The following is a 144,179-nucleotide window of genomic DNA, read 5'->3' on the forward strand; positions in this document are numbered from 1 at the left end:
GGAGTATGGGATTAACAGATACAAACTACTGTATACAAAATAGATAAGCAACAAGGATTTACTGTATAGCACAGGGAACTATATTCAATATCTTGTCCTATAATGGAAAATAATCTGAAAAAAATATATGTACCAATATGTAACTGAATCACTTTGCTGTATACCTGAACCTAACACAATATTGTAAACCAACTACATTTCAATTAATAAATAAATAAGGGTCTAGACTGGAGCCAGGTGGGTTTAAATCTGACACTCAATGACTATTTGATTTTGGATGAATCACTTAAACATTACAGTTCTTTGTTTCCTCCTTTATCCACTAAGGATGGCAGAAACACCTACCTCAAAGGACCGCCATGAAAATAGAAGGAGGTCGTCCAGAGGAAGCAGTAAGTGCACAATAAATGGGAGCCATCATGGCTGTTCTCATCATTATCTTTATCAGGGCACAGTTTCCTGTGAACGTTTGAAGGACTTTCTGCACACAGACATGTGGAGTTATAGTTTTCTCTGATCTATAGAAAAATACTTGGCTGTTTCTTTCTTGTCTAAGTCACAAAAAAGCCACAACTGTAAGCCAGGAATTTTGTACCAGGCCCCAATAGTCTTTTCTTTAAATTCCAGAACTCTAAAGCAAAATCAAAGAAGGATCTCTTCTCCAGCCTCTTACTCAGGGACACTGGGGAGTCCTGAAGTTTGGTAGGTTCTTGGTAGGCGCTGAAGTAGCTAAGTTTGGTGATAACTCAACAGGCTGTCTCTAACTGAGAGAATGTCTATGATGCTTTGTTGGCACATACAACTTCAGCGAAATTATATAATAGGCAAAGCAGGTCTTCAGAAAGAATTCCAGTTTTAGTTTTGCACTCTTGATCCATATTGGCAACTCTTGACTTCCAAGTATTTTTTTTCTTTTCCTGGATTTGCTTAAATATAAATAATACATGTATTTTTGGTTTTATTTTAGATATAATTTACTTCAAACATTCAGAAAATAATGTAACATATACTTATATACCCATTATGAAGATTTAATAGATTTATATTTTTTGTCATATTGGCCTCATCTTCTTTTTCTTCTCCATTTTTTCTGGAAATGAAATAAAGTATCAACTACAACTCAAAACTTAATTTTGCATTGCTTTTCTCTTCCTCATCTTTAGAAAAACATTTTCCTGAGGTTGGTATATATCACTCCTGTGAATGTTTTTAAAAAATGATTCTTTACATAGGGATATATTCATAAATAAGGTATTTACATAAATATAATGTCACATGTATTCTTTTGCAAATTGCTTTTTGCCACTCAATGTTATGTTTTGAAACTTTGATTCATTTTAAATTCTGTGAATATACCACAGTTGTTTTTTTTTTCTACAGCTTTGAACATTTTCCCCTGCCTCTTATGTGCTTATGGAAGAGTTTTCCATAACAGAAAGCCTAAGAATAAGTCTTCAACTTTATTAGATATGCCAAATTGCTCGTCCAAGTGATTGTACCAATTTATATTCACACCAGAACTGAATGTTTTCAATTCCCTACACTTTTGCCAACATTTGCTATTATCAGGATTTTAATTTTTTTGCCAATTTTGTGAAAGTGAAATAGTATCTCTTTGTTATTTTAATATACATTTCCTGGTTTTTCATGGATCTGGGCAGTTTTTCATGTATTTATTGATAATTTGTGTTTCTTTGTAAGTTGCATGTTTATGTCCACTAAACATTTTTCTAATGGATGGTATATCTTCTTACCAATTTGTAGGGGTTATGCAAAGTTTTTTATATGTATTGCAAACACATTTTTTTATAGTAGCTTGACTTTTTTCTATATCTATATAATGTTTTAAAATTCTAAGATAGTTATGTATACCAATATTTTTCTTTAAAATTTTTATTTTTATGTATTATTTAATAAATCCTTTTCTATGCTGAAATAAGGAATTTTTTTGTATTTTATCTTAAAGGTTTCAAAGTTCTCACTTCATATATATATATATATATACATATTTAACAATTTGACATCATGTATGTTATATATGTGATATAGGGTAAGTGTTGTGTATGTGTATGTGATATAGGGACTTATTTTTTTTCATTTCCATTAAGCAAATAATCACTCCAGGATGATTTTTTAAATAAAAAATGGGCTTATTTATTTATATATTTTTCCCAAAAAATATTACATGACTGCTCAAAATTTGACTCTTTTCTGGGCCTTCTTCTGCCCTTACTCCCCAGGAATTGGACAGAGTCTCTTTGAGCAGCCTTGGACCAGCACAGGAAGACATTGCTTGTAAGGAGCTCAAAGGTTCTCCAGGGCTCAGGCAGCTTTTCTGGGAAACAGAGAAGGCTGTGGACATGTGGACAACACATTCTACTACCTTCTAGAATGTTCATTCCAATCTGCTATGATGAGAGATAGACAAATTTGGACCTATGTACACATAAGATGTTGGAGAGAGACATGAAATAAGTTGCTGTTTTATCCTTCAAACACCCCACTGATGAATTCTTGGAGTAAGGGCAGACCTGAACTAGCGTTGAGGAACAAGAGGGTTAGTTGGCTATGGGGCAGCAACAGTCCAGTCCAAGCTAAGAACATCTAGTAAGAAATGTGTGCAGAACCAAGCAACACCTCCAGATCCTCTAGGGATGGCTTGATGCATTATTCAATTCAGCACCAGATGAGTCTAAAGTCCAGAATGATTTTTATTTTATTTTATTTTATTTTTTTGCAGTACGCAGGCCTCTCACTGTTGTGGCCTCTCCCATTGTGGAGCACAGGCTCCGGACGCATAGGCTCAGCGGCCATGGTTCATGGGCCCAGCCGCTCCGCAGCATGTGGGATCTTCCTGGACAGGGGCACGAACCCACGTCCCCTGCATCGGCAGGCGGACTCTCAACCACTGCGCCACCAGGGAAGCCCCAGAATGATTTTTAAACCAGACTATCCTTTCCTCACTATTCTTAATGCCACCTCTGTTATATAGAAAGGTCCTGTACATTCGTGAGTCTCCTTCCAGGGTGCACTGTTCTATTGATCCCAACCTGTGCCAATAATATTCTGTTTTAAACATGATGACTTTATAAATAATATTTGTATTGAATTGTGTCAATCCCTCCCCCACTTGTAATTCTTTCTCTTCAAATTTATTTTGCCTTTCTGAACTTGCTATTCTTCCATGTGAATTTTAGATCACTCTGTCAAGTTCTGTTCATAGCTCTGTTGCATTTTTATTATAATTACATTGAATTTATAGATTAATTTGGTTATAATTTCCAACTATGTGATTTTAGGCATTCCCATCAATTAATATAATTTATTTTTCAATTTACTCTGTCTTCTTTTATCTGCTTCAATATTATTATAATTTACTCTGAAGAGTAAGATCTTTTATTTTATCTTTTATCTTAGATTTACTCCTGTGTTATTCATTGCTTTTTTGCTTTTGTAAGATGTATTGTATTATTTTTCCTAAACATTAAACATTTTTTGTTCCTAGTGTATAGGAATGCTATTGATTTTCATGTAAAAATCTTGCATCTAACAACCTTGTTTATTAATTCTTATAATTTGCATGTAGATATTGTTTAATTGTCTATAAAAATAATGTTTGCATGAAAAACCATACTTGTGTTCCTTCCTTTCCAAGTATTTTAGCTGCATTTCATTTTCTTGTGTTATTACACTGGCTAGGGTCTCAAATACAATGTCAAATAGAAATATCATTAAAAGGCAACCATTTGTTCTTCTCTGATTTTAAAAAGAATATGTCTAATATACAAATATTGTAAATTCATGTACTTTAATTGAGTCAAATTAAATTGATAAAAGCTATTAAAACAAATAAGTTTTTATTAGATAAATGACTTCTTAATCTATTAAGATAATTCTTTCTGTCCTTTAAAGTGTTAATGAGGTAAATTAATTTTCCAACTGTTGTATACAAAATTTTTCTGAAACAAACCAAATCACTAATTATACATTATCTTTTATTGTTTTTTAATTACTGCATTCAGTTACTAAAATTTTACTCTTTGAATCTGTTTTCATAAGTGAGAATGACTTACATTGTTCTTTCTTGGACTCATCTTGACTGATTTTATTATCAGTAATATACTTGCCTCATAAACTGTATTGGAACACTTTCTTGATTTTTCTATTTTCTGAAACAGTTTGTAGATGATACAGATATTTTTCTCTGAAGTTTGGTAAACTTGCCTATAAAACCAGCATGATTTTGTTGTTGTTTTGTTTGTTTGCTTTGTTTTTTTAGAGAGTTGATTTTATTATACTGATTATTTTGCTTAATGGTTATAAGATTTTTTGGATTTTCTAGTTTTTCTTGAGTGTGTTTTAAAAAAAAGAACATTATTTTTTCTAATATTTCAAATTTCTTGTCATAAAATTATTCATAGTATCATTTTCTTAAAAAGTGTTATCTCTAGTTAAGTTCTTTTAGAGTTTCTCGTATTATTTATTTGTGTCTATTCATCGTGCTTCCACAGGCATTGTCATAGTTTTCTCTCTTTTATTAACCTTTGCAACTAAACATATTTTATTTTTGTTTATTTTCTCTATTTTGATTTGTATTCTACTTCTCAATTTCTGATCTTAGCATTATTATTTCCTTCATCTTACTTTTTTTCCTATTGTTGTTCTTGACTTTGTTAATTTTATTTATTTATTTTTACTTTTAAGTTTATACACCAGGCTCTAAATTTTGTTTGTAAATTTTATTTATTTATTTTTACTTTAAAGTTTATATACCAGGATCTAAATTTTTCTCCAAGTACCATTTTAACTACATCACATAAGTTTTGACATATGGAATTTTTATTTTCACCACCAAATATTTTCTAATTAATATTTTATATCTTGTCTCATAAATTAATAAATTAATAAGTCTTTTAAATAATTAAAGAATGGGACACCAATTTCTATTTGGTATTTATGTTTATTTTATTGCACTGTTCTCAGAGAACAGCGTCAATATAGCAGATCTTTGGAGTTTGTTGAACTTGCACTAATCCATTATTTTGAGAAACCTACTTAAGATGCAGAGACATATTCTGCCTCATGCAGATTATCACATAAGCCATGTTTTCAAGATATGCTGTCTTTGGGAAATCAAAACCAAATCCTTTGCCTTATTTTTTTAGTATAGACCCCAAATATTCTAAATTTTGTAAGGGGAAAAACACAGTTTGAGCCCAGGAATACTGAAACATCAGTAATCATAAAACTTCATACAAAACCCTAGTTTATTTTAAAGGATTAAAAAACTCCCTAGGCACAAAAAAAGTCATGCAATAGGCACACCTTTTGGAAATATCTTTCTGTGAGTATCATTTTGCTCCATGCTAGTGCTACTTGTGTTCTTACAACAGAAGTTGTAGACAAAGGGGATGTGAGAATTCTTCTGCCCCAAACATTTTTTTCTTTTTTATTACTTTCAAAAATACACATTTGTGGGTAAAATTTTGACAGCTCTGAATAGGAATGTGTCTATTGGGTCACAGTTTTAACTGGCAGCTCTTTATCCCTTATCTTTGTAGTGGAATATAAAATAATAGTGAACCTTGAAAACTTAAGATGTCTTAGATTAGACGAAATATATGGTGTTTCAGATACCTGGGATTCCATGGGGTAAAATTCTTTCTTTCATCTACTGGATCTCTGAACTACATCTGTGATGTTGTTAAGTCATTAACTAAGTTAAGCTTTACATTTTTTACTTTATAGGATTGTTGTGGGGGTGAATGAGTGTATCTAAAACACTTAGACATTAACCTGGGACCCAGTATATGCTACACCAGAGTCCTCATCAGGCAAGGGCACTGAATCAGAAAGAGCATCTGGGATGCCCACAGATGCAAATAAGAGGATAGAGTCTATATTCTAACATGACCAGCAGCATGTAAAAGGTTATTTCTTATGGCTTTCTTTCAGACCAATTCAAATACATATTGGTAGAAAATGCAGGTGTAATCTGCTTTAAATTTGTGGGTTGTCTTTATTCCCCCATGTGTGTTTGCCGTATTTACTCTTACGAGTCCTTTTTTTCATCAGGAGGTCTAGTCTCTTGTCTCCTGCCTTCCCCACCCACCCGTGATCCATGATGCTATTTGCTATCTGTGCAGCAGGGCAGTTCCACTTGAAGACTTGATAAGAGCAGTTGGAGGAGTGGGAACAATAATTATTCTTGCCAACATTTATAGTTAAAGTCTTTTCAGCAGCTCTTATCAGACTTTCAGTGGAGAACTTGCTGCTGACAAGACTAAAATTACAAAGAGATTCTTTTATTTATTCCTCAGTGGAAGCATGGGAATAAGATTCAAGTTAGAAAAATCAAACTGCTCAGCTATAGCTTTGCATATGCACTTAAACTGGAACTCTTCTGCCTTCATTCTCAACTCTTTTGTTACTCAGTCCTTGTCAGGCTATTTTGTCCCACTCTGAAGCCCCAGGAACTCAGCGTCCTTCCCACCAAACACATGTCATTCCTGTAAACATTGCCCCTAATACTTTGGTTCTTCCATGTCTTTCTGCTCACTATTGGAGGAATGTCCTTTTCCCTATTCTATTTTTTTTATCTCCTAATTGCTTTTCAAAGTTCAATGGAAATTGCATCTGTCCTATCACTTTTTAAGTTTATTGAAACCTTTATCAAACACTTAACCTAGGCAAGTGTTTTGCCAAGTGCTGAGGAGATAGTGATAAATGAGACAAAATTCCTGTCCTCAGGAATCCCATAGTGTACTGGAGAAGACAAACAAGTAAACAGATAAATTTCAACTCAATCTATAAGAGCTATTACAGAGATATTAACAAAAAATCTCTGAAAATACAAAGGAAGGAAGTCATAGGGTGATGTGCAAGTTTTAATGATGTGACACCGGAGCTCTACCTAGAGAGATGAATGGAGATTTACATTATTTAGAAAGAAAGGCTTCCAGTGCAAAGCAGAATATACTAAACATAAGGTTATAAAAGGAGTGGTTGCATGAGAGGTCAAATGAGTGACAGAAGATGGTAAATTGAGGCCACGATGTGACTGACCTTGTATATTAAGCTCAAAATTTGTATTACTGTGGAGCTAGCAGTGAGGAGGCACAGAGGTTTATAAACAAGATGTAATCGGTTTTGTTTTTCTAGAGCCAAGATTCTGGCAGTGGTTCATTTGCCAAATGTGGCCCCAGATACCCACAGAGTACCTGTTCAAATTATCAGAAATAAAGACCTCAGATATACTAAATCAGCTTCTCCTGGGGATGAGCACAGGCCACAGGAATCTTTATTTTTAAAAACCTCTTAGGACTTGTATGATTTAAAGCTGATTTGGGGATCCCTAGGTAAAGGATGGAAACCAATTGTTTCTCTATCAGGATAAAACCATTTGCATTTCTGCAAGATAAGAGTCATTTTTATTACTATCCATTTTCTACAATGTATAAGTTGCAAAATAGTCTCAAACCCTATAAAATGAGATAATCCCAGAGCACCAACTAGAGAACATCCAATAGTCCATTAAAAGACATCTAGCAATCCCTTTTGCCTTTTCATACAATTTTTCCTAACAGAACAATGGGGAAATTTTTGGAGAGTTTTAAGCAGAAGACTGACATGTTCTGATTTACATTTTGAAAAGATCACCTTGACTGTGTTTTTCTCTTACTGCATTTATCAGTCATTTTATCATTGATTGATAATAAGTTTTGTTTTTCACACTAGACTGTGAGTTTTTTAAGAGCAGAGATTATATCTTTTTCGCCATTATGCTGAGATATTTCACCATAGTGCATAGCACAGTGCCTGACAAAATGGTTGATAATCAGAAAATACTTGTTAAAGCGGGAGGAATAGAAAGGACTTGTTGACTGATAAGATGCAGCATCCAAGCAAGCAGAATTCCAAGCTTCTGGTTTGGGAAACTGGTGGAAATGGATATCATTTGCAGAGTAAAGAGTATAGGACTGGGAACAGACTTCCAAGAGAAGATAAAACTGTCTCTCTTCAATGTCTTTTGGTATCTCTAAGGGAGACTGCCTAGATCTTCTTCAAACCTGGATCCTCCTGACTGAACAGCTGGAATCCATTTCCCAGCCTGGCTCATATGGTTAGTTATGGCCATTTGACTGAGTTCTGACAAATGGGGTGTGAGTGGTAGTGATGTGGGCTCCCACCGGGATGTACTCATACATAGTCCTCTTCCTCTTCTTATTTCTTTTTTAAATTATTGAAGTATAGTTGATTTATAAGATTATATTAGGTTCAGGTGTACAACATGGTAATTCAATATTTTTATAAATTATACTCTATTTAAAGTTATTACAAAATAAAGTCTTTATTTCCCTGTGCTGTACAATATATCCTTGCTGCTTATTTATTTTATACACAGTGGTTTTGTGTAACTTAATCCCATACCCCTAGCTTGCCCCTCCCCGCTTCCCTTTCCCTAGTGGTAGTCACTAGTTTGTTCTCTCTATCTGTGAGTCGTTTTTGTTTTGTTATATACATTTGTTTGTTTTATATTTTAGATTCCACATATAAGTGATAACATGGAGTATTTATCTTTCTCTGTCTGACTTGTTTCACTAAACATAATACCTTCCAGGTCCATCCATGTCATTGCAAATGGCAGAATTTCATTCTTTTTTATGGCTGAGTAATATTCCATTGTATATATATATATACCATATCTTCTTTATCCATTTATCTGTTTTGGGACACTTAGGTTGCTTCCATATATTGGCTGTTGTAAATAATGCTGCTATGAACATTGGGGTGCATGCATCCAATTGAATTAGTGTTTTCTGTTTTCTTTGGATATATACCCAGGAGTGGAATTGTTGAATCATATGGTTGTTCTGTTTTTAGTTTCTTGAGGAACCTCCATACTGTTTTCCATAGTGGTTGCCTCAATTTTTAATCCCACCTACAGTTTCCTGAAAACTATAAAACGCTGATGAAGGAATTTTAAAATGATACAAAGAAATGGAAAGATATCCTGTGTTCTTGGATTGAAAGAACTAATATTGTTAAAATGTCCATACTACCCAAAACAATCTACAGATTTAATGCAATTCCTATCAAAATATCCTTGAGATTTTTCACAGAACTGGAGCACATAATCCTAAAATGTATATGGAACCACAAAGGCCCCTGCATTGCCAAAGGGATCCTCTTCCTTCTTCTGACTGGAAATCAACAGCTAGAGGCACTGTAAAAGCCACATGTTGAAGATGGCAAAGCCTCCATTATCCTAGGAAAGCTGGGCTTAGTCTCTGCTTCCTCTGGGTTCCCACAGTGTTTAAAAAATACTTTAAAAAGTATTTTTTATTTAGCATTTACTTTGCTTTGTTTCACAGTATAATTATGTACATTTTGATCTTTTTCTCATACTTGTAAGCCTATAATGTAATGTTTCTCAAAGGGGTGCTGTTCGTATTTTGGACAGGGCAATGCTTTATTGTGTGGGATTGTGCTTAGGTTACCTGAGAGCCATCCACTAAAAGCCTATAATTCCCCCCACCCTTCACCTCCCCACTTCACACAGCAGTCAGTGTGACAAAGAACTGCCCTTACTTAACTACCACTCCAAGAGGATAATGTCCAGGATGCTATTTTTTCTGTGTTTGATAGAATAAACAAGGAAAAACACCTAAGTTGGAAAGAACAGTGTCAGTCCTAGCTCTATCAGGTACTAACTGGGTAATTTTAGATAAGTCTGTTACTTTGTATCTTCATCTGTAAGTGGAGGTCAATAGAATCTACCCTATAGGGTGATTTTAAGAATTAAATAATGTGAGTAAAGTTTTTGGACATAGTAGTTGTTTGATATATTTTTGCTTCTATACCTCCTTTACTCTTATTTAAATTAAATGGAAATTTATAAATATTTATAGCATTCTTTCTTTTGGAAAAAGTCTATGGCTCAAAAAAATTTAAAGGAAATGTGTACATGTGTAAGATTGTGGCTATATGTGCCTATTGTCATGAGATTCAGAAAAACATTTATGGAAGAATTCCAACTATTTATCACAAATTCTTTATTTTATAGAACTTAACTTGCTGCAACTGTCAACATAACATAAATGACTTTTATAGTTTGAAAAGAAAAAATTCAATAAAGAATCTAATAGCAAATTTGAAATCAATTGAATTGGGATGGACAGCATAGCTCTTGGTTTGGTAAGAGAGCAAAGGGTGAGCTCATGGGCTGTTCCTGACGGATGGATTTTTGGTTTGCATTTTGTGTTTGTTTTGTTTTTAGGGTAGAGGTAAAAAGAAGAAGAAAATGAGATCTTTCCAAGCCTACCCGAAAGAAAATGAGAAATATGTCATTGTCTCTCAAAGCACAAATGTGGTGAGGCTGCAACAGGGGCTCTGCAAGGTGGCTTGTTTGACAGTATGTGAAATTGAAGCAGGGCCATTTGTCATGGGTGACACAGCAGAGACTGTGCTCCACAGCCTGGGTCTATAGACAGGGTGAGGAAGGGGACAACCTCCTCGGGCAGTGCTGCAGCCTCCCCCTTTTCCTTCTGGTTCCTGCTCTTGGGTTTCTCTGGGCCAGAAGCTAGGAGGAGCCCACTTGTGCCTGAGGCATCTATTTCCTTCACTGAGTAACCCAAGGCAGTGGCAGGGGAGGGGCAGCACAATAAAATAGAGGTAGCATTCTGCTACCCAGGAAGGTGAGTGATCTTGGAATATTTGTTTACAATTTAGAAAATCAGGGACTACATGATTTTGACTTGACTCATAGTTGATGCTCAAAAAATATTTGTATTTTTAAAGAAAAACTATGAATAACTGAATCTACTGGATATCACCCTTCCGTCAGCAAGAAACATACATGTACATACAGGTTTTGTGAGATGAGATCTTTCACAATTACAAACACCAAGAGAAACAGGACAATTAAAGAAGGATTTGTGTTTAATTAGTTTTGTAAACCATTTTTTTAAACAGTAAAGACTGGAGAGTTAGGGGAAAATTGTTAATGAGAGCTGCTATGTCAAAACTAAATGCAAGATGGAGCCAGGTAATCTTCCCTGAACTGTCCTAAGATATGAGTATGAGATACACTGGTATAATGGGACACATTGCTTTGGGGTTTCTATATCCTGTCCTTCCTTGCTAAATAATTACACAAACAGAAGCTTAGCCATCTGATTATTGATAGTTAAAAAATATTGGTCAAATATTGTGTACATGCTAATGCCTTTGGCATTGCTGGGCATGTCAGAGGCAGAGAGGGAAAATGGATTGTTCCCTCCCCCATATATTTCATATACTTCTCTGATAGAAGTGACAGGGTTTGCGTGTTTGTTATCCATCAAACAAATTCCCAAAGCATGTCTTTTTGACAGCACCCTCCCCAGTGATGAGAACTCTTTTACCTTCCAATGTGTTATGGTATTTCACAAATCCCCTACTACACAGTGTTCACAAAGGAAAAATACACATGGCAGTGGTGTCAATTGATAGATATGCACCACAAAATAATCAGAGGGCTGGGTAATCCCAAGGGGGGTGTGAACACTCATGACTAGAAATTTCTAGACTGGAAAAATACATTTGTTAACACAGAACATTTTGGTGAGCAAAGCACCTGGCCACTTGCTATAAATTTGTATTTTTTATTTCATGGCCAGTTTTCCTCTTCCAGGGACTTAATTATCCCATGTACATTGCTCCCAGCAGAGACACAGAGAGACACACAGCAGTCTCATTTAATCTATTAGATTTCTTTTTTCCACTCCCTCAAGGTACAGAGGCAAATTCCGATTTAGTAATCAAGGCCTGAGTCATCGAATAAATAACTCAATTTCTCATCCTTGTTCATTGAGCCAGTTGTATGAACAAACACAATGTTTTTTTATGGCAAGTGTGCAAATGGGCTTACCAGGATATTGCATTCATAAATTGCATAAAGATGCCAAAAATCATTCAGAGTGCAAGAGCAGGGAGAGTGGTTTCAATGTCTTTTAAAATTGAAGCATAGTTGATTTACAATGTTGTGTTAGCTTCTGGTGTACCACAAAGTGATTCAGTTTTTTACCAATCTATCTATCTATCTAACTATCTATCTATCTATCTTCTTTTTCATATTCTTTTCCATTATGGTTTATCACAGGATATTGAATATATTTCCCTGTGCTATACAGTAGGACCTTGTTGTTTATCCATTCTATATAATAGTTTGCATCCACTAGTCCCAAACTCCCAGTCCTTCCCTCTACCACCTCCCCAGTCTTGGCAACCACAAGTCTATTCTCTATGTCTGTGAGTCTATTTCTGTTTCGTAGGTAAGTTCATCTGTGTCATAGTTTAGACTCCACATATAAGTGATATCATACGGTATTTGTCTTTCTCTTTCTGACTTGCTTCACTTAGAATGAAAATCTCTAGGTCCATCCATGTAACTGCAAATGGCATTATTTCATTCTTTTTTATGACTGAGTAATATTCCACTGTATATCTATACCACATCTTCTTTATCCATTCATCTTTATCCATTCATCAAATGTCGATGGACATTTAGGGTGTTTCCATGTCTTAGCTATTGTAAATAGTGCTGCTATAAACATAGGGATGCATGTATCTTTTTGAATTATAGTTTCATCTGGATATATGCCCAGGAGTGGGATTGCTAGATCATATGGTAACTGTATTTTTAGTTTTGTGGAACCTCCATACTGTTCTCTATAGTGGCTGCACCAATTTACATTCCTACCAACAGTGTAGAAGGGTTCCCTTTTGGAGATGGATCTTTTTTAAATGAAGGTTCAGCAGATTACTTCTCAAATTAAAAAACTATGACCCCTTAACAAACTGATAAAAGTAACCTTAAGGTTCTAGACTAGCTCATAGGAAACAAGGGTGGAAATTATTTTGTTTCAGAAAGGTAATCTGTTGTATAGAAATGGTTGGGGCATCCACTGTCCATTCATTCATTCATTGAATTAAACATCTTTGAATGCTCAGGATGTTCCAGACACTCTATCAATAATAGAGATATAAAGGTTAATGAATCACAACCCTTGCCCAAAGTTTTTCACATAAACAAACAATTACAGATAGTCCAGTAAGCTAATGATGAAGATATACTCAGGGCACTGTGGAATCATCAAGAAGAGGCATCAGCTCAGCCCAAGAGGGTTCACAAAGACTGTCTCACAGAAGCTGACACCAAGGAGGAGTCATAAGAAATAGCCAAAGCAATGAGGGTGGGGGACTGGGGCAGGAGAGGTAGTGAGGAAGAAGGCAGTAAGAACTATTATGTCTCCCCTTCCTGAACTTACTCAAGGAAGACCCATTGTCTTAGTTTGAGTCACCAGAGCAAAGGGACTGTAAGCAGCCTTGTAGAGAGAGCACCAGCTGGTGAAGTATTACTCGCCATCTCTACCAGAGTAACAATAGCTACCACTTACCACTCACCCACCACAGGGCAGGGAGTGTGCTAAGTGCTTCACACACTTGGTCTTCTTTAATCCCTTTGGCAACCCTAGCAGGTTGATATTCTTTCTCTTTCGGTCTCATAAAATAACTCAAGTACATGGTTAAAATTTCAATATTTCTGTGAGTCTATTTCTGTTTTGTAAATAAGTTCATTTGTATCATTTTTTATGTTCCACATATAAGTGATATCATATGGTATTTGTCTTTTCCCGTTTGACTTCACTTAGTATGATAATCTCTAGGTCACAGAGATCGAAAACAAACTTACGGTTACCAAAGGGAGAAGTGGGGGGAGGGATGAATTACGAATTTGGGATTAACAGATACACACTACTATATATAAACTAGATAAACAACAAGGACCTACTGTATAGCACAGGGAACTATGTGCAACATCTTGTAATAACCCATAAAGAAAAGAATCAGAAAAAGAATATATATATAAAAGAATATATATATATATATATATATCTGGATTACTTTGCAATACACCTGAAAGTAACACAACATTGTAAGTCAACTATACTCCAATAAAAAAATCAATATTAAAGAATGGCAGTAAATAAAAAGTAAAATTTTCACAATCTATCCCCACGCTCCAACCTACTTTTTAAAAAAATCCTTTCTAATATCTGTCATCATCCTCCAAAATGTGTTTATATCCTTATTTCTTGATTCATCCACTTTAGACTGTATATATTGACATTTTCTCTTAAGCCACATATATTTTTACAGAAAAGTTTGAAAATTCTCTACAGTGGCAAATAAGAAAAACTGAGAAATAATGCCATGCAATCACGTTAAGTATAAAGGATAGGGGAAAGTACTCTCTCTCAAAGCAACTTTGCTCCTCCAGTAAATGCAAAGGGAAAAATAAATTTTAAAAGAATGTAAGTGTATTCTTTTTATGTGGTTACTCTAAATGTATTTCCAGCCATCGTCTTCTCTCCAAAGAATGAGGTACGAGCCCATCACTGAATGTATTTTTCCTGTACAAATCCCTTAATGACCTTTTTATATATTTTATCACAAGAGCCATTCCTATAAAATTTTATCTTACTCTAGACATTCATATTTACTAAAGACATGCAGCCTAAAAAGATTAGCTCTGACTCTTTCAAACAATCATAGTAGACATCTTTGGAGCCCTAGTAGTGAGAAAACTAGGATGGTGGGTACTGGCCACTCTAGATTTATTCCTGAATTCTGACTATTTTCAAAAAAAGCAGCCAGTCTCTTGTCCTGCACACTTTTATCATCACTGCTGTTCTGAAGACTTCTGTTAACATCTTCTTATCCATCACCTCTCTTCCAAATTAATTCGCAGCTCTGAGAGAAAATCTCAGGACTGCCATTTGGTCTCCACACTCCCTTCACTATCTTCTGATGACCACTAAAGTCAGGTCACTGGCAATGCCCAGGACAGCCCCAGGTCTGGGATAAGATGGTGGGGCAAAGCTATACATTGGCCATGAAGACACAGCCACTAAAGCTCTAGATTTATACGACCACAGCTTGAGATGAATACTAAAAGAGGCCACCAGCCTGCAATGAACTATTCATCCATCTATCGTGCTGACCTGTGGGAGTGAGGGGAAATGAGAAATGGGATGGGATGCATGCAAGAAGTATGCTCTAGGGTTTTTCTGCAGCAGTGTTCTGTGTTTTCTTAGATTCTGTGTTTGTCTATTTGGCACCCATTAATCACAGAGCCAAATTAATGGCCAAAGTTGTTTACATTTCTCTTGTGATCCAGCTTTTGCAGGTGTACAAAATTCATATCATAAGCCCTCCAATCTGTCCCAAGTCCATACAACCAACCATCTCCTTCATCCAACTTTTACACATCAAGCCAATATTTTCCCAGCCCTAAATCAACCCAGAGCCAGGTACCAAACAACTAGGGACAGGGGTCCATGCCCCAGAGCCTGCTGGAATTATTCTAGCTAGCCAGCTCTAAGCTGTATCCTCTGCCTTGCCTTGCCTTTCTTGTGGACTCCCCAGTAAAGGTGGTAGCCTATGCCTTTCTTTCACTCTTGCTTCTGCCTCCGGATCAAACCTGGTGTCTCCCCCATGGGGCCGTGTATGGCATGGCATGGGGAGACAGAGTTCCCTTCTCTTGCAAACTATAAGTAGTAAAATCTTCTTTTAAATCATCACTCAGTCACTTTTATAAATTAAGACCCAAGAACACATAAAGTATCACCTAGGCACAAATCAAGTAGCTCATTCAGTTATTAGACTAAAATGAAGACTAAAACTATAGGCTCCAGAAGAGTAAGAGCCACCCTCTACTTCGCTTCCTTTATGGCAACTTGGAACGCACATGCAGCAAAATTCACTAGGAAGCTAGCGATTTCTACATCTTCTTTTATAAAGCTCCAATATAAATATTGTCTGCTGGCCAATATTCCAGTCCCTCCATTCCAAATGTATCAAGTTCATCCAAAGGAAGGGGCTGAGGTTAGCAGAGTAAGAAGACAGAAATTTTATTCTTAAATCAGTGCTGAGGCTTGAGCTCAAAAAGTAATTCCCTGTACAATCAATCATCCCTACCCTGGTCAATTGGTCAATTAGTAGTTCTGACTGAATATTCCTGAAAGGAGCACCAGGGACAGATACTGGTGAACTAGTGGATGGTTCACTATTCATTGTAGATGCTCACAATGTTTCCACATGTGGGAAAAGTGAGTATGCAGAGATGACTAAATATACAGTCAACACATGGAGAAATTGTGCTTTGGGTTATGCCCTTAAGAAGCTGTTATCTTCCTGGATAATAAAAATAAATGCCTAGAGATAGTGATTGCTTCTGGTGCTGGATAAAAGCCTAGTCATCTGGCCTGACTTTATGTGAGGATTCTCAGATGTACACATAGAAGGAAGCAACTGTTTTCTGCCTAGGTGCTATCTTCAGTCCTGATGAAACCTTCAGATTTGACAGAGAGATGTTGGAAGAAAGGGTCTAATTTAGGCAGAAGGGGATCTAGTGGCATGTGAAAAGAGGTGGCATGGAGGAGTGTTTATAAATCCTCCCCTCAGATATAAAGCTGAGATTGAAAGTGAAAGTGGTCTCTAACAGCCAACTCAGAGGAGTCAGATAAACAGAAGAGGATGTACTACTTTTCCATATTTGAATAATACCCAGGTTTCAGACCTAGGTAGGAATCCTCAATCTGTCACTTGCTGTGTGACCTTGAGTAAGTTACCTTGCCCTCACTTCTCATCTGTGGCTGGGAGAAGATAATAACCTTTACAGGGGACAGCAATGCGAAGCACTTCGCATTGTGTGAGTTTGATAAATATTCACTATTATTTGCCACCTTTACAATGTTATCTGTTTCCCTGTATGTTTACTTTTGAACACAGCAAAGTAGAAGAGCTCTGGAAATGTCCCCCTGTTTTGTGCTGGTCTCAGCCTATTGACAGTGATGCTATCAGCTAGGAATGCCTGGGGCCCCTACTGCTTGTGGTGAGCCCCCCTGCCCCCAAACACATTTCCTCAGACCCGAGAGCCAATTGTGGCTGGACTGGCCTTTGTGGTTCTTATTATAAGAGGTACCTCAGCAGCAACTATCAGGGAACTTTGAAAAAACAAGATATATTACTCATAGGTCCTGGAGAGTACACTGCATGCCCAGGACCACACAGGGAGGTTCCTGGTAGAGAGAGACAGAGAGAGCTTGGACCTGGGGTTCTACCTTTATTGGAGTCAAGAATGGGGTACTTAGAGTTTCACAGGTTCACTCTTTACTGGTGAATTAAAAAAAATAAAAGTGGGTATTAAAGTGCAGGAAGGGAAGAGCAAATGGACAGTTACCTAGGTCACATGGGGGCTTTCTAAAAGGGGAACTTCATGCATAGGGTGGCCTGTCTCTTTACCTAGTTGTGTAGCTGGTAACGTGTTTATTCAAGATGGATGTCCTGGAAATGGATGTCTCTGCAATCAAAATCTTAATGTCAAGCACTTACACTGCAATCAAAACAGCTAATTTTCAGGCACTACATCCCCTCCCTGTGCCCTGGCTCAAAAATGGTAGTTTCAAACATCAGCTCCAGCATCTGTGGGATGGATGGTTTGGGGAAATTGATGCAACTTCACACCTTGTGTTCCTTGTTCCTATAAAAAGGGAATAATCATGATGCTCCAAATGTGTTGGGGAGACTAAAGACTAATACAAATAGAGTACCTCCATGGTGTCTGATTGCTTCAACTACCTGGGCACGTCACTTTTCTCCATGTGCCTCCGTTCTTTCCTCTGTAACATGTGGGTAATGATGTGCTTACTTCACTTGTGAGGTTTATTTGAGTTAACTGTGGAGAAGGCTTAGAAGAATCCTGGGACATAGGAAATGTAAAATAGTGGTTATTGTTACAAGTGCTCAGTAAATAAGAGCTGCTTCTGCTTCAGATGAAGGACAATGGTGATGATGATGATGATGATGATGATGATGATGATGATGATGAACGTAGGGGTGAATTCTCTGGTGCCTGTTCTAAAGAAAAGAGTTGTTCTGGAATGTGAAAAGGTTTGGAACTGAGCAGTATATCTTCTCCTTGTGGGCCTACTTGGTGAATATGTTCTTAAGAAAATTCCCACCACCTGAATACTGAGGGGCTGACTATGGGGCACCCAGGTGAAGTAGCTGATTGAACAATTCCACTTAGAGGACACAGTCTGCCTCACATTAGATGCCCAAATCTGTTCTTCCTCTAGCCCCTCCTTCTAGTTTCCAAGGAAGTCATTCGCAATTTTCTTGTTTTTAACCCCTGTCATCCTATGTCTATTTATTCACTAGGTTATATAAGTTCTACCTCAAAAGTATAACCAAATCGACTTTCTCCTCTTTTATTTTTCTTGAAACTGCTCAGTACATTTAATGTCTCCCTTCCAGCCATGTCCACTCCCCGCAAAGGATCCAGTCAATTGTGCAGACCTAGCCTTGCCACCTGGAATGTTCCTCACATCTCATCTTGCTCCTGTGGCAAAATCGCTGCTTCAGGTCCAGACGATGCTCTGTGTCTAGCTTCCCATCTCATGTCCTTGTGATATCAAATTACCTTTTGCCTCCCGAGGCTGTTTCATGCTGGATGGAACCTTGGATCCTTGTGGCCTGTCCCCAAATCCACAGGCTACATTACTCAATCCCGCAACCAAGACTGTCCATTGGGAACTCCAGATCCTGCCAAAGTCTTGGGCCTCACCTGCCCAAGAGGGAAGTTTGACACACCTTGTGCCTCTGCTGCTCTTTCATCTTCTCTCATCCAAATTGTTGAACCTGATTCCTAACCATGTTCCCTGGGCATCAGTTTCTCCCCATTCCTACCCACTATCTCCTCTGTTTCCAGAGTGAAGCAGGATAAATAATGTTTTTTGTTTTTTTTTACATCTTTATTGGAGTATAATTGCTTTACAATGGTGTGTTAGTTTCTGCTTTATAACAAAGTGAATCAGTTGTACATATACATATGTTTCCAGATCTCTTCCCTCTTGCGTCTCCCTCCCTCCCACCCTCCCTATCCCATCCTTCTAAGTGGTCACAAAGCACCGAGCTGATCTCCCTGTGCTATGCGTCTGCTTCCCACTAGCTGTCTATTTTACGTTTGGTAGTGTATATATGTCCATGCCACTCTCTCGCTTTGTCACAGCTTACCCTTCCCCCTCCCCATATCCTCAAGTCCATTCTCTAGTAGGTCTGTGTCTTTATTCCTGTCTTACCCCTAGGTTCTTCATGACTTTTTTTCCCTTAAATTCCATATATATGTGTTAGCATACGGCATTTGTCTTTCTCTTTCTGACTTACTTCACTCTGTATGACAGACTCTAGATCCATCCACCTCATAACAAATAGCTCAATTTCGTTTCTTTTTATGGCTGAGTAATATTCCATTGTATATATGTGCCACATCTTCTTTATCCATTCATCCAATGATGGACACTTAGGTTGTTTCCATCTCCTGGCTATTGTAAATAGAGCTGCAATGAACATTTTGGTACATTACTCTTTTTGAATTACTGTTTTCTCAGGGTATATGCCCAGTAGTGGGATTGCTGGGTCATATGGTAGTTCTATTTGTAGTTTTTTAAGGAACCTCCATACTGTTCTCCATAGTGGCTGTACCAATTCACACTCCCACCAGCAGTGCAAGAGTGTTCCCTTTTCTCCACACTCTCTCCAGCATTTATTGTTTGTAGATTTTTTGATGATGGCCATTCTGACTGGTATGAGATGATATCTCATTGTAGTTTTGATTTGCATTTCTCTAATGATTAATGATGTTGAGCATTCCTTCATGTGTTTGTTGGCAGTCTGTATATCTATAGAGAAATATCTATTTAGGTTTTCTGCCTATTTTTGGATTGGGTTGTTTTTTTTTTATTATTGAGCTGCATGAGCTGCTTATAAATTTTGGAGATCAATCCTTTGTCAGTTGCTTCATTTTCAAATATTTTCTCCCATGCTGAGGGTTGTCTTTTGGTCTTGTTTATGGTTTCCTTTGCTGTGCAAAAGCTTTGAAGTTTCATTAGGTCTCATTTGTTTATTTTTGTTTTTAATTTCCATTTCTCTAGGAGGTGGGTCAAAAAGGATCTTGCTGTGATTTATGTCATAGAGTGTTCTGCCCATGTTTTCCTCTAAGAGTTTGATAGTTTCTGGCCTTACATTTAGGTCTTTAATCCATTTTGAGCTTATTTTTGTGTATGGTGTTAGGGAGTGATCTAATCTTGTACTTTTACATGTACCTGTCCAGTTTTCCCAGCACCACTTATTGAAGAGGCTGTCCTTTCTCCACTGTACATTCCCGCCTCCTTTATCAAAGATAAGGTGAACATATGTGTGTGGGTTTATCTCTGGGCTTTCTATCCTGTTCCATTGATCTATCTTTCTGTTTTTGTGCCAGTACTATACTGTCTTGATTACTGTAGCTTTGCAGTATAGTCTGAAGTCAGGGAGCCTGATTCCTCCAGCTCCGTTTATCGTTCTCAAGATTGTTTTGGCTATTCGGGGTCTTTTGTGTTTCCATACAAATTGTAGAATTTTTTGTTCTAGTTCTGTGAAAAATGCCAGTGGTAGTTTGATACGGGTTGCATTGAAACTGTAGATTGCTTTGGGTAGTAGAGTCATTTTCACAATGTTGATTCTTCCAATCCAAGGACATGGTATATCTCTCCATCTATTTGTATCACCTTTAATTTCTTTCATCAGTGTCTTATAATTTTCTGCATACAGGTCTTTTGTCTCCTTAGGTAAGTTTATTCCTAGATATTTTATTCTTTTTGTTGCAATGGTAAATGGGAGTGTTTTCTTGATTTCATTTTCAGATTTTTCATCATTAGTGTATAGGAATGCAAGAGATTTCTGTGCATTAATTTTGTATTCTGCTACTTTACCAGATTCATTGATTAGCTCTACTAGTTTTCTGGTAGCATCCTTAGGATTCTCTATGTATAATATTATGTCATCTGCAAACAGTGACAGCTTTACTTCTTCTTTTCCGATTTGGATTCCTTTTACTTCCTTTTCTTCTCTGATTGCTGTGGCTAAAACTTCCAAAACTATGTTGAATAAGAGTGGTGAGAGTGGGCAACCTTGTCTTGTTCCTGATCTTAGTGGAAATGGTTTCAGTTTTTCACCATTGAGGATGATGTTGGCTGTAGGTTTGTCATATATGGCCTTTATTATGTTGAGGAAAATTCCCTCTATGCCTACTTTCTGCAGGGTTTTTATCATAAATGGGTGTTGAATTTTGTCAAAATATTTCTCTGCATCTATTGACATGATCATATGTTTTTTCTCCTTCAGTTTGTTAATATGGTTTATCACATTGATTGATTTGCGTATATTGAAGAATCCTTGCATTCCTGGAATAAACCCCACGTGATCATGGTGTATGATCCTTTTAATGTGCTGTTGGATTCTGTTTGCTAGTATTTTATTGAGGATTTTTGCATCTATGTTCATCAGTGATATTGGTCTGCAGTTTTCTTTCTTTGTGACATCCTTGTCTGGTTTTGGTATCAGGGTGATGGTGGCCTCGTAGAATGAGTTTGGGAGTGTTCCTCCCTCTGCTATATTTTGGAAGAGTTTGAGAGGGATGGGTGTTAGCATTTCTCTAAATGTTTGATAGAATTCTCCTGTGAAGCCATCTGGTCCTGGGCTTTTGTTTGTTGGAAGATTTTTAATCATAGTTTCAATTTCAGTGCTTGTGATTGGTCTGTTCATATTTTCTATTTCTTCCTGATTCAGTCTTGGCAGGTTGTGCATTTCTAAAACTTTGTCCATTTCTTCCAGGTTGTCCTTTTCTTTTCTTTTTTTTTTTTTGCGGTACACGGGCCTCTCACTGCTGTGGCCTCTCCCGCTGCAGAGCACAGGCTCCGGACGCACAGACTGAGCGGCCATGTCTCACAAGCCCAGCCACTCCATGGCACGTGGGATCTTCCTCAACCAGGGTACGAACCTGCATGCCCTGCATCGGCAGGCGGACTCTCAACCACTGTGCCACCAGGGTAGCCCCAGGTTGTCCATTTTATTGGCATAGAGTTGCTTGTAGTAATCTCTCATTATCTTTTGTATTTCTGCAGTGTCAGTTGTTACTTCTTTTTCATTTCTAATTCTATTGATTTCAGTCTTCTCCCTTTTTTTCTTGATGAGTCTGGCTAATGGTTTATCAATTTTGTTTTTCTTCTCAAAGAACCAGCTTTTAGTTTTATTGATCTTTGCTATCGTTTCCTTCATTTCTTTTTCATTTATTTCTGATCTGATTTTTATGATTTCATTCCTTCTGCTAACTTTGGGGATTTTTTGTTCTTCTTTCTCTAATTACTTTAGGTGCAAGGTTAGGTGGTTTATTCGAGATATTTCCTGTTTCTAAAGGTAGGATTGTATTGCTATAAACTTCCCTCTTAGAACTGCTTTTCCTGCATCCCATAGGTTTTGGGTTGTCGTGTCTCCATTGTCATTTGTTTCTAGGTATTATTTGATTTCCTCTTTGATTTCTTCAGTGATCACTTCGTTATTAAGTAGTGTATTGTTTAGTCTCCAAATGTTTGTATTTTTTACAGATATTTTCCTGTAATTGATATCTAGTCTCATAGTGTTGTGGTCGGAAAAGATACTTGATACAATTTCAATTTTCTTAAATTTACCAAGGCTTGATTTGTGACACAAGATATGATCTATCCTGGAGAATGTTCCATGAGCACCTGAGAAAAATGTGTATTCTGTTGTTTTTGGATGGAATGTCCTATAAATATCTATTAAGTCCATCTTGTTTAATGTATCATTTAAAGCTTGTGTTTCCTTATTTATTTTCATTTTGGATGATCTGTCCACTGGTGAAAGTGGAGTGTTAAAGTCCCCTACTATGAATATGCTACTGTCGATTTCCCCTTTTATGGATGTTAGCATTTGCCTTATGTATTGAGGTGCTCCTGTGTTGGGTGCATAAATATTTACAATTGTTATATCTTCTTCTTGGATTGATCCCTTTATCCTTATGTAGTGTCCTTCTTTGTCTCTTGTAATAGTCTTTATTTTAAAGTTTATTTTGTCTGATATGAGAATTGCTACTCCAGCTTTCTTTTGGTTTCCATTTGCATGGAATATCTTTTTCCATCCCCTTACTTTCAGTCTGCATGTGTCTCTAGGTCTGAAGTGGGTCTCTTGTAGACAGCATATATATGGGTCTTATTTTTGTATCCATTCCGCCAATCTGTGGCTTTTGGTGGGAGCATTTAATCCATTTACATTTAAGGTAATTATCAATATGTATGTTCCTATTCTCATTTTATTAATTGTTTTGGGTTCGTTATTGTAGTTCTTTTCCTTCTCTTGTGTTTCTTGCCTAGAGAAGTTCCTTTAGCATTTGTTGTAAGGCTGGTTTGGTCGTGTTGAACTCTCTCAGCTTTTGCTTGTCTGTAAAGGTTTTAATTTCTCCATGAAATCTGAATGAGATCCTTGCTGGGTAGAGTAATCTTGGTTGCAGGTTTTTCTCCTTCATCACTTTAAATATGTCCTGCCAGTCCCTTCTGGCTTGTGGAGTTTCTGCTGAAAGGTCAGCTGTTAACCTTATGGGGATTCCCTTGTGTGTTATTTGTTGTTTTTCCCTCGCTGCTTTTAATATGTTTTCTTTGTATTTAATTTTTGACAGTTTGATTAATATGTGTCTTCGCATATTTCTCCTTTAATTTATCCTGTGTGGGACTCTCTGTGCTTCCTGGACTTGATTAACTATTTCCTTTCCCATATTAGGGAAGTTTTCAACTATAATCTCTTCAAATATTTTCTCAGTCCCTTTCTTTTTCTCTTCTTCTTCTGGAACCCCTATAATTCGAATGTTGGTGCATTTAATGTTGTCCCAGAGGTCTCTGAGACTGTCCTTAGTTCTTTTCATTCTTTTTTCTTTATTCTGCTCTGCAGTAGTTATTTCCAATATTTTATCTTCCAGATCACTTATCCGTTCTTCTGCCTCAATTATTCTGCTATTGATCCCATCTAGAGTATTCTTAATTTCATTTATTGTGTTGTTCATCATTGCTTGTTTCATCTTTAGCTCTTCTAGGTCCTTGTTAAATGTTTCCTGCATTGTGTCTATTCTATTTCCAAGATTTTGGATCATCTTTACTATCATTATTCTGAATTCTTTTTCAGGTAGACTGCCTATTTCCTCTTCATTTGTTAGGTCTGATGGGTTTTTATATTGCTCCTTCATCTGCTGTATGTTTTTCTGTCTTCTCATTTTTCTTATCTTACTGTATTTGGGGGTCTCCTTTTTGCAGGCTGCAAGTTTGTAGTTCCCGTTGTTTTTGGTTTCTGTCCCCAGTGGCTAAAGTTGGTTCAGTGTGTTGTGTAGGCTTCCTGGTGGAGGGGACTAGTGCCTGTGTTCTGGTGGATGAGGCTGGATACTGGTGGGCAGGTCCACGTCTGGTGGTGTGTTTTGGGGTGTCTGTGGACTTATTATGATTTTAGGCAGCCTCTCTGCTAATGGGTGGGGTTGTGTTCCTGTCTTGCTAGTTGTTTGGCATAGGGTGTCCAGCACTGTAGCTTGCTAGTCATTGAGTGAAGCTAGGTGCTGGAGTTGAGATGGAGATCTCTGAGAGATTTTTGCCATTTGATATTATGTGGAGCTGGGAGGTCTCTTGTGGACCAGTGTCCTGAAGTTGGCTCTACCACCTCAGAGGCACAGCACTGACTCCTGGCTGGAGCACCAAGAGCCTTCCATCCACACGTCTCAGAATAAAAGGGAGAGAAAGTAGAAAGAAAGAAAGAAAGAAAGAAAGAAAGAAAGAAAGAAAGAAAGAAAGAAAGAAAGAAAGAAAGAAAGAAAGGAGGGAGGGAGGAAGGAAGGAAGGAAAGAAAGAAAGAAAGAAAAATAAATAAATAAAATAAAATAAAATAAAGTAAGATAAAATAAAATAAAGTTATTAAAATAAAAAATAATTATTAAGAAAAAAATTTTTTTTAAAAAAAGCAGACGGATAGAACCCTAGGACAAATTGTGGAAGCAAGACAAAATCTCACACAGAAGCATACACATACACACTCACAAAAAGAGGAAAAGGGGAAAAAATAATAAATCTTCCTCTCAAATTCCACCTCCTCAGTTTGGGATGAATCGTTGTCTATTCGTGTATTCCACAGATGCAAGTACATCAAGTTCATTGTGGCGCTTTAATCCGCTGCTTCTGAGGCTGCTGGGAGAGATTTCCCTTTCTCTTCTTTGTTCTCACAGCTCCTGGGGCTCAGCTTTGGATTTGACCCCGCCTCTGCGTGTAGGTCGCCTGAGGGCGTCTGTTCTTCGCTCAGACAGGACGGGGTTAAAGAAGCCGCTGATTCGGGGGCTCTGGCTCACTCAGGCCGTGGGGGAGGGAGGGGTACAGAGTGCGGGGCGAGCCTACGGCGGCAGAGGCCAGCATGACGTTGCACTAGCCTGAGGCCCTCTGTGCGTTCTCCCGGGGAAGTTGTCCCTGGATCCCAGGACCCTGGTAGTGGTGGGCTGCACAGCCTCCCGGGAGGGGAGGTGTGGATAGTGACCTGTGCTCGCACACAGGCTTCTTGGTGGCGGCAGCAGCAGCCTTAGCATCTCATGCCCGTCTCTGGGGTCTGCACTTTTAGCCGCGGCTTGCACCCGTCTCTGGAGCTCTTTTAAGCAGCGCTCTTAATCCCCTCTCCTCGCGCACCAGGAAACAAAGAGGGAAGAAAAAGTCTCTTGCCTCTTCGGCAGGTCCAGACTTTTCCCCGGCCTCCCTCCCAGCTACCCGTGGTGCACTAGTCCCGCCTGCCCCGGCGGGTGAGCAGACAAGCCTCTCGGGCTGGTGAGTGCCGGTTGGCACCGATCCTCTGTGCAGGAATCTCTCCGCTTTGCCCTCCGCACCCCTGTTGCTCTCCTAAGCTTTCCCCCTCCACCATCCGCAGTCTCCGCCTAAGAAGGGGCTTCCTAGTGTGTGGAAACCTTTCTTCTTTCACAGCTCCCTCCCACTGGTGCAGGTCCCGTCCCTATTCTTTTGTGTCTGTTTATTCTTTTTTCTTTTTCCCTACCCAGGTACGTGGGGACTTTCTTGCCTTTTGGGAGGTATGAGGTCTTCTGCCAGCGTTCAGTAGGTGCTCTGTAGGAGTTGTTCCACGTGTAGATGTATTTCTGGTGTATCTGTGGGGAGGAAGGTGATCTCTGCATCTTACTCTTCCACCATCTTCTCCTCGTCTCTCAGGATAAATAATGTTTTGTTGAATTCAAAATATTCAACAGGTTTTGAATATTCATGTTCAAAACTCCAGCCTCCACTGACTTCCCAATTCCTTCCAAGTCAAGTCTGGATCCTCCTGGTGCAAAAAAGACCCTCCTCAATTTGCTCTTATCCCTGGACATCCTGGCTTTCTTATCATTTCTGGAATATGCTAATCCCTTTAGCCCCTCAAACTTAGCAGGCACTGTTTGGCCTATTGTGCACATCTTGCTTCCATTCTGCTCCTCCTCTGCTGCCTAGTTGATTGTTCTTCACGTTTATGAACCCAGGTCAAATGTTTTTTTCATTTTAAAGCCTTGTCTGACTCTTCCAAAAAGAATCAGGCTTCTGCTCTTCCATATTCCCATAACATTCTGTTAATATTGCCTTTCAATACTTCTTATTTCATTGTACTTTATTTCATTTTTTTGTACTTATTTCATTCAAAAATACATATTAAGTCTTTATTGGGTTCCTGGCATCTTCAGGGCTCAGGGAACAGAAAAATAAACACAACAGTCTCTGTTCCTGCCTACATGGAGCTCACATTTTAGAAAGAGAACAGACGGTAAATGTGACAAATGCATAAGCAAGGTATGTGCAAGTTGTGGTAAGCTATGAGCAAAAGAGAAACAGGCAATAGTACTTAGGAAAGGACAATGTAGATGTGGAGTGTGGTGGTTGATTTTATGTGTCAATTTGACTGGGCCATGGGATGTCTAGATATTTGGTCAAACATTTTTCTGGGTGTGTTTATGTGGGTGTCTCTGGCTGAGATTAATATTTGAATTGGTAGGCTAAGTAAAGCAGATTGCCCTCCCCAGTGTGGGTGGGCCTCATCCAATCAGCTGAAGGACTGAAAAGTACAAAAAGACTGAGTGAGGGAGAATTTGCTCTCCCTGCCTGACTGCCTTTGAGCTAGGGCATTGGTCTTCTCCTGTCTTCAGATTCAGACTCAGACTGGAACGTACACCATCAGCTCTCTTGGGTCTCCACCTTGCTGGCTGCAGACCTTGTGCTTCTCAGCCTCCCTAAGCACAAGATCCAGTTCTACATATTTATAATAAATTTATATCTACATATTTCCCTCTCTACCTATCTATATCTCCAACTGGTTTTCTGGAGAATCATAACTAATAAATGGGCTTAAGGAAAGTCTGTCTAAAAATATGACACTTGTGCTGAACTCTGGAGAATGAGGAAAAAATGGGCATAGTAAGAACCAGAAAAAAATAATTCAATAAAATGGAACATGAGAGCAAAAGCCTGAGGCCAAAAAGAGTTAAAACGAAGGCAGTAAGCATGAGATTATATTGAACAGAAAAATAGGGACCAGATTGTTTGGGCTTGATTGATAAGGAAGGAGCTCAAATTTTTTCCCTAAAATCACTAAAAAGCTGAATAACTGGCCCTCAATAAATATTTGTGTGACAAATGAATTAATGGGTAAGTAGTTGTTTCTCAAATGGTGAAAGCAATTTGAAAACTCTAAAAAGAATGAATATTTTTTCCTTATTCTTTGATAATTTTCAATTAGTGGGCTGGCAGATGGGGTCAAAGGGGAGGATGCAGATAAAAGTTGACTGTGTCATATGAGAACAGCAGAGGCGATGGATGTGCAGCCCTGACACAAATGAGTTTCCTGATATTTTTGCAGTTAAGCTTTTTTAATCTTTTGTGGCAGAGTATGTGTGCACTAATGCAGACTACATTTACCAAATATCATAAGCAATGAATCATCCGCTCCATAAGGCATAAGGAAATTCTCCTCCCAGGAAGCCGGCCGCAGCTTTACACAAGAGCACCCTCTTCTGTGCATTTGCAGCCCCAGATTTCAGAGAAATAGAGTGATGGTCTTCTGCAATCCCGCTGCAAGCCCCAACCTGATGGAGTCACAGCTAAGTGAAAGCAAGTCCTTATTAGCTTCTGTCCTTCCCTCCTCATCCCAAAAGGCCATAGAATGCGTGATTTGTCTGGAACATCTGCCTGAGAATTTAGAAAAGGCAGGGAGTAGAGTTTGGAGCATTTTATTGAAAGGGAAAGGGAAGAGCTTTCCACCTAATAAAATTCTAGCTTACTACCCAGCATTACAGCGATCATCCAGGATGTTCAGGTAGACCAGCCCTGGGAATGAGGGGAACAACATGATGCCCAGAGTCCACAAGGCAGAGAGATGCCCTGAGATTAAAGGGGAGGAACCAGTACAAGTTCTGCATGTGTAACAGATTGTGTTGTGTTTTGAATGAGATAACTTTAAGACAAGGGAACTGGGCTGTAGTGTAATTCTGTACTGCTTTATGTAGGCTTCTTCAGAGAAGAGTCCCTTGTTCAAGGGGAAATTAACTACTATGGGGCACTAAGCACATAGTACTCAAATATTTATTGAATAAATAAAAATATTGGCTTCCCATGTCTTCAGAAGAGGGAAACATGAAAACTTGTCAGCCGTTTACATCTTAGTTTAATAATTATTTCAGATAACTAAGGTCACAGTATTACTGCACATAGAACAGCCACAAAAACCTCAAGGACATACAAATATGCATTTATTTAGCTCACAGGTGTGCTGGTTGTCCGCCCAGTACTGTTGGTCTCAGCTGGGCTCGCCCAGACACCTGTAGCTGACTGGAGTCACCTGGGGACTGCTGATCTGGGGTGGCCTTGGCTGGGGTTTAGTTCTGCTCCCTGTGACTTTCATTCTCCTCCTGAGATGAGCTGTCTGTCCTAGGCATATGCACTTCATGGGCACAGCAGAGGTTCAAGAGTGTAAGCTCATGCAAGAAAACACTTCTCAAGACTCTATTGCTTTAAGGGAAAAGAATCTGAAAAATAAAGACCTATTTATATATGTATAACTGAATCACTTTGCTGTACACCTGAAACTAACACCACTTTGTAACTCAACTATAATCCAAATTAAAAAAAAGAAAGACTCTACTGCTTCATGGCTGCTGATGTCCCATTGGCCAAAACAACTCAAACAGAGAAGTTCACCATTGTTGGAGTGGGGAATTCTATTCTTTGTATGGGGGTTATGGGGAAGGAGTGACTATTTCTGAACATGAATCTAATGTACTATGCAGAACCTTTCTTGTAAGGTGAGTTGAGGCAGGACAAGTTAGCACATGTAAAGACCCCAAGACATAGTGTCCATGGGGTCTGACAAATTGGGTGCCTCCTGAGGGCTAAGCCTCAGGTTAACCTATCTCATTTAGTCCTGAAAAAGACCCAATGAAGTTTGTAATATGAACCTCATTTTATAGAGGGAAAGGTTGAGACTATGAAGAGATGCAGAGAAAATGCTTAAGACCACTGAAGCAGGAAGTTGCTGAGTCAGCACTTGAACTTAGATCTGTTCTCTTCCAAATCCTATGCTCTTTACCACTGTGACTAAGATCTGGAAACTCCCCCAAGAAGTAGCCCTGACTGGTCCCAGTTTTACTCTTTAGATGAACATAAAACAAACTTAGCCCCTTTTCCAGAAGTTCATCTTTCTTGTGTTTGGATTCAGTTTCCTTGTCTCCTCTCCTTGAGGCCAAGCAGGCCCACTTTCTTGCTCATCTTTCTAGGTCCATATCCCCGGACATTCACTTTCTTGAGAGTCCAACTATAGAAATGACAGAGATAAACAGACCTGGATGAAATAATTCAGAGAAGCCTTTAATAAAGGAGCACATTGTAAAATAAAGACAAGTGGCCAAAACAAAAAGAAGCAAGCCATTTTATTTGTGCTATAAAGCAAGATGAAGACTTGGAGAAAGGTAAGCAAATCTGATTGGTGCCAACCTCCGGTGATGTTTCTGGACACACTGATCATACTATACCTGGATATTTAGCTCAGGGAGCACGTTAGAAGAAAGAAACAGAAATACTTAGAGCTGACCAACCAGAATGATGAGGAAATCCAAAACCATATCACTGGAGGAATTTTTGAGCACAAGCTCTTCAGCTAGGGGAAGAAAAGAGATTTGTTAAAACATGTAAGGAGGGTCTACCTTGTTGCAAAAGGGACTGATGTTTTAGAAGGAAGAACTAAGACTAAAGGGTAGAAATTAAAGATTTCTGCACAACTTGATAATTAAAGCATGAAATATTAGAGCTGTCCAAACAGAGCTCCGATTTCCTTGGAAGACAGTATATTTTATTAAAGTATCAAGAAAAGAGTGGATAATTAACTTATAAAGAAATAGTCAAAGAGATTGGAACTGGAGTACAAATTGAACTAACCAAACAATTTTTTTTGAACTAGCTGAACATTAAGATCTTTTCCAAATTTGAAAATCCCATAAAATCTAAAGAAATAGCCTTTTATTACTATAAGTATAATGATAATCATAGTGATAATAGTTCATTCTTCTTCTATTTTGTAGTCTGGAACATACCATCATGTACTCAAAATCATTTTGTGGGGCAGGTAGAATAGGTATTTTGTTTCCTTTGTGTACAAGGAACCAAGGCTCAGAGAGCTGAGCAATTTCCCAGCACAAACAGTAACTAGAAGAATGGAGATTCTTCCAAGAGGTACCTGTACATTGTACTATTGCTGCCAGATCTGATCACGAGGAGAAAGTAATGACGGTTCGAGACATTGTTGGAGAAAGGAAGAGCTGATTTCAGAACGGTCAGCCAGGACTCTGTGTTTGGAGGGCTTGAAGTCATGTCCCCCTTTATTATCTGGTAGGAAGTAGCAGTAAGCACTCCCAACAAGCCAGCAAGCCTTCTTGTACAACCCATTCTTTTCAAGGGCCTTCCTTTGACTCTACCCTGAGACCCTGCAAAAAAATGGGCTTCTTTGTGATACAGTGCAACCGAGGCAAAGAAATCCAGTTGGCAACGTTTTCTTTGCCAGACTTCCGAGCTTTGATTGGCTTTACTTCATTTTCCCTTGTTCTCACTTTTTGTGAGACCTGTTTTGTCTATTTCATTTCTGCCTCTTCACTTTAGACTAGATAGAAACGTGCACAGAGATTTACCGCTCCCTCTCCTTTCCCTCCACCCTCCCTTGCCTACAGCTCACCGCTGGGCTGGATGAGGGCAAGCGGGAAACGGGCCAACTCGGCTTCCCCCCACCATCATCGAGACAGCCTTGCATCCAACCAGAACCTCCTTTTCTGAAGTGGACGGCTGCTCACGCACCCCTCCTGTCCCCAGGGACCCACAGCACTCCTTCCGGATACTTGTTCCCAGGTAATTTTTCAGCTACCTATCAGCACTCAACAGACTTGACTTCCCCCACTGAAAGAAGACTAATTAAAATGACAAACCTCACATTGATTTATTACCACATGGGTGAAAAGAGTAAACAAGCATGACAGTGCTAAAGTGTTTGCTTCTATCCCACCCCACCTTCACCTCCCACACCTGTTCTGGGACTGAGGCAGTGGGAAAATGGTGACATCGGTGCAGTGAGTCTGCCCTGTGCTCCCTCCCCTCCCAGATCTCTTCACCTTCCCCCACTCCTAGAACATGGAACCCCCAGAACATGGGAGAATCAACTTAGACTTAACCAAACTCACGGCTCTCATCCAGTCCCAAGGTGACACTTGTTATCACTGCATTTCACAGATGAGAAAATCAAGGGCCCAAGAGGTGAAGTGATTAACTCAAGATCATGTAGCTGCTAGACAGGTTATTAAACTCTGACACTTGAAAAGACCAATAATTCCTTTAAAAAGCTTTCTTTGGTAAAGGTAATTAAAGTACTTGAGCTACAGCTATTCAGTAAGTATTGAACATTAACCACATGCAAAATGCTGCTCTCAGGGCTGGGAGGTGAGTGAAATGATAGAAGTAGGTCCCTCCTTCAAGAAAAGGAATGAGGACACTTAGGGAGCAACCCGCTGGTGTAACCCATGCCCCTAGGGAGTTTAGCGCAAAGGCACCAGAAAGCAGCCAGGCCCCAGGTGCTCAAGTACAGGATCCCTTGCTGATTTACATCATTCCTCTATTTGTTCCTTTAGACACTCTCTTTTTTTTTTTTTCCTTTTTTAACATCTTTATTGGAGTATAATTGCTTTACAGTGGTGTGTTAGTTTCTGCTGTATAACAAAGTGAATCAGTTATGCTTATACATATGTTCCCATATCTCTTTCCTCTTGCATCTCCCTCCATCCCACCCTCCCTATCCCCCCCCTCTAGGTGGTCACAAACCACCTAGCTGATATTCCTGTGCTATGCGGCTGCTTCCCACTAGCTATTTTACGTTTGGTAGTGTATATATAGACCCTCTATTGACCTCCCTCATTCTACTGCTTCCACTTCATTTCTCTTCTTTTCACAGCAAAATCCCCATAGCATAATATACGCCCTTACTTTTTTGTAATGAGTACTCTTTAGCAACTTGCATTTAAATTATGCAAAGTTGGGGTTGGCACAAAAGCCCTCTCCACAGATTGCCTGTGACCAACCATTCTAACCATTCTTCCTCTGCCCACTAAATTCTCTCTCTGCTATTGCCTTGTTTTACTTTCTTTATAGCACTTACCACACTCTGAAATTATCTTACTGCTCTGTTTGTTAGTTAATTGCCTGCTTTCCCTCTACAAAGACTGGTCTTGTTTACTGTTGTAAACTTAGGACCTAGAATGGCAGCGAGAATGTAGGAGATCAAGAAATATTTGTCGAGGCTTCCCAGGTGGCTCAGTGGTTGAGAGTCCGCCTGCCGATGCAGGGGACATGGGTTTCATGCCCCGGTCCGGGAGAATCCCACATGCCGCGGAGCGGCTGGGCCTGTGAGCCATGGCCACTGAGCCTTCACGTCCGGAGCCTGTGCTCTGCAGCAGGAGAGGCCACAACAGCAAGAGGCCCGCGTACGGCAAAAAAAAGAAAAAAGAAATATTTGTCGAATGAATGAATGAAAAAATGTTTCACTCTCCACAGTCTAATACCCAAGTGTATTTATCCAAACTCATCAGAGATTTCTCTATCATACCTTCTGTAAGTCAGTTCTGTGATGTTGCTTAAGGATTACCGATAATGTGTATAAACTACCTAACATAAGGTCAGGCACATAGTAAGTACAAAATAATTATATGTTGATTACATAAGGGGCAAGGAAGATTCTATCCTCTAAAAACTTTAGTGCTATTCTGAACACTGTGAACTGTGATTAATAAATGGAGTTAAATTGTTTATTAATGATAAGCTATTTTACTAGGTGTTAAGGTAAGAGACCCAAATAAGTATAAGCTCTTTTCTGGGTATAATAACCTACTTGAGTTAAAACCCATAAGAAACATAAATGACAGTATGTGTTGAATAATTCAAGAGGTACTTGCTTAACAAGATAGTACAATAATTGTTATATAATCCTGATAGCTAACATTTATAGAGCTCTAGCTATGTGAAAATACTTGAAACATGGGATCTTATTTAATTTTCATACCACCCTAGGCACTATTATAATCCCTCTTTTATAGACAATGAAAAGAATTTAGGAGGCTCTTTCCTTTGATGAAAGGAAAATTTCTCCTAAATTTCCTTTGATGAGTCACAGAGAGAAAAGGTGGAATTTGCACTTCAAGCCCAAGCCCATCGGCCAGGAAATCTCACTCTTCTAGCTGCTATGTAGTGCTAGTGTGATAAACTGCTCATCTGTATGGGGTTGGCAATTTTGAACAAATTGAACCAGACATTTAAGATATGGTGCTAATTTTTTAAGTTCAGAGGCCGTGGGCTTAGAGCCACTTTGGACTGCATCGTTTGGGAAGACTGCACAGAGACTCATGCAGGGAAGCATCTCTGCAGGGACTGTTTCAGGAATGTGTTCAAGGATAGAGCAAGGTGATGGTGGGGGAGATCCTGCTGTAGAACAACTACAGTTGTCTCATTAGTGTTGTCTCATTAGGGTGTCTCATTAGGGTTATATCAGTACTGATTTTTCTCTAGGGTAATGAGAGTCAGTTGCATGGTTTAGAGCTGTGATATAGAGAAATGAGAGCTCACTGCAAAATATACTTCAGAAAATTTTCCTTCCATGTTCTTCAGAAGATGTGCACCACTGTCTCCTGTGTGTTATGGCCTAACAAAAAGTCAAGCTCCCTTTTATAGGGAAACCTATGTGTCTGTCATTTCTAAGACTCAGCCTTTATACATCTGGCTTCTCAACTTTGCCTAGCACCAGGGTTAAAAGACAATGGCTTGAAAGACAAAAATCTTGTTATTTCAAGCTCCATTAGAAAATGGGCACAGAAAATATTATATAATAGGTTACGTACAATACAGTACTATCTAGCCTTAAAAAAGAAGGAAATCCTGCCACCTGTGGCAAAGTAGATGAACCTGGAGGACATTATGCTAAGTGAAATAAGCCAGACACTGAAGGTAAAATACTGTATGATCTCACTTTTATGTAGAATCCTAGTCAAACTCATAGAAGCAGAAAGTAGAATGGTGGTTGCCAGGGGTGGAGGCAAGAGAAATAAGGACGTGATGGTCAAGGGTGCAAAGTTTCAGTTATACAAGATGCATAAGTTCTAGACATCAACTACTCAGCATAGTGTCTTTAGGTATCAACACTGTGCTGGATACCTAGAATTTGCTAAGAGGGTAGATCTTATGTTAAATCTTCTTACCACCAAAAATAAGTAATAATAAAGGGGTGGGAAGAAACTTTGGGAGGTGATTATTATGGCATTGACAATGGTGATGGTTTCCTGGATGTATACTTATCCCCAAACTCATCAAGTTGTATACATTAAGTATCTATAGCTTTTAATATGTCAGCCACAGCTTAATAGAACGTTTTTACTTAAATAAATAAATAAAAAGAAAATGGGAGTGAATCTTAGGGGAGAGTTGAATACCTTCTAAAGAATTAAAAAATGGATATGTGACTCGTGACAGGTTGATAAAGAATTTGAAAAGCCTTTTTTCACTGAGTTTAGAAACTACCTGAAATTCTGATGCCACAGTGTCAATCCTGAATTTCTGTTTGTTGGAAATAATCTATGTACACTAGTGTGACAGATATCTCCTAGAACAACAACAAAAATCACTTCTGAAAAGACAGAAGGCTCAGTTAGAGGTGATCAAGTAGTTTTTATTTGGATGACTACAGTAAAGCAATCCACATATGGTAAGACATCATGACTTTTTTCACAGAAAGTTCATTAATAGGAAAAATAATTAGATGTATATATTTGATGATGATCAGCTAGCTGGCATTGAAGTGAATCAGTTCAAGATTTTCAGAGTCAAGCTGTGCTGACAGTGATTCATATGCACTGATTAGAAGTATAGAGAATGGGCATTTGGGTGTGGTTGGGTAGGGAAGGAAAACAGAAAGCACAGGAAAATGCTGTAGAAAAAGACTTGACAAATCAAGTCATGCTCGGCTCTAGTTATACAGAGCAGTAGGAGTGTCAGCAAAAGGGTAAATTAAAATAACCTTCCTAATGGTATGCTCAATGTACCTGATTCTCACTGAGGGAAGGAATGACTCAGGTTAGGAGTGACAGGAGAGGGTGATCTGCAAGAATTCCCTGTGTTCTCTTCCATCCTAATACCCACCCTCACCCTGCTCCCCGTCCCACCATCTACCTGCCGAAGAATGAAAGGCTGATGCTGTTAGATGCCAAATGGTCAACTGAGACTTGATCTCACCTGTCAGTTAAACCAAAGGGCATCAGCAGTTTCCCACCTCAGAGACATCTAGAATTCAGTAAAGTATCCTGCCCTCAAATTTGATGGGAAAATGGAAACAACAAGCCAATGATTACATTGGAAGTAATCTCCCAGGGTCAATGGCAACTCAAGGCTCCCACAAAATGCACATCTTCCCTGCCTCCCCCACTCTACCCCATCTCTTCCTCACTATTTAGAACTTGTTTGTCCATGAAACAGTATAAAAACTTAAAATTATCTTGGCTCAAGGTGGAAATAAAGAAACCGCCATCATTAAAAATGTACAGATTCAGCCTGTCAGAAAAATTACTGCCTCTTCCTTTCGGAAGAGGATTGATTTGTCACAGGGCAATTTACCCATGCTTGTGGATATACTGTTTCACCTTTGACAGATATCACCATCTTTTAGGCATCCCTTAATACCCACTGCTTGTAGTGCAGCAGAAACCTGTACCCCCGGCTGTCCTTCTCCCTCTTCTGCAGGCCTATTTCACGTGTCTCAATGAAACCCGTGTTTGATTTGATACTGAAAATGAGGTTACTTTCTCATACTAGAAATAGAGACCTATAAAATTTGCTCTTCAGTATGAAATTAGACAGACCATGTCCTACTGAGTTTTTGGTTATCATTACCTAAATATGTTAAGTTTCTTTTCCCAGGTAAAATTTTGTAGGGGTCTGCTTCAGAACCAGAAGTGTGGTTCTCTTAGAATGTTACTGCCCAGATCATTCAGGGTAACGTGTTCCTCCCAAGGCCACTGAGAACAAGAGGCAGGAAGGAGCCAGTCACTAATATTCGTTGTGATGTATTGTTCCACATTATCTTCCCATTGCTCCGCAGAGATCTCTCTAATCCTAACTGAGAAAAAGACCCATTGGGAACCAGGTGGGTGTTTATGTCAATCCACGTCTGCATACGTGTGTGAGGAGGGGTAGGAAATCAGTTTCAATTTCTTTTTTTTTTTTAAGATTAGAAGTTATCATTGAAATTTACAAATATGTAGTAGATCAGTTCTATTCTATTCTCTTACTTACCATATATGTCTTCATGACTGGGAACTTTAAGTTCTAATAAAAATTCTGGGATGACTTGGAGTTTCAGCCTGGAAAGTGACAGCACAGGAACTGTGGGCCCTGCTGTGGGTCTCTGATCAGCCCCATTCTCAGTCCCAGCTGGATTCCACCCCAGGAGGGATCTTCTTGCACTTGTGAATGGGTACCACAGTCAATCCCCCGAAGCTCAGTTCACAAATCAGCCACCCCTGTCCACCTCTCAGTTCTAGGGTGTACACAGAGGCAGTGTAAGCTTTCCTCAGAGGTCAGACTCAGAGACTAGACCCTTGCAAGTCCTTAAAGCTGGCTCAGGGCCATTTGGGCAGGGGATTCCAAGGCCCTGACAACTAGGCAGAGGTTAGACATGGGGATGGATGAATGGGGAAGCATGGGCTCCTGTGGAGCTCCTTGCCTGTGGGAAGGAACAGGCTGGATGAAGGCCAGAGAAGGGCCCTCTAAGGCATGGAGGCGAGGGAAGACCAGCTCTTGCTGAGTCTAAGGGCATAACTGCATTCCACTCCAATTATTTCATTATAGACTGATGTCATCTTTCTTTTTTTTAAGTTGAATTATTAATTTTACTTTTACACAGCTGGAGTCCATGACATTTTGAACACAACAGGAATCAGTTTCTTTTTACTGAGAAAATTAAGATGTTATTTTATTAAGCACTATAAATGCATTGTTTTAATCATATATATTAGGTTTGGAGAAGGGGTTGGACAAAGGACATGTTCTTTCTCCACCATTTCTTTATGGTCTCAGCAATCTTCTCCATCCATTTTATTAATCAGTTAAAAAAAAATCCATCTGCACTGTCTGTTGGACTCCCCGTCACGTCTGAGGGCCACCTGACTTGTCTCTTTTATGGTTGAGGAGAACACAAGAGCAATGGGCTAAAGATAGCAAATCAAAAAGCACTCAGATTTCTTCACAAGTTGCCACTCCCACTCATATGTACAAAGAAATCTATATCATAGCCATTTTTGTAGCAGACATTTTGGAAATAATGACAAAGTGCCAAAAAAAGTGAGCTAATTCATGGCCCAGGTCTAAAATGTATTCTTTCAATAAGTATATATTGAATACCTACTCCCTTCCTGAGGCAAATCAGGAAACAACCCAGACCCTCACCCATCCCCCTTAAAAATGTTTTGTCCTTATGGACCTTATAGTCTTGTCAGAAAGGATAGAAAGTAAATATTAAATAGAAAAAAATAAGTAAGCTACATAATATATTAGAAGATTAAAAACATAATTTGATCATAAAATAAAGAAATCAAAGCAAGATCAGGAGTTTGGGGTGGCAGGTTGCAATTGTAAAGAGGGTGAAACTCATTAATAGGGTGATATTTGAATAAACGCTTGAAGGACATGAGGGAGTTAGGGTGAATATATGGGGACACAACATTCCATGCCATGGGGACCATCAGCAGAGGCCTAATGGTTCAAAAACCAGAAAGAGACTAGTGTGACTGGGATGGAGTGAGTCGGGGGTGGAGGGTAGGAAGCACAGTAAATATGATGTTGAAGAGCTAATAATGGCCAGATCCCTCAGGCATGTTGGTTTAGACCAACATAGAACTTAATTTTTAATCTGAATGAAATGGAAAGCCATTGGAATGTTTTGAGCAGGGGAGTGACATGATCTGACTTGCCTTATGAGACTTATTAGTTTGGAGAAATTGGACTGCAGAGGGACAAGAGTGGAAGCATGGAAATAAGCAATGAGGCTATTGCAGTAATCCAGGAGAGAGGTGTTGATGATTTGGAACTGAGTAGTAAGAGTAGAGATAGTTAGGACTGGTAGAATTTTGTTATATTTTGAATGTACACCCATCAGGAACTTTTGACAATCAGGAAGAGGACATGAGAGAAAGGCACAGGTGAAGGATAATGCCAAGGTTTTTATCCTGAAACACTGGATGAGGGGGGCTGCAGGAGCAGCAAGTGTAGAGGAAAGATCTGGAATTCAGTTTTGAACATCTTGAGTTTGGGATGTCAATCCGATTTCCCAGTGGAGATGCTGAATATATCATTAGATATTCCAGTCTGGAGTGAACTTATGATATAAATTTAAGAGTCCTTAACATATAGATAATGTGTTAAATCATAAGATTGGATGGAATCACCAAAGGAGTGAATGAAACTAAATGAGTTCCAAAGATTGACCCAGAAATACTCCAACATGAAGACATAAACGAAAATATAAGGAACCAGCAAAGCAGACTGAGAAGAGTGTTCAGAAAATAGGAGGAGAGGGGCTTCCCTGGTGGCGCAGTGGTTGAGAGTCTGCCTGCCGATGCAGGGGACACGGGTTCGTGACCCGGTCCGGGAGGATCCCACATGCCGCGGAGCGGCTGGGCCCGTGAGCCATGGCCGCTGAGCCTGCGCGTCCAGAGCCTGTGCTCCACAGCGGTAGAGGCACAACAGTGAGACGCCCGCATACTGCAAAAAAAAAAAAAAAAAAGAAAAAAAAAGAAAATAGGAGGAGAAACAGGAGTGTATTATGTTGGAAGTAGAGAAAGTATTTTAAAAGATGGAAGTAAATCAATCATTTCAAATGTGACCAATAGACCAGGTTAGATGATATCAATAATAATAGACCATTGAATTTGGAAATAAGGAGTTCATTGGTGCCCTTGACAAGATATTTTCTATGGAAAGGTGGGGTTAAAAACTCAATTGGTGAGTGAAAAAGCATGGGACAACCCATGCGTTGTATAGACAACAACTCTTATGGGAGTTTTGCTGCATTGGGGAGCTGAGTGAGTCAAGAAGGAACTATTTTAAGATGAGGAACTAACAAAAAAACATTTGTATGCCAGTTGGAATGTTCCAGGAAAGAAGGAGGAGAAAGAGGGCAGAATTGCTAGAGGAAAGCCCTTGAGCAGGCCAAAGGAACTGCCTTCAGATAGGAGTAAAATTTGCTTTTTTATTTTAGAGTCATTCAACTGGCTTCAACAATCATACATCCCCGTTACTAAAAATGCAGAGTAAGACTCTTCTCAAACAACTCTCAGTCCCACAAGGGGGTTGATGACTTCTTTTTGATTAAGACCTTAATTGAGGATCTTAGTGGTTACTGGTAGTGAGTGGCAGAAGATGTGATGGTTAGTTTGACTGGTTAGTTCCATTTTTCAAAATATTGTATCCAGACATCAGCTATAGGTACTTCAGTGCTCAGGGTTACAAAATGGATTAGTTGAGACAATGTGAGTAGGTCAGTGCAAAATACTGGAAAAAAATGACTGTAAAGCACATTTTTGACTAATAGTTTGTCAGTATCTTTATCTTCTTATATGTGAGCAATTGTTACAATGAGCATATCTAGTATGAGTACCTACTCTGCATTTTCCTGACTCCTGGCATTTTCTCCATTTGCAAGTCCTCCCACCCTTTTCCAAAGTCCTATTCAAACTTTAACCTTTACGAAGACTTCAGTGATCATCACATGAAATGGGTTCTTTTTCTCTAGACTTCTAGAACGTTTTCTTTGTAGGATTAATTCTACATTTGTATTGTGATGTTTTGTCTTACTTATATATATTCAGATTTCCTTACTAGATTCAATTCTCTTGAAAGTAAAAACATACAATATAAAAACATTGTGCACTTCATGTCTCCTTCTTCAGTAGAACTCAGCAGATAGATGGATAGGTAGGTAGATAGATATGGAGAGAGAGAGAGAGAGAGAGAATAAATGAATAAAGGGAGAAAGGAAGGAAGGGAGGAAGGAAATAAGGAAGTTCTATAAAGGTAATAGTGATCTTTTTTTTTGTCAATAATATAAACAAAATCTGCCAAGGGGGCTTATCTGTTTTAAGTTTTTGGCCTTAGCTAAAGTATTTTGAATATCTTATTTTCTTTTGTTCATTTCATTCAAAGAAAGATATGTTATTAAAGTATGGTGAGGACAGCTAAGAGGTTTTAATCAAGTTATATTTCAAGCTGATTATTTTTAGCAGTCAGTGTATGGAAGGAGTTCTGATGTGGGGATAAGAAGGGGTTAGGGAAGGAATTCTTGGGAGTGATGCTTGACACCAGAAACTGTATTAGACAAATAAATATAACAAAACAGAAACAGACTCACAGCTATAGAGAACAAACTAGTGGTTACCAGTGGAGGACAGGGAGGGGGAGAGGGACAAGATAGGGGTAGGGGATCAAAAGATACAAACTACTTTGCTTAAAATAGATAAGCTACAAGGATATATTGTAGCCAATATTTTATAATAATGTTAAATGGAGTATAAGCTATAAAAATTTTGAATCACTATGTTGCGCACCAGAAACTAATATAATATTGTAAATCAACTATACTTCAATAAAAAAAGAAACTGTATTAAATGATCCAAACCCATTATATCCTTCAGTAATAATTTTCTTCTTTACTAACCACAAACTAGAAGTCAATTCCCAAGTGGGACAAGGAAGTCTCAGAAGTTTCAGAGCCTGTTCTTTCTTCCTGTTGCCTATGGTGGTTGTTAATGACAACTTTTATTTGTGCACATGCAAGTAAATAAGTGCTTATCATTTATTGATAAGTTACTATGTGTCAGGCACTGTTCTGAGCACTTTGCAATATGTACAATGTATTTAATCACCATTAACAAGTATGTGAAGTGGAAACTATTACTAACCCCATTTTACTGATGTCACAAATAAGGCATAGAGATGTTACATAACTTGTCTAAAGTTACAATGCTAATAAGAGGCAAGTTGTTCCAGTTAGACCACTGGTTACACAGGACCTAAATGTTTCAGGCAGCCTTACTTTCCCAAGCACAATAGAAGAATGTCAACAGCAAGCCCAAGCATTTTGTTAGAACCAATGACACTCTCCCCTCCAAACTGAACCTCCAGTTAATATTAGGGCAAGAGGGGATATCTGAGGAGGACAAAACGTAAAATAAAATAAAATAAAACAAAATAAAATAAAATAATATAAAATAAAATATTCTTGAGAGTGTATTGTGGAAGGGGGACTTTTCCTCTTGGCTATAGAGGAGACTTATAGTCAAGGAGGCCATAGAATATTTTGTGTGCATTTATATACACCCACACACAATTCCAAAGGTAGTTAGTTTACTTGGTTTCGAATATCTGCAACTAATAAAGTTAGACTGTCCGATTAGTTGTATTTCCCAAGTTTCTGCAGGAAGGTTCCTGCCAAGGGAAATGTGATAACTCCAATCTTAAACCAATTGCTTTGTTCTGGAAATATTGTTTTCCAGTTAGCCAGGCCTGGTTTCCATGATGCTATGAGTGAGAGAAGCAGGATCAGCCACACATGAATTATGTGTAATGGGGTCTCCAGAGAAAAAAGAAGGTCTCTTATCAGAACAAGGGCGAAGGGGAGGTGTTCAGGGTCAAGAAAAGCTGTAAATACCACCCAGACTATTACGTTTTATAAGCCAAGTGGGAGGAGAGGAGGACCTGAACTTCTGAACTAAGATAACGGGAAGCAAAACAGCAAGAAGAGGCTCTGGATATCACTAGTCCTTAGAGAAATGCAAATATGGAGAATACGGTGAGATGCCACATGACCCACCCACTGGAGTGGTTAAAGTCAAAAAGGCTGACAGGACCAAGAGTTGGCCAGGGTGTGGGGAAACTGGAACCTCACACATTGCTGGTGGAAATGTAAAATGGTACAACCACTCTAGAAAACAGACTTTCTTAAAAAAGTTCGATATATACTTACCATATAACCCAGCAAGCCCATTCCTAGAAATCTACCAAGAGAAATGAAAGCATGTGTCCACATAAAGACATGGGTATAAAGGTTTATAAACAGCATAATTTATAATCGTCAAAAACTGGAAACAACCAAAATGTCCACCAGCTGAAAAATGGATAAAATAAAAGTGATCTATCCACACAATGGAGTACTCTTCAGCAATAAAAAAGGAGCAAAGTCATGACACATGCTGCCATATGGATAAAACTCGGCAACACTATGCCAGGTGAAAGAAACAAGATGTAACAGGCCGCAGTTGCATGACTCCATTTATATGAAATGACCGGAAAGGGCAATCCATAGAGACAGAAAGTAGGTCAAAGGTTGCCAGAGACTCTGTAAGTGGGATTGACTGCAGATAAGCCCAAGGTAATTTTTGAGGATTATGGAAGTGTTCTCAATCTGAATTGTGCTGACTGGTGCCCAAATGTATAATATTACTAAAACTCAGCAAGCCATACACTCAAAATGGTAGGTCTCATGGTTTAAAATTCATACCTCAGGAAAGTTACTTTAAAAAGGAGGGATAATGATACTGAGCAGGGCCCTGTGGGACTCCTGGGCACAATAGCCTTTCTGTGTCCCCCATTTCTTGATTACAGGAAATAGACTTCATTCAGCCTCCATGACCTTCCCTGAGTTCCAACTGAGCATGTCCAGACGGATGCTAATTAGAGAAGGGAGGAAGGTCAAAAGAAACAATAGTGCAGCCTTGGGGCGGGGTCCTGGTTCCCCCTCAAGAGATACACATAACAATATCTTGAGCTGTTTTGCAGATACTGAAACCCCCATCAGGTGGGAGAAGTTAACTGTATGCTGCCCTCAAGCACTAGACCCCAGACCTGTTGGAACCAGAAGGTTGATGATGCTGACTCCCACTTACCTCACCAGCAACCCATCAGAAGGATGTCCACCAGCTGATCACGCCCTCTTTGAACCATTGCTATTAGTATAAAACCTCTCACTACCCCCTCCAAGTTGGGACACACAGTTTTGAGGGCGTTGACCCACTGTGGCCCCCTTTGCCTGGCAAAGCAATAAAGCTTTCCTACTTCACCCAAAACTCTGTCTCAGAGATTTAATTTGGTGTCAGGGTACAGAGGCCAGATTCGGCTTCAATAAGAAGATGGATTTGAGAGAAACTGGGGACGAAAAATATTCCAGGCCCAATGCTGATTGGCTGTGAGGGACAAATGAGAAGAAAGAGCCCAGGGTGACCCCCAGATTTTTGATGAGGAAATGGGTCATAACTTTAAACAAATAAAAGAGACATAATGATTTTGTGTTCAAAGAAACAACAGTTACACTATCCTTCATGTTATAAATAAAGAAACTTCCTTTTCTAGTCCCTTAAAAGTTTAGAATTGAAACAAATTTCATGACTGCTTTTCGTTCACTCTCAACAGTGTCTTGGTTCTTTAAAAGAGGCACTTCTAGCATGCCCGAACCAAAGAAAGCTAAGCAGAATATATTAAATCCCATGCAAGGCTGGTCTAGTAAGTGTTATATATATATATATGTATGTATATATATATATTTAGAAATTTATTTTTTATTTATTTATTTTTGGCTGCTTTGGGTCTTTGTTGCTGCCCGTGGGCTTTCTATAGTTGCAGCAAGCAGGGGCTACTCTTTGTTGCGGTATGTGGTCTTCTCATTGCCGTGGCTTCTCTTGTCGCGGACCACGGGCTCTAGGCGCGCGGGCTTCAGTAGTTGTGGCTCACGGGCTATAGAGCACAGGTTCAGTAGTTGTGGCGCACAGGCTTAGTTGCTCCATGACACGTGGGATCGTCCTGGACCAGCCTAGAACCTGTGTCGCCTGCAACGACAGGTGGATTCTTAACCACTGCGCCACCAAGGAAGTCCCTAGTAAGTGTGACATTTTATTTTAGGAGCACAGAGGCTCAGATACCTTGGCCCATTGTGGATGTAATAAACCTCTTCCTTTTTTAGCTTCTTCCCTGAAGTAATTGAAGCTCCTTCTCAGTTACATGAGTCCAATGTCTCAGGGAGAGAAATTTCTACTCATAAATCAGTTAATCCCAGCCATTACTAGCAATGACTTAGTTTGGACAAAGGCTAGTCTCTCCTACATTTTGAAAAAGACTAGCTTTCTATTCTATCAATAAAGGGGTATTCTTCTAAGTTTTTGCTTGTTTGTTTGTTTGTTTAAGGAAAACTCAATGTCTGATTTGCTTTCTCAGATGCTTACATGAGGCTAATTTTTCATTAGCCTTTGATCAGATGTAGTCTGAACCACAAAGCTACTTAGAAGCATTTCTCTATCAATATATTGGAAATAAAATTAGCTGGAGAGATTTGATGTAAAATTATTTAACATTATCTATAAATAAATGATCTACAACTAGATAGATGAGAAAAAATGGATTACATAGGACTTATTCTCATATTAATATTCCATATCACAAAAACTACACATTGGGTCTTTTATTACTGGTTTATTTCATGCAGCCATCTGAAGTCATATATATTTTGAAACTTATTTTATATTCTGACCAGAAACTAAGGTTTAGAAGAAGAAAAAACACTCAATTTATAACTAGAAGCTACAAAAATTTGTGGTGTTTGTCTCATCCAGACTGATTTTTGAACAAAGGTGCATTTCTTGTTTAGGTGGAAACAACCATTTATTCTTCTGAGATGCCGGGATGCTATGGAACACAGGTATACCTTGCAGTAATCTCGTGTTTTATCCTTGCCTAGAGGGATTCAGGCTCTCCTCTTCACTCCATCCACCAAGGAGGAACAGTATAGAGGGAGAACAGAGCAGCTGTACTTTGTAGTTTGTCAAAAGTAAATTTTGACTCAAACAATTTGTTAGAAATTCAACAACAATGACCTTCTGGTCTTAAGGATTCCTAGATGATCTCTACATCTCTACAAGGTAAACCTTGAAAGGATTCCTGCAGTCTTCACCTATTTTCTTATCAGGTGACCATTTATAAGGTCTCAAGAGATAACTGTTAGTCTTTCATACTGTCATTTTCCTAAACAATTTGTAAACTATTTTCATGTACAGATAACAATGGATTCTTCTGAATAAATATTTTAAAAATAGAAGGAAGCTCTTCCTTTCCTCAACTTCTTTTACCTTCATAAACCTATAGAAAAGTCCTTCTTCAAAAACTCAAGAGAAGTGTATCTTCCACTTCTTAATAAGCAGGCCATCAAAGTGAATAGAATCCTGTACCTTAAGAAACAATACAGATAAAAATGTTTCTGAACGTGATCTCTCTCGGATGCCAAGAGAACCAGGAATATTCCAGATCACAAAATTGGATGGGGAGAGTAAAAAGGTTATCTCTAATTTACAAGTAATGAAACCATAGATATGTTTGTTTCATAAAGTTCAATATACATGAAACTTTAAAATTAACTCATTCAAGCAATGGTTATTCAAATTACAAAATGGTTCTTTTCTTTAACTGGAAGGCTTCCAAAAGCTATTTGTTTCTGATAGCTCTTTGAGTGAAGAGCTGGTTCAAAAGAAGGAAGAGAAGTTCATAGCTAAAATAAGTAGGAGATTAGACATCACTGCTCACTGAAGATAAATCTGAAATAAAGATGAATTTCTTCTGAAATTAGATCATAAACAATTAGGGGAAACATTTATTAATAAAAATTGGATTTGCTGTGACTATTTTATAAAACGAAGCACATCCCAAATGTCTTCGTTTTTGTAACAGTATCTGCTCCATTGCCTGTGGCCTCTCCCCAAACAACTGTTACTAGCTTGGTCCCAGGAAAAGCAATACTATATTTCTAGCTTGTGTGGTGGGACCGGTTGCCTAGCATTGCAGTAAATTTTACAAAACAGTTGGCAGAAGGATCAGACCAGCTCGGCTAAATGAATTAAGCAATCACATAAGACTGCAGGGCATATTAAGGAGGAATGTCCACATTATAGCACTTGATACTCCCTTCTCACAGCCCCACTTCCCCCCCAGTATAATGCTTTGGCTGAGCAGGCTGTAATCTGATATTCAACAAGGTTCTTGTTAAGTAGATACAATGAAACAATGCTGAGTTTTTGTTGCATTAGTGGAGTTAAATGCATTTTATTAGCACTCATTAGAAGGAGGGAAAACTTGGAGCTAAGGATTCATTAGCCAAAAGCGGCCCCCTGTGAGGTAAAGTGATTAAACTGCTGGGTACCAGAGAAAGGGGATCTGGGCCACACACAGCAGATCCTGAAAGTCTGTCCTCTCTCCGTCCGTCATGACGAAAATGTCTGAGAACAGTTTGGGGAAGAAATGTTAGGTCCAACCGCAGGTCATCTGAAAATATGTTTCTTTCTAAAGCTGTTAATTTGACAAAAGGCAGAAGCCCAGAAAGAAAGCACAATTATGATTTATGTTTTAGATTCTAAAGGAAGTCATTTACTTTGGGGATTTGAAAACAGAAAAGTGCTACCAGCTCTTCAGTTTTGCAAGATGTATCATGAGCTCTGCTTTTATTCTGTTTCGTTGTCAGGAAAAAAACCCACACGCGCACACACACACACACACACACACACACACACACACATACAAACACATCATTGCTCTGAAATAAAAGTTTCCCCCCAAAATAAAATGAATATGTGAAGCTATTTTTGCTTAATTAAACTTAACCAAACATAATTTTGATCTAAAGAACTAAATGATAATGCATTTTAAATAACCCTGAAACTTCAGAATTTGGGAGTTTCATTGTCATGTTATGTCTCTGTGATGCAGCTCTATGGAGTGGCCAGTTTTGTGAATGCATCCAGCTACTGGCCTGTTATTAACTCTTATTACATCCCTGCTCCCAAATTTCTGTCTCTGGGTTTCCAGCCTCCCACTTCCCATCATCTGCTGGAGCTCTACCACTGGCTGTTCTACAAACCTAGTACACTCCAAACCAAATCCATCATCAGTCCTCCTAAGGCCCTCCTATCCTCCCTCTATTAATGGCACTTCGTCTTCACAGTCATCCAGAGTTGAAACTTTAGCATCATTATTTTTTCTTAGTGTTCACATGCAATCAGTTTACTAATCCTCTAGATTTGACCTCTGCAAAAGCCTTATATTCATCCTCTCTCCTCCCTTGTAGTTTACAAGTCAGATCATCATGTGTTGTCATTTAGACTATTGCCATGGCCTCAACAGCAAACAGGATCTCCTGTCGATTGTTCCTCCATTACACTCTGTCTTGCACACAGTTGCCAAAGTAATCTTCTAGGAGCACAGCTCCAAATGGGCAGATTTTCTTGCCTAAAATCTTCAGTGGGCTTCTATTGTCTCAATCTGTAAAATGAGCATGGTATGATCTATTGCAGAGTTGTAGAGCTCCGAAAAGATAATGGATCAAGTTCTCTGCCCAGAAGTTATCACATAGTGAGAGCTCAGTAGTGGGTAGTTATTATTATCTGTTATCTTGGTCTCTTCTTTGACCAAGCTGAACTGCTGATTGCTTCCCATACATGCTACCCATGATTCATTTTTTTTCCTGTTCTCATTCAATTCCCTTGGCCTGGAGAACACTGTCTTCATTGACCTAAATTCAAATTCTATTCAGTCTCTGACACCCAACTTCAGTTAAGCTCTCCCATGCCCTCCTGGATGTAAGGGACTCCTCTCTCATCTCAACAACTACAGCCCTTCAGTGAGGGTTCTTTAATTATCCTTGCGATTTTCTTATATTTGCTAAATGCTAAAATTTGAGGAGAGACTTTACATCTAATTTATTTTTATATCTATTCTCTCATAACGACTAACGTAGGTCTGTCTCAGGACTATGTTATGGAACTCTGCACAGCTCAAGGAATCTGTGCTTGCTTCTGCCCTCCTGCTTCATTTTATGTCTGTGCAGAACTAGAGTGTAGTGTAACCTGAAATGAAATAGACTTTGTGTTTGATCGAGCGACACTTAATGCCCAAAGGCTCATGTTAATGTGCACGAGTCAAGTATACATTTTCTTCCATTTCTATCAAGTTTTCTTAGCAGTTCAATGTAAATGGCCAAATCTCCCTTCTATCGTTATAGAAAGTACTGCCTTGTACTTCTTTTTTAATTTTCATGCAGCTATAGCTCTTCAAGGCAATATTTTTCATAGCCATGTGTGTCCTCTGTTAGCTCCCTTGCACATGGGCAGGGACCAGCTATATCTTCCGTGTGTGCTACATGTAACTCTGGCGCCTCACACAGTACCTTCCTCCTGGAGGTGTTCAGAACACACTCACTGAACAATAAAAATACTCAGGCATTTTTCAGTTATGATCTTTGATTCTATAAATCTTGATCCTATAAGTTCACTTTTAGTTCTTTAGTCTAAGAAAACAATGATTAATTTGTACTAATAAAATATCTATAAAACAAAAATACAGAATTTGAAAGTGCAGCATTAGGGAAAGGTTGATAACCTGTTTTAATATAAATTTATTTATTTATTTTTGTCTGCCTTGGATGTTCATTGCTGTGCGTGGGCTTTCTCTACTTGCAGTGAGCAGGGACTACTCTTTGTTATGGTGCGCAGGTTTCTCATTGCAGTGGCTTCTCTTGATGTGGAGCACAGGCTCTAGGCACATGAGCTTCAGTAATTGTGGCACACGGGCTCAGTAGTTGTGGTTTGCGGGCTCTAGAGCACAGGCTCAGTAGTTGTGGTGCACAGGCTTAGTTGCTCCGCGGCATGTGGAATCTTCCCACACCAGGGCTCAAACCCGTGTCCCCTGCATTGTCAGGAGGATTATTAACCACTGAGCCATGTGGGAAGTCCCTGATAACCTTCTAGTAGTAGTAGAAGTGATAGAAGTATCAGTAGAAGTAACGTCAAGAAGTTACACTTCCTAAGTTGTTACTCTGGCAGGTGCTCTGTTGCTGGTTTTAATGAATCTCCAAAATATCTGTGCTAAGTATGCTTATTACACAGATAAGAAAATTGAAGCTTGTTTAAGTCACTTGAGATGGAAAAAAAAAGCTCATTTGACTGAGAAATGAAATAATATATGGCTAATGTGATGACTTCTGTAAAGGTTTACTGGATAGCACTATGTAATAAAAAAAGAAAGCTGGTTATAAAACTATTTTATGACATGTATATACCAAACATAATGGGGAAAAAAAGCTAGGCAGACAATATAGCAAAATATTAAATGTGCTTATGTTTGAATGATTAGACTTTGATTGGACTAAAATTATTTTATTTTTTAATTATTATTATATTATTTTCCTCATTGTATATGTGCATAAGGATGATATACTATTTTTGGAAAAGAAATAAGAGCATTTTTTATTTGTTGTCATTATTGTGTGTATGAGTGCTTTTAAGTAAAGCAAAAATAAGGAAGGTTGATGGAGTCTGTGTGTCCCTGCATCATTGTAAGATCACACATTGGTTAGGCAGGTAAAACTGTCAAAACTATTCTGGCCTTGGGGCCGACTTTTTTCCGGAAAGGCCCAGGGTTGTGCCTTGGTGTGTGCCCTACCATGACTTTCTGCACAGCAGTTTCTGGCCAGAACTCTAACACCTATCAACCCGCCTACCTCACCCACAACCCCAGGGGCCCTCGGAGCTGGTGCAGGGAACTCTGACTGCTCTTTCCAGGCAGCTGATAGGTTTACACATATTCCCCCATCTGCCTCAGGGCCCCTTCAGCTCTTGCTCCTGACAAGGCAGGGTTTCCTGGCTGCCTCCCTCCTGGAGAGGCAGTCTTACACCGTCCTGAGTAACACCGAGGCCAGCAGTACTGAGTGATCACGTTAGAGACCTTAGGGCCCCCTTCCCAGAGTCTGGTCCCATGACAAGTCGGGAAAAAAAACAAAAAACAAACAAACAAAAACCTTCGTGTGTCATCTTTCAGAGGAGGAGTGAAATTTGCTGTGCCACTTGGAGCAGCCAGGAGACCACAAGGGACAAAGCACAATGGCTGCAGCAAATTGTGACACTTTTTACTGGGTTTTATTTGTTTCAAAACCACAACCTAGAAGAAAATAAGTTCTACAAATGCCCAGAATGAAGTTTCCACAGTGAAGAAGGATATTAACCAGAGACTGAGTGGTGAAAACTTTAGGAGTTGTCTTTTAAAGCCCTCAAGCTTCCTCCACATAGATCTCAATGATTGTTTTTTCTCAGAGGACTTTCAAAATAAGGAGTTTGGGTCATTAGGAAGACCTTTTGGATCTGAGAGCATTTTGAGGAGCACAGAAATAAAGACTAATCCATTTTCTCATTTGGAGAATGCTGAATCCTTCAAGTCACTTCAAACATAGATTTCTAAGAAAGATGCTGTGAATGTCTACCTTTGATGGCACTGTGAAGAACAGTCTATAAAAGCATGGCAGACAAACAATCTGAAAAAGATAACATTTTAAAAATCCCATTTAAAATAGCATCAAAATGGTTAAACACTTAGGAATAAACTTAACCAAGGAGGAGAAAGACTTGTACACTGAAAACTACAAAATAATGATGAAAAAAATTAAAGACACAAACAAATGGAAAGACCTCCTGTATTCATGGATTGGAAGACTTACTATTATTAAAATGTCCATAGTATCCAAAGCTATCTAGATTCAATGTAATCCCTATCAAAATCCCAATGGCATTTTTTGCAGAAATTTAAAAAACAACCCTAAAATTCATAGGAAAACGTGAGGGATCTTGAAAAACCAAAATAATCTTGATAAAGATCAAAGCAGGAGACCTTAGACTTCTGACTTCATAATACATTGCAAAGCTACAATAATCAAACAGTGTGGCACTGACATAAAGACAGACATATAGACCAATGGAATAAATAGAGAGCCCAGTAGAACCACACATGTTTGGTCAAGTGATCTTTGATAAGGATGCCAAGAATACACAATGGAAAAAAGAATTGTCTCTTTAACAAATGCTCTTTGGAAAACTGAATAGCCACATGCAAAAGAATAAAATTAGATCCTTATCTTACACCATACACAAAAATCAACTCAAAACAGCTTAAAGACTTAAACATAAGACCTAAAAAAATCCTAGAAGAAAACATAAGGGAAAAGCTTCTTAATATTGGTCTTGGCAATGATTTCTTGGATATGACATCAAAAGCACAGACCAAAAAAAGCAAAAAGTAGACAAGCAGGACTACATCAACATTTTTCAGCAGCAAAGGAAATAATCAACAGAGTGAAACAGCAACCTACAGAATGGGAGAAAATATTTGCAAATCATATATCTGATAATGGCTTAATATTCAAAATATATAAGGGAATCCTACAACTCAATGGCAAAAAAATTGAATAACTAGATTAAAATAAAAACTTGGCTAAAGACTTGAATAGACATTTTTCCAAAGACATACAAATGGCCCATAGGTATATAAATAGATGCTCACCATCACAAATCATCAGGGTAGTGCAAATCAAAATCACAATGAGATATCATCTCACACTTGTTAGGATGACCATTATAAAAACAAACATAGGGCTTCCCTGGTGGTGCAGTGGTTGAGAGTCCGCCTGCCGATGCAGGGGACACGGGTTCGTGCCCTGGTCCGGGAAGATCCCACATGCCATGGAGCGGCTGGGCCCGTGAGCCATGCCACTGAGCCTGTGTGTCCGGAGCCTGTGCTCTGCAACGGGAGAGGCCACAACAGTGAGAGGCCCACGTACTGCAAAAAATAAATAAAACCATAAAAAAAAACAAAACAGAAAATAACAAGTGTAGATGAGGATGTGGAGAAATTGGAACCCATATGCACTGTTGGTGGCAATATAAAATGGTGCAACCACTATGGAAAGCATTATGGACATTCTTCAAAAAATTAAAAATAGAATTACCATAAGATCCAGCCATTCCACTTCTGGGTATTTATCCAATGAGTTGAAATCAGGATCTGAAAGAGATATTTGTGCCCATGTATATTGTAACATTATTCACAATAGCCAAGAGGTGGAAACAATCTAAATGTCCATTAAGGAAAAAATGGATGAATAAAATGTGGTATATACTTAAAATGTAATATTATTTAGCCATAGAAGAGGGAAATCCTGACATATGGTACAACATGGATGAAACTTGAAGGACATTATGCTAAGTGAAATGAGCCAGTAACAGGAGAACAAAACCTGCATGATTCCACTTATGTAAGGTATCTAAAATAATCAAACTCATCAAAGCAGAAAGTAGAATGGTAGTTGCCAGGGGCTGAAGAGAGAGGGAAATAGGAAGTTACTGTTCAATGAGTATAGAGTATCAATCACGGAAGATGAAAAGTTCTACATATCTGCTGTACAACAATGTGCATGTAGTTAACAATACAGTACACATAAAACTTTTTAAGAGGGTAGAATTCATATTATGTATATTTTTTACTCAATAAAAAAAGGCAGATCAGAGGAATACCTGGCTGCAATACTGGGTGTGACGTTCAATTTCAGGTGTTCAAAAAATGCAACTTTGACATCACTGTCTATAATTATGCTTAATTTATATTTTCATCTCCTATCTTCCCAGTAATGAAAGGGTTATCTCAGCCAATTCAGAAGTCCTCATCATCCATGCAGTAGTAGTTATATAACCAAGGTGTCAAGGAATAGGGATGTATATAGTATATAGAGCATTTACTAATAGTAATTATTATATATTAACATTTACATTAAAATAGATCATTTATAAAACATTTCGGTGGGAGAAGTAACAGTGAGATTCTGAACAAAGTCTCTCTTAGCCCCTGAAAACAAATTTCCTTTATTCTGCCAAAGATGAGGATGCTGGTTCCCTCCACCTCTGAGCCAACCAGCCTGGGACATCTAGCTCCTCCTTCTCTTGGCTGTTATCTTAGATTTCTGGCTTGACAGATTTCACAATGATACAATAAGATGGACTGCTGTGCCTAAAAACCCAAATTCCATAATCTGTATAATCTGAGGTGAAGGTGAATGTACGATAGGGAGCTCTTTTCTGGAGGAACAGTACTTTCAAGTTGTGAATTTACTTCAGCCCTTGAGGTTGTATATAGATATATTAATGTGCTTTCCTGGAATTCATTCTACGTTCCCTCCATTGAATAGCAGCCGTGCAATTTGTATGGAATTGACCTCACATCCAGAACTATAGGCTCTTATTGGCCTATGGCCTAAGCCCTGCTCACTGTGGTTAATTCAAGAGAAGGCACAGGGCTTCCCTGGTGGCGCAGTTGTTGAGAATCTGCCTGCTAATGCAGGGGACACAGGTTCAAGCCCTGGTCTGGGAGGATCCCACATGCCGCGGAGAAAATGGGCCCGTGAGCCACAACTACTGAGCCTGTGCGTCTGGAGCCTGTGCTCCGCAACAAGAGAGGCCGTGATAGTGAGAGGCCCGTGCACCGCGATGAAGAGTGGCCCCCACTCGCCGCAACTAGAGAAAGCCCTCGCACAGAAATGAAGACCCAACACAGCCAAAAATAAATATAAATAAAAAATAAATAAAAGAGTAGGCATGAAACCTAATTTGGTTCATGACCTAAGTGAAGCTCAGGGCTTTGGTTTGATGGTTGAGAAAAAGGAAGTCTTCTATCCCCATATTTGTGGATAAGGATGTAGGGAAGCCCTGTTTTCTGGAGGCAGGCATCTTATGAGCACAAGGAAAATTAACCTTCCTTTGTAATTTTAAGATGATGCTGACTCTATGGAAACAGAGATATGAAAAGAAAACCTGTGCCCTTGATTACATAAGTGAAGCACTAGCTCAAACCTCACCTGAAAGGCACTTTGCACTAAACCTCCATTTATAAGAACCAAGAAATGGGCTTTAATTTTTAAGCCAGTTTGAGTTAGGTTATCTGTAACCTGCAAGAGAAAGCATTGGAACAGATATGGGAAGAACCTGTATTGATCCCTTACTTTACCACTCTCTTCTTCCCAAAGTCTTTGAACTTTGGGAGGAATGTATTTTCCTTCTGAGAGAATTTATATCTGATTCAGCTAGGTAACTGGTGGCACTACTAGTCTTGGGTCACTTTAAACTAAATTTCATAGACTGAGTGCCTTTGGATCTCCCAGGTGATATGGGCTGAAAAATCCACATGATAGCAGGGGAACTTCTGGTTCATATTTACTCTGAGTTGTAGCCCTTGGGGTCCCAGTAGAAAGTGAGACCATCTCCCTGTAGACATGACTTCTATGGAAAGGCTATCAAAACCAATTTCAATTTTTCCTCCCTGTAAGCTTCTTCAAGATGCCAGCAAATGTTTCCTGTCCAACTAGTAGAGAGGTAGACAGACCTGGTGACTGCTTTAAATATTCCAGGTGATTTCACATTCCAGTGGCTCCACTACTGAGCTGAAAGCTGAAGGTGAATCAAGAATTGAGGGAGAAGAAGAGAAAAAGATCAAGAAAGAAAGTTATAGATTATCAAGATCCAGCTTGAAACAGATGGCCATCTACTTAACATTTCCTTTATCTTGTCTTCTTTTGGTTACATAATTAGGATGCCACATTAGGGATTTAATATTAATTAATAATACATTTAGAACGTTAGGGTTAGAGAGAGTTTAGAAATCATCAAAATCAGTAGTTCTAACTCATCAGTATTAAAACCCTTTCTTCAAGCAATCTGTTTAGATGTAAATTCAATATAGGAAACAAATGAGAATAGAATTACTCTCCTTGAAAGAGGAAGATGGAGCAAGGGATTGTGCTAGCCTTCACCCAGCACTACCCATTCCTGTAGCTTTAACAGACTCCCTTGCTACCCACCTATTTCCCCTTGGTCTCTTCTATTTCAGTGCACGTCTGACTTCCAACTTCCGAAATGTGCATCTGTTTTCCTGAGGGCTGTTGAAGCCTATTCCATTCCGAAGCACAGAAGGTGAGAAGCGCTGGGGAATCCATGCCCCTCTCTAGAGCAGCTCTCAACCTACAAATTCCCAGCTGGATCACCCTTCAGGTGGGAGAATTCTGATGCACATGTTCTTAAAGTATGGTCCATGGATATCTGGAGGCCCTCAAGAAATTACTGCCATAATAACTTAAAAGTATTATTTGCCTTTTTCACTGTGTTGACATCTGTTCTGACAGTGCAAAAACTATGGTGTGAAACTTGCCTTAGCAATCAGGCAGGGATACCTGCTGTACTAGTTGTACTGATTTTACTGGTAGTCATTGTATTCTCCTCCATCTTGGACTGATGAGGGAAAAAAGTCAGTTTCACTTAAAATGTCCTTCATGAAGCAGTAAAAAATTACATTTTATTAAATACTGACCTTTGAGTAGAAGTCATTTTATTATTCTATGTGAAAATGAGAACTACATATAAAGCAATTCTGCTCCATACTGAAGTATGACCGTTGTTTCAAAGAAAAGCACTTGTAAAACTGTTTGAATTGAAAGAACAAACTATGCTTATTCAGACTTGAGTACTTGGCAGACATTTTCCAAAATGAATGAAATCAGGCTGTTACTTCAAAGAAACCACTGACAGTATTTGTTGCCAATAATAAAATCTGAGCTTTCAGGAGAAAATTAGAATTTTTGAAAACTTATATCCACCACTGTGAGCTTGATGACTTCCCAAAGCTTAACTGCTTTTTCTGAGGACACAAATGGGGATAATAAAGCAAGTGAATTTTTGAGGTGGTATAATTCAATATGTCAGCATTTGGAATATCTGCCTAACTCATTGAACCATTAATTTTCCTTTGACCAACACATGATCAAAATCAAATATGGCAAATATGGTAAAAGATTTGCTCAAAGAACAGGATAAAACATTGATTTTAATGAAATAAGAGTACAAAATGTTCATGTGATTTCAAACTTCACATTAAAACTAACCTTTAAGAAATTATCAATTGTCAAGTTTTAGTGTAATGTCAAACAAGAATATACACAATTATCTGAGAATATTCATACATATATATATAAATAATTAAAATACTCTTCCTTTTCCAACAACATAATTGGTTAAGTGTAGAAGTATTTCAACTAAAACATACAGCAACAGATTGAACACAGAGGCATAATTGAGAATCCATTTGTTTTCTATTAAATGAGATATTGAAAAAATTTGTAGAAATTATGAAGTATAATGACATCCTTCTAACACAGTTTTCTGTATTGGAAAATATAACAGCTTTTCATAAAATGTTTGCCATTTATTTAACATGTAATATATTTACTAATTTTTTAATTAATAAATACATTTTCTCAGTTTTAATTTCTAGTATGATAAATAATTTTAGATATAAGCCACACAAAGTATAGCTTCTTGGAGTCCTCAATAATTAAGATGGTAAAAGTATATTGAGGTTAAAACATTTGAAAACTGCTGTTTCTCATTATTTCTGAGTTTCCCAGTGGCATGCATCTCAAACTGCTCCCAGGGGTAACTTTCTTGATAACACACACTTTCTGGACTTAATTCAATTCCCTGTCTTATTTCTTCATTCCAAGACCACAGTTCATGGGATCACCTTCCAAGTAAACACCTTATATGTAAATTCTTATCTGAGGAAATCAAATGAAGAGTCCCTCGAAGAACCAAGGGACAGAATATAATAGCCATTGAATTTAGCTCTTTCACTCCACAAAGAAGAAACTGAATGCCAGAGAGAGAAAATGACTTATCCCAGCCAATGGTACATAGTTTACCTGAATCCACAGATCCCAAGCATTTTCGTTAGCATCAGCTTTCTTAAAGGCAATACAGTCCCAAGGCCTCCCACATCTGTTCATCACTATCTTCCGATCATCATGATACAACATTGGAGAATAAGCATAGTCATGCCATGTTCATCCATTTTCATATTTGTCTCAGTATTTTAAGCACCCTTTAGTGTAGTATCCTTGGGAAACTAGGGCATGAGACTTCCTCTGCTTCTAACCCTTGTTTTATTATCAGTCATTTCATGAACTCTAACGCCTGAGGTATCCTATATCTCTGAGAGATAGGAGGTCAAGTAAATGGGTAAACTATGCTCCCTCCTTTCAAAGAGCTTAGAAATCTCATGTTCATCTTGTCATCCAAAATACATGGGTACTATATTCTAATCTTAGTTGAATTTACTCACTGGATTTTTGTTTCTTCGTTCTGTTTCCTTTTGATTGGAATCTGTTTAAATAAAGATTTTTGTACATGAATCTGAGGGGCTGTGGGAATGAAAGAATAGACAGAGAAAATTATAACCAACGTTGATGTCTTTTCTTTCTTGAGACTTTCTTTTTTTTTCTTTCTTTCATTATTCCATGTGTGGATATCTAACAACTAATGTTTATTCATCATCCATTCTATATCAGTACTTGTCCATACATTTTGCAAGGGGTGGGGCTGGAATTCTTTCTGAGATTTTTGACTCCAGAAGTTGTACCATCACCCTCTCACAGTCAGAATAAGAAGAGTCATAAGCCTAGCCCCAGTCACTTTTATTCTTGGAATTTTATTTAGTGTCAAATAAATTTATTTACCTACCTGAGTCTACCCATCTGGATGGATAGTCTGACAGCTCAGTTTAGATGGGTAGTTCAGTGGTTTCAAGTCTTGGAATTTCTATCCTGATCTGGCACCATCCCTTTATAAAGTGAACTATTTATGTACCTTAGAATTATTCACTACTAATAAGACAGCACTACAATACTCATGTCAACTATAAAAGGGTAAAAAATGTTCTTTAATTTAAAAAATATGAACCATGTTAACTTTCTTTGGAATGAAGAGTTTAGAACTGATTTGGGACTTAGAGTCCTGAATAAAATTAATGCATTGGAAACAAATACCTTGCTCTCTTTCTACAATGCTCTTCTTGGAAGCCAAGAATTTTAAGTGTTCAGGTGAAGTTTATATTATACTCAGGAGTTCACAATGGACTTCATTGACATGCCAACCTCAGTGGTAGACCTCTTTTTTTTTCTTTTCTTATGAGCTCAAGGACTTATAGGAAGAAAATAATGTACAATAATTAAAAACTTCTGAGATTCCTGTTGGAAACCCACAGATGAACAGTAATTCCAAAGAATCAGAGCATGTTATTTTCCCAGAAGTGTCTTAAGAAAAGTCTTTTCTTTTTCTAGTGGAAAAACCAACCAGGTATGCATAGCCATTGGAGTAGCTCCCTGCCGCATTCTGTATTGAGTATATTCAGAGCTGCTGAAGAGAATACACATGAATAGACAACATGACCCAAGAACTGAGTTGCCTTGGGAATAGGGATTAAGTCATATTGCCAGTGCATGCTAGAATTATGATTAGGTGGTATTCATTACTTGGTTTAAGTGGCAATGGTTTAGGGCTTGGTTTGGATAAAATCCCCAAATAAAATTCTGATTCCACGTGTAACTGAGTACTTAACTTATATTAATTACTTGTTTAGCACACTGTATATTTTTTCATTCCAATTATAAGTTAAATACTCACTCACTCACTTTTTCATTCTGTTAATAGTTCTGAGTGCCTTTTATATGCCAGGCATGGGCTCATTCTTAGGAATACCAATACAAATAAGACAGGGTCCTTGTGTCAAAGTGCTTACAAATTTGGTGAATATATACTTGCAGAAGAAAATATTAAATTAAATAGTATAAAAAAGAAACTAAAAAAAAGTAATCCTGTCTTGGGTACCAACTATTACATAGTATGAGACACTGCTAGTCTGGCTGAGAGGTCATACACATTGGTGCTTGTTTCTGAATGCAAGTTTAGCTGGGGCTATTTGTCAAGGGCCTCAGTACACCTGAAACTAATACAACATTGTAAATCAACTATATTTCAATAATTTTTTTAAACGTAGGTACAAATTAATTAATTAAAAATAAAAGCATGTGCGTACAAAAAAGAGAGGAAATGTCAAGCAGGGGGATCTCTTTAGAGACCAGCACCCACAAATTCATTATGTCAAAGAATGAGACATGTGTTAGACTTCAAATGCTCCAGAACCATAAGGACTCCCGTGATTAGGCTGGATTCACTCAGATAATCTAGGATAGACAGGCTCCCCATCTCAAGGTCCTCAACTTTAATCATATCTGTAAAGTCCCTTTTGCCACATCAAGTAACATATTCATGGGGTCTGGAATTAGTATGTAGATATCTTTGGGGAAGCCATTATTCTAATACTACATACTATATTAGTCTACTTCCCTAAATTAAGATTGACACAAATGTTTTTCTTTGAATATTTGAGAATTACAGTACCAAATTCACTTTTCCATAATACATGCCTAGGACTCTTTCTTTGTTTTGCAACTATACCAATCTATGCATTTCAATTCCATTCTGTTTCAAAGCTCAAATTAAATGACTGTCTCCATAAAGCCTTCTTCAAATATTTTATCCTTCATTAAACCTCCTCTCCCTGGAACTCCTTTCATACTTGATCACATTTGTCATGAAATGGCTCATTTTGTTTCATATGTGTCATTCTTTCCTTCACAGGATTTGTCAGCCCCTAAAGACAGGAAACACATCCAAAAACACCCCTCTAACCTGGCTCATCTTTGTTCATGCCTCAACTTGGTAAAATCTTTCCTCCATAATTTTAGTCTCTTCATATTTAAGCCCATTCTACAATTTCAGTCTGAATATGCTTTCTAAAATGCCCTTTCCCATTTCCATTCAAAACTTTTAACAATGTGTCCTGTTGCCTTTATAATAAAGAAAAAACTCTTTGGTCTTGGCAGTCAGTTCCCACCTTTCTTTTGTTACAACCTTTCTCTCCAAACTTGTAACATATTCATCACTCAACCTTCTGGAGGACACGTTTTCTTTTATACTCAGAAAAGCCAAGTACATATCTACCTTTTCCTAGCCCTTCGATTTATGTGAATCCCAGTCTTTTAGGACAAGCATTCAATTGATTAATTAATAAGAATAAAGATTTCTATATGGCCCTCATTAAGACACAGCTTCAAAACCCCACAAAACTCTTCAATAAAAGACTTCATAAAACCCCACAGAAAACCTAAGGAATTTTAATATATTTAATGCTTATTTCACTTTTTATTTATTTTGAGAACAATATCAAAACATAACTATGACCAATATTTCAGACTTGCCCCTAATTCTTGTACTACTCATTCAATGTTTGTTTTATTTTGTTTTGAAAAATAATGCCATTGATATTCTGTAAAAATAAATACTAATAATAAAAACTCAAGAAGTGTTGAAAAATGCAAAGATGAAAATATTTGGCCATCCAACTGAATATCTTCTTTGGAAAAATATCAATTCAGGTTTTCTGCCCATTTTTTAATCAGGTCGTTTGTTTTTTTGATATTGAGATGTGTGAACTATTTATATATTTTTAATATTAACCTCTTATTGGTCATGGTTATATCATTTACAAATTTTTTCTCCCATTTAGTAGGTTGTCTTCATTTTGTTGATGGTTTTCTTTGCTGTTCAAAAGCTTTTAAGTTTAATTAGGCTCCATTTGTTTATTTTTACTTCTGTTTCTTTTGCCATAGGAGACGAGATATATATATATATATATACACATATATATGTATATATATACACACATATATATGTATATATATACACATATATATATATGGCTACAATTTATGAATTTATGCTAAAGCGTGTTCTGCCCATGTTCTCTTCTAGTTTTATAGTTTCATGTCCTCCCTTCCTTCCGTCTTCCCTTCCTTCCTTTCTTTCTTTCTTTTTCTTTCTTTCTTCCTTCCTTCCTTCCTTTCTTCCTTTCTTTCTCTTTCTTTCTTACTTTTCTTTCTTTCTTTCTTTCTTTCTTTCTTTCTTTCTTTCTTTCTTTCTTTCTTTCTTTCTTTCTTTCTTTCTCTTTCTCTCTCTCTCTCTCTCTCTCTTTCTTTCTTTCTTTCTTTCTTTCTTTTTCATATGGATAACCAAATTTTCCAGCACCAGTTTTGAAAAGGCTAATGTTTTCCATTGAATTACCTTGGATCCTTTATTGAAAGACAGTAGATCAAATATGTGTACTACCACTTCAGGACTCTCTTCTGTTTTGATCTTCTGTTTTAATCATCTATACGTCTATCCTTATGCCAATATCACATTGTTTTGTTTATTATAGCTTTATAATAAAACTTAAAATCACATGGTATAAGAACCCCAACTTAATTTCTTTTCCAATAAGATTTTGCCCATTCTGTGTCCTTTGCACTTCCTTACAAAGTTTGAAATCAGCCAGCAATTTCTATAAAACAAAACAAAACAAAAATATCCTTGCTGGGATTTTGACTGTGATCACGTTGAATCTATAGATCAATTTGGACAGAATTAATATCTTAACACTGTTGAGTCCTTCAATTCATGAGGACTCATTTGTTTGGGTCTTTCTAACTTTTCTTAGCAATATTCTATAGTCTTCAGTATAAATGTCATGTATACATTTTTGTACATTTATTTCTATTTATAATTTTCTATTTTATTTTACATGGTATATATTTTTTAATTTACTGGCCTTCCCTGGTGGCTCAGTGGTTGAGAGTCCGCCTGCCGATGCAGGGGACATGGGTTTGTGCCCCGGTCCAGGAAGATCCCACATGCCGCGGAGCGGCTGAGCCCGTGAGCCATGGCCGCTGAGCCTGTGCATCCGGAGCCTGTGCTCTGCAATGGGAGAGGCCACAACAGTGAGAGACCCGCGTACCGCAAAAAAAAAAAAAAAAAAAAAAAATTTACTGTCAATTGTTTGTTACAAGTATAGAAATAAAACTAATTTTTGTGTATTAACCATGTATCCTACAGTCTTGATAAGCTCACTTATTTGCTCCAAGTGCTTTTTTTTGTAGACTTTTAAGGATTTTCTACATAGATGATCATGCCATCTGTAAGGATTGTTTTACACTTCCTTTCTAATCTGGATGCAATTTTCCCCTTGTCTTTTCACACTGGCTGTGATCCCCCAGTACAATGCTACTCCAGAAGTAGTAAAGAGGGCAAACTTTTGTGGTTCTTTACTTTGGGGAGAAAGTATTCAGTCTTTAGGTAGCTACAGGTGTTTTTGTAGGTGCTCTTTACTAGGTCATTAGCTTTCTGTAAGTTTTTTATCATGATAAGTATTGAATATTGTAAAATCCCTTTTCTGCATTTATTGGGTTATTAATGTGCTTTTGTTTTTTAGTCTGTCAATATGGTTAAGTATATCAACTGAGTGTTAAGTGTCAAACAACTGTTGTGCCTTGCTGTGATGAAATTGGTCATGATATCTTGAACTTTTATAAATTAAATTTTTGCATTCAATCTGATAACTTTGTTTAAAGGGTGGTTGCATCTATTGGGTTGGCCAAAAAGTTCATTCGGGTTTTCCATAATATCTTACAGAAAAAACCTGAACGAACTTTTTGGCCAACCCAATATATTTATGAGACATTGGTCCATAGTTTTGGCTTTTTTTAATGTCTTTATTTGGTTTTGGTCTCAAAGCCATGCTAGCTACTCAAAATTAGTTAAGAAGAGTTTTCTATTTTCTTTAAAAGTTATGTATTACTTATATCCTCATTAGAATTCAGGGATCAGCAAACTTCTGTAAAAACATAGACAATATATAAATGAATAGACATGGCTGTGTTCCTATAAAACTTTATTTGTGGATGCTGAAATTTTAATTACATATAATGTTCATATGTCAGGAAATGCAATTCTTCTTTTGATTGTTTTTGCCATCATTGAAAATTGTAATAACCATTCTTTGCTTAGGGGATGTAGAAAAACAAGTGATGGGCTGGATTTGGCCCACAGGTCATAGTTTGTCAAACAATGTATTCACCAGTGAAATCATTCTGGGTCTGGGGTTTTCTTATAGGAAGATTTTTAACTTCACATTCAGTGAGATTTGGGCTATCACAATCCAACAGATGTAGGGCTATTCAGGTTACCTAATTCATTTTTTAGTAAGATTTAATACTTTGTATTTTTCAAAGGGTAGAATAAAAAATGTTATAGCTGTTTATTTTTATTAACCAAAGTCCATGTTATAAAATTTTAAAAATATGTCCATTTTTTTCAGTGCTGGCTTTTCCTGGTTTCATTAATCAAATATTCTTTAATATCATCTTACTTTATTGAGTCAAAACTTCAGTTATTTATTTCTATTTCAGCTCACACATGAAGGGAGCATGATGTGATGAAAAACCACTGGGCATAGAGCCAGGAGGCTGAAGTTTTAGTTCTATAAGCTGGGTGACCTTGAGCAAGTCATCAATTTGCACGGACTGCTGTATCCTCACTCATGACGTGGAAATTGGGTGAAGCGATCACCACAGTCTCCATTAGCTCCAAAGTCTATGCCGCAGCGTCTGTACATATCTGTAATATATGTGGGAACTGAACAAATGCTATGGCAGAAGTAATACCTCCCTTACAGATTGCTGAGAGGATTAGATAAGCACACAGCTCAGGTGGACAGAGCATGGCCCTTGGTAATCACTGTGTAAGTGTCTTCTAGCATCTACCCAGTGTTTCATTAACCAAGCCTTGTTTAATTCCCTTTTCTCTTCAGTCATCACTTTTCCAATTTTTAAATGAGGAACTTGGATTAAGTAGATGATATTCAGTGAGTCATTACCAAATTCTGCTCTGATTTTTGTTTCAAAGCTTCTATATATCCAAAAATTGTAATTACTGAATTACATTACTTTTGCACTTTAAAATAATTACAAACCAGGGGCTTCCCTGGTGGCGCAGTGGTTGGGAGTCCGCCTGCCGATGCAGGGTACATGGGTTCGTGCCCCGGTCCAGGAGGGTCCCACATGCTGCGGAGCGGCTGGGCCCGTGAGCCATGGCCGCTGAGCCTGTGCGTCTGGAGCCTGTGCTCTGCAACGGGAGAGGTCACAACAGTGAGAGGCCCGCGTACCGCCAAAGAAAAAAATAATAATAATAATAAATAATTACAGACCAGCATCCATATGTAAATCTTTCACCCTAGTTCTTACATATGTGCTAAGACCAGAATGTTCAGGGCCTTTGGGGACAAGATCCGAGGTAGGGCTTGTCATGCCCAAAACTTTCAACTAAGCGTTTCCCTAAGTTGTTTCTTGTACTCCAGGGGTAAGAGTGGTGAGAAGGGCTATATTTCTGCTAAAAATTTACCTAATTTTTTTTTAAAAGAAATGATATGTTCCAATATTCCAATTGAATTGTGCAGACTGCAGTTGATGCCAATTTAGCTTTGCATCAATTAAAGTTTGCTTTAATTTTGCTAATGTTTGCTTTTTCTAATGATCAAAAGTAAATTCTGCTTTGTAGAAAAGTGCAAAGATGAAAACTTCCCTCAGGAATACCTGCAGTGCTCAGGCCAGTGACCTAAATATACAAAGCAGGTGGGTCCTCAGAGAACAAAGTGGATGGATGGTATGAAAGGGAGGATATAGGCAAACAGAAAATGTCTGCAAGTCACCTTTAGTTCCTGGCTGTCAGTTTGTAATCCTTCAGGTAAAATAATTTTTTCTGGTCATAGACAACCACTGTTAAAAATTTAACGTGTGTTCTTTCATTCTTTATTTATATACATAAATTTTATGTTTATATGTTTAATTTTTTAACAAAAATTGTATACGGAGGAACAACTCTGTCTTGCTTAGTTCACTTAGGGTACCATGAACACTTATTCATGTCATTAAATAATCTGTAAACACATGGTGTTAATGGCTGCACCATTTTTAACACATACCTTTATTTAATGATTTTCTCTTTTGGGACATTTAGGTTGTTTCCCTCAAAATGTGCTGAAAGGTCTGAATAAAGGCTTCGAGGTGACTTCGTTCCAAAACTATTCTCCCTGTCCTTTTCCACTCAGATCTGTATGGACCCTTGAAGAAGCATGGTCTCTTGCAGGCAGGGGCCTTCTGCTCTGGCATTTATGAAATCGAGGGTCACCTTTTAGCTAACACGCATGCGCAAGTTCTGATGGAAGGCGACCACTTCACATTTACGTTTTGTTACCAAATACTTGCCTAAATATTTGATAAAACTTGGAAATTGCTAAAGGACAGAAAATATCACTGATTTATTTATGTCCTACCTGGAAGTTTCTTTATATAAATTTGAGTTTATTTCAAGTAGAATAAAAACTTCCCGACAGCACTGCAAATGCACCTCTTGCTTTCTATTCATTCAGCAGAACAATCGCAGCGACTTCAGACTGTTTGGTCTGAGCCTCTTCTCTCTCTGCTCCTAGCCCGCTCTACATTATTCTAAAAACAGATCTGTGATCTTGTCACTCTTTTGTTCCCTGACCACCAGTGACTCCTCACCATTCACAGAATTAGCCAGGAAGTAAGGGCCCTTTATTTGAGGCTCCAAACTACTTTTGAAGGCTTATTTCCCAATTTCCCTTTCACAATTTGTTTGTTACAGGCAAACTGACATACTGTTTACTAACTGCCTGCCTTGTGTCAGGTGGGTTCCATATAGTATCTTTTTTTTTTAATAAATTCATTTATTTATTTGTTTGTTTTTATTTTTGGCTGCGTTGGGTCTTCGTTGCTGCACGTGGGCTTTTTCTAGTTGTGGTGAGCGGGGGCTACTCTTCGTTGCGGTGCGCAGGCTTCATTGAGGTGGCTTCTCTTGTTGCGGAGCACGAGTTCTAGGCACGCAGGTTTCAGTAGTTGTGGCACTTAGGCTCAGTAGTTGTGGCTCGAGGGCTCTAGAGTGCAGGCTCAGTAGTTGTGGCACCTGGGCTTAGTTGCTCCGCGGCGTGTGGGATCTTCCCGGGCCAGGGATCGAACCGAGTCCCCTGCAATGGCAGGTGGATTCTTAACCACTGCGCCACCAGGGAAGCCCCCATATAGTATCTTGCATACCTATGCCAACCCTGCAAAGTGTCATTGTTATCTTGATTTTGTGTACCAGGAAACTCAGACTCTGTGTAAGGGAAAGTCCTGAATTTCCAGTTTTTCCACTCTACCCTCTTTCTTCTGATTTACTCTTTAGAGATTTCTCACTGGCCTTTCGCTTTTCTGTGTCTAAGCTCTTTCTCCAGCTGCCTGCCTTCCCTGTCCTTCTTTGGTTCCCTCCCTGTTGAAATGCTGTGCATTCTGCAAGGTTCTACTATCAGTACCCAGCCCAGTCCCTTGCATGCAGTAGATGCTCAATAAGAGTAATTAGATGAACATTTGCTGTATCTTTGCCAAAACATCTTCAGATCTAGGAGGCAGCAATGAATGTCTTTTCCCCCATAGTGCCTGCACATAGTAGACAGTTAGGAAAGAGCTTATCTAAAAAAATGAAATCCCCATACCTCCTGGAACAAAAAGTCTGCAGGGCCTTGTACCTCCTGGGGTGTCCAAGACCCCATGTCAGAAATGTATGTTTAGGCAGCAGGAACACACGTAAGGCAGGAGAATATGAAAGTACACTGGAAATGTTTCCTAGTTGGGTCAATTCCAATTTGGCAAAAACAGGCGTACTACTTTTTCTCCAGGGCTCTTTCCCCTAACATCACTTATTAATGCTAATTAGTCAGGGGTGTGCTGTGATGCAGAACACTTGCGACCCACAAGAATTAGAGAGACTGTCATTTCTCAAAAGACCCATGAAAGGCAGAAAGAATAAGTAATGTGGAAGGAGGTAGGGAAAGAGGAACTTCTCTCCAAAAAATTGCCCTGAAATAAGTACAAGTAAAAATAAATCCACATATAAAACAACTGTACAAATGTTAACAGTATTTTCACAGCTGGGTTTCTTTGCCTAGAATACTTAGCACTTACTTTAGAAAACTCTTTTCTAAACAGGGATGGTCTGACTGATCACAGAAGCTGAACTATGATGGAACTCTGACTTTGAACTTCACTTTTGCCCAGATGGGAATAAAAAAGTGACTTTTTATAAGCAAGGACCTTAATCGTCATGAATCCACCTCAGGCTGTGGTGAGTGACCTTTATCTCACAGATGAGGACGTTGATATAGGGCTCAGTTCAGGAAACTACATTCATAACATTCAGCGTATTTATATCTAGATTAGGACTCTGGATTTAGAACGCTGGAAAACACCAACTTTGTTTCCATCGCAGCGCAAACATCCCACTTGAATAACTAACTGCCCAGTCACTCATCACAGCAGGATTAGTGGTCTTCTAAAAGGATCTGCATTCACATTCCTGGTATTTATTTCCTGAAGATATTAAGAGGGTATGCTATGGTCTTTGGTTTCAAAGACCAATACCATAGGACATGACTAATCATTATGACGCACTTTTAGGGACTCTCCCCTTAGAAATGCCACCCAAACAGCAGGCCAATGTGCTACGCACACATTAATAAAAATACATGCTTCCTCTCCAGATGACTATGACAGAAGCTATACTGATGAATATGCTGGCTAAATAAAAAAATACTATAAAGGACTGTAAAGATTAAAATGTTATGTTAATGATGTCAACTCTCATTTATTTATTTCACAAATATTTCATGAGTGACAGAACTTCCATGTGTCAGAGTAGTAGCTATTGGAATATACAAGTGGAAATAGACAAGGGCCATGTTTTGATAAGCTTGCAATCACCATTCTTATCACCTAATGGAATATTTCATTTAGTATTTTTTTAGCCAAAACACAGGACTCTTCAAAATTACCAAAATATATACATATTGTTATAATTATATATATTATATATGTATATGTATACACACATACATACTTAGTGAGAAAATAGTAAACACAAGCAATTATTCCTTCTTGGTCAAATTGAGAAAACATTCTTCATGCTTACAGCCCCTGGTGATCACCAGCTTGAACTGGTGTAGTGCAAATTACTTACATCACTTCACTGCACTGTCCCATTTCCCTGCCTAGGTCATAAGCCCTGACTGTCAGAGTCTCTTCCTGACTCATCTGTGTGCCCTCAGTGTCTCACACATGGCTCACACCTCCTAGTCATGCAGGCAGGTTTGGCTGAAGGAAGATGTCATCAGTTAAGGAAACATGAAGTTGACAACAAACTGAACACAAAAGTCAAATGTGAATGTGTTGGCTTTTATTGTTTGTTTGTTTTTTTAATTATCATAGACTAACACTGACTTTCTTTGGTGTACAGTTGTATGCATTTTAACATACTTACAGATCTGTACAACCACTGCTGTGACCAGGATACAGAATGGTTCCATCAACTCTCAAAACACCTCCCTCATGTTATTCCTTTATTGGCATACTCTCCCTCCACCCACAACCTCTGGCAAACACGGATCTGTTCTCCATCACTGTAGTTTTATCTTTTGAGACAGGCTTCTTTCACTCATCATACTGTCTGAGATTCATCCAAGTTGTTGTGTGTATCAATAGTTTGTTCTTTTTACTGCTGAGTAGTAATGCATCATATGGTATACCGCAGTTAGTTCATCCTTTTACACACTGAAGGATATCTGAGTTGCTTCCAGTTTGGGGATACTACGCAAAAGGCTGCTTATGAACATTTGTGTACTAATTTTCATGTGAACATAAGTTTTCAATTACCTAGTGTAAATACCCAAGAGCAGGATTGCTGGGTCATAAGTTAAGTGTATATTTAACTTTATAAGAAGCTGCTAAACCATTTTCCAAGTTGGCTGGACCATTTTTCAATCACACGATGTGAGTTTAAGGCACTCCACATCCTCGCCAACACTTGGTATGGTCAGTAATTTTTTTCATTTCAGATATTCTAATAGGTGTGTAGCAGTATCTCATCATGGTTTAAATTTGCATTATCCTAATGCCTTATGGTAATGAACACCTGTTTTTCATGTGCTTATTTTCTGTTTTTATATTTTTTTGGTGAAACATCTGTTCACATCCTTTCCCCATTTTTAATTGGATTCCTTAACGTTGAGTTTAAGAGTTCTTTATTCTGGTTACAAGTCCTCTGTTGGATATGTGATTTGAAAACGTTTTCTCCTAGTTTGTGGCTTGTCTTTTTTACTCTCTTGACAATGATTTGGCAAAGTGAAGTTTTTAATTTTAATAAAGACCAATTTTTCCTTTTATAGATGGTGTTTTTGTTATCATTTCTAACACTTCAACTAACACCAGATCATGAAGATTTTCTCCTGTTTGCTTCTAAAACTTATGTTTTTATGATGAATGAATTGAATTTTGATGAACAAAGGAAATGAGGTACTTGATGATAGATTTCCTTCTTTTTTTTGGGGGGGGGGTGGTATGCAGGCCTCTCACTGCTGTGGCTTCTCCCGTTGCAGAGCACAGGCTCCGGACACACAGGCTCAACGGCCATGGCTCACGGGCCCAGCCGCTCCACGGCATGTGGGATCTTCCCGGACCGGGGCACGAATCCGTGTCCCCTGCATCAGCAGGCAGACTCTCAACCACTGTGCCACCAGGGAAGCCCGGTTTCCTTCTTAATGTTGTAGTTTGCTCCTCCTAATTCTACGGAGTTACCAGAGACTTTTAGACAGACAGCATGTCTGTGAATGGCTCTTTCCTCACATAGAGGACTACCGTCTGTTGTCTACAATTTAATAATTTTAAAAAAAATCTGATAAGCAAGTTTCTTGTGTATGTCAGATGCATTTGGTGACTACACCTGATCTGAACCAGCGTGAGACTATTGTTAGTCTTTATCTCTCTTAATGTGACCTTTATACATTCTGTTACAGAACTCTTTGCGTGTTAATTAGGACCCAAACTGGGGTATTACCTAATATTCAATATATGGACTGTACAACCCTACCTACTAACATCTGAAAAAATATGAATTCTGTAACATAAGCGTTACAGGAAGAGGATGGTGTACCTGAAATTTAAAGGTCTCTCGTGACATGATAGTTCCTGTAGTGGCTACAGGAAACCTCTTCCTCGGGCCTCTCCTCATGCTTGTCACAAGTTCTCACTACTGTGACCAAGGATAGGAATAAGGGACATTACATACAGTGCTTTATTCAACCTGAACGAATGTGTCTTCCCTTGTAACAAAGGAGGATTTATGATACTTTTCCCATTTTTCTTTGCGGTAGTAAATAAAAATACTGACCAGTCAGCCCCCTAATATCAAGGAAGGCCTTTATTTTCGCATTATGGTGTGTACGTGTACACACATGTGTGAGTTAGAAACAGGATGGCAGACATGGATGAGGCTCAAACATGGACACCTCAGCCCTCTCTCTACTCGCCAGGACGGGGATGCTGTGTGCCCATCAGGGGAGCCTGAAACACGCGTGATGTGACTTGAGACAGTGTCTGGCACATAGCAAAGGCCCGATAAAGTTAGGCAAAGGTCTTGCTGACCACGGTACCTTGTCATTTCAGGTGTAGCAGTACATGGAATTTTCTATCAGGAACTCATTCCATTAGACTAAGGATGCCTTCTTCTGGGGTAGGTTGAGGGGAAATCAGAGACTCCCCAGCTCTGCAGCGTGCCACTTTATCATCCCTTTGGCCCGAGTGGAAGACACACTGTCTTTCCTCCTCATTTACTGCTACAAAGATTACAGTGAGGGCCCACGATCCGAGTCCATCCTGTGTCTGAAACCAAGTACACCGTGAGGAAGTTCAGGAACTACTCTTTCTCTCTAGAATTCTAGAAGCTTATCTCCAGACTTAAAAATTAAAGAGAATAAAACCAGGAGCCAGGAGCAACAAGAAAGAGGGATTTGGCTTTCCATTTCTTTCAGTTACGTACTTTTGTCTTGTGGAGTTCAATTTTCAGAAAAGCAGTTAGACAGAGGCAGGGTCGGTTCAGGGGCAAGGCCATATTTAGAAGCTCAAAATGCTTGTTTTTGTGGTGCCAAAGGAATCTACACTTCTTTTTTCTTCCCAAAAGAAAACAGAAGCTCATTATCCTGACAGAGGAAGTCCAGAAGTTTTTAGGTGGAGATTAAACTCTATTCTCAAACACTGATGCTCCTGTTCAGCTTCTTGGTTAAGAGATTTTAATAGGTTTTAAAAATGGTTAGCATGCTACATCGGTTCTGCTTTCTAAATAATTTAGAGAACTTGTGACCTGGAGCTTTCATGGAGTTGATGTAACTGTTCTGGAAATCTCTTGACTTGAACTTGAGACTCACTTTCATACAGCTGCAATATGTCCACCGTCAACAGCAGTCTGTACCCAGAAAGCAGGAGAGAAAATGGCGGGGGGGTGGGGTGGGGGGGAAGACATCCTCAAAGAATTCTTTCTTAGGCTGCAGTTCTACACATTGACCACCAGGTGTCTGTCTTCACACAAGCAGTCTTGCTTGTGTGATGTACTACTTGACTGCCAGATTCTTTTTAAGACTAAAGCAATTTTTCTAGATGTTGGTACAAGTGGATATACATGTGCACGTATAAAGTGAAGTCTCAGGGCCAAACTAAATAATTTGCAATTCCTCATCTAAGTAGGAGTAATCAATCGGACCTTGTGTTTTTCTTCGGATGTTGTTTGGGAGAACTAATTGAGGCAAGTTACGTGGCCAATGGGTTTGGGAAATGGTGAAAAAAAAAAAATATATATATATATATATATGCCCTCTTCCAAAATCTCATCTGGTGTTTGTAAAATTCAATGTTTTTAGCATGCAAACAGGTTTGTTTATGTTCCCAGGAACATATCTTTTGGTAAAAATAGACAAATTCTCTTCTGAGCTGGCTTCTTACTCCATAGTGAAATGGGATGGTTCAGTTTCTGCCTTAGCAGAATTTCAGTTTCAATCCTTGGCCCTAATACGGTTGAAAAATCTCTCTCTCTTTGTGCAAGAATAAGATTTGATTTCTTTCTTCCCAGAATTGGGAGTGACATTGTAATAGTTACCTAATCCGATAACCCTAGAGGGGTCTGGAATGCACAAATGATGCCCTTGAGTCCATGCGAGGGAAGAAGAGCTGCTCTTGCAGTCGCCTGATTGAGCAGTTTCATGGCTATCTCTTTATATCTCCCTCTCCATTTATTTATTTAGTCAGTTACACAGAGAATAGTTACCATCAATTTAGGAGTCTCCCCCCACTTCACTCTTGCTGACCAAAACATGGAGGTTTCTGAGAGCCCTAGAAGTCCTTGTTTATGCTTTAATTAAATTGTACACAGACATAGCTAAAACAATCAACTAGTCCAGGAGATGTACCTTATGAGAAAGAACTGCACTATCCTATACAAACACTTCAGTGGGGTCTTGGGAGGGAGAGGAGATAAATATATTGTATATCAAAGCACAGTGTTGAACCTGAAGACTTCCTTTTCTGTCATTGTTGCTAATTTTTGTTTGGTTTTGTTTATTTTTTGTTTTCGTTTGTTTGTTCATTATTTTTTATACCTTTAGGACATTAAAATCAGTTTATCTAGCAAGGTATTTGTAGCAGGAGCAAAACAAACCCTCGGGGTTGTGTTCTCATCAATGCTGTCTGTCATTTCTAGTCCCTTAAATATTTTTAGCTATATTTATTAAAACTCATTTTCCTCCCAAATTTTGTGTTTAATAACACCATTTTTATGTCATCTGTTTACTAATTCGACCAATGCTTATTTACTACTTACAACTACTACAATGTTTATTTACTATTTACTACTTACTGTGAACTTCATGCTGTGGATAAAATAAAAATGACTAAGAACCAGTCCAATGACTGCTTGACTACAATGACTGGTTGACTACAAAAAATGACTACACCAATAAATAGAATTTTGCCATTTATTTCCTAAATATTCTTGTGGTATAAAACAAATTTCTGCTTTTCAGTCATGTAACACTCAACATATAGTTGTTACGTATAGAGAGCATTGTTATTCAAATATGTGAAATATTGAGTCATATTACAGTGGAGATAAAACACAGTGAACTGCTTGTTTACATAAAATTACTATGCAGATGATCTCTCCAATATTATTTAAACTAATATATGCAAACAGAGACAAGGATTGTTATACCCATTCTAAAAGGGGAAATAGAAATTCACTTTGTAAAATTATTTTCACTTGGCTTCAGTTGTCTGGATATAATTATTTTACTTTTATTATTACACTTAAGTCATTACATCTGTCTCCAAAATGTTCTGGAATGGAAGAATTAACAGGAAGCAAGTTCTGCAACTGAAACCCCTTTCTCTCCAAGCATAGGATCCATGGTGATGAATGAATATAGAAGAAGAAATAAAAGCAGCACAAAACTGGAAGGAAGAACTAACTCTAAAGGCTTAGGTGAACCTTGGCTAGAATGAAATGGAGAGGATCCATCTCTGTTTCCTCTGAAAACCATTCTTAAAAATCCCAGAGTACATGTTACAGCAATAGTGAAAAGACCAAATGAATGGGATTTTCTTTTTCCACTAGGTAAGAAAAAACAGTGGAGAGAAATTTGCATTTTTTGAGGACATCAAATCTGGGCCAGTTACTCTGATTTGAAAAAGAACCAAGAAGGGCTGTGCTGCTTTGTAAAACTGTGAAAATAAGAAGCAGGAAGGGCCCCTGTAAAGTCTGTACAGGGTCAAGGAAATTTAGTTTCATTTATTTGCTGTACTTTGGCTAATTTGCCAACTGTAAGCTTTTGCATTCATCTTGCTATTTTCCATTTAAGAAGGTCATTCATGAATTCATTCAATTAATGTCAGTCAGCATTTAATAATGGACAGGTAAATGAATAGAAGTGGGTCTGACCTTCAAGCTATTCTGTGTCTAATGAGCTAGTACATGGATTCCTCAACTCACCAAAATTATAACATTATGAATTTATAACGATAGGAACTCAACTCTAGCAACTCAGAGAGTTCATTCTTACTATCATACACTAGGGAGTATTTGAGCTTAGTCTTAGGTTATAACTAGCTTTTGGTCAGCCATGAGGTGCAGAAAGGTATTTTAGGGGAAAATGAAGAATACCATGAAAATATAGACAACATGGAATTATATTCTTTGGAAAAAAGTATAAAATAGAGTGGCTAGAGCATGTGTGTATGGGACAAAAGTAGCAAGAGATTAAGATGAAAAGGTAAATTGAAAAATGTTATGATAGTTCTTGATACCGTGAATAGGAGCATAGAACTTATTATGTAATAGCCACATTCAGAAAATGCTTTTTTTAAAAAAAATGTTTCATGACTATCACTTGGGATTCTTTAGGATGTAAGCAACTGAACACCTAGGACAGATGGCTCAAGCAGAAAGAGAATTTTTTGGTTTGCATAAATGAGAAAGCTCATAGGTTGACTTAAGGCACTGTTTGAATTCAGTGACCAAATGGCATCACCAGGATTCATCTCTCTGGGAGTCTGAGGTCGGCTCTATTCTCAGGCTCCTGGTGGTAATGTTTCACCTTGCCCTGCTGCCATGACCTCAAAGGCACATTATCAAACACCCAGCTAGAAAACCGCATCTCCTGATAGCTAAATGATCATGTAGGCAATGAGTTCCTCACTTGGCCACACACCAAGTCTTGAAGCAAGCACTGTGGTCAAGGTAATGGGATGCACTGTTGTTTCTTTAGCAGAAGACATAGACTCCACCCCTGTAGCCTGGGCTGTGAGAAGACATGATGCTCTCAAATCACTGTGGCCAAAAGAAAGAGGAGTCCTTTTTGAGCCACAAGACAAAACTAAGTCCCTGAGAGGTGAAGGGACTCGCTAGGAAGTTCTCTCCCTGCTGGCACACCGCCAGAGGAGCCTTCTAATTCCCAGTCTCTTGCTGTTGTATGCTGTCATTTTAGAATAACCCTAAACACTGACCACTAGAGATTTTTGTCAAGGATGTGATATGGCCAGGTCCACTTTCAGGAAGGAGATTTGTGGCAGTTTGGAAGACAGACTGAAGGTGAGGGAAACCACGGGCAGGATGAGAGGCTAGGAAGACTTCCTTGTCTGAAGGATGGCAGGGCCAGTGCACCAGCAGGGAGAGGGTGAGCAAGAAAGGCATATCCAAAGTAGCATCAAGGGATCTTAAATGGATTTAATGATGAGGGAGAAGAAAACACACCTCATGTTCCTTGTCACCCTGAAAAGTGTATTAACGATCAGTTTCCCGATAATTTGATATTTCCTTAATCTCTTTCATATGGGTTAGTCATTCATTTAATACATCACTCATCAAATAACTTGTCAGAGAATGTGTCTGATACTCTGCCAGGTAGCGGAAGGAAACTCAAATGGCAGAGACCCACTCTTCCCACCAGAAACTGTCAACCAGAAAGTCTGGGGTGATGATGCCATGAACAAGGCAGGGACACAGGAAGAGGAATGGAAGAGCAAGGAGGAGAAATAACAAGGATGGACCGAGTGGATGCTGTGGTCCCACCCCCATGCCCCCTTTAAGATTAAGGCAGCTATCATTTCATCAGTAATGGGAGAGTTTCTGCTGACAGCTCTCAGCTTTATCTCCAGGAATTGTCCTCAACTGAAGAGAGTCAGCTCACTCATGGGCAAGCCCCTTGGACGTAGCAGGAATTGATGCATAACTAGTCAATGGTAGGATATAAATAGCCAGCCCCCTTTCCTCAAGGCAGGGGAGCTCTGAAGGACCATCCAGCTCCAAACCTGCCAGTAGAACCAGCTGGGGACTTTTCTGTAACTGCATCACAGTTCAACCCCTCCCTCTGCCAAACCATACATCCTTCATTCCCCTATTCACTTTTATCCAGAGAGTTGTCCCCAGTAGACTTTCTGCAGGTACACCTTCTCAGACTACCTGACCAGACAGTGGACTGGGAATGTTAAGTTGAGATGCCTACAGGAAGTCCCTGTAGATGTCAGACAGGCAGGAGTTACTCATATCTGGAGCTCAGATTGCAGCTGAGAATACAAGCTTGTGAGTCACCAACAGATGGGCAATGGTGAACTTGGAACTAGCTGGACACATACATGAGGAGAAGGGGATTAAACATAAAAGAAGGAAATGCTGTCTCCCTTAATTGACCTTTAAGCACAATTCTTTTTCACCCTATACTCCTTCAAGTATTCAAGTGCTATTTCTGAAGGATTTTTATTCCGAAGAAAATTAACTACTGGCATTAATACAGATACTTTCATTTTTATGATTATTATGACTACATCATACATGCAAAAGAATATATGGGTAAGTTAAAAATTGTGGTGAAATGAAATGTACTCCCTTCCCAGTATGAAAGATGAAACATTACCAAGAACGCTGAATTTCCTGTGTACCTTTCCCTAACAGTTCCTCACTCCACACCCCTTGAAGTTCCTTCCTGGGCTAATGCTCAACTAGTACACGTTGAGATGACCATCCTTGAAGTAGTTACACATTGTTAGCTGAACCACTGCCTCGGGATGCCCCAGCCATTCAGGTACTTTTCCTGGAACCCTCTGGACAACTCCATCAACCAGCATCTTAAAGGAGTGCTGCCGGGCATAGCAGAAGGCAGAGTCCATTCTGACTGGTCATTGTCTATGACATACTGGGGACTGACTGCATAGTAAGAACAAATAAATAGTTTGGGAATCACTATTTTAAATGTGGGGTTCATCAGTCTTCTGTTTTTCTCCGAGGGCAAAAATTTGTATCCTTAAATAATATCATGTTTGATATGAGTTTAGCTTTATGTAAAAAATAAACCCATACTGCACATATTTTTTCCTAAACTTGCTTTTCTTTCATTCAATATCAAATTTGTGGGACCCATCCCTGTTAATGCTTGTGATATAATTCACTCATTTTTACTGGTGCATAGAATTCTATTGTATGCATACAATGTAATTCTGTTTTCCTGCCAATGGATTAGTTCTTTGTTTTTATAAACAATATGATGATGAATATTCTTGTACATGTTTTCTGGTTCACATGGGCAGAAACTTCTCTAGCATATGTCCCTGGGAGTGGACTCACTCAGTGGTGGATTAGATGCAATTTAAAGATTATTAGATTATGACAAGTCATTTTAAGAGTGTGCTGTGTACACTCTCAGCAGAGTGTAAGAGTCCTCATTGATTTACATCCCTGCTGACACTTAGTATCGTCAGATATTTTAACTTTTGTGAATCTAGAGAGTGTGAAATGAAATCTCAGCATTTTCATGAGTAATTAAGGTATTGAGCCTATTTTTTCTATATATATAAATTCCATTTCTGTGTTCTCATCTGTGAAATGCTGCTTCATCACTTTTGCCCATTTTTCCTTTGATGCATGCATTTATAATTGATTTCTAGATATTTTTTACATTTCTTTAATACCCATGCTTTACTAGTTACATGTGTTGCAAATATCTTCTCTGGTTTACCTACTTTATTTTCTTCATGAAATGTTTTGATAAGAAATGTTCTTAACTTCAATATATTCATATTTATCAATATTTTCCTTTATGGCTATGTGTACGTATTTGATCTCAAGATATCCTCCTCTCCTCTCAGTCATATTTTCCTATATTTTGTTCTAAAGATTTTAAAATTTCATCTTTCAGATTTAAATCCTTAATCCATTTGAAATTTAGTTTTTGCATAATGTGAAGCAAGTATCACTTTAATTTTTTCCACACTGAAACTAATTTTTCAGCACCAACTTTTATTCATCCAAGTGCTCTGTCACATTTGTCTTGCATCAAGTTCCCAAATATGTGTGGGTCTATATCTGAGACATCTGTCATGTTCATTGCTCTTTCTATTCCTGTTCCAGTATAACTCAGCATCACTAGTAAAGCTTTATACAAATGTCTAAATATCTGGTTGAGGAACTCCTCCTACTCTACCTTCTGCAGAAACCTCTTGATTATTCTTGACCCTTTATTTTTTCATTTACATTTTAGGGTCAGTTGGTCAAGTTCTATTGAAAAACATTCTGTTGGAATATTGATAGGACTAGCATTAAATCAATCAATTAAATGTGAGGAGAAATGACAAAGTTATAATATTAAATATTGTTAACCATGGACCTAGTCTATATTTTCATTCAAATTGAATATTTAAAGTCATTCAATAAATGTTTATAAAGGTCTTACACAGGTTTTTTATCTTTATCCATGAGTGTTTTATATGTTTAACTGATACTGTAAATAATGTCCCATCATTGTATTTTCTAATTGTAGCTGGTATATATAGAAAACTTGTGTAACTTTCTTGTAAGTCTAAAAGTAAGTGTCTACACATTCTTCTGGGATTTCTACGTAGACTATGATGTGATGTCATCTGAAAATAATAATTTTTATTCCCTTCCAACAGTTACATCTATTTTTTTTTTTTTTTTTTTTTTGCAGTACGCGGGTCTCTCACTGTTGCGGCCTCTCCCGTTGTGGAGCACAGGCTCCGGACGCGCAGGCTCCGCGGCCATGGCTCATGGGTCCAGCCGATCTGTGGCATGTGGGATCTTCCCGGACCGGGGCACAAACCCGTGTCCTCTGCATCGGCAGGTGGACTCTCAACCATTGCGCCACCAGGGAAGCCCTACATCTATTTTTATTTGAGTAATTATATTGGATAGAACCTCTAAGATAATATTGGATGGCATTTGTGAGAGTGGGAAGACATGTCCTGCTCCTAATCTTAAAGAGAGTGCCTTAAGGGTTTTACTATTTCTATAATGATTTCTTTAATATTTTGTAAGTGCATTTATTTTCAGGTTGCAGAAGCACTTCTGACTCCTGTTTTACTAAGGAATTTTTAAATATAAAGAATAGGTGTTGAATATTATTGCATGCTCTTTCTGTATATATTGAAGCAATCATATGATTTTTTTTTATTTGTTCATGTGGTGAATCACATTAATAGATTTTCTAACTTTGAACCAATCTTGTATTTCTGGCATACGCTCAACTTAGTCATCGTGTATTACTGTTATAAAACATCATACAAACAATAAAGGATTCTGTTTGCTGATGTTTTCCTTAGTATTTTGCATCTATGTTATAAGTAGAGCTTGTCTGATTCCCTTGTCAAGATGCCTTTATCATTTGTTTGTTATGCAGGTTATATGAGCCTCATAAAATTAGCTGGGAGTAAGTTGCCTCCATTTTTCTATTCTTTGGAAGATTTGGTATAAGAACTGAGTTTTCCTTAAAAATTTGAATCACTCATCTCTAAAATCATCTTGTGTTTCATGTTTTCTTGAATCAGTTTTTATAATTTACTTTTTTTTTTAGAAATCTGTCAATTTCATGTAGATATTAAAATATATTGGTATAAACTTTTCACAATATTTTACTTAAAAAAGGATCTCTGTTGTGTCGGCAGGTATGTCTTCTTTTCATTTGTAACATTGTTTATTTGGATCTCTTCCTTTTTTCCCAGATAAATCTTGCCAATGTTTAAATCTTTTCAAAGAATCAGTTTTTCCTATGTTTATCTTTTCTTCTATCATGGTTTTCTATTTCAGTGATTACTGTTCTTACCTTTATTATTTCCTTCTGCTAGTTTAGTAAGGTTTATTATACTGACCTTTTTCTAACTTCATAAGTTAGGTATTTACCTAATTAAGTTTGGGACTTTCTTCTTTCCTAGTATAAACATTTAAGGCTTTACATTTTCTTAAACAATTGTTTTAGTTAAATCCCACAAATTTTGAAATGTGGTATTTTCATAATTATTCTGTTCCAAGTACTCTCTAATGTCCACTAAAAACTTTGTGAAGTTTTATAAATTTTAATTCCAAACTTACAGACTTTTAAAAAATAAAATGTTTGTTTTAAATAGTTTTAAATTTACAGGAAAGTTTCAAAGATTATACAGAGAATTCAAAGAGTTTCCATATATCCTGCACCTAATTTTCTCTATCATTAATATTTTACATTACTATGGTACATTTGTCAAAAATGATGAACCAATATTGATATATTATTATTAACCAAAGTTTATACTTTATTCACATTTCCTTAGTTTTTACCTAATTTTTTTTCTGTTCCAGGATCCCATCCAGGATATCACATTACATTGAGTTTTCACGTTTCTTTAGGCTCCTCTACATTGTGACAATTTGTCAAGTATTTTGTAGAATGTTCTTCAACATGGATTTGTCTGATGTTTTTCTCATGGTTAGACTGGGGTTATGGGTTTTTAAGGGAAGGTAAAGTACCATTTTCATCACATCATATCAAAATTCATGCTACTGACATGACATTATTAATGATGTTTACCTTGATCACCTTCTTAAAATAGTATCTGTCAGGTTTCTCCACTGTGGCGTTATTATTTTTGCCCTGTTTCACACTGTGCTCTTTAGAAGGAAATCACTCTGCACAGTCCACCTTTACAGAGTGAGGAGTTACGTTCCATCACATTGCGGGACGGGGAGAGGGGGGGAGTATCTGCATAAATTATTTGGTATTCTTCTGCAAAGTAGATTTATCTTTTCTCCCCCATTTATTCAATAATTTATTTAGATTAGTATAAATTTGCAGATATTTATTTTATAGTTCAGGTTATATTCTAATACTGTGCTATTTATCATGTTTCCCAAATTATTTCAGCTTTGACTTCTTAGGAATTTCTAAAGTTTAAAAGCTATCTTTTCACTATTTATTCACTATTTATGTTTATCTTTTATTTTTAATTTTTATTTATTTATTTTTATTTTTGGCTGTGTTGGGTCTTCGTTTCTGTGCGAGGGCTTTCTCTAGTTGCGGCGAGCGGGGGCCACTCTTCATCGCGGTGTGCGGGACTTTCACTGTCGAGGCCTCTCTCGTTGCGGGGCACAGGCTCCAGACACGCAGGCTCAGTAGTTGCGGCTCACGGGCCTAGTTGCTCTGCGGCATGTGGGATCTTCCCAGACCAGGGTTCGAACCTGTGTCCCCTGCATTGGCAGGCAGATTCTCAACAACTGCGCCACCAGGGAAGCCCTATTTATATTTATCTTAATTGCACTGTGACTAGAGAAGAGAATCTGTGTGCTACTAATTTTTGAAATTTAGTAGAATTGTTTTATATCCTAGTAGACGTTAAAATTTGTAAATGATCCAAGTACTTGAAAATATTTTTATTTTCTAATTATTGAGCAGTTGCCTATATATGTTGTTATATAATTTTACTGATTTTTTTTGTCTGCTGAATATATATATATATATATATATGTAGTCTCCCAATGGTAAATTTTTAAATTTCTCTTTATACATTTGCAACTACTTTATTAGAAAACTGCAAGATCAGATTTATTTTATTTCCTGATGACTTAAAGCTAAAATGTTATGCAGTAATCTTCTTTATCTTCAATAATGATTTTTATTAAAGTCCTATCTTTCTGACATAATAAAATTACATAAGGTTCTTCTGATTGTTTTCTGCCTGGCATATATTTTTTCCATTAATTTACTTTAATCCTTTCTGTGTCCTTATGTTTTAGAGATGTCTATTGTAAATATAAGATATCTGAAATAGAAAGATATATTTTAGTTTACAATCTTTGTCTTTGAACAGAAAAACTTAATTTACATTTATTATGATAACTTCATTAATACAGAGGTAGTTCTAACTCACTTTAAACTTTCTATTCTGCTTTTTCTCTTTCTTCTCATTTTCCTACTTATTTTATAATGCTTGACTTTGTTTACCCCTATTTTTAGAAAGTATACATTCTGGATTCTCTGCAGTTACCATAGAAATTTACTATGTATACACAACTCACTGACATCTATAATTAATGGATATTTTAAATTCTATTCCAGAATAGTATTTGGAACTTTGAAAACCTTAATTTAGATTACCCTCTTATTATTTTATGTTACTACTGGTTAATACATTCATTGTATTCTAAACCCCATGAATTAGACTCAAATTCACATTGTTGGCAATCTGTATATCATCTCCAAAGAAGATATACAGATTGCCAACAAACACATGAAAGAATGCTCAACATCATTAATCATTAGAGAAATGCAAATCAAAACTACAATGAGATATCACCTCACACCGGTCAGAATGGCCATCATCAAAAAGTCAACAAACAATAAATGCTGGAGAGAGTGTGGAGAAAAGGGAACACTCTTGCACTGATGATGGGAATGTGAATTGGTACAGCCACTATGGAGAACAGTATGGAGGTTCCTTAAAAAACTACAAATAGAACTACCATATGACCCAGCAATCTCACTACTGGGCATATACCCTGAGAAAACCATAATTCAAAAAGAGTTTTGTACCAAAATGTTCATTGCAGCTCTATTTACAATAGCCAGGAGATGGAAGCACCCTAAGTGTCCATCATCAGATGAATGGATAAAGAAGATGTGGCACATATATACAATGGAATACTACTCAGCCATAAAAAGAAACGAAATTGAGTTATTTGTGGTGAGGTGGATGGACCTAGAGTCTGTCATACAGAGTGAAGTAAGTCAGAAAGAGAAAGACAAATATCATATGCTAACACATATATATGGAACCTAAGAAAAAAAAATGTCATGAAGAACCTAAGCGTAAGACGGGAATAAAGACACAGACCTACTAGAGAATGGACTTGAGGATATGGGGAGGGGGAAGGGTAAGCTGTGATAAAATGAGAGAGTCACATGGACATATATACACTACCAAACGTAAAATAGATAGCTAGTGGGAAGCAGCCGCATAGCACAGGGAGATCAGCTCGGTCCTTTGTGACCACCTAAAGGGGTGGGATAGGGAGGGTGGGTGGGAGATGCAAAAGGGAGGAGATATGGGGATATATGTATATGTATAACTGAGTCACTTTGTTATAAAGCAGAAACTAACACACCATTGTAAAGCAATTATACTCCAATAAAGATGTAAAAAATAAATAAATTAAATAAATAAATAAAAGTGGTACATACACAGAGCAACCAGAAAAAAAAAAAAAAGAAGAAGTTTTCTGGAGCCTGATTTTCTTTGTTTCTTTTAAGACCATAATTGTTTTTCTCTTGTTCGTTATGAAAGTAATATTTCTTTTTAAGGAATGAAGCCTTTCTACCAGCAATCTTCTTCATCCAAAATGTGGATTTTTAACAACTGTTCAACTATAATAGCGCAATGGAACTGTCTGCCTTGTTATACACTAATTCCATTTAAGATCTTTGCTGTGTGTTAAAAAAGAATCAAAGCCAATCCCCACACTATAGAAAGGCATGAGACATCTGAACATTATCTGTAGCAGGCACATCCGGTACCTAAAAAAGCACGAAGAACTCAGAATATACCTGCAACCATGACAAGGATGATATATAAGCATGGAGCATGTACACACTGACGGAGAAATATCTCTGGTATAAGACTGCGCTCATGAAATATGGAACTTATTACTGGGTTTTCAGTTATTAACGGGTGTACCAAAGGGTCTCGTGACTCCTCTGCACAAGAGAAGTTTTATTCTTGGCTGCACACAATCTGTCAACATACGTATTCTGAGTCTAATGTCCTCAAAACCTAGACTTTCAGCCAAATTTTTTCCCGGTGCTCTTAGACTTATAAAGTCTTACTTTTAACATCTTCTTGTTAAATATGACCCTAACCAGAAGTGACAGAGCTTGGCTTACTACAGTGTCAAGGGAGAAGGAATGTCTGTGACAGAGTGGCTACCCCAGGATGGATGACAACGGTACACATACTCGTCTCTGCCCTGGGGGGAGGGGGTTGCCTCTTGGCTTTGATTATAGGAGCCGATGCTGGGGATCCAAGCCAAGCTCCACTGACATATAGGAAGCACATCTTCTGCTGCTTTTATGAGAAATTGTGGGTGTTAATACATAAATCTCAGCGGTTGCTGAGACGGGCCTGCATATTGGGGCCCCATTGTTTGTCTGTACGTGGCTCAGACCTGGCCCTAACACCGGGCTGCTTTCAAATTATTTTGGCAGGTGTGTAGGCTGTTCAGCAGTAATTAGGAAGAAGAATGAAGGAAACAGAGGCTCTCTGTTCCTTCTACAGTTCAGTGGCCTGCTCCATGCTCTGTGCTGCACACCAAACCCGGAGGGCCAAGCTGGCACCTGGACCTGGGAGTAGTGTGAACAGAGAAAGTGAGAAAGGACTTCAGGACCATCATATCTCCCTATCAGAGCTGACCTGAAACTTGATTTGTCATTACATGTCCCTAAATTGTCATCATAATTACATGTATTCAAATTTTCTGAAACAGTCATGATTGAAAATATTCCATCCTGTTGTTCCTAAGAGAACACTTATTCTTATGAGACCATTCATCCCAAATCCGGGTTTGGAAACTTTTCAGAATATATAAAATAGATAACGAATAAGGACCTAGCGTATAGCACAGGGAACTCTACTCAATACTCTGTAATGGCCTATATGGGAAAAGAATCTTAAAAAGAGTGGATATATGTATATGTATAACTGATTCACTTTGTTGTACACCTGAAACTAACACAACATTGTAAATCAGCTATAATCTAATGAAAATTTTAAGAAAACGTATAGCCTACTTTGCTATGGCCTCAACAGATAATCTCTACTGGAATTTGTCCCCATTCAAGTTGAAATGAGTGACAATGCCGAGTCCCAATTTATACACATTCCAATTCTCCAGTACATGAGCTCTCTTCTTTCTGATATGACTTTCAAAGACAAAAGACACAGCATAGGTTTGTGAGCCTACCACTTAAAGAAAGTGAGGAAACAAAGAGATGGGTCCCTCGTGTGCAATTCGTGAATTAGCTTTTTTTCTCAACCAGGAGCCTCTTCTTCGCTGGGCATGATCCTCCTAGGTTGGAACAGGTCACCAGGCTTCAAGGACATCATCTTAGGCATGACAAATGTTCCAGAATATTCTCTCCCTGCTGCCTGAGCCTTCATCTCTTCAGACCTCAGCTGGTGCTGATTTCAGATTTACCCACAAATTAGAATTCCCATGCACTTGATGGTTTTTCTACTTCTAAGGCAGCACTTAATCCTGCCTGTGTGTCTGGAATCCCACCTGAGTCACAGCTTAGATGTGGGTATGTCAGACGTACTTTCCCCACCATGATTTCATCAGGACTAGACTTTCGCCAGACCATCTAGCAATATAAGAAAGAGATAGAACTGCAGAATACCTGACTCAAGTGCTATGATAGAATTGTCCACTGAGGAGTTAAAGTGTGCACACTTGTCAAAACCCATTTCTGGCTCTCATTTTGCTGTTTTACTGGTATTTTAAGTTACTAATAGAACTCCTTCCTGCTGCACTGTCTTCCAAACTGCTTTAGCAACAGTTGCTTCTGTGAGCAGATATAAATTTTTTAAAAATTAAGCTAGACTGTTTTCCAAACTGACTTAAAATTTTGCATTATCACCAAGAATGCATGAGGATATTCATTTTCTCACATCTCTGCCAGCGGTAGGTGTTTTGATCCTTCTTATTTTTTGCCAGTCTAGTGGGTACAAAGGGAGAGTACACTGCTACTTTATTTTGTAATGTGGCTTCTGTAGAATTTGAGCATATTTTCATGTGTTTGGTAGCTGTTTTCATATGATTTTCAATGAGTTGCCTATACATGTCCCATACCAAATTTTCTGGCAATTTTAAAAAGCTATTTGAATATTATGATAATAATTCCTTATGTTCACCTTCTATATTACAAACATTTTCCAAAATTAATCACTTGTTGACAATGTTTGTATTTTCCACATATATTTTTAATTAAAATTTTTAAAGTTTTAATTAAAACTTAAAATTACGTACATATAATTATAATGTATAAATATAAACAACCATAGACTTTGAATTTCTGGTCTTTAAGAAGGTTTGTCTTGCCCTTGGATGTACTTGGAATATTCTAGATTCTCAAATATGCAATCCCACTTATAAGAATCTATCCCGTGAAAATAAAAACTTGGGACATGATATTTGCAGAGGGATATTATTTTAGAATGTTTTACCATGGAATAATAAAATATGAAATAAAATAAATGTCCATCACTCAGGGAATGACTGAATAAATCATGGAGGATAAACACTATTAAAAGAAGAAAGAGGGCTTCCCTGGTGGCGCAGTGGTTGAGAGTCTGCCTGCCGATTCAGGGGACACGGGTTCGTGCCCCGGTCCGGGAAGATCCCACATGCCGTGGAGCGGCTGGGCCCGTGAACCATGGCCGCTGAGCCTGCACGTCCAGAGCCTGTGCTCCGCAACGGGAGAGGCCACAACAGTGAGAGGCCCGCGTACCGCAAAAAAAAAAAGAAAAAAAAAGAAAGAGAGCTTTAAAAGTTTTCTTTGAGAGATTTCCCATGAAATATTTTTGAGTGAGAAAAGCAAGTTGTAGCAAATTATGCATACTATGAAGTCACACTTACAAAAAAATGCATGTATGAATATGTACACTGTATACGTATTTACACCTGTACATGTGTATGAGCATAGAAAACCACAAAGGTTATATACTGAGTTGTTAAAAGGAGATGAGAACAATAATGAAGAGGTAGAGAAACAGAAGGTTGGAGGAAGAGAGAATCATAAAGTTGGGGAAGGCTATATTAAAGACAATGTACAAGGACAAAAATACCTGCCTTTAAAAATCAAGCGACATTTTTAATCTTCATTTGAATGTCTGACATCACTGTAAGACTTGCCTTTCATTTATCTTCACACTATGTCATAGAGGAAAGCTAGGTTTTATGTTAGTTGAAGGTATGATGGAATACGAAAAACTTGGTGCTTGCTTGGCTTCAGCTACTTGGCCGCTGACATTACATCTCAAAACCTGGCATGGGTCTGATGACCACAGGTCCTGGGGAGCTCCAATGGTACCTTACGTATGATCTAACCCAGGGTTCCTCAGCAGCATTGTAACTGACATTTTGTGCTAGATCATGAATTCCTTGTTGTGAAGGGTCATTCTGTGCAATGCCGAAGGCTTATCTGCATCTCTAGCCCTACCTATTAGATGCCAGTAGCACCCAACAGTAACAACCAAAAATATTCCCCAGATTTATCAAATGTTCCTTAGGGAAGTGAAATCACTCCGTTTTGAACCACTAATCTCATCTGAATGATTATTATATCCTTTTCCTGAAATTTGTTTTTCTGGTAACAAGAAGACCCTTCTTAATGATTCCTTTGAAAACTGACCCATTTGAATTATTTCAGTGCCCTTTATTTTGATTAAGTGTGTGTCACCTTATCATTAGTGGGAGAGGGAGATACGATCTTGTTGTTTTCCTCTCAGTATTGCACAAACAAGTTAGAGTGACTCATTCACTCTGGGCACGAGAAGCCTCAGCCTTCAGGTACACCGGGAATGTTCATTATAAATCATAATTATCTGGATTGTTTGGAGCTACTATTATAGACCTAGGGAACAATGACTTCAAATTTTTTGAAAATGAGGGAAGTTCCTTTCTACTTATTTGCTTTATTCCTACAGTAATCACACATACACAGGAACTGCTCTATTCTTTATTGCACTCTTTTATCTTAGAATTCCAGGCTTTCACAAAACTGATAATCCAGGGCAAAGAAATCAATCAGGAATTTAAAAACTGTTAGGGCTTTGATGATCTTGCTCTAAGGCTGTCACTCTGCCTTAGTTCAGAGAACTCTGTAATCCTGAACAGTCTAATTGTTACAACCTAAAGGAAATTCTCCTCAAATGTCCCATATAGATTAAGAATTTCAAGCCAGGGACACTGTTGATTTTGCCTCAGGGATACCTGTCCAATGGTTTTCTCAGATCACCAAGAAGTACAGAGGGCTGTGAAGCTTTGTCATGTTTACAGAACTGTTTTTGTTTGTTTGTTTTGTGGCCAAATGTGATCTGAGACTTGCTTTCATGAAAACCTTTGTAGTGAGATTGGGAGCAAGCAAATAACCCCATCACTTTCAGCAGTGTGGTGACTACTAAGATTTATTTAAAAGAAACTAAATAGTGCCTAAAGCTAAATGGCTTAGGCCAATCCAAAACACAAGTAAACTTTTCTCATCTTCCCAACAATCTTAAAAACATTTGTTTACTCATTTATTCATATTTATTCATAATAAAAGAAATTTCTAAATACTATGTGCGGGCTTTGTGCTGGAATTACAATGGTAAACAAAAATACTCCCTGTTCTCATGGAGTTTAAGATCTAGAGGAGTAAAGAGGCATTAATTATACACTTTAATAAATAAGGGTTACATATTCTGAAGGAGCGGTCCATGGCACTATATGAGATCTGCTTTGCTCAGGAGGGCAGGGAAAACTTCCTTGAGAAACTGATGCTTACACTGAGATATGAAGCATCATCAGAAGTTAACTTGGTGAAGAAGGGAGAGAATAGGATTTCAAGAACGGACAGAGCATGTACAAAGTCCCTGACAAGAGGGAGAGTATTGAGGATAAGGAGCAGAAAGCAGACCAGTGGGACTAACTCTGAGATGGCAAATGGAGAGAGCCAGGTGAGATCAGCTTGAGAGGTGGGCAGAGACCAGAACTTTTAATTCAAAACAGGTTTTGCCTAAATCTTACAAGCAATGAGAAACCATGAAGAATTTTAAGAAAACATTTGCTATAATCAGTGTTATTTAAGCAAGAAGTTGACAAAATTGTGTTTTTAATTTATTCTGGCTGAGTTTAAGGAAAGGGTATGAAGGGGGCCAGAGAGCACATTGGCAGGTAATTGAGGAAAATGTTTAGCTGGTCCAAGAAATAGAAGATGATAGTTTGCATTAAGATGGCTGAAACAGTAGTGGTGAAGATGAAGAAAAGTGAGTAAATGCAAGAGATACTTATTGAGTAATATCAGTTGGAATTTGTGGTATGTATTGGTTGCTGGAGGATGAGAGGTGAGAGGGAGAGAGATTGTAAGACTGTTCTGGGAAAATTAGATTCATAACACAAATATTATTTTGTTTGAGTTTTAGATGAACCTCCGATAATTTAACAAATTTTACCCAGGTTCACAGAAATAATCCATGGCTTAGCCAGAGTTGAACCCAAGTGAGTCCAACAACAAAGCCAGCAGTTTATTCATGGCTGAAACAGTTCTTAAGAGAGTAAATTTGACCTGGGAAATGAAACACTTTAAAAAGGACTGGTGGGACTTCCCTGGTGGCACAGTGGTTAAGAATCTGCCTGCCAATACAGGGGACACGGGTTCGAACCCTGGTCCAGGAAGATCCCACATGCCGAAGAGCAACTAAGCCCATGTGCTACAAATACTGAGCCTGTGCACTAGAACCTGTGAGCCACAACTACTGAGCCCACGTGCCACAACTACTGAAGTCTGCATGCCTAGAGCCTGTACTCTGAAACAAAGAGAAGCCACTGCAATGAGAAGCTTGCGCACTGCAATGAAGAGTAGCCCCCATTCGCCACAACTGGAGAAAGCCCTACACAGCAATGAAGACCCAACAACAGCCAAAAAAATAAATAGATAAATAAATAAATTTATATTAAAAATGCTTTAAAAATAAATAAAAGATAAAGGACGGGTGCTGTACAGTAGAAACTAACACAACATTGTAAAAGAGCTATACCCCAATTTAAAAAAAAAAAACAACAAAACAGAAAAAGACTGGTGGCCTCTGGGGTAAAAATTGGAATCCTGGTACTTTTAATGAAATAAAAGCACATCTCCTACCATAGACCTCTTCTCACACTTTTATTTCACTCACATTTTATTTGGCATGTGACTTACTCTTAACTTCTAATAAACCAGTTAAAATGTGATTCTGCAAGGAGGGCAGCAGTATCAGCTACATTGTTTTCTAATCTTGCCAAAACCTAACATGACAAAAGACAGAATAACTAGACAGCAAAACCAAAGACACATGGATATTTTAAAATAAAACTGAATAACACAATTTTCAAACAACAAAAGAATGAGTACAAACTACCAGCAGCCAAGCCCTGCATAGTACTGATATTTGAATAGCCTGAAATGTCTAAGAACAGGGGAATTTCAAAATAACCAGGGCAGTGCAGTGGGAAAGGTCATGGGCCAATTTTAGATTTTCACCTGAAACTAGGAGACGTTTTACCCAATGTAATTGGAAATTAATGAAACAGGCCTACTGTAAATACCAATGGGTATGGAGTAGCAAATCCCCAATGAATTCTCAAAACTGGCCCAGCAAATCTCCATTACAGATAGATCCATGCACAAAGGAGAAACTTCTGGGAGTTGAATCAAAATTGATAGGAATAGGGACAATGGAGATGAAATAATAAAAGGTCCAGATAAAACTGGGAAAAGGGAAAAGAGTCAGGAAGGCTCAGAAGCAAACCACCATATATTTGAACACTACAAGAAAATAATATATCAGGGAATTCTGTGGAGTGAGAAAAGTTTCCCTGAACCACATTTCTTTCTAAAGTTGGGGAAAGTTAATTTCACAAAAAATGAACACAGAAAATACTTGAAGTTAAATTCCATATAAAATTATTAGAAGAAAAAAGATAATATGAAATAACATCCCTACAGGCAATGGAAATGTGCCAGAAAGATAGGCCCTATAATAGAATAAACTATAAACATTTTCAAATGGAAGAAAGAAAATGCAAATCAGAATGAGGAAACATAAATCCGGTTTAGAAAAATTTATTAATTTACTGACAGAACTCAGGAAGCAATTATATGATAATTTCAGAAGTGAGGGCTAACCTGGGAAAAATACAAAAGCTACTAAACACAACAGAAATATCTTAAGGAGAAGAGATGGTGAAAAAAAGGAAGAAAAGCAAGATTCAGTATAGGTATAATGGGAGTCCATAATGACAGAAACCAAAGCAAAAGAGTAAAACAAATGCTAAAAACTGTAATTTAAGAATGTTTCTTGAAATAAAGAGTAGCTTGAAACTTCAAAGTGAAAGAGCATGCTGTCTCCCTGAGAATACTGAACCAGAATGACCAATATCAAGACATGTTCTAGAAAAATTACCGAACCTAAAGTTTTTATTTATTTATTTATTTAATTTCACTAGTTGCTATGAAGTTGTTGTTTGATAGATCACATTTGTAATGGCCTCTTCAGTAATTTACTTGGCTGAGTAAAGCCACAATGCCCAATGTCATACCCACCTTCTGGGGAACTGGTCAACTCACTCTGAGACTGAAAGGTCCAATTTCCTCTCCCCAGCTTGAGACATCTCCCAGCTGCAGTGCTCCATTTAGGGTTGGGTGAAGCTTTGTTGCAACTGCACCACATCTCAACTTCTCTATCTAACTTTGTTTTCTTCCCTCGCCTGAGCTGAGGACATTCTCTAATAAACTTCCTTCATGCTGATGGTCATATCAGTGTGTACTTCCTTCCTAATCTGAAATAGGCATGTAGGCAAAAACAGCATGTGATTTATAAGGGAAAGAAAGTAGTTTATCAATAGGCTATTTGACAGCAACACTTTATGAGAGAAGAAAATAGAGTAACATGTTTAAGATATTGAAGAGAAGAAAAGGAAAACCAAAGTACCAAGGGCACAGACAAATTATTATCAGTCTAAATGAGCTCAGAAAATATTACTCCTTACGGGCCCTCCCTAAAGAACTTACTAAAGAATGAGTTTCAGACAATGAACAGGATTAGAGACACATAGAGATAAGTCCTGGAGAGGAAAATTTAATGTATAGTTAGTTGTACAACTAGGGCTAAATGAGGATTAAAAGAGACAATGAAATTAGCATGCAATGGCTAAATCCACAGATAATGTAGATGGAGTTCAACTATTAAAAGGGAAAGGATATATAATACAAATGAAAAGTTTATTTTTAACTGTCTTAGCAGGTATATGGATTGTAAAAGTATTATTATCATTATCCTGAGACTTTAAATGTGTGTAATATGAGACAAGTAAAAGAGCAGAATATCCCATATTCTAATCTCAACATCATTGAGATATCTCAACATCATTTATGTCTTTAAGAACCAGGATTTCCAATGCAGGATAGGAGCTGGCAAACTATGGCTCATGAACCTACCACCTTTATGTTTGTGAGTGACATTTTATTGGACTATAGCCACACCCATACTTTACATATTGTTTATGGCTGCTTGCCTGCTATAATGGCAGAATTGAGTAGTTGCAATGGAGCCCATATGGTCTACAAGGTAAACTAATTACTATCTAGTCCTGCACTTTGAAAGTCTGTGACCCCTAGTGTAGAAGAAAAGAGTTGCAGAAATAATACAGAATCTGTTAGGGAAAAGCCAGGTAGTCCTGATTTTGAATTAGAAGTATTAGTTTGAACTCATGATATGTGTGTGTGTGTGTGTGTGTGTGTGTGTGTGTGTGTGTGTGTGTGACTCTGTGTTTATGTGCACAAGCACATGTGAATTTATTTCCTGGCTGTGTCTACTGAAGAAGCTTAGAAACAGTAACCAAACAGAGAGCAGTGAACATCTTTATTGATCATACTGTAGTCTCGAAACACACTTGCCTGCTAAAAGAATCCAGAGCTTCTAGGAGATTAGAAATATACAAAATTATCATACTAGATAGTGAGAAAGCTGTGAAAACATTCAGGAGTCAACTTGAAGAGGCTCCCACTGTCCAGAGGCTCAATTTTGTGCTTCAAAAAAAAAAATAATTGCAGTGGCTTAAAACTCATTAGATATGTTCATACTGATATTAAAACATGAAACTAGTAGTTCATCACAAAAAATTATTGGGATCCAATATATCATCTTGAAAACTTATAATTAAAGGACGAGAAAAAGCATCTGCCCCTCCTTTTCAGTATAAACTTTTCCAGTAGGTAACCAATTGTAGATAAGGGGATGTTTCTCTTATAAAATTTCCCATATAATAAATAATAAATTTAGAATGACACCATAGGCAACCCCACAAAATATTAAGGGACCTATTCATCACATATCAGTGCATGCTAACATCACAAAAAGAGTGGCAACCAGATATCAAATGCCTTCCATTGAAAACACACCACAGTCTATAGTCCTACCAAATGAATAGCAAATTTCAATGATAGAGGAATACGTTGAATTGAACCTTGTACTGGCAATCAGCAAAATCCAGACTGTGTGGGAAATATACATGTCAAATGCCCTTTATTCAACAGATAAATTGTAAAGAAAAGTAAGGTATGAAGGGAAAACCTGTGGATTAAAAGATTAAAAGACATGCTCATTTCCTTTAAATGGGCAAGGTTATAGTTTATAAGACTGCTCACATGGGTGATAAAACCACAAAGAAAGTCGGGAAAGTGATCACTATAAAAGCATGAACCATGGTTAAATTTGAGGGGGGAGAGGATATAATTGGAATAGCTTCTGAAGTGGTAGCAAATTTTATTTCTTGACCTGGGTGATGATAACAATGATATTCATCTTATAATAACTCATTAAGCCCTGCATTAGCTGTGTTTGGGTTTTCTGTATGCAGAAAATTTTACTTTATAATACAAAGACAGAAAAAAGGAAATGTAACATATTTGGACTGGCCCCAGTTTATTTTAAAAAAATAAATTGACTAGAGATATACACTGTTGTATTTGTACAAGTAAAGTATTAAACATATGGTTTATGCTCCCTAAATATGCAGAAAAGATATTTCCACTGAGAATTAAGATAGAAAATCAACTTATAAACACAATTTATAGCTTTACTTGTTTTTAAGCGAGTTAAGTAACATAAGCATTACGTCTGAAAGTTATCTAATCTATGTCTAGTGTGTATCCTTAAGTCTCTTTCTCATTCTAATAAAATCTTTGCTCTCCAGATGATTGGCTGTACCCAGATAATCAGCATTAGTGTGAAAAATACCCAAGAGTTACCTTACTATATAGGTTGATAAAGGGCAAAGACCATGTTTGATGCCAGAGGCAAGGACCTTGGATGAGAAAAGCTACTTGATTCCCCAGGTTATATCAGCAGAAATTTCCCAGAGCAAGGAACAAAAGGATAGCGAATATTTAGGAGCTGCCTTGGGTACCCACAAGACGTTTGGTTCATTATTGTGATGTTTCCACAGCTGTCTGCTTGTAGAAAGAGCTACAGGAAATATGTCTTCCTTCTTAAAAACATGCAAGGGACACTAAAGCCCCATTATTGGCCCAAAGCAGGAAATAGAACAAAGCCCAGTGTAATACAGTTCTGCTGAAAGGAATCTGACTTAGGAAAGAGTGGTAGGCTTTTCTTAGGATTGCTAGTCTAAACGGTTCCCAAGCCAGTCATGTTTAAAAGACACGCTTATTTAATGACCAACAATTTATGACAAATTGCAAAGGCTATCAATAGGAGAAGGAAGCCTGTGCATCAAGATGTAATCCTTTTCTGATGCACCAGGAAATAGTAACCACTGATGACAAAGAGACATAAAACAAAGATGATTGTTGACATGACATTTTTTGGATACATGCCAGCACTGTCACTGCCCATGGAGATGGGGAGGCCAGGAAGAGTCTCCCGTAAGAACAATTATATTAGTTCTGATGTTGGCTTCTCTACCAAGCCTCCTTTGTGATCTAAGGGAAAACGTTAAACTGAAAAAGAAAGGGCGCTTTTTTTTTTCCCTAGTGGAAAATGAAAAATGATTAGGTTAGTAGTCTCTTTCTGACATTCATTAGCAGGGTCATTAGTAAAATTCAGCAGGTCACCTTTCAGAGGAAGTCAAGTCATGTATATTCTAGGAGGTATATGAGAACTCTAGTGATACTGCTTTTAAAGAAAATCTGTGCCAAGTATAAAATATTACTAGATAGTAATTGACAGGACACTGTGAAGTCTCAACTTTTATCTAAAAATAGACACAAAGTAATCTAGTGGTTTTCTTTGGAGAGGTTTAAAAATGATGCATTTATTAGTTCCTCCTTTTCCCCAAATAAACAACTTTGCAGAATTGGTAGCTGTCATGTGTCTCAGTCTGCTCAGGATCCTCTCAACTCTATTAATATCCTCTCATGAGAAGATTTGGACCCACTCCAGTCTTGAACTTCTGAGGACCAAACCTCTTGTTATATTGAGAAATTCTACCTCACTAGAGAGTGCGGAATGCATATTGATCCAATGCCCGACTCTCAAGAGCCATTGCATTAAGGATAATAGACCCTTTGTCCTCTGTGAGAATTGAACCACAGCCTCAATCTTCCTTCCACGATGTATGCCCTTTTTGCCTGACTGTCTGATTGGCCTTCTGTCTCCATTCTCAGCTCAGCCCTCTATTCAGACGAGTCAGATAGATCTTTCCTTCCTTCTCTCCCTCATTCTTTCTTTTTTTTCTTAAACAATCATTATTCAAACTGTGTGCGTGCATGTGCATGTGTATGTGCATGCATGCACACATTGCCTATGTTCCTGGATACTAGTGTGGAAGATACAGAAATGAATAATACTCAATTCCTGCTCTTAAAGAGTTTTCAATCTGGTGAAAAAGAAAGTCATGTAGGAAATTAGCAACAGTATGCGTTTAAGCAAAATTTATGCAATTAAAGAAACAGAGCAAATGGCAATGAGAGTGTTTCCCCTCCCTCTACTTAAATGCTACCTGTCCTTCCAGGTCAAGCCCCAATCTCACTCTTACATATCTATAATAGCCCTGAGTATGGATGCTACCAAGCCAAATGCATGGTTACAAGTCATATATATTGCATGCCTTACATATTCTCTATAATTTGTCTTCTTGGCCAGATAATAGACTTTTTGGGAGCTGGGCATGCATTTTAGCCTCTTATCCAGTACCTCTGACATTGCAAATTGCTCCACACAACATTGGACACAAACTAGATAGAAACAATGATAATAGTAGATACTGAGTCCTTGCTACATGCTAGGCAGTACTATAAGTGCTTTACATGTATTAACGCACATAATTAATCATCATCAAAAATCTTCATTATAAAGATGAAAATATATGTACAGAGAAGTAAAGTAAGTTATGCAATATTGAAAATTTTAAGGGCACCCAACTGATAGCATCCATCTTCTCAACCAAGTTATGAGTTGTGAATCAATTTAGGAATAAGCCAAAAATAAGATAGACAGGATTAATATATCACTCTTTTTACTCATTAAACCTGCATTGGAGGAAGAAGCTTAAAAAAACACAGTATATTAATACTGAACCCCAGAACTGGGAACGCTTACCTGCCCAGCTATAGCAGTGCTGAAAAGAGGAAGACCAGTACACCTGTTTTCTGTGGGCAAGTCACGCCCAGGAGGCTGAAGGGAGTGGCTGAATTGAGAAAATATAGTAGATTCTTTCGAAATTTACCAATCTGATCTATTTCCCTTGGGATAAAGCAAGTAAAGGGGACAGAGATAGGCACAGCATTCATGACTGAGCTGCTTCTACATGGAAGAAATAACAGTGGTTGGGAAAACATGTTCCCCTACAATATTCTCCAGATTTTTATTCCCTTAGTATATCAGATTTAATCATTAAGCCTACAGTCATCCAAGGGTGTGACTCTCCTACTTGGTGGTAACAATCAGCATTTATGTCCCCATCTTCATGAGCTGCTGCCCAATTCTACAGGGTATCTTCCTGACTTAACTGATAGAAAGTTTAGATTTTGTTCTAAAGAAGATTGTAAAATAGGACAGAATCAGAGAAGAAATCACATGTGAGTCAAAATTCCAAGGAAGTTTAAATTCCCCACAGCTTTTTACTCATTTTAGTTTCAGTTAAAAGGGTTCTTACTCCCTAAGTAGAGTTCCTGTGGCTGAGGAAGCCTGGGCTATATCTCACTGGAGTAACTGTAGCTCAGTCAGGCTTAAGACAGTATATTAGCTCAATTCTGAGTATCTGATCTACTTTACCTTTTTAATAAACTCGAGTGACTAGAACACACAAGATTATCTAGGACCAACCCCACACCTACCAAATTTAGAAATCAAACTCTCCCCAGCTCTAGAGCAATATCCTATGGAAAATTTTATTCCTAGAACCTAAAACTGTGTAGTAATTCACAGTCCCTTATCTGTATTTCCAAAATTCAAAAAGCATTCAGTGGTAAATATTCACATCAACTGATTGATGTGATTTATAGTTTTTGTGTATCATGCCAAGTATTAACATTTACATAGTATTTTGTTGCAAAAAATATGAATATTAGATTATGGAGTGCTTCTGAAGACCGTACTTGAAGTATTATGTGATGTTGGGTATAATAAGAATAACTGAATTCAGAAACATAAAGGGTTTTGGAGAAGGAATTATAGACCTGTATGGCCAAAGAGCACCACCAAAAAGCTTATGGAATTAAGATAGATGGGGATTTCATTTTCTTCAGCCATACCAAGTCGCAAGTCACTCACTGTCAGAATTGATAGCTGAGGAACTCAAAGTCAATTGGAGGAAATTTTCTAGGAAAGATTAATTTTGGCACAATATATTCATCAAATCTGGGTAGGAAATCTTAATATGCATTCTGTCCTCTCTCTCTCCAATTGGCATATAAGACATTGATATCCCCTCGTGAATTTGGGAAGTTTGTCATCATGGCAGCCCCAGTCGCCAGGTCTTATTTGAGGTCCCTTTCTTTTTTACAGTATCAAATGGCTCCCAAGAGCTTCAAGAAATAACTGGCCAAACATGAAAGTGATTTTCAGATTCTGTTTGCATCAAGTTTGCTATCCTTTCATTGTCCAAAGCAAGCACATGGCCAAATTCAATTCAGAGCTGAAGAACTTTCCAAGTTACATGGCCAGGAGTGTGACTGCAGGGAGGGTAAAAAATATGTGGTCATTTTTATAACCTGTGATAAACTCCATCCACGTGGAAGGAAACATGGTGGGTGGGGAGGAAGCATTCTTGTTGACATTCATGGTCACATAGCTAGAAAGTAGTAAAGACAGGATTTAATCTGATTCTAGATCCGCTCTTAACTTTTACACTAACCTGTCCCCTACCATAATTTCTGACTGATTGACTCCCATGTGCTTTCCAGGTCTGGAGTCTATTCACCAGGAGGGACTCGGCCAGAATTATGTCTAAGTGCAAGTAGAGGCTTACACTCCATCACCCTGCTCAATCACCCTGGACATGGCTGCTCCATCACCCTGGGCAGTGCTGGGCACATGGATGATAAACATGGTCATGGCATGGGTGACCCTAGGGCGAACATATATTATAGCTCCTGCTTTTGCCTGAGGGAAGATTCTCTTCAGATTCTCTCTTCACCTCATATCACTGTCCAGGTATTCAGACACAAACACCACAGTGGCACATGCTTCAGGTGTGAAGCAAGAAGACTGAGGTCCAACATTCTGATCTATCCCTTGATTTCAGCATGCTACCCTAAGGAAATCCACTTCATGAGAGTTTTCAAGTAACTCCTATGATGTGGAAGCTCAAAATAGGAAATTTATTAGAATACAAGTCTACCTTAATAAAAAGTATAATAAAATTTGACTGCTCCCAAATGAAACACATTTTATTTTCAAAGACAAAAATTCCCTGGGCTTTTTGATTGTTTTTTTTTTTCTCCTTCTTTATGCTGTGACTCTTCCAATCTTAAAATGTAGGGTGACTATTGATCCAGAATTCTTTGAATGAGGTTGATCACCATATTTAAGAGTTTGCTCTAGCTACTAAACATCAGCTATAATGTGATTCCATATCCATTAGCTTTCCACTGATTACAGATAACACAAAGTGTCAAATATGATATTTAAGAAGAAGTCCAGGCGTTTATAGGGTGATAATATTGAAGCAGTGAGGGAGGAGAGTATTCCAGAGGGGAAGATAAGTTTGGAGATTTGGAAATGAGGTAAGAACTTATGTGGCTTGCTTGTCTTTGTTAGGATGTGGGCTCAGATGGTAAGACCAAAGATTTAAATCATACAGCAGCACACTTAGACATGCCCTAATCCTATTGCAGAATGTCTATATTTTAAGGAGGTGAGGGAAAAAGTGAAGCAAAGTCTACAGGTAACATACACCAAGAACAGGAAAGCTGCAAATGCCATAAGAAGTAGAAATATTGCTGACAGATGTTTCTGGATGATTGGAGCTCCCTCACTCCAGACAGCATCTTTATCATCTCTCTGACACTGCCTCTTCCCCCAAGCATGTGACAGGCACCATAATAGCTTTCACAAGTGGGATAGACAAAGGGATGCTGTGAAATAGCAACATCCCTTTCACCTAGTATCTTCACAGCATTCTTGTTAATAACTTTCCTTAATCTAGCCACCCAGCAGGACACAGTTCTATTGAAAAAGAAATCTTAGACCATACCAAAGTTTCTCAAAAGAAATACTCTGAAGAAGACTGGGCATTAAACCTTTTAGAGCTGGGTGATAACAGCTTTTAGACATCTCTGTCAATCAGAGAGACAATACATATACTAGATATTTTATGTTCTCTATACTACAATGACTAGTAGACTGATTGACATATATATTTTTGTAGGTAGGTAGGTATATAGATAGATAGATTTCAATTTATGTATCATTGGTTCATTTAAATAATTGAATTTATAAGCTTTGGTAAGAATCACCAATTCCTGAGCCTATGGGGAGTTTGGAAGCTCCAAAGAGATCTTTTCATAGCTCAAAGGGTAAGATTGATGTTACAAAATTTCTGAGGGCTTCCCTGGTGGCGCAGTGGTTGAGAGTCCACCTGCTGATGCAGGGGACATGGGTTCGTGCCCCGGTCTGGGAAGATCCCACATGCCGTGGAGTGGCTGGGCCCGTGAGCCATGGCTGCTGAGCCTGCACGTCCGGAGCCTATGCTCCGCAATGTGAGAGGCCTGCGTTCCGCAAAAAAAAAAAAAAATTTTGGAGACAAGCTAAAAGAAAGCAATGAGTAAATCAGATTGAGAAAATGGGAGGATAAGAAGATAAAGCAAAACAAGTCATAAGTTTTAAGGTGTGTTCAACTTACCATATCCTAGGTGAAAAATCCCTACCAAATGGTTATTCAAAGTCACTTTCCAGTGGATTTCTGCTTTTGACTAAAATGGAATAGCAGACACTGGACTTATCCTTCACCTAATTAACTATTTAATTAATGGCAAAATATATGAAATGATAACCTTCAGTCACTGGACATCAGGAAACAAAGGGCAGGGATCCCTAAGAGATGGTAAACAAAAGTCATGAGTCCTGTGATTTTCCCAGCTTACTGGCTAGGTAGAATTCCCAGATTGTGGCCCAAGGAGGTGAAAGTTCAGGCAGAGTCCAGTGGTTATGCTGAGTTGAGGAAATGAAGCTACCTACAAATCCAGGGAGGACAAAGCAGCTAGAGTTCACAGGCAGTGCACCAGAGAGGAGAAACCTGTGGCAAGAAAGAGGGTCCTCCTTGAACCTTCAGCTCAGTACTGTTCAGTATAAATGTAACACAAAAATACTTGGGGTGGGGGACTATCTGAATAGATTAGAGGGAACAATCCTGGAGATGACGTGGAGACGAGAACAACTCATGTGTTCTCCAGCCAGAGTAGAAAACCTCATGACCTCTAGGCCATTGGATAGAATACTCAGAATGGCTTTGCCTCAGTAGTGGGGCAAAGTTAACCCTAGACTAAAAACTTCTCCTTTCCCAGCTAAGGAAGCTTAAAAGCAAGATCCAAAATGTGGAATTGTTTCCAAGTAACTTATCTACATCACTGAACAGTGCTCAAGAATATTTGTAGAAATACAAAAATATGTAGTACTCAGTAAGGCAAAATTCACAAAGATTATATCCAATAAAATATTGTTAGGCATTCTAAGAAGCAGGAAAATATGACCTACAATGAAGAAAAACGTCAATTAATTGAAACTGATCCAGAAGAGGAATAGATAATAGAATTAGTAGATATAACATTAAAGTAGCTATTTAACTAATTATATATTTTCAAATGTTAGGCAAAAACATGAATGATAAGTAACAAAGACCCAAACCAAACTTTTAGAGATGAAAACTACAGTATCTGAAATGGAAAATACACTGGATGGCATTAACAACAGATTAGACATTGCAGAAGAAAGAATTAGTGAATTTAAGTTATATCAATATAAAATATCCAAAATGAAACAGAGAAAAAAATATTTAAAAAAAATGAAAATATAATCAGTGAGCAATAGGACAACTTCAAATGGCCTAATATATTAGAGACCATGAAGGAGGGGAGGAAGGAAAGGGACAGAAAACCCTATTTAAAGAAATACTCATAAGAGGTCTCATCACAAGGAGATTTTTTTTTTCTTTTCTTTTTTCTTTTCTTTTCATTGGCTCTGTATGAGATGATGGATGTTAGCTAAACCTACTGTGGTAACTATTTCACAATATATATAAAACAAACCATCATGCTGTACACCTTAAACTTATACAGTGATGTATGTCAATTTTTTCTCAATAAAATTGGAGGGAAAAAAAGAAAAAAAAATAATGGCTGAAAACTTTCCAAACTTGATGAAAACACGGATGAAATACCACTTTATAGATGAGGAGACCGAATTAGAAAAGCTAGTTGCCAAATGCCACAGATCCAAGAATTTCAATGAACCCTATGCAAAAGAAACATGGAAAAGAGACACCAAGTGGCATCATAATCAAAATTATCTATATAAGTGATAAGGAGAAAAGCTTAAAAGCATCAAGAGCATAAAGACATGTTACAAACAGAGAAACAGAGATAAGAATAACATCAAAAACTGTAAGCAAGGAAAAGGTGGAACATCTTTAAAATAAGAAAAGGAAAAAAAATCTGTAAAACTTGAATTCTGTACCCAGCAAAAAACATTTTAGAAATCAAAGCAAAATAATTATGTTTTCAAACATATAAAAACTGAAAGAATTAATCACCAGCAGATGGGAAGTATAAGAAATGTTAAAGGATGTTCTTTGGGCAGAAAAAAAATGATACCAAATGGGACTGTGTATTTACAAAAAGTAATGGAAAATACTGGAAATGGTAATATACTCTTTTTTTTGTTTTAATTTATTTTTATTAAAGTATATTTGATTTACAATATTATATTTATTTCAGGTATACAACATAATGATTCAATATTTTATAGATTATATTCCATTTAAAAGTATATATACATATATATATATGCTATATTTCCTACTGACAATATACCCTTGTATCTCATTTACTTTATACATAGGTACATAGTTTGTATCTCCTAATCCCCTACCCTTATATTGCCCTCCCCCCATCCCTTTCCCCACTGGTAAGTATGTGTATTATGAACTCTAAAATAATTACATAAAACAAAAATAAAATGAGTTATGCTACTAAGCCTAAAAGGAAATAAAATGGAATTCATAGAAAATAATTAATACAAAACAGAGCTGAAAAATAAGAAAACATAAAGAGCAAATGAGACAAAAAGAAACCAATTAGCAAGGTGGCAGATTTAAACTCAACTTTAATTATACTAAATGCAAATGATCTAAATATTTTAATTAAATGCCACAGACTGTCAGAGTATATAAAAAAGCAACACATAAAAATACGCTGTCTACAAGAAATCCACTCTAAATATAAAGATATAAATAGGTTAAAAGAAAGGAAAATCAAAAGAATGCTGAAGTGGCTAAATTATTAGCTGGCAAAGTAGGTTTCAGAGCAAAGATCTTATGCATAAAAGGATCATTTTCTAATTAATAGGGGATCAATTCATCAAGAGGATATAACAATCATGAATGTTGATGCATACAGCTTCAAGATCCATAAAGAAAAATTTGATAGAAAGCAAAGTTGAAAGAATAAGTAGATAAACCCACAATTACAGCAAGGCATTACATTAGCCCTCGTTTAGTAATTTATGACATAAATAGAAAATCAGTTAAGATATAGTACATTTGAACAACATTATTAACTAAGTTTACCTATTTGACATTCATAAAACCAGGAACAATAGAATAAAAATTATTTTCAAGTACACATGGAACATGTACTCAGACCATGGTTTGTGCAGTAAAGCAAGCCTAAATAAATTAAAAGTATTTAAATCATCCGAAGATTGTTCTCTAACCACAATGGAATTAAATTATAAATCAATAACAGGAAGATATATGGAAAATATCCAAGTATTTGGAAATTACATAACAGACTCAAAATAACCTGTGAGTCAAAGAAATTCTCAAGATGAGAAATAGAAAGCAGTTTGAACTGAATGAAAATGAAAGCATAACATATCAGAATGTGTGGGATGCCAATAAACAGTACTCAGAGGGGAATTTATAGCATTTAACATCTTTATTAGAAAAGAAGTGTCTCATATCAATGACCTTGGCTTTCACATTAAAAATAACCAGAAGGAAGAGAAAATAAACCCAAGGTCAGCAGAAGAAAATAAGTAATAAAGATTAGAGCAGAAATCAATGAAATTCATTTTCCATGTCACAAAAACCAGAGATCAAAATCAACTTACTGCTGTGGGGATTTTTCTTGGAATTGCAACCATGTGTAAAATGATTTTCATCATCATTTTACAGGGAAGATGAAGAAGGAAATATGGCCCACTTGACTAAGGAAGGCAAGGTACAAGGAGCAGAGAAGAGGGAACCAAGTGTACTTGCAGGTAATCAGCCCCAGCAGAAACATTGCTTCTATTTTTTGATTGGGGATGGGTGGGGGAAAAGTCCAATTTGGAAAGAGAATGTATTCTCTGGAACCACTATCTGAGTGTCAGAAGCCATGTAGTTCAAAAGCTAAAATTTTTCCTTGTTCTTTTTCTTTCCTTGGCCCCATCACTAATAAAATGACAACCATGGACATGCTGCTTATTTTCAATAACACTTAATGGCTAATTTTAGTTGTCTTTGCTTTTCACCAAAATGTGTTACCCTTTCTTCTCCCCATGTCCTTCCATCTCCAAGATTTAGAACCTCAAAATGAAAAACACATACATACAGATAGCAACCATTCCTAGATTTCTTACTCTTAGGAGTAAGAAAGGAAAGGAAACTCTTTGCAAGAACATTACCAAACAAAGTTCTGGTAACAGTAATGGAAAACAACTCTGTGTTCTACCTTGGGTCCTGCTCCCATAGTGGTCCTGTTCCTTGCCTACCTACGACTCTGAGAAAACTCCCTCATGTCTGTACACCAAGCTGCTGTTGTCTTGGGCAGTGGGGAAGGAGCAGTAACCTTTACTGGGTGTCTGCTAAATCTTTGTGAAGGAGGCATTACTATTAATCCCACTTTATATAGATGAGACCGAGTTAGAAAAGCAAGTTGCCAAATGTCACCTAAGAGTGAGACTCGAACACAGATTCTCCGACTTTGGATCTCATGCTGTTCTGCCATAGCACAAAGGTTCTAAAAGAGCCATACTTTATCCTACAAATCATCTTTTCATTCTTTCTTTCATTTATTCAATCATTTATTCAACAAATGCTTATTGAAAACTACAGTGTGCCACACACCATGCTAGGTGCTAGGAATAGAGAAGTAACCCACAAACCCTGAGTCAGTTATTCTTCTGGCCCCTTGGGATCCAGGTAATTTTAGCTTGAACCCCCAATTCCATGACTCTCGCTCAGTTTCTGTCATTTTCTTTGGAGGTTATATTCTCAGGTCACCTCTGACTGTTGGTCTCTGATGTGTGATGTTTCCCATGTTTCCCAAAAAAATATCCCATTCACACAAAAACTTAACTGGTGTGAAGTGGTAAGCTTTACTGGTGGCTTTGTGGTGGGGAGACGGGCAAGGGAGAAAGGAAATGTTTACATGTCAAAATCTAAAGCAATTTCAAATTGTACATTACTTACCTTGGTTTCAAAATGTGTCTTAGTCACCTCCCACAGAGCAGTAGCCATTGCCTCCCTCCCCACACAGTCCCCTGACTCACAGGGCCTTTGTGAATTCTCTCTCATCCCTCTTTCTCTCTCTCCCTACTCCTTACAAAAAATTATTCTTCACTTTCCATGCAGATTCAGTTCAGCCATGATCCTCAGAAGACTTGATTCTTCCCCACAAAGTTTTATTCTTCAACTTCCAGGGGCTCAGAAACTTATCTTTACAGATGAAGACAGTTTCCTTCTTCAAAAGAATTCTGCCAGCTGTTAAGATCATCATCAATTTTCACATGCTTAAAGAAAGACAGTCGGGACAGAGAAGGAATACAGGGAAAGAAACCTTTATTTTGAGAATTGCAGTAGGATAGTAATACTCCAGAGGCCCACAGAGACACTAAGAAGATGATGGGAGAAGTATCCATGCCAGATTTAGAGGGTATTTCAATCATCTACACTGGAAGAGACCCCTTCAAACTTAGTACATGAAAATAACAGCCATTTATTTGCGTATAATTCTGCAGATCAAGAATTTAGACAGAGCAGAGTAAGGAATGGTTCGTTTCTGCTCCACAATGTCTGGACATTTGCTGAATGGCTTGACCAGTGGGAGCAGGCTGGAGCAATGTGATGGGAGTCATTTGAGTGGGGCCTAAGTTATTTATCACCATTGTCTGGGTTCCTCGGTTCTCCTCTGTGTGGTCTCTCCATATGCTAGCTTGGGATGCCTCACAACATGGCAGTCTTGAGGGGGGCTGAACTTATATGTTCACTTATATGTTTTCAGAGGTAGAATGTGACAACTGCCAGCACTCTTTAGGTTTGGGCCCAGAAGTCTCAGAACATCATTTCTGCTTCATAAAAGTCATAAATGGGGAGCAAATAGACTCCACCTCTTGAAGTATAGGACGGTATATGCTGACAAGCGGGAAGAAATTGATGATGGTCACAGAAGTATAGGAGTGGTCCAAGGGAAGCAGTGCCTGGTTGGAGTCTTGAAAAATCACTAGGTGATACCTGAGTGAAGAAAGAAAAGGTGATTCCAGGCAAAACGAGGTAGCACGGGTAATGATTACTATATAATGAAAGCCCACAGGTGAGAGAGAACATAATGTGATTGGGAACTGCAAGAGATTCAGAATGGCTAGCAGGTATGATGCGAATCCTGAGTGAAATACTAACTCGGACTGTAGAGTTAGTCGGGTGCCAAACCACAAAGAATTGTGTCTGCTCTGCTGAGCTCCCTAAGGAGCTTACTGAGGAATCTGGGGAAGAGGAGTGAGCAGACATGTGCTATGGGCAAGATTGTTGCTGAAATCCACAAGACAGATGATGATGATCTGGATGAAGGAAGGAGCAGCAGTGAAGGTATAAAGAAATGGCAGATTAAAGAAATAGAAAGAAGATAGAATCAACAGGACCACCCATTGGAAAGGGGAACATGTACAAGAAGTAGCTATTTTAAGGATGAAAATTCATTAAGTTTCGAAAAAGTTAACTTTGTGAAAACTTTGGATGTCCAGGATAAATATTATACACAAGTCTCAGCCTGAGAGACAGAAAGAGAATTCTGGGGTATTAAAATCAAACTTGGGGTTCATCCACAAGCAGAAGTTGAAGATATGAAAACACATGAGGTCACCCAAGGAAAGTCAGAAGAGGAAGGAGGGAAAAGGTCTGAGCATAGAACATTGAGGAGCAGCAACATTTAAGATTTCAATTGGTAAGGTTAGGTTTTTTCAGAATACCTTAGAGAAAATGGATTATTCAGTGCCCCAAAAGTATCTTGTGCCTGGTAAATGTACATATAGTGAATTCCCATCCAATGCATGAATGATCATAAGAAAAGAATTAGAACTTTTGCTTTCAAAGTAACGATGTCAAAAATTGATCTATGTGTACTCAATACATCTGCAAGAAAATAGAAGTGAAAGACTCTAAGTTGGGGTCTTTCTGCCTAAAAGGGAAGTAACCTGGAAAAGGGCCTTGGTTTGAACACCTTTAATTACCAAGGAGGAATGCCCTAGAATGGGAGTCAGGGAGCAGCTTTCTTTCCAAGTTACATCCAAACTTAAGTTTTCTTAAATGTTTCACTCTTTAGTGGTCACAAATCACATTTACTCTCCATTTCTGAGCCCTGGACCACTGGTAAATACACTCTTCTTAAAAGCATTATAGTGTTTGTTCTTATTCACCCCAGGGTAGCGTCATCTCTGGTGCTGGAAACATCAGATATTCAAGGACAGTGAGTGGAATTTTTCTCTGTTTCAGCCATTCTTTTTTTTTTTTTTTTTTTGCGGTACGCAGCCCTCTCACTGTTGCGGCCTCTCCCGTTGCAGAGCACAGGCTCCGGACGCGCAGGCTCAGTGGCCATGGCTCACGCTCCGCGGCATGTGGGATCTTCCTGGACCGGGGCACGAACCCGTGTCCCCTGCATCGGCAGGTGGACCCCCAACCACTGCGCCACCAGGGAAGCCCTCAGCCATTCTTCCATGGAAAAGCTTTCCTCAAGATTACAGACAGAACCAAGCATTCCACAGTGGAAAACCTACACTAGAAGTTCCCACTGTTCTCTTTAAATGTCCAAATTGTCTCTACAGGGCTGTGACAGCTGCCAGCCAGGATGGGAGACAGGAGCTCATGAGGTGGGGATGTTTCCCCCTGCTACATTGTGCTTTATTGGACATAACAAAGGATCTAACCAGCTGGTGATGCCCAGAAAGCCCTCTCTCTTGGTCTATTATGTGCTTCTGAGAAAGGAAACTCAGGCAAGATCAATACATCCTCTGTGTAGACGTCAAATGGCTAGTGACGTCGGTTCTTCAGGGCTGTTTTTAGTGAGGATATTCCAATCTTATGAATTTGACATGAATTTGGCCTGATGCCCCGACAGAATGCAATGTAGGCATAATTTGATCTTCCTGTAATTGTCTATTTAACTTGGCAATCCAGACTAATTTTTTCCTGTGGAGTGAGACCAGAACGTCACCAGGACAGTGGTTAGGTTAATTAATGAGGCATAATAATGCACATAATAAAAGCTTATGATCTGAATTTTCTCCCTACTCTTATCCTCTCTCCTTCTCATAGAGAACTGCTGGCCTCACTGGAATCTGGGAGTCATGTTTCATTAAACGAGCCTCTTATTCTTGTAAACAACATCAAGGGGGAAATAATAACTTGAGAACCATCTGTTTGATTGAGTCCTTGACTTTTTTTTCATTTCCCCCCATTGCATGTTAAAGGAAGTAAATAGGAAAAAAAAATTCTAATTATATTGCTGTTTACTGATTACAGGATAACTTTTATTTTATTTATTTTAAATACCACTTGATCCACACCCAAAGCTTTCGTCATCATTCTGCTCCTTCCCAGCTCCCTCTTCTTTTTCTCTTTAGCATGTAGCTAATTAGATTTAAGCCTATTCTGAAGACTGTTCAAATCATTGCAGTCTAGGGGCACCAGGAATAGTTTGCTTGCTATGGTGTAAACAGTCAATTGGGGAAAAAGAAATGCTTTCACAGGTGCCAATGACAAGAGCTTTAGACACAGTGTGTAAGATATGGCTTTAAGTCCTATGAATTTTATCTGGTGTGGTTGAGTTTGGGAAAATCATTAAACACTCTTTACAATTATGAAAAGTGTGGATTCAAAAACTTAGATTCTATAAGTAGCTATTAAGTGCTAACTATGTATGGGAAAAAATCATTAAACACTCTTTACTATTATGAAAACTGTGGGTTCAACAACTTCAATCCTATAAGTAGCTCTTAAGTGCTAACTATGTATGTGGTGGGCACTGAGAGAGACCTGTACGTAGCAATAAGAATATCAGCCTTGCCCATCACAAGGAGTCACTACTATGATCAAGTGAGGTAAAATACATGAAAGTTCTCTGTAGATTATAAGAGATTTATTGAGATTATTATCACAGTAAGGCATCTGATAGTTGCATTGGCCCCTTCATGACCCCAAGGCCAATTGGTTACCTTATTGTTCAGGGTTGGGCAAGGAAATAACAGTGCACTAGGCAAAGCTTGGCTTTAGCATTTCTATGCCTAATCGTGCCTCAGAGAGAAGAAACATTGCCTCCATATTAGGAGTACCAATTGATGCTATTTTGCTGCTATCATTTAGCACATGATTTATTTCGGTTGAAAATTCCTTGATTTCACAACTCCACATTTTTTCTAAGACTTAGTGCTGTTCTTGAACAAAGTCAAAATTTGTCTAAAGCAACTTTTGTTAAAAAGAGAGCATAAATACTGTGATGCCTGGCACAATATGTTACATGCCTGTGTTTGGTTCTCATCACTGCCAAGAGTTTGGAAGTTGAAATCTTACTGGAACACAAGGTTTGGACAGAAAGGGTGCATTCCTCGTGAGTCACAGATGATGAATTCATAATCCAACTTCTAGTCTGATCAACTTCTTGAAAATGGGGCATATCAGAAAACAACAGTCTTCATCAAAGGGAATATTTAGCCTGTCTTACTCCTAAACCTCCTCAATTAAGTCACTCTTACATATGTGGATACTAACACTATTAGGTCTGTTATCCTTTCATTAATCCATTTTCCATCACTGGGGAACTGGGACAAATGTTTGTATTTTTCCCAACAACTTAAGTACTTAAGAAGTACTTTCTGGCACGTTGTGTTTTTAGATTAAAGTTAATTGAAAATTATTTTAAGAATTTGGTCATTAAGATATAGTTACCAGAGAAGAAAAAGTGGATATCACTAAAAATACCTCCAGGATATTGCAAAATTAGGGCTTGGTATGCCTGTTCAACTCAAAGGACAGAGGTACAAATGAGACACAGTGTCCATCTCCTAACAGCTTACAATTTTAGATAACAGCAATTCACATAAATATATGGAAAAACCCAAGATTAAAATAACAAACATGGCTTAAAATTCAGGACAAAAATGGTAATGGTGTGTGACAGAGGAAAAAGAAAGAGAAAGTTGGAATTGAGAACTGTTCAGGGAAATTACAGTTTGGGACTGAGATTGAGTTAGGAATAGATCAACTTACAACTGTTAAAAAACATTTTGAAAATGGCATTTGAAACCTGATGTAATAAGTCTATCTTTTCTTTCATGCTACTGGTCTCACCAAATTAGGAAAAACCATCCCTGGTGGAGAAAAGTTCAGTTTACAGTCTAGTAATCCAGGTAAGTACTGAACACAATTTATTCAAAACACAAGCCAGTGAAAGCTAAATGCCATATAAGTAGCTAGCTGGAATGATTTGGGGAAGTTTAACGGTAGTAGTATTTGATATGGGCCTGGGAGTTATTTGGGGGCAGCTATTTTATTTTTCTACTCTTTCAAATTTTTTTGCTCCTTAACGAATTTCTATAATGAAAGTCCAAGCTAGGCTTCCAGGCAAGAATTTAATGCTTGCAATAGAGCTGGCCTGTCTGCTTGTGCCCTTGCTGGGAGTTCTACCAAAGCCTGCCTCTCATGCAGCCAGCCTGCTCCCACAACTTGCCCAGACCCCATCCTTATCTTCCGCATTAGAGCCGCATTCCCTGCTTTGGTCTCCTTGGTCCTTGGATGCCCTAGCTTCTCCAACATCAGATTCTGCTCCAAACCCCCTACTTTGTGACCTTCACCCTCCTCCCATCTATCCTCACCAGGCTCTCACCATTGCACTCCCTTGTTTTATGGATCCCCTCTGCTAAGTGATCCTCCTGCCACTAGAGTATTCCCAATGGATCCCTTTCAAATGGGCTAGCCTCAGCCATGCCCATATAGCCAGGGAAGAAGATTGATCCTTATCAGACGCACACATGATCATTCTGCCATCAAATAATTAGTTCTCGAGCACCCACTACTTATCAGGCTTTGTTTCAACAAGTTATTAACAAAACAGATAAGGGTCCTGCCTTCATGGAAATCATATTGAGTGAAGGAAACATGTAATAAGCAAGTAACCTAATAATAAATTAAATAAACTTATATAACTAATATAAAAACTGCTATGAATAACTGGCAATAATAAAAGCCTACATTCATTGAGTGTTTTCTATGTGTGCCAACCTCAACACTTTATGTGGATTTAATCTTTAGGAAAACCCTATGAAATAAGGACGATTATTATCTTTATAGGTAGGAAACTGAAATTTAGTAATGTTAAGAGACTTCCCCCAAAGTCTCATAGGTGTTAAGGGTTGAGCCCAGGACTTGAAAACAGGCAGTCTGACTCTAGAGCCTGTACTCTGAAGGTGAAAAAGGACTGGTTTGGAGGGAGTATATGTGAACCAAGACTTCAATGAGATACTGAAGACAGTAAAAGTGCTTTTGGCTTTTCCATTGTCTTTTTTGGCAACTGCACACCCAAGGGAACCCCCCCAAATTATATACCCTGAGGCCCCTTCTCTCCTGCAAGTTTACTCAAGGCCCTTATCCAGGTGGACTTAATTCTAAACTTGGTAAGTCTCAGGGTCTCAGTAGGTCTCCTTCCATCAGAGTACAGAAGCCCTGTAAGTACAGGCTGAGGGTGTGGACTTAGACACCCAAAGAGCCGCATTAAGAAAGATAACTTCCTCCATCCATACCCTTCCTAGGAGGGATCATGGGCAGCTACCATGTGGCTTTTCTTCCTGTTCTTTCTCTAAGCTGAAGCGGTGAAAACCCAATGTCCCTCTGAATTTATTTTTCTTATTTACAAAATTATATATGCTTGTTACATCAACTTTGGAAAATTGATGAATAGCACAAAGCCAAAAAAAAATATTTATTCAATTTCATCACCCAGAAAGTCGTATTTCCCCTGTTGTGTATTTTCTTCCTTTATTTTTTTCTATACAAATTATAGAAAAATTATGTGTTGAGCTCATACTTCACATTAGACTTAACATAATATCATGTAACCTTATGATACACATTTCCCCATGTTAAAGCACATTTAAAGTCTGCATAATATTCCATCATGTGGTTATATCACAACTTACAGATAATTCCCTCAGTGTTGGACATTTAGACTGCCATTAATTGTATACTAACATAAACAATGAAGAAGTTGACATCTTTTTGTACAAAACTTCTGCTGTATTTCAGATTATTTCCTTAGGATAAATTCCCAAAGTTAAAATTATTGAGCCAAAATATATGAACGCAATAAGCCTATTGATGCATATTGGGTTTTTTTTAATTTTATTTATTTTATTTATTTATTTTTGGCTGTTTTGGGTCTTTGTTGCTGCACACAGGCTTTCTCTAGCTCTGGTGAGCAGGGGCTACTCTTCGTTGCAGTGTGCAGGCTTCTCATTGTGGTGGCTTCTCTTGTTGCAGAACACGGGCTCTAGGCACACAGGCTTCAGTAGTTGTGGCACATGGGCTCAGTAGTTGTGGCTCATGGGCTCTAAAGCTCAGGCTCAGTAGTTGTGGCACATGGGCTTAGTTGCTCCACAGCATGTGGGTTCTTCCTGGACCAGGGATTGAACCCGGGTCCCCTGCATTGGCAGGAGGATTCTTAACCATTTTGACACAAGGGAAGTCCCAATACACATTGTTAAAACACTCTCTAAGAATATTATATACATATCTACACTCCTACCAGACTGTAGGACATTGCCAGCAAGACTGTGTTATTACTAGCTTTGGAGATTTAGAAAGGGAACTGGAAAGCTCTAAAGAAAGTTTCCCCTAGTTTGTAATTTTCTCTAGGCCCAGTCTTGTACCGCCTACCATAAAGGTTTCATTCAGAGATTTTGGAGCTAAGCAAGAGAAGGGAGTTGGCTAAACAGCAGTAGGGAGATTTGGAGAGTAGGCAGGGTTAGTCTGCACATATAGAAGGTCTGCACAAGAAGAAGAACGCGGACCTCTGGAATCTGGAGGAATATGCATACCATAAAAAAAAAATCAAGCAGGGCTTCCCTGGTGGCGCAGTGGTTGAGAGTCCGCCTGCCGATGCAGGGGACACGGGTTCGTGCCCCGTTCCGGGAAGATCCCACATGCCGCGGAGCAGCTAGGCCCGTGAGCCATGGCCGCAAAAAAAAAAAAAAAAAAAAAACAAGCAAAGCAAAAATATGCAACCGATAGCCAATACAACTAAAAATAAATAAATAAGTCCTTGGATTATAGCATTTCCCAAAAAATAATGTTTTTTGTTTGTTTGTTTTACTTTGGGATGGTTTGGCTCATTCCATCAAGTTGTCTTCAGTAGTTTTCCATCTATAAATTCTTTCCTAAATGTGCTTCTCCTCTGAGCCCTGGCTCCAAGGAGCAATGATTAAGCAGTAGGGTGAGGATGATTTGGGGGCTGGAGATCTTTAGTCGCTGTTAAAGATTTTCTTTAATGTGCTAATGTCCTACAGATCCAGGTAAGATTTAGAAAAGACTAGAAATATAGAGTTATCTTCATTGGAACAAACATATTTATTCAGTTTGCCTTTGGCAGCAAAACAAGTTTAATAACTATGTTATATATTATCAACTTTGAGATTAAGGATACCTGTAAACATCTCTTTGCCTGTTCTTGGAATTAGCCAAGGGAAAATCAGGAATTTTGCCAAACAAGGCAATAGGAAAAAAAAAAAAATTCTGATGGGGAAAAAATAATGATGTGGATCAGTCAAATAGAACCATTCCATTGCCCTCGGAAACGATTTTGAAAATGGAATAGAAATAGTTACTGCTGCTCTGAGCCATGACAAGATCTCAAAATTCAGAAGGCAAAATGCCAGAACGTTGATCAGTCATTAGGGGAAGCAGAGAGTGCTGGAGAAAAAGCAAGAGATACCCTGAAGAAAAGCAGAGAATCACTCACAGAAAAATGAAGGAAGTATGGGAGATTCCCTGACCAACCCGCTTGCCTCCAGAAAGAGCCAGATTCTCGAAACAAATGGGTTTCCCAACTAATACTGGCTGGAGCATGATTACCCTGGCAAAGGTCCACCATGGGAGGAAAGCTTTTTCCCAAGATCAGGGCCAGTGAGGGGGACTTATTTGATTGGGAACTGCAGGCCATCTGTCACCAGGGTGGCTCCATGCCTTCAGCTGCATGGGACTGACATTTTAACTTTTGGTCTAGTGAAATTATGAAAATAGGTCATATAAATATTATTTTAATATAATTTTTAAATGTCCCCATTTCATGGCTATGCTTTATGAGTTTAGATCTCAATATTTCTAAAACTTTGATGATCGAAGGTAAAAACAAAAGGGCTATTCAAACATTGCCAGGAAAAAAAATCCCCCCTTTGGCTGTGAAGGTACAGGAATTCTAGGTCGGGCAGCCTCATTAGTTGCTTTAGTGAACCCTCTTAGTCAATTAAGTTCTCATTATCCTTGGTATTACTACTGGGCTTCCATAAACTAATCCAGATGCAAGCTTTTCCTCCGATGATGTTGTGTTTTCTTTAACAATGTGCTGTGGAGGGTGGGCTATTATAGAAAACTCGCCCCACAGTGCTAGCTGGGGGTCTGGTATTTCAGTGGAGTACATCTGGGAGCCCTGGTCCCCAAAATGGTATTAAGCAGATCTGAGGAGGAGGAGCTGAACTCAGTCAGTGTTGATAGAGAGGTGGACAGATGAGAGAGGTCTGAACAAGCCCAGAGGGCCAGCTGGGACAAGGATCAAACTGAAGAAGTAAAAGAAAATAGAAGCAATCTCTGACAGCCTGGGCTATTAGACATCGTGGTTTTTCTGGATTTCAGGGGTTTTTTTTAAATTGCATTAGATTTTCCTCTGAGGCAATTTGGGGGAAAATGGTACTATCTCCCCAGGTCAGATGCCACTGGCTCAATGAATGATAATTGAGGGCCAGTGTAATATTCGAAGACAGCATTTGGGAAATCCTTAAGATCTTCTTTGTGTTTAATTGTAATGCCATCTAAAGGCAACAGCTGTTTTAAAATGCGTTGCATTCCATAAGCTTTCATAGGTTTTGTGCAACATAATTTATTGTGAATAGTAATGATTTTGTTTTCTTGTTTTACTAAACAGCAACCATATTAGTATCTATTTATAACTCATCTAATGGCTATTAACCTAGAATAGTGTCCAATTTATTTCAAAACCTGGTATAATACACTTTCCACTAAATTATACCATTCCTTCCTCAATTGTCACCCTGAGGTCCCATGGCAACTAGAGCTGCAATTTTAGGACACTCTGAATATTCTCCTAAGATCATAGATTGTTTCTGTTGTTAATTGTACGCTTCATGCAAACTACTAATATTGTCTGATAAGATTTGGACCTAATTATTGACTTTACTCCAAATAATTTTTTCCAAATTCTCTCAGACACTTCTGAAAAGCCCTAATTAACCATAATCTCTTTTACGGCAATGTGCATACAGGGCTGAGTGGAAAATAGTGACAGATTTAGAATCTGACAGACCTGGGTTTCAATCTCTGCCCTACCATTTATAAGGTAGGGACCTTAGGTCTCCTCAAACATCTCTGTGCCTCAGTTTCCATGTCTGAAAGATGGAGACAGTACCTACCTGGTAAGGATATAAGAATAGAGGAGAAAAGCCAATGTAACTTACATAGCCAATGCCTGGCATGGTCAATCTTCCCAAGAAGTTTGCTGTTATTTGCTCATTTTTGCATCTTCCATCAGGGCATCCTTCTGGTCACTACTTTAAATTCAGCGTTTCCTCCACAAGGTACCCACTCTGTTCCCCTCAGCTTCTGGTCTCTTAAGGATGTAGTCATAGATCTTTTGGACATTATTGGTGGGTCTTGCTTTCCTATGGTTTGGCCTCCTGGATAGTTATTGCATGACTTCTGGTTCCACACAGAATTCTATGTGGGATTTGGCCAGGGCAGCGTGACAGGAGAACTGTCTCATGGTACAGAAGAAGCAGCTGTGGTTTAATGGAAATCAGAAGCTGGATAAGTGATGCCTCTGCCACCCATTAGCTGTTTGAGCTTCAGTTCTTCCACTGAAACACAGAAATAACAGTATATACATCTAAGGGTTATTAATGAGAACATTCACGTACAAAATGCTGTAGAGATGGAAGTGTTTATTATTACCTACATGTCCTACCCTTATTTATGAACCATAACAGCATTTTGTCAGTTCTGTTGTATAATAATAATGTAATTATGTAATAACATGTTCCATATTTAGCTGATTATATGTCAGACTCAGAAATCTGTTTGTCACATGTGCCCACAGTTGATTTCTCCTCTGTGCCAATCAGTCCCCTTGATTCTGTTCCCACTCACCACATGTGAACAAATTGCTCTCAGTATTGTGGTGCACCATTATCTCTCCCCAAACTCCTACCGCAATGCACAATGCGGTATGTGAGACTGCACGGCTTCCTGCTTTAATTTATTTGTTCTTCTTTCCCTGGACCACATCTTCTATTTCCTGATTATCATTTCCACTGACTAACACAGTAATGTTCCAAGTACTCTCTTCAGTTTCTTAAAGTCATTTGTTAATTCTGTGTTAAGAGAAGCCCTATTCCTGGCTTCTCATGGTTGAGGTTGTCACTCAAACAAGGAACCCTACTTATCCTCTGATTCAGCTCACCCCCAGTGCAATTAGTTGTGCTACATTTGCACTTGTCTGTATTCATTAATTTGCATACTTGAGTGTATTCTCCCAGGGTCATGGCTGATGTTCCTCATCGATTATACATGGATCACCAACACGGAGAAGAAGCCGTCTCCAAACATAACTGAACCATGGAACTGTTCTCTTATCAGCGATGACAGTAAGACTTGGTCCGGAAAAAAATTGTTAAAGGCTTTTAAGTGGACCAAAAAAGATTACTGAGTATATTTTCAAAAGAAAACTAGGCTTTGTCTAGTATACCCTTCCAGGTTATATGATTCTATGAGGACTGCACTTTTCATTGACTTGGAGCTTTTTTTTTTTTTTTTTTTTTTTTGCGGTATGCGGGCCTCTCACCATTGTGGTCTCTCCCGTTGCAGAGCACAGGCTCCAGATACGCAGGCTCAGCGGCCATGGCTCATGGGCCCAGCCACTCCATGGCATGTGGGATCTTCCTGGACTGGGGCACGAACCCGTGTCCCCTGCATCGGCAGGCGGACTCTCAACCACTGCGCCACCAGGGAAGCCCGGGTTGTTTGCTTTTTTGATGTTGAGTGGTATGGATTCTTTGTATATTCTGGATATTAACCCCTTATCATATATATTGTTTGCAAATATCTTCTCCCATTCAGTAGGCAACCTTTTCATTTTGTTAATAGTTTCCTTCACTATAAAAGAGCTTTTTAGTTTGATGTAGTTTGATTTGTTTATTTTTGTTTTTATTTTCCTTGCCTGGAGAGACATATCTAAAATATTTGCTAAGACTCATGTCAAAGAGTGTTCTGCCTCTGTTTTCTTCTAGACGTATTGTGGTTTCAGGTCTTACATATAAGTCTTTAATCCATTTTGAGGGTTTTTTGTATATTATGTGAGAAGGTAGCCCAATTTCATTCTCTTGCATGTAGCTGTCCAGTTATCCCAACACCATTTATTAAAGAAGCTGTTTTTTCCCTGTTGTATATTCTTGCCTCCTTTCTTGTAGATTAATTGCCCATGTAAGTGTGAGTTCATTTCTGGGGTTTCTATCCTTTCCCATTCATCTATGTGTCTGTATTTGTGTCAGTACCATACTGTTTTGATTACTGACGTTTTGTAGTATAGTTTGAAATCAGGGAGCATGATACCTCCTGTTATGTTCTTCTTTCTCAAGATTGTTTTGGCTATTCAGGGTCTTCTGTGTTTCTATACAAATTTTAGAATTATTTGTTCTAGTTCTGTGAAAAAATCCTTTGGTATTGATAGGGATTGCATTGAATCTGTAGACTGCCTCAGGTAATATGCTCATTTTAACAATATTAATTCTTCCAGTCAATGAGCTTTCCATCAATGTTTGTGTCGTCTTCATTTTCTTTCATCAGTGTCTTATATGCCATCATATTAAACATCTCTGAATCTGATACAGCTTATGATGTTTATCTCAGTGTACCACATATTACCATTATGTACTTATGAATCCAAAGTTCAGAGTAAGGTCTTTGAGGGCAAGGATGATCTTACCTCTCTACTCCTTTAAATGCTGAGACCATTTTCTTATACATAGGAGCTTTCAATAAAACTGTCTTAAATTAATGAATGAATACATGAACAAATGGACATGTCTATACCATTTGTTGTTGCAATTATCTCCACCAGATGTTGAGGAGCAAATTTAGACCGTTACTAGAATTTCACAGATTGAAACGAACTTCAAAGTCCTTCTCTGAGGAAATATATGCCCAAGATCCAGACTTGCTTGTTCTTGGGAGTTTAGCCATCTAGAGTTTCTTTAATATTTCCATTTTTCTCTGTTTTACTGCTACTAGTAAGCATGCAAATCTTCACAGACTTTGTATAGGGTCTTCAAGAGATGTGCTGTTGAAAGGAGCATGCTCCCCTTATTGACATTTACCAGAAAAGCTGTTGTACAAAGAATGTTCCAAATAACACTGCATGCTCTGGTAACACCAGCTGCACATGTTCTGCACACTGATGGATGGTGGTTTATAAAGTACTGTAAATAATTTTGGTAAGATAATATTAAAACATTAAGGATGAGCTTGTTTTTTAAGCCACATGATAAATTAATCATTTTATTTCTCAGTAACATTATTTATTTTCAATAAGATTATTTAAAAGATTAAAATATTTGAAATAAAGGACATAAGCTCTTTGCTTTCCCTTTTCAGAACAAAATGCTTTAAGTTTGCTTGTCATATCCCTTTTAGCTATAGTTGTGAGTAGATCATGAGGAAACAGTGTATGTACAACCCAGAGGTCCTGTAACTGTGTAACAGCATGAGAACTCCAGGCTGGTAAGGTGGGGAAGCACTCTTATAATTGCTACAAATCAGGGAACCTGATTTGCAATGGGACCACACCTTCAGTTTTGTTAGAGGATCTTTCCTAATTGACTTATAGTCTAAATTGTCTACACTACAAGGGAATTGTTTGCTGGTATGTTTGCCGGTATTTTGTCTACTTTGAACGATAGCAAGACCCACATTATCTCATTAGCTTTTACATTTGTCAGAGCTGACACCTTAGGAGAATACAAATCACAAGGAAGTTTGGAAATGCAGGTGACACAGATGGCTGCTAAAACCCACTTGGAAAAGCCATCTACCCTCATTTGCAGGAGTCTGACCTCCACAGCAGCCCTCTTAGCAACCCTGTCCCAGTTGTTCCAAACCCAACTGGGCACATGTCTTGGCCCTCTGGTTTATTAGGGAGCCCGTCCATGCAAGAAACATCTAGTGCATGGACTGCTGCAAGCTGTCTTCCTGATTTAGAAGACTCAGAGGGGAAAAAGAGCCATCTATAAAGTTCTTTTAATTTTTAACATAAGCTTCAGCTTGAGTTGTAAAGTATATCTCACTGGTCATCTTGGTCTGAAGTGCATTCCATTCCCTAAATTCATCAGTGTGTAACTGCCACAGCTGCTGAGGCTTTGGCACCTGCAAGGTACCCCTGAGAGGAGCTCTCCAAACAGATGATTTTATAGGCAGTGAGCCCAATGGCAAAAATTTCAAGATTTGTTTTTCAAATAAGTGCATGTTAAGTGAAACAAACAAACAAAAACTTACAATGTCAATGAACCAGAGAAAGTTTCTTTGGTTAGAAAGAGCCTTATGAAAAATCTATCATGCAGCCTCTGATTTAGAAATGTAAAGAGAAACAGATTGACTTAGAAAACTAAGGGGTTGAAAGATTACAATCTTTAATGAGCCTCATACCTGTGTTCAGATCAAGGACTCCTTCCACCTGTAATGTTTGTTTCTAATGAAGAAGTATTTCTTAATTTAGAGGCTAATCCTCAGAAACCAATGTGGAGGGCAGAACATGTCTTGGGTTTAGGGAGTGTGTCTGCTCACTTTGCTTTAAATCTCAGAGGGCCATAAAATCAAGTGAAGTCAGGACTGGATTAGAAATCAGCAGCTTTGAGCTCTGAACCACATTCTCATGATATATTGCTTTGAGGTCCTCGATTTTTATTGTTTATGCTTCAGTTGTCACATGGGTTTGTAGTAGGACCAGAAGTTGGTGGAACAATGAGCAGGTGCCAAGATCTGTGCTCTGTAGAGATAGGCTTCCCAACCATGGCTGTCAGCACAAAAGAGGATGCAAGAAAAAATATACTACCCCTAGACAGTGTCAGCATGTAAGACACACTCTTGTCCCAACACAGCCAATCTGGCAATACACACCATTCCCAAAAGTAGTTTCCAATTGTTTCCGAAAGTAAGTGGTCACTATGCTTTTCTCCTTCTCTTCTGCCCAAATGTAAATTGCTGCTTATCTCACATACAAATGCCCCCAATAAGAGATTTTGCTGAAAAAAAAATCAATACTCTTCAAAGATTTTTTTTCATTTTGAAAATTTTATATAAAAAAACAGGATATATTATGGAGTCAAATGGAAAACTTCGAACTTTGGTGACAAAACAGGATACTTCGGAAACTTTAAAATTTTTCATAGACCTTAGAACTAGATGCAAATCTAGGTTTCAAAGCTGGCTAAATTCCAGGTTTATAACGCAAGATGCTAAGTAAGCAGATATCAGCATTTCTCAACTCTTCACTGCATTCTTAGAACCAATCTATATTTACATCTTTAATAGTGAAAGAAGTACGAAGCCACATGGCTTGGAAGTACATTGCTGTACACTTTTTAGTTGGAGACCATGAAGTGTAGTGGAGAAAGGCACAAGGATACTGGGATGATGGTCTCTGCTGTGCTCTACCCACCAGGTCTCCTTAGGCTAGTTTCCTCATTCCTTTAACCTCAGTTTTCTCATTTCTAAAAATAGCTTTACTGCCCTGCTTACCTCTGAAGTTAAAGAAGATAACACAAGTTATGGTTAAAAATACATTTTACATTCTCTACGAAATTCTACAATAATGGATATGCATCCTTCATGCCCCAAATCCTTCTAAAAACACAGGTTTGTTGGAAGATTGGCTTGAGGATTGAGTCTTTATGATTTTTATAGCAGAAGAAGAGACACAGAACCATTCATGGGTGAGCCCCCCAGCCAGATTGATAGACACTCAATCTTAAGGCAACAAGCTTTTAGTAAGCCTATCCTCATGATTTGCCTAATGTTTTACTAAGGCAAGATTCCCATCTCCTGTGAGGTCCCCTTTCCTCCCTTCAGTTCCCAACAGCCCCACAGAGGACCCCATCTCTGAACTGATCATCCCTCAAGAGGCACAGATAAGATGCTTCCTTGATGTCCCCCTTATGGGTCCTGTGACAGGGCATAGTGACTTGCAATCAGGTGGACATAGCTCAGTGCAACCTAAAGTAAAGTCTAACAGTCTTTGAAGTATCTTATTTTGTCACTGAAATGCAAACAAGTTTTTCATTTGACTCCATATTATTATAATTTTTTAAACAAAAATTTCAAAGTAGAAAAAAAGTTGAGTAATATTTATTTTTTCAGCAAAATGAACCGTATTTATGCTGTAGCTACCTTCTCCTTCTCCCTCTCCCCACAATCCCTCCTAACCCAAGAGTATCTTTCTTATGGAGAACAGTATGGAGGTTCTGTAAAAAACTAAAAATAGAACTACCATACGACCCAGCAATCCCACTCCTGTGCATATACCCTGAGAAAACCATAATTCAAAAAGAGTTGTGTACCACAATGTTCACTGCAGCTCTGTTTACAATGCCCAAGACATGGAAGCAACCTAAATGTCCATTGACAGATGAATAGATAAAGATGTAGCACATATATACAATAGAATATTACTCAGCCATAAAAGAAATGAAATTGACTTATTTGTAGTGAGGTGGATTGACCTAGAGACTGTCACACAGAGTGAAGTAAGTCAGAAAGAGAAAAACAAATAGCGTATGCTAACACATAAATATAGAATCTATAAAAAAAAGGTTCTGAAGAACCTAGGGGCAGAACAGGAATAAAGATGAAGAGGTAGAGAATGGACTTGAGGCCATGGGGAGGGGGAAGGGTAAGCTGGGACGAAGTGAGAGAGTGACATGGACATATATACACTACCAAATGTAAAATAGATAACTAGTGAGAAGCAGCCACATAGCACAGGGAGATCAGCTTGGTGCTTTGTGTCTACCTAGAGGGGTGGGATAGGGAGGATGGGAGGGAGACACAAGAGGGAGGAGATATGGGGATATATGTATATGCATAGCTGATTTACTTTGTTATACAGCAGAAACTAACACACTATTGTAAAGCAATTATACTCCAATAATAAGGATCAGAAAAGAAATGTAAAAAAAAGAAAAAGAAAGAAGGAAAGAAAGAAAAGAAAGAAAGAAAGAAAGAAAGAAAGGAAGAAAGAAAGAAAGAAAGAAAGAAAGAAAGAAAGAAAGAAAAAGAAAGAAAGAAAGAAAGAATTCCCCAAATTATCTCTTCTTGGGGGCCTTGCAGTTCAATAAGGTCTCTTAAAGACAAGATTCTAGAAAATGGTACAAATTAGGTTGTGGAGATGCCAGTGTAGGGAAAGTCCTTTCGATGACCTCAATCTTTCTCCAATCTTCTGATCAGGATCCTTTGGCAACTCAGCTCATGGACTCAGTCTAGCCCCCTTCTTGGGGGAGACCTACGGGCAGCTGTCTATCTTCTTGGGGCTATAAGGGAGATAGTAACCCAGAATGTGATATTTTGTCTCTGAAATGTGGCTGTCCTCTGAGAGAGATGTTTCTGGTTTCGTCCTGCTCAAAGGTGAGATTCCTGAATGGAACTGTAGCTTTTTGCACAACTAATTCCTCTGTTCCCCAGGGAAAGACTATAGATTCACCAAATGTGCTATTGGTCAGAAGGGGCAGGATGCAAAGTGCTGGGCTCAGCTCTGCCCAGTACCATCCATGGCAGAAAAAGCAGCCTAATATCTGACTGTGAGGGTTTGCTTGTAGTTTCCTCACATACAAAATATGACATATGTGCAAGTGAAGGCAGGCCTCCATCTCCCACTGAAGGACTGCAGACAGTGTCTGCCTGCAGAGTCCGTCTCCAGGGCCTGTGTGAGGGAGGCAGAGCAGAATGGGTAATGCAAAACATAAAAAAGTACAGCGGAAACACAGAGCCACAGTTGCAAATGGCCCTTAACCAACACCAGGCCTCATCTGTTGTGAGTGTTTGAAGTCTGTAGACAGAGGACGGTGCCATTCCACAATAATTTCTCTTGCTGGAGCTCATCAGCAGTGGAATGCAGAGAGACTAAGCTTCTGGCTAAGTTCTGCTGTCAGGATCCAAAACCAGGTCCATGGGATGGGGCAGGACTGGGATTCTCCTCCCCTACCCAGAGATGCCTGGCAGCTCATCAAGGGGGAATCTCACCACAGTAATCACCCTGATTTAGGAAACACTCTGTCTCTCCTCTGGACCTGAGAATCTCCTTACAACTAAGAGATAACAGGCAGCTAGGAGTGCCTGCAATGGGGATTCAGAAACAATAAGAGGCCAGCTCAGGAAACCCTTTGTCCCTACAAGACCTGAGACTCACCTCCTGCACCTAAAGACATCCAGTGACCAGGTAGAACCATGAAGCGGGAACCTTGGCATAATAGATGTCCTGGACCAGGAAGCCTCTTCCTCCCAATGGAGCAGACACTCCCTACTCCACCAAGATGCAGATAGCCTGGAAAAATTCTTCAATTTCCTAAACAGTGACCAATGGGAGTCTCATTTGCACCAGATACACAAAGCAGACCAAATTAACCATAGTAAAGGTTCTGAAATAAATTTGCCATTGGTACCAGAGCCCACAAAAGTAGTCCAGGATCTGCATGTTGAACCTAAAAAGAGTTGCCTGCTAAAATAAGATATTTATATTTAATATAGAGTTTTCTGACATAATAGTTTAAATGTCCAGGATACAGTAGAAAATCACCTGTTGGAAAATCACAATTTGAATGGCAAAACACAATCAAATGATGCTGCCATCAGGATGACAAAAATGTTAGAATCATCTGACAAGAACTTTAAAACAGCCATCATAAGAATGTTTCAATACACAATTATAAATTATCTTGAAACAAATGAAAAAACAAAATCACATGAAAGAAATAGGTTATAATAAATATATCAAATGGAAATTATATGAAAAAATATAGAAATTTTAAAACTTGCTGTATGTGCTCAATAGTAGAGTTGAGATGACAGAGCATAGAATTGATGAACTTGAATACAGATCAATAGAAGTTACCTAAAATGAACAACAGAGATAAAAAAAAAAAAGACTGGGGAAAAAATGAACAGACACTCAGGGACCTGTGCAGAAATGACAAAAAGATCCAATACTGGATCTAAAAGGGGAGGAGAAACAGAGTGGAGCAGAAAGAGTATTTGAAGAAATATTCAGAAAACTTCCCAGATTTGGTGAAAGACATAGATTGATTGGTTCAAGAATCTAAGCAAACTCAAATAAAGCCACACCAAAACACATTATGATTAACTTCTGAACAATAAAGACAAAGAAAAAATTGTGAGAGCATTTGGAGAGAAACAATGTATTACCTATGGGGAAAAAAATAATCCAAATGACAGAAAATTTCTCATCTGAAACCACAGAAGTTAGAAGGGATTGGCACATTTTTCAAGCGGTGAAAGAAAAGAACTGTCAGATGAAAATTCTATGTCCAGGGAAACTATACGTCAGAAATGATGGGGGAATACAGACACTTTCAGGTGAAAGAAAACTAAAAGAATTTGTCACCAGGAGACATACTCTTAAAGGGACATAAATGCAAGCAACTCCCACACTTTACTCAAAGTGGAAAAATGTTGATATCTATAGGCTGTTCACAAGTCACATATGCATATTGTACTATGTTTAGCGCTTAGAAAACTATGGAAAGAGAAACAACACAAAAACACTGTAAACCAATTAAGATTGAGTCCTAAAAAATGTTCAAGTAACCAATGGGAAGGCAAGAAAAGATAGCTAGAAGAACAAGAAACAGAGGAAACAAACAGAAAAACAAATAATAAAATGGCAGACTAAAGCTCTAACATATCAATAATTGCTTTAAATGTAGAAGGTCTAAAGAGGTCAATTAAAAGACAGAGATTAGTAGTACAGATTTAAAAACAAAGATACAAACACAACCCAAGCAAATGCTGTTTACAAGAAACTGACTTCAAATTCAACAACATAGACTAATGTAAAATAGAGAAAAAGATATACCATATAAACATTATTCATTAAAAAGGAGGAATTGTTTTATTAATATTAAAATCTGATAAAGGCGACTCCAGCAAAGAAATTTACTAGAGACAAAAAGAGGAACATCAGGTAATGATTAAAGAATCAATCCACCAGGAAGATACAACAATTCTAAGTGTGTATGCACCAAAAAATTAAGCTTCAAAATACATGAAGCATATTCTGACAAAGATGAAAGGAGAAATAAAGTCCACACTAGGGACTTCAACATTCACCTCTCTGCTGTAAAAATTTAATAAACAGAAACCTCAATTAAATATAGTTGGGAAACCAGATGGGGGAGCTCTGTATGCCCTACCATGATAGCCAAGCCCAACAGGAAGAAGAAAGACCCCTCTTTCCTGGCAAGGACTTAGCCAATGAAATGCCATGGACTCTTTGTTTATTACAGCCCTCCCAACTTCCTTTTCCTCTCTATAAGAATGGTCTCCTTCCCTTGACCTGCAAGGACTTGCACATGGCTTTCCATGCTTGCAAACCCCAAATTGCAATTCTCTACTGGTTCTGAATAAACCAATATTTGCTGGAGAAACATTTGACAACCTATTTATTTCAGGTCAACATAGTAATTCATACAACTACTACACAGAAAATCAACAAGGATGTGGAAGATCTGAACAATACAATCAAGCAACAGGATCTAATTCACTACATATCACCGAACAACTGCTGAATACACACTTTTATCCAAATGAGTATAGTATGTTCACCAAGATAAACTATACCCTGGGCCATAAAACAAACCTCAAAATTTTTTAAAGAATTAAAATTACACAAAATATGTTCTCTGAACATAATGGAGTAAACCTAGAAATTGATAACAGAAAGACGAGAGAAAAATTTCCAGACACTTGGAAATTAAACATCATGCTCTGAAGTCATCTATGGGTTAAAGAGAAGTCTCAAAAGAAATATAAAAATACATATAATGAAATAAAAATGAAAATATAACATGTCAAAATATTCAGAATACAGGTAAATCAGTCCCAAGAGAGAAATGTATAGCACTAAATGCCTATATTAAAGAGAGAAAATATCTCAAATTAATAATCAAAGTGCCTTCCTCAAAAAATAGAAAACTAACAGCAAAATAAATCTAAAGAAAAAAAAGCAAGCAGAAAGAATAAAGAGGAGAAATCAACTAACTTTTAAAAAGTAAAACAGAAAAATCAATAAAACAAAAAGATTGTTCTTCAAAAATATCAGTAAAGTTGGTAAACCTGTAGCAAGACTGATTGGGGGAGAAGGGGAGGAAAGGAATAGAAATAAAGGGGTATGTCACTACAGACCCTCCAACCATTAAAAGGATATTAAGTTCATATTACAAAAAGCTTTGTACTCATAAATTTAACACCTTATAAGAGATGGACCAATTTCTTAAAAAATCACAAACTTTGAAACCCAACCAACATTAAATAGATAATGTGAATAGTCCTATAACCATTAAAGAAATTGAATTCGTGATTTAAAAGCTCCACTAAAAGAAATCTCCAGGCCCAAATGGTGTCACTGGAGAATTCTACCAAACTTTTAAGGAATTAACACCAATTTTATGTGATCTCTTCTAGAAATTAAAAGAGGAATGAACATTTATCAACTCATTTTATAAAGTCAGTCTTACAAAGATACTTAGATGATCACAGTATCAAAAAAAACCCTACAGATCAATATCTCTTATGGTATAAATGATATGGAAAAATTGGACATCCATAGGTGAAAAAAATAATAAAGCAAATTCAAACTAAACCTCATACCTATAGAAAACTGACTCAAAATGAATTATAGACTTACACATAAAATGTAAAAATGTAAACTTTTAGGAAAAAAGCATAGGAGAAAATCTTCAAGATTTAAGGCTAGGCAAATATTACTTAGACTTGATACCAAAAGCATGAGCCACAAAAGGAAAACTTGATAAACTGTACCTCATCAAATTCAAAATTTTTGCTCTGTGAAATTTCCTCTTAAGAGTATGAAAGACAAATTATAAGCTGAGGTAAAATATGTGCAAACCTTATATCTGCCAAAGGAGTTGTGTCTAGAATATATAATGAACTCTCAAAACTCAACAGTCAAGAAAGAAACAAAAAATCTAATTTCAAAATGGGAAAAAGACATGAGCAGACATTTCAGTAAAGAGAATATAGACATGGCAAACAAGAACATGGAAAGATAATCAACATCAATATCTATCAAGGAGATGCAGATTAAATCCACCATGGACTCTCACTATACACCCTTTAAACTGGCTAAAAGGAAAAGTAGTAATAGCAGAAAATGCTGTTTGCTGGAGGGAATGTAAAATGCTATAGCCACTCTGGAAAATACTTTAACCATTTCTTATAAAATGAAACATATAATTATCATACAACCCAGCAGTTGCATTTGGTGAATTTATCCCAGAGAAATACAAAACTTACATTCATACAAAAACCTGTACTCAAATGTTCAGAGCAGCTATAATCATAATAGTCAAAAAATATAAACAACTCATATATTCTTCAGTGGATGGGTGGTTAAATAAAATGTAGTACATCCATACCATGGAAGAACATCAACAATAAAAAGGGTGTACTCTTGATACAAATAACAACTTTGATGAGTCTCAAGGGAATTACGCTGAGTGAAAAAAAATCAATCCCCCAAAGTTACATATAGTATGTTCCATTTATATAACATTTGTGAAAAGACAAAATAGAAATGAGAACAGTGTAGTGGTCTCCCAAGTAAGGAGTGGAGAGATGGGAGGCAGGTGTGTGTGGCTATGAAAAGCACTGGGGTAATAAGACTCTTCTGTGTCATTACTGTGGTTGTTGATACATATACCTATACGTGTTATAAAATTGTATTGAACTAATTACACACACACACACACGAATGAGCACAAGTAATTTATTTTATACCTAGTAATTTGTACCTCTTAATCTCCTTCCCCCATCTTGCTCCTCCCCCCATCCCTCTCCCCATTGGTAACCACTACTTTGTTCTCAGTATCTGTGAGTCCATTTCTGTTTTGTTATATGTATTTGCTTGTTTTATTTTTTAGATTCCACGTATAAGTGAAAACATACAGTATTTGTCTTTTTCTGTCTGACTTATTTCACTAAGCATAATTCCCTTCATGTATGGATGCAATATACAGCACAGGAAATATAGCCAATATTTTGTAATAACTTTATCTGGAGTATAATCTATAAAAATATCACATCACTATGTTGTACACCTGAAATTAATATAATATTGTTAGCCAACTATACTACAATAAAACAAAACAAAAACAGAAAAGAAACAGAAAAAGAGCACAAGTAGAATTAAGAAAATTTGAAGAAAGCAGTATAAAAACTATTCAGTTCATGGACCATACAAAAGCATATCCATGGAGAAGCCTTTTGATGAGAAGTGAGATGTCCTCATCTCCATTAGGACATAAATAAAGCCACATTACTGTCGAGGGATATTAGGTAAGACATTCAAACTAATAGGTAATAGTAAAGGATGGAACACAACAATGACAACCACAAATTAAGGGACACAGTAGGGAATGGCTTAGAGAAAACAACCTCTCTCTGCCATTTGTGCCACTATTACTGAACTTGAGGAAATGAGGAATGGCAGGCCAGTTTAGGAAGATGTTTCAGGGGGTTCTAAAGAAATGTTTCCTTTCTCCAAGCAGAGCATCTTGGCCTCCCCAGCATCTCCCCAGAAGGGTGTCAGGAGTGGTGTCTTGTGAGGTCTAAGCCCTACATGGCTGCCATTGTCTGGGAGGGCACCTTGTTGACCAAACAAAGTTGAAGGGATATAGAAGCAGTTTTGGTATAGCTTCAAGTTTTGAGCAAAAAAATCACAAAAATAATTTAGCATCAGAAATCATTTTAAGAACCCTCAGCTGAAAATTTTCTAGATTTTTTCCTTCATCTTTCTTAAAAGCAAAGATTTGGAAATAATTGAAATGCAATTATTTAAAATGTATGATCCTTTATTAACATGTAAATGCTCCTGGTGCAGATATTATTGAACTGAGGTCAGCTGTCCACATGTCAGTATTGACATGTTCATCTCATTCTTTCATTCATCTTACCTAGTAAGTAATTAACTATAATTCATTGTCAAAGACAAAATGAAGTCTCTGGGCAGATCCTCAACTTCCATATGAACACTTTGCTGAAAGATCCTGCCAAAGAATTTTTTAGACTTAACTGACTTTCTTGCTTTCCAAGTAGACCAAAAAAGCTTTATTGTAACTTATTAAATATTTGTTATACATGGTCCTCTATCATTCAAAGAAACTATGTTTATGAAACTATAATTGGATGAAACTATGGTTCTTTTAAACTCATAAATTTGGAGTTTATGGTACATTTACGTTGACAGTTAACAAGGACTATCTGTGGCAAATTTGCATTTTCTAGATAGTTTTGAAGTACAATAAATGTCATGACAGAGAAACAGAAAGACATTTGAGAATCAATATAGACATGCATTAATAATCTTGGTCAAAAACAATTGCATTTGCACATATGCATTTGACAGAATTAGAATAGAGTATTAGCATCTGAGAGAAAGAAATTAATCCTAATAAAATGAAGCTGTTTCTGGTATCATCTTTAATTTCTTTCATCATTGTCTTATAGTTTTCTGCATACAGGTCTTTTGTCTCCCTAGGTAGGTTTATTCCTAGAGCTTCTTGGTAATGTTTTCAGAAGTCATTCTGTTGTATACCAAGATAAAAGCTGATATTCTGCTTTTAAGAGTGCAGTTTAATTTATCAATATTTCGTGGAAATTAGGAACCAAAAGAAGAGAAGATATTGGACCACTAGTAATTGTGGAACTTACAAAAAACAATTAAGGTGTAATTGTAAAGAAGGACATTATTTAGGGTGTAATCCACAATATATTCCAGTTAATATAATTCTAATAAGTAAAAAGTAGGAATGAATTAATGAGCAGAGAAATAATTGACAAATGACAGGCAGAGGAAGACTTGTACCCAAGAAACAACAGTGAATTTAAATTTACATTATCAAGTAATCTTTTAATTACTTAAGCAATTTAAAATTACTTTTAATAGTATTTGGCACATGAATGAAAATATTTTTCTATGCATTTTAATATATGTTCAAGAAAATATAAAACATGGTTTTCCCGAATATATAGTACATTTGCTTGAAGACATCATGTAAATTCATGAGACATAAATACGAAATTTTCACCATCCTTAAAATCATGCAGAATGTGCAAACAAGACATTCAGTCAATGAGAGTATGCATCAAATTCTTTCTCATTATTAATAGTGAAAACAGAGGGTGCCGTTCTTTGTGATTCTTAGTTCTCAGACTATTTTTTATAAATATTTGTTATTCCATCAGGAAGAAAATGAAGGAAGGAAGGAAGGAAGGAAGGAAGAAAGGGAGGGAGGAAAGGAGGAAGGAATTGAGCCTTGTTATGAATCTGTAGCCTAATTAAAATAAAGCATCACTGTCTTCAATATTCTTTACTAACACTCATTCACTTTGCCTGGGTATCACAGGATTCCTATTAAGGACAATGAAATCTTTGAGAGTATTAAGGAAATGAAAAAGGTAATTTTGATACCAAGCATCCCACTGTTTAATATATTTCAATTCACAACATCTCAACAAATGTCATTTCTACCATCATTCATCATTTAATAGAAATACAAAGGAAACAAAGACAAAGCCCTCCTGTGAGATATGGTGCCTTGATTATCAGAGACGTTGCTAATACCTATATTTTGATTTTTTCCTTCAGTTTAGCACCCCATAGATTCAGGCTTTGTGGGTGGTGTGCCTAAAGTGAGAGGAAGATTGTTATGAAAAGGAAGATGGGAAAGGAAATCCCACTTGAAGCCCCATCAGCATGGCATGATCTCAAGTGGCTCTGTTTTAGTGAAATGTTCATATGGAAGTTGAGGATCTGCCCAGAGACTATCATTTTGTCTTTGGCAATGATTTATAGTTAATTACCTACTAGTTGAAGTGGATGAAAGAATGAGATGAATGTGTCAATACTAACATGTGGACAGCTGACCCCAGTTCAATATCTGCACCAGGAGCATTTACATGTTAATAAGGGATCGTGCATTTTAGATGGTTGCATTTCAATTACCTCTAGGTATCTTGAGATATTTGGAGAGAGGTAGATTCTCATACTTTCTCTAAAATTTTACTTCATTTAACATATAAGGCCAGTAAGGGATGTGAGCACTGAATTTGTCTATTGTACATAACATCTTTCCTTAAATTATAGAATCATTCTTCTAAGAACCTAAAATTTGTTTTTCTAAGTACCACCCATCAAATAACATATATTTCATTGAAATGAAAGATAACATATACTTATTGATAACAGTTACATGTGTGGCTCTTTGTTTCATCAAAAGATATTAAAAAGCAGAATAGAGTGATTATGAACAGCTTAAAAGTACAGTTTGCTGGGCTAGAGTGTAAAATCTGCATTTAAGTGATCCAGAAGAGTGGAAATAAATCATTAAATAAGAAATGATTCCAAATAAGTGATCAGTCTTCATCTTTTTTTTTCTTTTTTGTTCTTATTAGTCATCAGTTTTATATACATCAGTGTATATATGTCAATCCCAATCGCCCAATTCATCACACCACCACTGACACCCCACCCCCAGTGACTTTCCCCGCTTGGTGTCCATACGTTTGTTCTCTACATCTGTGTCTCAATGTCTGCCCTGCAAATCGTTTCATCTGTACGATTTTTCTAGGTTCCACATATATGCGTTAATATACGATATTTGTTTTTCTCTTTCTGACTTACTTCACTCTGTATGACAGTCTCTAGATCGATCCACATCTCAACAAATGATCCAATTTCGTTCCTTTTTATGGCTGAGTAATATTCCATTGTATATATGTACCACAACTTCTTTATCCCTTCATCTGTTGATGGGCATTTAGGTTGCTTCCATGACCTGGCTATTGCAAATAGTGCTGCAATGAACATTGGGGTGCATGTGTCTTTTTTAATTATGGTTTTCTCTGGGTATATGCCCAGTAGTGGGATTGCTGGGTCATATGGAAATTCTGTTTTTAGTTTTTTAAGGAACCTCCAAAACGTTCTCCATAGTGGCTGTATCAATTTACATTCCTACCAACAGTGCAAGAGGTTCCCTTTTCTCCACACCCTCTCCAGCATTTGCTGTTTGTAGATTTTCTGATGATGTCCAATCTAATTGGTGTGAGGTGATACCTTATTATAGTTTTGATTTGCATTTCTCTAATAATTAGTGATGTTGAGCAGCTTTTCATGTGCTTCTTTGCCATCTGTATGTCTTCTTTGGAGAAATGTCTATTTAGGTCTTCTGCCCATTTTTGGATTGTGTTGTTTGTTTTCTTAATATTGAGCTGCATGAGCTGTTTATATATTTTGGAGATTAATCCTTTGTCTGTTGATTCATTTGCAAATATTTTCTCCAGTTCTGAGGGTTGTCTTTTCTTCTTGTTTATGGTTTCCTTGGCTGTGCAAAGGCTTTGAAGTTTCATTAGGTGCCATTTGTTTATTTTTGTTTTATTTCCATTACTCTAGGAGGTGGATCAAAAAGCATCTTGCTGTGATTTATGTCAAAGAGTGTTCTTCCTATGTTTTCCTCTAAGAGTTTTATAGTGTCCAGTCTTACATTTAGGTCTTTAATCCATTTTGAGTTTATTTTTGTTTATGGTGTTAAGAAGTGTTCTAATTTCATTCATTTACATGTAGCTGTCCAGTTTTCCCAGAACCACTTATTGAAGAGACTGTCATTTCTCCATTGTATATCCTTGCCTCCTTTGTCATAGATTAGTTGACCATATGTGCGTGGGTTTATCTCTGGGCTTTCTATCTTGTTCCATTGATCTATGTTTCTGTTTTTGTGCCAGTACCATATTGTCTTGATTACTGTAGCTTTGTAGTATAGTCTGAAGTCAGGGAGTCTGATTCCTCCAGCTCCGTTTCTTTCCCTCAAGACTGATTTTGCTATTCGGGGTCTTTTGTGTTTCCATACAAATTTTAAGACTTTTTGTTCTAGTTCTGTAAAAAATTCCAGTGGTAGTTTGATAGGGATTGCATTGAATCTGTAGATTGCTTTGGATAGTACAGTCATTTTCACAATGCTGATTCTTCCAATCCAAGAACATGGTATATCTCTCCATCTGTTGGTATCATCTTTAATTTCTTTCATCATTGTCTTATAGTTTTCTGCATACAGGTCTTTTGTCTCCCTAGGTAGGTTTATTCCTAGGTATTTTATTCTTTTTGTTGCAATGGTAAATGGGACTGTTTCCTTAATTTCTCTTTCAGATTTTTCATCATTAGTGTATAGGAGTGCAAGAGATTTCTGTGCATTAATTTTGTGTCCTGCAACTTTACCAAATTCATTGATTAGCTCTAGTAGTTTTGTGGTAGCATCTTTAGGATTCTCTATGTATAGTATCATGTCATCTGCAAACAGGGACAGTTTTACTTCTTCTTTTCCAATTTGTATTCCTCTTATTTCTTTTTCTTCTCTGATTGCTGTGGCTAGGACCTCCAAAACTCTGTTGAATAATAGTGGTGAGAGGATATCCTTGTCTTGTTCCTGATCTTAGAGGAAATACTTTCAGTTTTTCACCATTGAGAATGAGGTTTGCTGGTGGTTTGTCATATATGGCCTTTATTATGTTGAGATAGGTTACCTCTATGCCCACTTTCTGGAGAGTTTTTATCATAAATGGGTGTTGAGTTTTGTCAAAACTTTTTCTGCATCTATTGTGATGATCATATGGTTTTTATTCTTCAATTTGTTAATATGGCGTATCACATTGATTGATTTGCCTATATTGAAGAATCCTTGCATCTCTGGGGTAAATCCCACTCGATCATGGTGTATGATCTGTTTAATGTGTTCTTGGATTCTGTTTGCTAGTATTTTGTTGAGGATTTTTGCATCTATATTCATTAGTGATATTGGTCTATAATTTTCTTTTTTTTGTAATATATTTGTCTGGTTTTGGTATCAGGGTGATGTTGGTCTCATAGAATGAGTTTGGGCGTTTTCCTTCCTCCACAATTTTTTGGAAGAGTTTGAGAAGGATGGGTGTTAGCTCTTCTCTACATGTTTGATAGAATTCACCTGTGAAGCCATCTGGTCCTGGACTTTTGTGTGCTGGAAGATTTTTAATCACAGTTTCAATTCATTACTTGTGATTGGTCTGTTCATATTTTCTATTTCTTCCTGGTTCAGTCTTGGAAGGTTATACCTTTGTAAGAATTTGTCCATTTCTTCCAGGTTGTCCATTTTATTGACATAGAGTTGCTTGTAGTAGTCTCTTAGGATACTTTGTATTTCTGCGGGGTCTGTTGTAACTTCTCCTTTTCCATTTCTAATTTTATTGATCTGTGTCCTCTCCCTCTTTTTCTTGATGAGTCTGGCTAATGGTTTATCAATTTTTTTTATCTTCTCAAAGAACTAGTTTTTAGTTTTATTGATCTGTGCTATTGTTTTCTTTGTTTCTATTTCATTTATTTCTGCTTTGATCTTTATGATTTCTTTCCTTCTGCTAACTTTGGGTTTTGTTTGTGCTTCTTTCTCTAGTTCCTTTAGGTGTAAGATTAGATTGTTTATTTGAGATTTTTCTTGTTTCTTGAGGTAAGCTGGTATAGCTATAAACTTCCCTCTCAGAACTGCTTTTGCTGCATCCCATAGGTTTTGGATCATTGTGTTTTCATTGTCATTTGTCTCTAGGTATTTTTTGATTTCCTCTTTGATTTCTTCAGTGATCTCTTGGTTATTTAGCAACGTACTGTTTAGCCTCCATGGGTTTGTGTTTTGTTACATTTCTTTCCCAGTAATTCAATTCTAATCTTATAGTGTTGTGGTCAGAAAGGATGCTTGATATGATTTCAATTTTCTTAAATTTACTGAGTCTTTATTTGTGACCCAAGATGTGATCTATCCTGGAGAATGTTCTGTGAGCACTTGAGAAGAAAGTGTAATCTGCTGTTTTTAGATGGAATGTGCTATAAATATCAATTAAATCTATCTGGTCTATTGTGTCATTTAAAGCTTCTGTTTCATTATTTATTTTCATTTTGGATGATATGTCCATTGATGTAAGTGAGGTGCTAAAGTCCTCTGCTATTATTGTGTTACTGCCGATTTCCTCTTTTATAGCTGTTAGCAGTTGCCTTATGTATTGAGGTGCTCCTATGTTGGGTGCATATATATTTATAATTGTTATATCTTCTTCTTGGATTGATCCCTTGATCATTGTGTAGTGTCCTTCCTTGTCTCTTGTAACATTCTTTAATTTAAAGTCTATTTTATCTGATATGAGTATCGGTACTCCAGCTTTCTTTTGATTTCCATTTGCATGGAATATCTTTTTCCATCCCCTCACTTTCAGTCTGTATGTGTCCCTAGGTCTGAAGTGGGTCTCTTGTAGAAAGCATATATATTTGTCCTGTTTTTGTATACATTTAGCAAGCCTGTGTCTTTTGGTTGGAGCATTTTATCCATTCACGTTTAAGGTAATTATTGATACGTATGTTCCTATGACCATTTTCTTAATTGTTTTGTGTTTGTAGGTCCTTTTCTTCTCTTCTGTTTCCTACTTAGAGAAATTACTTTAGCATTTTTTGTAGAGCTGGTTTGGTGGTGCTGAATTCTCTTAGCTTTTGCTTGTCTGTAAAGTTTGATTTCTCCATCGAATCTGAATGAGATTCTTGCTGGGAAGAGTAATCTTGGGTGTAGGTTCTTCCCTTTCATCACTTTAAGTATATCATGCCACTCTCTTCTGGCTTGTAGAGTTTCTGCTGAGAAATCAGCTGTTACCTTATGGGAGTTCCCTTGTATGTTATTTGTCATTTTTCCCTTGCTGCGTTTAATAATTTTTTTTGTCTTTAATTTTTGCCACTTTGATTACTATGTGTCTCGGCATGTTTCTCCTTGGGTTTATCCTGTATGGGACTCTGCGCTTCCTGGACTTGGGTGGCTATTTCCTTTCCCATGTTAGGGAAGTTTTCAACTATATTCTCTTCAAATATTTTCTCTGTACCTTTCTCTCTCTCTTCTCCTTCTGGGACGCCTATAATGCGAATGTTGTTGCATTTAATGTTGTCCCAGAGGCCTCTTAGGCTGTCTTCATTTCTTTTCATTATTTTTTCTTTATTCTGTTCTGCAGCAGTGAATTCCACCATTCTGTCTTTCAGATCACTTATCCATTCTTCTGCCTTAGTTATTCTGCTATTGATTCCTTCTAGTGTAATTTTCATTTCAGTTATTGTATTGTTCATCTGTTTGTTCTTTAATTCTTTTGGTCTTTGTTAAACATTTCTTGCATCTTCTCGATCTTTGCCTCCATTCTTTTTCCGAGGTCCTGGATCATCTTCACTATCATTATTCTGAATTCTTTTTCTGGAAGGTGGCCTATTTCCACTTCATTTAGTTGTTTTTCTGTGGTTTTATCTTGTTCCTCTATCTGGTACATAGCCCTCTGCCTTTTCATCTTGTCTATCTTTCTGTGAATGTGGTTTTTGTTCCACAGGCTGCAGGATTGTAGTTCTTCTTGCTTCTGCTGTCTTCCCTCTCAGTTATCAGTCTTCTATTTCATTCTCCTCACCCCACCTCCAAAATAATTCATTGATTTCTTTATATCACAGAGACCAAATAACAGCTTGAATGGTTATATTTCTCACTTTTCATTTAACTCATCTTAAAAAATCTGATCAGAACCTCAGGAATGGAGATTCTAAGACTTGAAGCTCTGTATTATCTAATAACTTCAGCTATAATGTCATTACTTAAGTATGTATTTATTAAATTCATCCTAAAAAGCACAACAAATGGGTTGATATCAGAATCTTTCATCTACAACTTAACAACAACAACAAAAAGATATAGTGTAATTTAAAAATGGGCAAAGGACTTGAATAGACATTTCTCCAAGGAAGATAATGTAAATGGAGAGTAAGGCCATGAAAAGGTGTTGAACATACTGGTCATTAGAGAAATGCAAATAAAAACACAGTAAGATACTACTTCACACCAATTAGGATGGCTATTATTTTAAAAAATGAAAAATAACTAGTGTTGCTGAAGATACAGAGAAATTGGAACACTCTTGCTTTGCTCATGGGAATGTAAAATATTGCAGTCACTATGGAACAGTTTGGAGGTTTCTCAAAAAGTTAAACAGAATCACTATATGGTACAGCAATTCCACCTGTAGATATATATTTTAAAATTTGAAAATTGGACTCAGATACTTGTATACTAATGTTCATAGCAACATTATTCACAATAGCTAAAACAACCCAAATGATATCCATCAAAGGATGAAAACAAACAAACAAAATCTGGAGAGAGAGAGAAAGATGACAGAATATGATTCAACCTTAAATTAATTAAAAATTCTTATACATGCTACAACATAGATGAAACTTGAAAATATTATGCTAAGTGGAATAAGCCAGGCACAAAAGGACAAATATAGTATGATTTCATGTATATGAATTACCCAAAATAAGCAAACTCATAAAAGACATAAAATAGAATAGAGATGACCAGAGTGTGTGGGGAGAAAGAAATGGGGAGTTGTTTTTTATTGGCTACAGAGTTTTCATTTAGGATGATGAAAAAGTGCTGGAAATGGATAATGGTGATGGTTGCACAATACATGAATGAACTTTACATTTAAAAATCGTTAAAATGGTAAAATTTGTTACATTCATTTTACCATATTAAATAAAAGGAAAAACAACCACAATAAACTACCATTACACATCTATTAAAATAGCTAAAAGTTATATGACTGAAAATAGCAAGTATTGGTGAGGATGTAGAGCACATGAAACTGCTGATGGAAATGTAAAATGGTACAAACCTTTTGTAAAACACTTTGACAATATCTTACAAAGTCAAGCATATGTTCACCTCTCCTTGGTTTTTATTGAAGAGAAATGAAAACATATGTCCACCCAAAGACTTTTAAAAGAATTCTCATCAAAGTATTATTCATAAAAGCACAAAACAAAAACAATCCACATGTCCATCAGCTGATGAAAGGATATGTATATTTATATATCCATTCCATGGAATATTACACAGCAATAAAAAAGGAACAAAATATTGAGACATGCTACAACTCAGAGAATATCAAGATAATTTATGCTGAGTGGAGAAACACAGACAAAAAAATAATATATACTCTATGATTCTATTTACATGTAATTCTAAAAATAGGCAAACCCCAGTGATAAAAGTCAGGTCAGTGGTTACTTGAAGCTGGGAATCAGGGTGGGTTTTGAATGGGGCAGGAGGAAAATTTTGATGTGATTGTATACATTGATTGTTTTACATATTGATTGTATCTGTATTTCACAACTGTATAAAGCTATGGAAATTCATTAAACTGAATACTTTAAAAAAAAAAACAAAATCATTCATATTTCTCCTGTGCTGTATTAAGAACCCTGTGCTCCAGCATTCCATTGCTGCCATTCCCGTAGAGTCTGGGAAGGGATGGGACAATGTTTGAGTTTGCCCCTTCGCTCTGCTCAAACCTCCTAGCCTGCATAGATTTCCCTAATTGCTTACAGTATTTTTTTGAAATATTATAAAGGCTATAGTATTTCTTTTGAAAGCAAAAACATTCCACTTTCAAACAAAAATAGTAATCAAAAAAATATCCACCTAGTTTTGGCATTTACCTCTGCTCTGCCCATCCTCTCATGCTAGGCACCACCACTGCTTCTTCAAAAACCTTAGAACAAGGTAAACCACACTGACTCATGCCCAACTCCATAATCATATAATTTCTATCATCAAACAGTGTTTAAATTATGAACACATTCCTCAGACATGCTTAACAACAAGTGTATAATGGCTTTTAATTCCTTTGCATTGAGCTTGTCTAGCAAAGAGCAAGTTGGGGGCCAAGGTGAGAGTAAAAAAGCTGGAGGAAGAAATAAAGGAAAGGCTATGATGCAAAATTATATGAAGCAATATATTATCCACTGTAGCATGAATCTTAATATTTCTTTAGAGAATGGCTATAATAAACAACACTCTCCCTGAAGAGCTGTGACACCTGCTACTGATTTTTCTCCCTTCAAATTGGAAATCATTGGTGGAATTCTACAAACAGAAGATGACCCTGGCTATTGCTTTTACGCAGCTGAGAAATGTGCTTTCAAGATGTCCAAGAGCACTCAGATGGTGGCCTGAACACAGAGATGGATGGGGGAGGAAGATCAGGAGGGACAGGCAGACAGAGACAGACCTAGAAAGATGGAGGGAGAGATAGAATAAACTCCAGATTCAGTTTCTCATGGTAACCCATGCTATTTGCTTAACTTGATGATTCTCTAACCACTGCTCCCATATTTTTCATTTAATAAATCCCCAATAAGCCTTTTGCCCCAAGTACCCCTTTGTGCTTAATTGTTAACCTCATATGCAATTGGAAGGAAATTTAATCCATATGTTTCATTTACACTTAAATCATCTGAATATGGTGCTTTTACCCCAATTTGTCATTCACAGAAACTTTAGAGACTTAAATAAATCTCTGGAGGTCTGTCCCAATCCCTCTGCCACTCCTTTGTGGTCCTCAAGTAAGTATATATTTGAATTCAAGAGTCTGATGGTAAGTACTGAGATTTGGAGGAAGTTTGAAAGCAAAGTTTACCTCCCTTTGTTGGTTCCCCACCAAAAAGTGAACACTCTTTTTCGGATTCTTCTGCTGGGTCTTCCTTTCTACTCAAACTCTTAATGTTGAGTAGGACTCAGCCTTGGTCTTTTTTTTTTTTTTCTTTCTTTCTTTTCTTTAGCTTCACTTTCTCTCTAGGGCATTTCTTTCAGTACCATGGCCTTATGTACCATCCATATTAATGCTCTGATATTGATCTCTCCCCTGAGTTTCCATCTTGTATATATATCCCAGTTTCTGTTTGATACCTGCATTTAAAAGTTATATGAGTACCTCAAAAGTTATATGAGTACCTCAAAAACGTGATATTATTTTTGCAACCTCTATAAGTATTTCAAATAAAAATTTTAAAAAATTACGCTGAAAGTAATAAAATATTTAACTCTTGCCTGCCTGAAAGGCACAACTTTCACCCAGTTGCATTTTAAAAAAGCTATTCTGGTTTCCCTCCATTTCTTCACCATCCTCTTCCAGTCCGCTAGTGAATCCTGTTGGCTCTACCTTGTATTTTTCTGGCTGTATTAGTTTTTCTATTGATGCAGAACAAATTGCCATAAATTTAGCAGTTTTAAAACAACACACATTTATTATTTTAGTTTTCTGTAAGTCAGAAGTCTAGACACAGTGTTTCTGGATTCTCTGCTCTGGGTCTCACCAGACTAAAATTAAGGATCAGCCAGAGCAGGGTTCTCCTTGGGAGCTTAGAGTCCTCTTCCAAGCTCAGGTTGTTGGCAGAATTCAGTTCCTTGAGTTTGGAGGACCGACATCCCCATTTTCTGGCAGGCTAAATATTGGCTGAAGGATGCTCTCAGCAATTACAGCCTGGCCCTCAGCTTTTAGCAACATGGTCCCTTCTCTAGGCCCTCTCCCACTTCTAATCTTTCTAACTTCAGGAAGGGCCCAATCCCTAGCAAGGGCTCACTTGATTAGGCCAGGCCCACCTGGAAGATCTTTTATAATTAACTAAAAGTTAACTGATTAGTAACCTAATCAGAGGAGTAATGTCTCATCATAACTATAAGGGATGAAATTATACAGGGTATGCACACCACAGGGTAGAAATCTTGGAGACCACTTCAGAATTCTGCCTACCACACTGGACTGATATGAAGCCTCCTAAATGGCCTTTCTCCATCCACTCTTCCCTCTATTATTATTCCCCATACAAGAACAAACATTTACAGTTGAGCTTTAAACAACATGTGGATTAGGGGTCTTCCACACAGTAGAAAAATCCATGTATAACTTTACAAGTGGCCCTCCATATTTGCTGTTTCATGGATCATTTAGTACTGTAGTATACATTTATTTTTTTAATCTGCATATAAATGGGCCCATGCAGTTCAAAGCCATGTTGTTCAAGGTTCAACTGTATATTATATGCTTTTGCTTCACCACTGCTTAACCCCCTCCAATGTTTTCCCATTTTACTTAGAGTGAAGTCCAAACTTCTTGCCATGTCTTACAGAATTCTCTATACCTGGCCTTTCCCAAAGGTGGATTTACCATGAAGCTAATAAAGCTTTAGCTTTAGGACTCTCACTTTCATGGGTCCTTGTGATTACTCATGCATACCATGAGTACTCACAGAGGTTATAGAGCATACTAAATGAGGAGAGAGAGTCAGATTGTAATCAGGAAACATTTTTATGTAAGCATTACTGAAAATTGCTTGCAGCTATTTCAGTAGAAAAAAACCTAACTCTCCAAAGTCTTGGTAATTTTGTGTTTATTTTAAATAAATATCCGTGGAATGATGTCAGCAAGATGGCCAAATAAGACATCCCTTGCATGTGTCTACCCCTCATCAACAATAATTTGGCATACATCTATGAACAAAGTGCCATTTTGGGAACTTTGGGATTCACGTAAGAGGTTGTGAAACCCTGGTGCAGACCATGGAGAGCCATTTTGAAAAGGCAGGCTCCCACCCAGGGATCTAACTTGCCAGCTGTGGTTCCAGCTACAGATCTGGAAATAGCTCCACTCCCCTGAGAAGTTGGCTACAGAACACAGACCCTTGGTTTTGGGTCTTTCATCAGCACCATACACCAAGGAACCCAGGAGAAGTCACACCACTGGTGCATCAGATAATAGACATACAGACCTCAGACCCAGCTATGGACCATGAAGTGGCTTGTGAATTGGCTATAGCCCTTCTCAGCCACAGTCTGGGATCCCATAAAGATAAGCCTGCCAAACTTGATCAGACTGTAGATTCTGAAAGAATCCTGTAACTGGGCTCCAGCCCATCCCAGCTACAGCCAATGAATACTCCTTCTGACATAGGAACCCAGCAGGAGACCCTCCCTTTTGTGCCCCTGGAGATGCTGAAGTGGCCCTATACTCAATTCTAAGCCTCTCCCAGCCACAAACCACAAGCAGGCCTGCTGGTATAGAGACCAGGCAGAAGACATTCCTGGCTGCATCTCCAGAGATCTCCAGAGGGCCCTATAATGATCTCAAACCTTGTCATAGCTGCAGTCCACAGCAGGTCTGCTGCACAGGGACCAGATAGGAAACATGCATGTCTGAGCCTCAGGAATACTGGAAGGGCCCTATACTTGGCTCCAGTCTCTCCAAACACAGTCAAGAAACAGTCCAGTATACCCAGAGACTTGGTAGGAGACACACCCATTCAGAACCAGACCTGAAGACAGATAATGACTAAGGAGATTGAAGCAGTAACAAAAAACTCCCAAAAACCACCAAAAAAGTCCAGGTCCAGATGGTTTCAGTGGTGAATTCTACGAAAACTTTAAGACGAATAAAGCCAATCCTTCTCAAACTCTTCCAAAAATTGAAGAGGACAGAACACTCCCACACTCCTAAACCCATCTTACAAGCCTAGCATAACCCTGACACCAAAGACAGATAAGGACACCACAAGAAAACTACAAACAAATATTCTTGATGAATATAGATGTAAAAATTCTCAACAAAATGCAAACAAACCAAATTCAACAGCACATTAAAATGATCATACACCGTGATGAAGTGGGATTTATCCCTGAGATACAAGGATGGGTCAACCAACATACACAAATTTATAAATGTGATATACCAGATTAACAGAATTAAGGATAAAAAAAAATCATATGATCCTCTCAATAGATGCAGAAAAAGTGTTTCATAAAATTCAACACCCTTTCATGATAATAGCTCTCAACAAATTAGGCATATAAGGAGCATACCTCAACATAATAAAGACCATATATGAAAAACTCACAGGTAACATCATACTCAATGGTGAAAAGCTGAAAAGTTTTCCACCAAAATCAGGAACAAGAGAAGGGTGCCCATTCTCACTTCTTCTATTCAACATAGTCCTAGAAGTTCTAGCCATAGCAACTAGACAAGAAAAATAAATAAAAATCATCCAATTCAGAAAGGAAAAGTAAAATTGTCCCTGTTTGAAGATGACATGACCTTATATATAGAAATCCCTAAAGACTCCATCAACAAAACTGTTAGGGGCTTCCCTGGTAGCGCAGTGGTTGAGAGTCTGCCTGCCGATGCAGGGGACACAGGTTCATCCCCGGTCCAGGAAGATCCCACATGAGACGGAGTGGCTGGACCCGTGAGCCATGGCCACTGAGACTGTGCGTCTGGAGCCTGTGCTCTGCAATGGGAGAGGCCACAACAGTGAGAGGCCTGCGTACCACAAAAAAATAATAATAATAATAACTGTTAGGACACAAAATCAGTATTCAGTAAAGTTACAGGATATAAAATCAACATACAAAAATAAGTTGCATTTCCATATACTAACAACAAAATATCTGAAAGAGAAATGAAGAAAACAAGCCCATTTACAATAGTATAAAAAACAATTAATATTTAAGAATAAATTTAACTAAGGAGGTGAAAGATCTGTACACTTAAGACATTGATAAATGAAATTAAAGAAGACAAAAATAAATGGAGAGATACCCAATGTTTGTGGATCAGAAGAATTAAATTGTTAAAATTCTATATTGAATATTGAATCTATAAATTCAATATAATCATTATCAAAATTCCAATGACATTTTTTCCAGAAACAGAAAAAAAAAAAAACCTTGAAATGTATATGGAATCATAAAAGATTCCAGATAGCCAAAGCAATCTTAAGAAAGAACAAATCTGGAGGTATCACACTTCCTGATTTTAAACTTATATATATATATAATAAAACAGTATGATACTTGCATAAAAACAGACACATAGACCAATGGAGTAGAATCAAAAGCACCAAAGTAAGTCTACACATATACAGTCAACTAGTATTTGACAAGAGAACCAAAATATTCAAATACAAAAAGACAGTCTTTTCAATAAATGATTCTGGGAAAATTGATAT

This window comes from Orcinus orca, chromosome 1 (assembly GCF_937001465.1).
Source record: "Orcinus orca chromosome 1, mOrcOrc1.1, whole genome shotgun sequence".
Taxonomy (NCBI): domain Eukaryota; kingdom Metazoa; phylum Chordata; class Mammalia; order Artiodactyla; family Delphinidae; genus Orcinus; species Orcinus orca.